The sequence below is a fragment of the Eleutherodactylus coqui genome, chromosome 4 (assembly GCF_035609145.1).
Source record: "Eleutherodactylus coqui strain aEleCoq1 chromosome 4, aEleCoq1.hap1, whole genome shotgun sequence".
Taxonomy (NCBI): domain Eukaryota; kingdom Metazoa; phylum Chordata; class Amphibia; order Anura; family Eleutherodactylidae; genus Eleutherodactylus; species Eleutherodactylus coqui.
In genome coordinates, this window is record NC_089840.1 from 50,338,390 (window position 1) to 50,482,568 (window position 144,179).

General features: G+C 44.5%; 1 protein-coding gene across 1 annotated transcript; it reads right to left on the bottom strand.

Moving 5' to 3' along the window:
- Positions 1-13,304: 13,304 nt before the first annotated feature.
- LOC136626475 (putative gastrointestinal growth factor xP4) lies at positions 13,305-68,872 on the bottom strand. Its single transcript, XM_066601535.1, has 5 exons — positions 68,779-68,872; positions 67,960-68,103; positions 60,063-60,206; positions 33,795-33,938; positions 13,305-13,456 (listed from the first exon to the last, which is right to left on the bottom strand). Exons 1-5 carry the CDS (start codon positions 68,870-68,872, stop codon positions 13,305-13,307), a joined length of 678 nt encoding a protein of 225 aa, XP_066457632.1.
- Positions 68,873-144,179: the final 75,307 nt, after the last annotated feature.

Genomic DNA, 144,179 nt, shown 5'->3' on the forward strand with positions numbered 1-144,179 from the left:
ACGCAACGATTTTTGGCGGATTTTCTTTTCCATTTATCAAAAGTCATAACTTTTTAATTTTTCCGTCAACGCGGTCGTATGAGGTCTTGTTTTTTGCGTGGCGAACTGTAGTTTTTATCGGTGCCACATTTGGGTACATAGACTTTATGGTTAAACTTTTTTTTTATGATAGCAGGAAGAGAAAACGCATCAATTCTGCCATAGAATTTTTTTTTTCTTTACAGCGTTAATCATGCAGCATAAATGAGACAATCCATTTTTTCTGCGGATCAGTACGGTTACAACGATTGCAAAATTCTTACTTTTTTTTAGGTTTTTCCACTTTTCTGCAATAAAAACCCATTTCTTGGAAATCTTTTTTTTTTTCTAAATCGCTGCATTCAAAGTCCTGTAACTTTTTTATTTTTTTTAGTACAGAGCTCTGTGAGGGCTTATTTTTTTTGAAACGAGCTGTCATTTTTATTGGTACCATTTAGGGGTACATACGGCTATTTTGATCACTTCTATTGCGTTTTTAGAAAGGTAAAATCCTAAAAATTAGCATTTTGCCTCAGTTTTGAATGCGCCATTACGAACATGACAATACCAAATATGTGGGGTTTTAATTTTTTTAAAATCTTTTTTTATGCTAATATAAGAAAAGGCCTAAAAATGTTTTTTTTTACTTTCTTTTTTTACATTTTTTCTTATTCATTTTTTTAATCATTTTTTTTCTTTTTTCTATACAATTTGTGTCCCCTTGGGGGACTAACAACACTGCACTGATAATCGCTACTGCTCTGCCATGCATTATCGCTTATACAGCGATCTCAGGCACTGGCAACACAGGACGCTTTTATCGCGATTATATCGCGAGACCCCGGTGACATCACAGAGGGAGCGCGCTCCTTCTGTGAACCCCTCCCATGCTGCGATCTACATAGATTGCGGCAGGGAAGGGTTTAACAGTGGGGGGGGCGCATCTCTGATGTGACTGAAAGCCGGCTCCCGCTGCGGGATAGCGCGAGATCATAAGTGATCTTGCGCTATCCCCAGGATGTAAGTTTATGCCCTGTTGCGGGAAGTACCCCGCTGCCAGGACGTAAACTTATGCCCTGAGCGGGAAGGGGTTAATGGGGTGTACTAAGTTTTTCACACACCGCTTCTGCATTTTTGCCTTGCTTTTCTTAAACAAATACTGACACGGTATAATTTGTCATGTGCTGTTGTTCATCTGAACTTGTATTTACCTATTTTAAGACTATTCTAAGGACCAGATTTTTTTTGTATTATGTTCTTATATTTAAAGTCATAGAATTCAGAGAGGGTGTACTCATTTTTGTCTCAGGTCTGTAAAAATAAAAGCATTATATAACATAGTAGCTAGAGATGACCGAGCGTACTCGGAAAAGCACTACTCGCTCGAGTAATGTGCTTTATCCGAGTATCGCTGTGCTCGGGTCTCAAGATCCGGGTGCCGCTGCGGCTGACAGGTGAGTCGCAGCGGGGAGCAGGGGAAAGCGGGCAGGAGAGAGGGAGAGAAAGATCTCCCCTCCGTTCCTCCCCGCTCTCCCCTGCAGCTGCCCGCTCCGTGCCTGCACCCGAATCTTGAGACCCGAGCACAGCGATTCTCGGATAAAGCACATTACTCAAGCGAGTAGTGCTTTTCCGAGTACGCTCGCTCATCTCTAATAGTAGCATAGTTTGTAAGGCCGAATGAAGACAATGTCCATCTAGTCCAGCCTGCTTATCCTCCAGTGTTGTTGATCCAAAGGAAGGCAAAAAACTCCAAGAGCAGGAGCCAATTAGCCCTTTTGGTTGAAAGATTCTTTCCTGACTCCCTAATGGCAATCAGACTAATCCCTGGATCAACCCCTAATAGTTCCTACCTGCCTGTATACCCGGATCAACAATTAACCTAAGATTTATATCCTGTAATCTCCTTCCGCTCTAGAAAGACATCAAGTCCCCTTTTAAACTCCTCTATGGATTTTGCCATCACCACATCCTCAGGCAGAGAGTTCCACAGTCTAACAGCTCTTACAGTAAAGAACCCTTTTCTGAGTTGGTGATGAAACCTGCTGTCCTCTAGATGTAGCGGATGCCCTCTCGTTACCGTCGCAGTCCTGGGTATAAACAGATCATGGGAGAGATCCTTCTATTGTCCCCTCATGTATTTATACATAGTTATTTGATCACCCCATAGCCGTCTTTTTTGTACAGTAAATAATCACAATTTGGATAGCCTCCCTGGGTATTCCAGTCCTCTCATTCCATGTATTAATTTAGTTGCCCTTCTTTGAACCTGCTCCTGCATTATAACCTCTTTCCTGAGCACCGGTAACCAGAACTGTGCGCAGTATTCCATGTGAAGCCTGACAAGTACCTTATATAGTGGGAGGATAATGTTCTTGTCCCTCGCCCCTATACCTGTTTTGATGCACCCCAAGACTTTATTGGCTTTTGCAGCAGCTGACTGGCATTGGTTACTCCAGTTTAGTCTACAATCTACTAGTATCCCCAGGTCTTTTTCCATATCCCTTTTCCCTAGCAGTACCCCATTTAGTGTATATTGGTGACATCTGTTTCTCCTGCCCATGTGCATAACCTTATATTTTTCAACATTGAACTTCATTTGCCATTTTTCTGCCCAAGCCCCCAGCTTATCTAGGTCCATTTGTAGCCGTACTTTGTCCGTCGTTGCATTGTATAATTTTGTGTCATCTGCAAATATTGATATTTTACTATGCAGCCCCTCTATCAGATCATTGATAAATATATTGAACAGAATGGTGCCTAATACTGAGCCCTGTGGCACGCCGCTAGCGATGGTGGTCCAATCAGAGTATGAACCATTTATTACCACCCTCTGTTTTCTATCTCTGAGCCAATTCTTTACGCAAATACACACGTTTTCACCCAATCCGAGCTGTTTCATTTCATATATCAGCCTATTATGTGACACGGTGTCAAATGCTATAGAGAAGTCCAGATATAAGAGATCAATAGACTCTCCCAGGTCAAACCTAGAGCTTACTTCATCGTAGAAGCTGATCAGATTGGTCTGACATGATCAACCCTTCATAAACCTATGCTGGTGAGGAGTTATTCTGTTGTTCTCCTTGAGGTACTCTTCGATGATATCTCTCAGAAACCCCTCGAATATTTTTCCCGTTACTGAAGTGAGACTTACCGGCCAGTACTTACCAGGCTCACTTTTGGTCCCCTTTTTGTAAATTGGAACCACGTTGGCAATGCGCCAATCCAATGGTACAACCCCGGTTTTGATAGTATCCACAAATATTAGATATAGCGGCCTAGCTATCTCAACACTTAGTTCCCTTAGTACCCTTGGGTGTATTCCATCTGGGCCTGGCGATTTATCGATTTTAATCTTTTTTAACCGGTTCCGCACCTCCTCCTGCGTTAGGTATGAGATATTTTGGGAGGGGTTCATTTTATTCCCCTGCATCTCGTGTGGCATTTTCTTTTCGTTTGTGAACACGCTTGAAAAGAAACTATTTAATAGATTTGCCTTGCCTCCATCATCTTCAATGATTTCTCCTGCATTATTTGTTAAAGGGCCAATGCTCTCAGTGCACATTTCTTTGCTGTTAATATAGTTGAAAAATAGTTTCTGGTTGTTTTTGCTCTCTTTGGCGATCAGTCTTTCTGCCTCCTCCTTAGCAATTTTGATCTTATCTTTGCATATTTAGTTTTTTTCCCTGTACGATTTTAGTGCTTCTTCGCTGCCTTCTTGCTTTAGTAGTTTGAACACTTTCTTTTTTTCATTTATTGCCCCCCCTTACCATCTTGTCGAGCCACATTGGTTTCCTTTTACTTGAAGTTCTCTTATTTTTAAAGGGAATTTACTGCTCACATGAGGTGATTAGGATCTTTTTAAACTTTTCCCATTTGTCCTCTGTACTGACATTTCTGAGGATGTTGTCCCAATTAATGTTACTGATAGTAGTTCTAAGCTGATCAAATTTTGCTTTACTAAAGTTTAGTTTATTGTCGCTCCCTGATAAGGCTTCCTATTGATTATATTGTGGTCACTGTCCCCAAGTGCCCCTCAACCTGTACGCCCTTTATTTGGTCCGGTTTGTTAGTTAGTACTAAGTCCAGAATGGCCCTCCCTCTCGGTGGTTCCCGCACAAGTTGGGTAAGGTAGTTATCTTTAATTGTTCTCAAGAACTTATCACCCCTATGAGATTTGCAGATTTCGTTTTCCCATTATATATCTGGATAATTAAAGTCCCTCATGATAATTACTTCATTGCAGTTTGACACCTCTTTTATCTGCCTTAGTAGTAAGGTTTCAGTTTCTTCTGTTGCTTTTGGTGGTCTATAGAAAATCCATATCAGGAACTTATTTTTTTTCTCCCTGTATTTCTACCCACAGAGATTCCACATGTTCCTCTCCTACGCCTATATCTTCCCGTAGTCTCGGCTTTAAGTACGATTTAACGTACAGACACACATCTCCCCTTTATTGGTTCCCACAGTCTCTTCTGAACAGATTGTAAGCCTGTAAATTCGCCGCCCAATCGCACTTATCATCAAGCCATGTTTCCGTTATTCCGACTGTATCATAGTTTTCATTGGCCATTATTGCTTCAAGCTCACCCACTTCACTGATCAGACTTCTTGCATTCGTGGTCATACAATTTATACAGTTTTTTTGTTCTTTAAATTCGTTTTGTTGCTAATGGTACTATTGGCTGATCTGTCAGTTCTAACTGTACTAACCTCATCCCCTGCTCGACCCCCTTTCCCATTGCTTAGACCCAGGTCGCTAGCTACACTGACTACCCCCCTATTTCTCTTTTTGCCCTCCCCCCAGTCCCTCGTTTAAACACTCATCCATCCTTCTAGCCGTCTTCTCCCCCAGCACAGCTGCACCCTCCCCATTAAGATGCAGTCCGTCTCTACGGTAGAGCCTGTAGACAATAGCAAAGTCAGTCCAGTTCTCCAGAAACCCAAATCCCTCCTTTTTACACCAACTCCAGAGCCACTTGTTTACCTCCCTAAGATCCTGCTGCCTTTCTAGTGTGGCCTTAGGTGCAGGTAGTATTTCCGAGGAAACTACCCTGGAGGTCATCGCCCTAAGCTTGGACCCTAAGTCCCTGAAATCATTTTTGAGGGCCCTCTATTGACCTCTAATTTGTTCATTGGTGCCAACATGCACCATGATCGCTGGATCCTCACCAGCCCCTCCCAGTAATCTGTCAATCCGATCCGCGATGTGTCGAATTCGAGCGCCAGGAAGACAACACACCGTTCGACAATTCCTGTCTTTATGGCAGATTGCCCTATCTGTCCCCCTTATAATTAAGTCCCCCACCACTCTGACCTGTCTAGCCTGCCCTGCGCTTCACGTCCCCATCTCACTGGAGCAGTCATCTCCCTAGCGTTTAGAGGGCATGTCGTGCTGCAGCGGTGCTGGCTCTATAATGGCATCCCCCTCATCTGCCAACGTTGCAGACTTGTTGGGTTGTGTCTGTTCAGAACTAGCCTTCCTGGTTCTCTTCCCTCTACACCTCCATCTGTCACCCAGCTAGCTGCCTGCTCCCCCTACTCTACTATCATCTGCCCCCGCCTCTACCCCAGCGAGTGCCTGCTCAGTGAGCAGCAAACTCCTTTCCATGATGTCAATGGCTCTTAGTGTTGCCAGTTGCTCATATAGATCCAGGATTTGGGCTTCTAAATGTGCGACGCACAGTATGCACCCTCGATTGGCTGATCAAGGAATGTATACATTGCACAAGTAGCATATTGGATGACATTGCCAGGCATGGAGCTCATCCTAATGGGGATCTACAATTTACTTGTGGAAGTAGTGAAGATAGATTTGCTCATATGCTGCCGCCTATGCGCAACCGCTCACACGCTGATGCCTATGTGCAACAGCTTACACGCTGACGCCTTTGTGCAACCGCTTACTCGCTGACGCCTATGCGCAACCGCTCACTTGCTGCTGCCTATGCGCAACTGCTCACACACTCCCCCCCTCACTTAATCACCCAGTCCTGCTGCACTTACACCTCTCATGTACTCTATAAACTTGTACATGAGAACTGAGACACCTAATATTCACTAGTGGGGTCATTGTTAAGAGACCTACTTGGAATCAGAGAAGTGAAGAGTTTTCCCTAATACCTCAACTAAAGATATATGTTTTGTTTTGTCCAATTTGATTTTAATCTTCATTAATAAAGTTAGTTTTTTAATTAATTCTTCTTCAGTGATTACTTATTTTGAAGAATTTCTGCCTCAGTGACTTACTTTGAATTATTATGGCGGGTTTCCTGTCCGGCAGTGTTGATACCACTAACTGGATGGTGGAAGCAAAAAACGTTTCCTCAAATCAAGACTTAGAACCAGGAGTTCAATCAGCATCCATCAACTCTACCTTCAAGAGTTTAACATTAATTTATAAAGTTTTCATCAGATCATGGTGGGAGGTCCAGGGCCTCAGTAACTATCTAGAGAATAAAATAGTGCCAAGGGGTCTCCGCATACACACCCTCCTGCCCCCTAAGTTACGCATGGAGGCCTTCATGAAAAAATGGGAAAAGGAGGCTACCGATAGCTCACTACGGATGATGCATTTATTATGGGAGGAAGAAAAGGTCCTATTGGAAAAAAACATTACTAAACTGAAAGAGGCAATAGAAAATGTTAAAAGGTTCTCTGGGGAAGTAGAATTTGAAAAAAAAGAGAAAAATCTACAACTGACTATTGAAAAATATACAGGTTATCTAAAGAAAGAAAACACTACCAATTTACCAGAGACCTAAAAGACTTCATGGACAATAGGGCCTATGAGGCTCAGACTAGAGAGGAATCTGAGCTGAGCTCCTCAGAATGTGATTTATCCAAGAGTGAGGCGCCCAGGAGGGTACCACAATATACCAGAGGCAGGGGTAGGGGAGGAGGAAGACCAAGAATGAGAGGAAGAGGCAATATGGGTCAATTTAATGGTGGTCATCATTTTTTAGAGACACCCATATACCAGTATATGCTGAGGACAAGACTAGGGGGGCCCAATCAGGCCCAATAGGAGAGCCCCATACTGTAATGGATGCAAACCCTGAAATGAGGAGAGACGGGGGGAATGGTGACAACAGAAAAGAACTAGAAATTATCAATCTGTCTAATAGAGAACTTTCTTTAAGTCTTGTTCGTACCCACTAGTAAGTACAAATCATGTGACTGGGTTAAAGGAAAGTCCCGCAGCACACCTAACACATGCACTTAAGTGCAGAGGTTCCAATCTGTGTATGCCAAGTGGCTTGACTGGGTTAAAGACTAGGGATGAGCGAGCATACTCGGAAAAGCACTACTCGCTCGAGTAATGTGCTTTATCCGAGTATCGCAGTGCTCGTCCCTGAAGATCCGGGTGCCGGCACGGCGCGGGGAGCTGCAGGGGAGAGCGGGGAGGAACGGAGGGGAGATCTTTCTCTCCCTCTCTCCCGCCCGCTCTCCCCTGCTCCCCACTGCGACTCACCTGTCAGCCGCAGCGGCACCCGAATCTTCAGGGACGAGCACTGCGATACTCGGATAAAGCACATTACTCGAGCGAGTAGTGCTTTTCCGAGTATGCTCGCTCATCCCTATTAAAGACGTATCTCTCTTCCTTTGTAAAGTAAGATGGAGAAAATATTTTACTATCAAAGGTCAGAAGAGGTGTGAAGAATTAGACATCAGTCCCCAAGACTTGGAGACACTCGACCTTTTGGAAGAACTATCTCAAGAAAGCGAGAGGATCCCTGGCCAGGGACCCTTCACACAATTAAGACCAAAAAGTACCAGTATGCCTCCGTCTGGTGACTGTCCGTATATAGACATTTTTGAGTCACTAGTAACAGAGGAATTGAAAAAACTCGCTGGCACAAGAAATTTTCAAACCCAGAATTTGTCAAAAGAGAAAAAAGCACTAGTATCACTGGAGAAGGATCCCAGTATCATCATAAAGCCATCCGACAAGGGCGGAAACCTGGTGATCCTAGGACGTAATGACTATAAAGAAATGTGTTTCAAGCTACTAAAAGACACCACAAACTATGGCATATTACCCTCTGACCCCACAGATGCCTTCCTATCTAATTTGAGATCCCTGGCACTAAAAGCACGGGAGGAGAAAATCCTTAGAAAAACAGAATATGAGTATATCTGCCCAACTCTACCCCAGACGGCGACTTTCTACGCGCTCCCTAAAATCCACAAGGGCCTTACCCCTTTGAAGGGGAGGCCCATTGTTTCAGGGATAGATTCCCTGACACAGGGAGCCAGTCAGTATATTGATGTAATTCTAAGACCGTTCGTAGAAAGTTTACCATCCTACATACGCGATACCATGGTTCTCCACAAACGCCTGGAAGTTACACAATTGTGAATGGTACTTATTTGGCCAGCCTGGACGTAGAGGTGCTTTATACAAACATCTCACATAAAGACGGAATCAAAGCGAGTCGCTTCTACCTGTACCAAAGGGGAACTCATATGAGACCTCACAACAACTTTGTTCTTGAATTACTCAAGTTTGTCTTAGAACATAATTTCTTTCTTTTTGAGGGACGCTATTACCATCAATGGCGGGGGACCGCGATGGGAAGTCCCTGTGCCCCAACCTATGCATGTCTATTTCTCGGATGGTGGGAGGATAAACATGTCTTCCAGGAACAAAATCTAAAATGGATCAACCTAATCGATTTATGGGTAAGGTTTATAGATGACATCTTTATACTTTGGTCCGGAACTGTCATGGAATTTAAAGAATTTGTGGAGTCTCTTAATAAAAACAACCTTGGCTTATTTCTCACATCAGAACTCCAGCAGGAAAAGATCACATTTCTGGATTTAAACATCTCTAAGACCCTGATGGGGACCCTAGAAACAACAATTCACCAGAAACCAACGGCAACAAACAGTCTCTTACACTGGGAAAGCTATCACCCAGGTCCTTTAAAAAAAGGTATCCCTAAGGGACAATTCATAAGGTCAAGGAGGAACTGTTCTGAAGAGGGTGAATTCAAAATACAAGCAGAAGACATGACTAAAAGATTTAAGGATAGGGGATACCCTGAGGATATCCTTCTGGAGGCACTTGAAGAGACTAAAAACAGAGACAGGAGGGATTTGTTGGATGTTAAACCAAAACCAGTAACTAAAAACATTGTGAGATTGATTGGTACGTACGACGACCAATCAAGAAACGTGAATAGGATTCTACAAAAATATTGGTACATCCTACTCAAAGACAAGGACCTTGTGGAATGCCTGGGAGACAAGCCCTCTATTACATACCGAAGAGGGAGAAACCTTCGAGATCATCTTGTTCATAGTCACCTTGCCCTAGAAGTACCCAGGGAGACTTGGCTGACCTTGAAAAAAATCAAGGGCACATACCCCTGCTCTGACTGCAAGGCATGTGGATTCATAAAAAAGGGACCGACTTTTGAGAGCGTCAACACTGGGAAATCATATGAGATCCGCAACTTCATAAATTGCAAGACACCAGGAGTGGTATATTTGGCAACTTGCCCCTGCCCCCTAGAATATGTAGGCAAGACCAAGCAGCAATTTGGGAATGTACGGAGGGGGGAACATACAAGCCTGGCGAAACACATGAGAGACTATCATGACAATGACCTAAGTCTTCTCAAGTTTCAAGGCATTGAACTGATTAGGTACAATGGAAGAAGGGGAGACATAGACAAGAAACTTCTACAGAAGGAATGTATGTGGATTCATAGACTCAAGACCTGCTCACCTACAGGCTTGAATGAACAGCTATCCTACACTTCCTTCATTTGAAATAATTACAAACCTCCTCCCATGTACTAATCAACCCCCCATTACCTCCCTACAAAACTCCCCCCCCCCCCCGCCCCCCCTGGATTTTATGACCAAACACTGAGTAATACACTTGTTTTTTGCTTCACATTTTGATTAACTATAACCATCCCTCTAGAAACAAAAAAAAACCCTCCTAACCTTCCCCAGAAGAGAGTTATAATCTTAATTACAATAGATCAAAACCCCCTGCCTTCATATAAACTTGTGAAATCCTTTACAGGGCTCTAGTAGGGAGGAGGGAGCTGTCCAGTGCTGATCCTCTCCTCCGCACACTAATGCCCGACATCACGACAGCAGGGAGCTGTCCAGTACTGAAGTGCCTCAGCAGAGGTGCTCTATTCAGCCTGTATGGCGAGAATGCAAGGGGGACTGACTAAATGACAGCCAGCTTTTGGGATTGGATGGGATAAGAGAGGGAAGGACGAGCTCCACATATATAAGCGCTGTATCTGTCAGACGCGCGGCACTCACTACAGGGATGCCGCCAGATATCACGGCTGCTCCCTCTGACATTTAAGAACGCATCCTGATGAAGCAGGGCACATGTTAAATAGCACTGTAGAAACGTGTCGATTATGTGATTTTAGTGAGTCAGTAAAGTTTTCCAGATAGTTAGCTGAGGTGTTAGAACTAGACGGCTGCCCGATACCTCCCTGATATGTGTCTTGATATTCAGGGCAGTAGATCTGACTTGATGCCATATACTTATTGAGTGGAAATGTTTCTTATGCACTAGTTAACCCCTTCCTCTCCTATTTTGGTCTATTTTTATCGGTGGACTAGAATTTGGAGTTAATTTAAGGAAGAGGACATTTAACTAGGGGAGAAAAACCAGCTCCTTCTTTGCATTTATCGCTGGTCTCTCCTATCCAACTGGATCTTCTAAATCTTAACTGGGCCTCACATCATACACCTATACTGGTACTTTAAGTGGAGGATATCAGTCACCCCATCTTGATTAATACCAGTCATTGGCTCTTATAGTTGGTCCTCTTTTGACACTTAACCCCTTCCTCTCTAGTGGTGAATAACCGCTGTTTAGCATACTTGAATAAGGGGATATCAAGGAAGCATTAGCAACACTGTGCTCACAACCTAATCCTTCTTCTTTCATATCCTAAGGAGGGTCTCAACTGAGTCTACAGAGCACAGCTTTGTGTCTATGCAACACTTACAACACCTCTTCTTCTATCTGGAACTTCTGTCTTATCTGGGGACCCCCCATGAGGGTAACCCCGTAATCTGTGTATCAGCAGGAGGAGGGCTAAACCCCACTCAACTCAATGACCATATCACATTAATAAAGGAAGGTTGTCATCCCATGTACTCTATAAACTTGTACATGAGAACTGAGACACCTAATATCCACTAGTGGGGTCATTTTTAAGAGACCTACTTGGAATCAGAGAAGTGAAGGGTTTTCCCTAATACCTCAACTAAAGATATATGTTTTGTTCTGTCCAATTTGATTTTAATCTTCATTAATAAAGTTTGTTTTTTAATTAATTCTTCTTCAGTGATTATCCTTGACATGTAGGTGCATAGATATATTCAGTCAGGTCTCATGGGGCTCTTGTACAAATTTTGCACTAGCCTCCAGGAGCTCTTTAAACAAAATCATGCTTAGGCAGCTTCACATTGCGTATGCTGTAACACAACTTTTTTTGTGTTATGAACATGGCTTTTTTGTGTGCGTATCGGTGTATTTTACTGTACTTTTTCTGCTTACAGGGCATGTTTATTTGTGGCAAATAGAGGCACCAATTGAAATAGCTAATTAGTTTCAGATGTGTTCTTTTCCCAGTGTGATTAGGCAGTGTTTCACGCATCTCTTTGCGTATTGCGCATGCATTTGTGCACTCTCCATCGACTACTAAGGGAACCTTTGGTGCACAAATAAGCAGAAAGATAGGGCAGGATTTTTTTGCGCAGCCGAAACGCGATCTAAGGTCGCGGTCAGATGAGAGCTTTTTTTGTTCGCTCCTATGTGTGCAAAAATAATTGTGTCTATTAGAACCATTGGTTCCCTATGAAGTTTTCACATGTTCGTCTTTTGAAGGCAAAAAATACTCGAAAGTGCAAAAGATGCGTGCCTGTAATGTGTGTGCTTCGCATAAAGTTGCAGATATGACAAGGGATGAGGGGACTCCCAGAGGATTTCGTTAGTCCCTGTGGGGAGTTCTCTCATCAAGGGACTCCCCATGGGGACAAAAGAATCCTCTGTCACAGCTGTGGCAGTGGATCGTGATGCCATCCCATTGCTTTTAATGGGGCCGGCCCCTCTGCTGCCCTATTAAAAGCAATGGGATGAAGCAACCCCTGCATGGGTTTTCAGGGAAGGTTCTTGAGATAAGCCTTTCTCTGAAAAAAAGCCCTAGCTACTTGAAAAAAAAAAAAAAAAAAATATATATATATATATATATATATATATATATATATATATATATATATATATATATATATATATATATATATATACATACATACATATATACATCACTTCTCCGGCGGTGTCCAGTTCCGGTATGTCTTCTCCCTGGCTCCCCAGCACTCTTCTAAAGCACTTTTCCTGGCTGTGATTTAAAATACCCGCCTCCTGAAAGTTCTGGGTCTGATTGGCTGAGCACTGTGATCAATCAAAGGTAGCGCTCAGCCATTCATTGAATAACAGCTGAGCACTGCCTGTGATTGGTCACAGTACTCAGTATAGATGAGCGAGTATACTCACTAAAGGCAATTGCTCGAGCAAGCATTGCCTTTAGCGAGTATCTCCCCCGCTCGAGACTGCAGGTTTGGGTGCCGGCAGCAGGCACGGAGCTGCGGGGCGGAAAGGAGGGGAGATCTCTCTCTCCCTCTCTCCCCCCCAGCTCCCTCCTGCTGACAGACGCTACTCACTGCTCCCCCGCGCCGGCACCCGAACCTGCAGTCTCGAGCGGGGAAGATACTCACCAAAGGCAATGCTATACGCGCTCATCTCTAGTACTCAGCCAATCAGAGGCAAAGCTCAGACATTCATTGAATTGCACAAATCGCAGGAAAAGAAGACAGCTGGACCTCATCAGGCTTTAATAGCCAATCAATTCCACGTAAAGGGAGTGTTACGTGTGCGTGTGTGTGTCTGTGAGAGAACTGGCCCTGTACAAGCAAAACGTACAGCACTATGCGCTGAGGTGAACATATTTGCCCATAGACTCATCTGAATCCGCCCTAATTCCGATTTCTACCAGATCAGTACTGACAAATGTTTCTTAATCCCAATATGATTACTAGTGAATGACTGCTGATGAGTCCCTCTGTACTTCTCATTGGCAGACAGGGTTTATGACCATATAGCTCCCCGTTACAATAGCCCTCAGTTTTTTGATGCCCTAGTTTAAAGAGTCAGTAGTGATGGGGTCCCTAAAGAGAACCGGACAGTGCAAGAACATTCCTATTTCATCTATGGATAATGCAGTGCATCATCATTTACCTTGGAATTGAGGGTAAAAACAGCACTTAGCGTTGGGGATACTTGAGTCATAACAGCAGCCTTTGGAATAACAAGCCTTAGCATCTATTCCAGGAAAACCACATTCTTTCCTTTCGTAGGGTTTGACAGAACACAGAGCCGTACCTGGAAGTAAAACAAAGTGAATGCTGTTATTGTACTAAGACATTTAAGGCTATTTTTCCAACAGCGAGTGAGATATCGAGCCCCAAAACTGGGACCCATATCGTGCTCGCCCACATGTAATGTTCCTGCTGAAGCGAGGTGTTTTTGTGTTAAATGCGCCTCACATCACTTCAGGGTAGTAGCTAAAAGCCGCGATGGAGGATCATGGAGTGTTTCCTGTTGTTTGCAATGGGAAATCTTGCATCGCATCTCACTCGCATGCACCTATCACACTGTGTAAGGCTCTGAGGGAATGCCCAAAGATAGTTCATGCCGTAATTTTTTCCTGCACCGAAATGCAAAAAATAATTGCTCAAATGTTTGATCCCATTCAAAATAATGGGGTTTATATTAGAAAAGGCTTTCTGATGGTACGGATGATTAATGAGTGGAACAGGTTACCACGGGAGGTGGTGAGTTCTCCTTCAATGGAAGTGTTCAAACAAAGGCTGGATAAATATCTGTCTGGGATGTATTAGTGATCCTGCACTGAACAGGGGGTTGGACCCGATGACCCTGGAGGTCCCTTCCAACTTTACCATTCTATGATTCTATGAAATGAAATTCCTTTAAATCTGCATCATCCAGAAAGGTGACTAGTTCATGTACAACTTTACCAAACTTCTTACTAGCTGATCATGACTATTCCTTTACTTATACAATAACAGTGACCCCTGCTTCTATTTGACTGGTCATTCAGGGGTCTGGGAAAATTGGATGAAAACTCCTATAGAAGGTGAGAATGGCTGCCACCCAACTTTCCGGGAGCAGATGCAACTGCCTTTATTGTGTGCGCAGACAATGACATGAAGTAAGATGTAATTAGGGAGGGCCAATATGTTGCCAGGGCAATTGGATTCCACATGCTGGTGTCCAGGCTTGCAATTGCTTATAATCACTGTTATAAGCGATAAGGCATTGGAATCATAGCTGTTGTAAGAGGTGGCTGCTTAGGTGCTCTGAAGCGACTTCCTGTCATGTGTAACAGAGCCACAATGGCCTCTTCATGTCATTAATGCATATTTTTTTATAATAATAATAATTCGTGACGCCAGTGCTACATTAGCACAAGATTGTAAATGTTATGCAATTAAGAAATCACAAGAACCAGGGTTTAAAGCGTAATAACTGTCTTTTCCGTTTCTTTGTTGATGTCAGTAGCGATCATATATCAGTGCACACATACAAGACTTTCTTTAATAGGGGTTATTTTCTTTACATGTTAGGAGTATGATTAGCAGGAATAATGCACATGGGGTTCTTCAGGTTACAGACAGAGATGATGATCTGGGTAACATATGACAGCGCTGTTAATTTTCCTTGGGCCGATTAAATGGCTCTTCAGAGGCGTAAACTGTGAACAGTATACACCTTCTCTGCACACTCTACTGAGCTATACAAATAAAGATTATTATTATTATATTATTATCTGATCAGATTGAAATCTCACTGACTGATGATCTTCTCACTATAACTACAACACGACTCCTCTCCTACCTCTCTCTTTCTTTACTCCCCAGACCAGCAAGACCAACTGTCACACCACTGGCTTGTAGCCAATCAAAATTCAATCTGCCGGCAACCAATGAGAATTATCTGTCCACCTGGCAGATTATTAATAGCTCTGTCAAAGGGTTATCCCCTGCTGGTTATACATGAACTGAGCGCTGCCATTTAAAGGCAAGGTGCTTTTGTAGGGCCCTTTGGGCCACTACATGGTTATGGTTCAAGCCCTTTATTTGTATAAAATCATTGTATCCATAATGACCTGTACAATAAATTGAACACACTATTGTTCTTACATTGCAAAAACTCCTGTAAAAAATGGAGGTAAAATGCTTATTTTGTTACTTTTGCTTCCCAGGAAACGCAATAAAAGTGATCAAAAAAGCCTTACCAAAATGGTACCAATTAAAATTGTAGCTCATCATACAAAAATATGCCCTCATAGACCTCCATGTACAAAATAAAAAAGTTACAGGACTTTGAATGCAATGATGGAAAAAAAAAGTTTAGATTGAGCAAAAGGGTAAAACCTAAAAAAATGTATAATATGTTTGGTATTATCGTAATCATACCAGTCTGCAGAAAAAAATGTATCATGTCATTAATGCTGCCTGATTAAGGGTGCCTGCACACGAACGGAATTTCCAGCGCGTTATTTTAGGCACATTATCTGCCCCAGACCGCAGCCAATATACTCCTATGAGGATCCGCAGTTGTCCCCAGACGGACGGATTTGTATCGCGTTTTTTCACGCGTGTGAAAAAATCTGCGACCTGTTCTAATTTGGGTCGGATTCTGCGCGTGAAGCCTCCAATACAAGTGAATGGGTGCGTTTTTTCACGCAGTACATCCGCAGTGCAGCTGCGGATGGAGTCACTGGTTGCTATGACTACAGGAAGTAGGCATGGTAGGAGGCGTCCCAACACACAGCACAGAGCTTCACAGGCAAATTTGTAGAGGGAGATAGGTAGTATTTCTTGCCAATGCAGGATGTAAGGCCGCCTGCACACGGGCGGGTCGGATCCGGCAGCGAGAATTCACGCCGCAGGACCCGACCCGAGAGCCTGCAGAGAGCAGCGCGTACTCACCCGCGCCTGGCGGCCCCAGCTCTTTCATGTGCCGGCTGCGGCGCAGCCGGCGCATGCGCAGACCGGAGCCGGCGGCCGGGTGAGTGCGTGCCCCGCACAAAAATAGGACATGTCGCGGTTTGTTTGCCGCGCGAGATTTCGCACGGCCAAACCGCGGCCGTCTGCATAGGAGTGCGTATTGTAATGCACTCCTATGCAAACTTTCAGTGGCGGAAATCCCGCGGGAAATCCCGCCGCAGGATTTCCGCCCATGTGCAGGCAGCCTAAGAATGCTAAATCTGTAGTAATGAATTCCTCTTGTGAATTTTTTTGCAGTGACTGAAATAAAGTCACGCTGGAGAAGCGCCTGAAAAAAGTTACATGGATCAACCATGCCCACAAAGGCATCAATAATTTAACGGTGCTCGCACAAGCAAGAGGGACAAAACGGAGTCTGGGTGTTGGTTTTTAAGCTGTTTTCCAAGGAATGGGCAGTTCTCTAGGGGTTGGGTTTACAATAAAGGGTGTCTGCTGGTTTTCCTGCGCGTTTTTTTCCGCAACACATCCGCGTATATCCGCGCGTGATTTTTCACGCATCCGCACCTATCCGCAAGCACACTTAGGTACCATACGCGCGTGAAAATCCGCTAGCGGAATCCGGAACGCTCGTGTGCAGGCGGCCTAACACTGTAAAAAAAACCTGGGAAAATTGAGGTGCGGATAACAGCAATCACGTAAAGAAAAACAAAAAGTGTTTTAAAAAAAGTTCAAGTTTCAACTCCCCTCACTGATCATATGCGCATGGGCCCATCGCAAAAATGGCGGATGCATGTGCAAAAGCCCAAGGATTGCAGCAGTAATTTAAAATCTTCCTACTCCTGGTTACTAAAGATAGCCGAGAGCCTGGAGATTTCATGGGGGCCGCAGTCCCTGGGAACCTCCCCTCCATGAGAGGAGGTTAAATTACTTGCCTAAGGCCTCCAGTGATGTCCCCTGAGGGGATCTTTATCTGCGGACCATTCCCCAGCTTCAATGCATGTGCCCATTGGCATAATGGCTCACACAACCGCAGAAACTGGGGAGGGCTCAGGAGATTTAAAATCTCCTTGCTCTCGGCCTGGGCACAGTGACCAAGGGCTGCAGTGAGAAGTCCCTGGTCACATCATCGCCGTTATTCATGGGATAATGGTGATCCCATCCAAGTTAAAAAAGATTGAAGATTTATCTCCCCTCACCAATGAGATCGGTGAGCGGAGATTAAACTTCTTACCAGAGGCCTCCACATTTGGACCCCAATGTGATTTTCCTCCACAGACCTTCCCCAGGCTGCTGCACATGCGCCAGCAGACAAAATGGCGCACACATGCGCACAAATCCGGGAACCAGAAATTTTAAATCTTCTTGCTACTGGCTATCAAGTGTAGCTGAGAGCCTGGAGCAGTGGCCGGTGGCCTCGTTGAGCGGTCCCTGGTCTCATGATAAAGAAGTAGCGAATTACCTTAGGCGGGCCTCACACTACCAAATAGAAATTGCGGATTTCGCATGCATTTGATCCGTGGTAATATGTGGATCAATCAAATACATTGGATTACAGAATTCGGCTCACATTATCAGATTGGAATTATGTAATCCACTCGCAAATAAACAGAACGTAGCATGTTGCATTTTAGCACGGATATCCATGACATAGAGCTCATTGTGCTCCAGGGTTATGGATATACCCGCAGCCCATATGCAACTATGTTGTGTATGGGCTGCGGGTACCCACGTCATCGCTAAGCTATGGCATGGAAAATCTAAACAAAAAAGGTGTACTGCGAATGACCACCTCTGAGAGTATGCGCAGTACATTACGCGGTCATATGTAGGTCCATGGCCTGGGCTCACAGCAAAGATCCACATACGGCCATGTGAGCCCAGCATTATTCAGATCACTACTAGAGATGAGCGAGCATGCTCGCTAAGGCTAACTACTCGAGCGAGTAGTGCCATAGTCGAGTATCTGCCCGCTCGTCTCTAAAGATTCGGCTGCCCGCGGGTGCGGCTGACAGGTGAGTTGCGGCGGTGAGCAGGGGGGAGGGAGAGGGAGAGAGATATCTCCCCTCCATTCCTCCCCGCTCTTCCCTGCCGCTCCCCGCCACCCGCCGGCAGCTGAATCATTAGAGACAAGCGGGCAGATACTCGACTAAGGCACTACTCGCTCGAGTAGTTAGCCTTAGCAAGTATACTCGCTCATCTCTAATCACTACCTATAATGCCTACATAATTTACAAGAAAAACCTGGGAACGCTCGTCTGACTTCGCCCTAAGGAGTTAATGAGCGCTGCAGTTTCAAGCGCTAGCCACTACACATGCTTTAAGTAGACACCTGATCAGTTGATTGGCCGAGGATAGATCATCAATAGTGTTTTCGTGGAGAACGGCTTTAAGAATCAGAGATTTCTCACCTTTTTATTTATTTTTTTTATCCGCGCATTCCAAAAGCCAAAACGTATTATTTTTCCACTGACATTTGAGAGCTTGTTTTTTCCGGGACGGGTTTTATTTTTTAATGCTGTCATTTAGTGTACTATATAATGTTCTGTAAATATTTAAAAAAATTTAAGTGGAGAAAAATAGAAAATTTTTTGGTGGTGGTTTATTTTTTCCGTGTTGAGAGTAAATAGAATTGCACAATTGTAGCCTTCTGTACTTTCTTTTTACACCCTTGACCATGTGGAACAAATATTGTGATGTTTTAATAGTTTGGAAATTTACCATGCTGATCCTGTTCTCTGTTACCTGACCTCTGGTTTGTTCCTTGTGTTTAGGCGTGCCACCCGTCCGGACCAGGTCTGTCTGACTACTCTCCAATTCACACCCTCAGATACCATGCCTATCCCTAAAGTAGCGCTAGCTGCCACAGTACTGGGACCACTTTCCGAATAACGGCCTGGGCACCAGACAGTGAAACCCACATCCTGACTGCTAGGGTTAAAGGGTGAAGACGGGTTCCTCATGTGTCACTTCAGGATCTGGCCCAAAGCTTTAACAGTCCATGGCTCAGTTGATCTAAGTTCGCTGATCCTGATGAAAACAACCTTTACTCTAACCTTTATTTTAATATTAATTATTATATAGTGAACTTTTGAACAATTAAAACTGAAATTGCATAAACAAATCTAACAAATGTAGACGCTATTGTATAACACAATGAAGAGAACAATATGCTAACAAAGTATTGTCAAATGAGATATTCTCAGGTTCCCAACTAAACTGATATTAGAGATTTTATTATAGTTTTTTAAATTTTTTTTAGGTTTTGCTATTTTTCTACACTGAAAACAATTTCTTTTTTAAAGATTTGATTTTGTGTTGCCGCATTCCATAGCATATTTATTTTCCTATTGATAGAGCTCTATGAGGGTTTTTTTTTTTTTGCAGGATGAGCTCTATTCTTCATGTATCCCATTTTTGAGAACACACAACACTTTGATCACTTTTAATTCTAGTTTTTCTAGAGGCAAGATTAACAAAATCCACAATTCTGGCATGGTTTTTTTTTCTCGCTTTTAATCTTTTTCCAACTATGGGACTTGAAGTTCACAACTTTTAGATAAAAATTTACAATACTTCAATACTGCAGTGTGTTACATTGTCTATCAAGCTCAGCTAGAGGCTGAGCCTCATACACTACTAGAGATGGCAAAGCCAGAGGCCATCTTCAAGCTTCCGGAGGCAATAGCATCCCATTGGTTCCCCAATGATCATTTAGCAATGAGATACCAATGGGAGTCCGATGGGTGACAGGGGAAGCCCATTCTCTCTGTTAGGCCTTAGTCAGACGGGCGTTTTTTCGCGCGATTTGCGGATCGCATGACGGATGCGCATCCGCAAATCGCGTGACCGGTGCGCGCAAGTCGCCCGCAAATTGCCCAAAAATCTGCTCCTAGCCGCGTTTCATTAGAAACGGGCCGGAGCTGTCCAGCGCATTGCATTCAATGGAGACGGCAATAGAGCCGCCTCTATTTAAAGCAATGCGCTGCGGGCGAGCCCGGGATGAATTGTCGGTAAGGGCTTAAATATATAAGCCCTTCCCTGCAATTCCTCCTAAAATGTGTTAAAGTAAAAAAAAAATGTATGCTCACCTTCTCCCGGCAGCCGGAGCTCCGTGCGGCCGTCCTGCAGTGGGTGTGAAGGGGGTGTGAGTCAGACCTGCCCCCTGATTGGCTCAGCGCTGAGCCAATCAGAGGCATGCCTCACTCACACCCATTCATGAATTCATGAATGGATGTGAGTCAGACCTGCCCCTGATTGGCTCAGCGCTGAGAGGCAGCAGTCACTCACCCATTCATGAATTCATGAATGGGTGTGTGAGTGAAACCGGCCTCTGATTGGTCAGGGCTGTGACCAATCAGAGGCAGATCATTCAGCAGGCGGGGATTTTAAAGCCCCGCCGGCTGAATAGTGCCGAGAAGCAGTTCAGGAGAACTGACAGCGGCCGTGGCTGGACTCCGGCTGCAGCGGAAAGGTGAGTATACAATTTTTTTTATTTTAACACATTTTAGGATGAATTGCAGGGAAGGGCTTATATATTTAACCCCTTCCCGACAATTCACCCCGCGCACGCCGGCAGCCCATTGCTTTCAATGGAGCGGCTGTATTGCCGCTCCATTGAATTCAATGGGCAAACATCGTTCTTCTCTGCCACGGCTGTTACAGCTGTGGCAGAGAAGAATGATTTGTCTTCTATATGTTCTCAATGGGCTCGGCGCTGCTGCCGCCGGCCCCATTGAGCGCATATACAGAAGAGAACAGGAATCGCAGATCGCAGATAGGTGCGATCTGCGTTTTTTTGTTCTATAATTTATCGGGCGAGCGCATAAAAAGCGCTCATGTGTTCGATACCATTGCAAAGCAATGGTTTTATAAAATCGCCGGACCCATGCGCATGCGCAAATCGCGGCTAAAAACGCCCGTCTGACTAAGGCCTCAGCCTTTTAAATCCTGAGATTGCACTGATCACAGCATCTTAAGCATTAAATGACTGGGATCATGGGTCCTCAGCATTGCAGCTCGAGCCAAGCTGCCATCAGACAACTGGTATAAGGTAACCAAAATACTGGTACAATGGCACGGCGAAATTAGATTGACAAAAGAAATGTTGTTTTTAAAGATGAACCAGATGCCATTCATTATAAACTTCATTTGTCGGGCTGGATTAGACTGATCATGTGCTAGAATGGAAATAATAAGGTCTATCCCAAAATCATGAGGGATTTCAGAATGCAAAGATGTGATGTCTAGGGAGGTCTGACAAAATAGTGATGACATATCTCGCAGTAAAATATCAATATAATGAGATGGTTACTTGTAAAGGAGTTGATAGCAGAGCTTATAAGTATGCCAGGAGGATTGTTGATGTATTCATGCATCTTGGGTAAATGATAAAATACATGTGTCATACATTGTCAATTACTAGGAAGTGCTTTTCTTACCTTGTAACAATGTGGCGGGCATGGCCTTGCTGGACGAGCTCAAGGAAGTTACTAGAGCTGGAGCTATTGGGGTAGGTTGGCAACAGTATAAACAACCCCAATTGCAAAAAGGTTGTGTAAAATGTAAATACATGTAAAAAAGAAAGGTATAATTTAGAAAACATATATACCATAGTTTATTCACAATAGAACACATCTGATGGTGAAATGGAGACATTTTTACATTGCGTTTAAAAATTTTACTTATTTAGAAATTGATGACAGCAACACATCTCAAAAATTGTGACAAAAGTTTGGAAAAGTAAGTAGTACTAATGAAAATAAGCTGGAGGGAGAATCTTCTACTAAGTCACATGACTGCTTATAAAAAAGAGCATGGTAGAGAGACAGATTTTTTCAGAAGCAAAGATGGTCAGAGGTTCACAATCTGTGAAAAATTGTAGAATGATTTCAGAAAAATGTGTGCTCAACATAAAATAGTAAAGACTTTGAATATCCCACCATCTGCAGTATTTAATCTCATTAAAAGATGTAGAGAAACTGGAGAAATTCATGTACACAAGGTGCAAAGGGCGACAAGTGTGAAGAGGCCTGCGCACTCTGAGCGGTTTCTAAGATATGGCTGAGGAACCGTGTGAGGGTTGCAATGAATTCAGCATACTCTTTATAATCTCGTGCACCGTTGAAGGTATATAACAGGATCTGAACGACTACTGGAATTAGGTAATCGTGACACCAGTGCCTGGATTAAAAGCACTTGGGAGTGAAATAAGACTAAGGCCTCAGTGACACGGGCGCATCGGCACCCGTACACCGGCGCTGATGCGCCCGTGTGACTGACACCAGCAGACGGCCGTACCTGAAGACGGCCGTCTCTCTGCAGCGCCGGAGGAAAGAACATGTGACCGGCTTCATTGACGGTCATGTGTTCTTTCCTCCGGCGCTGCAGAGAGACGGCCGTCTTTAGGTATGTCCGTCTCCTTCCTGCAGTCACACGGGCGCATAGGCGCTGGTGTACGGGTGCCGATGCGCCCATGTGACTGAGGCCTAACACATGTATGCAGGTAAATGACAAGCACACCATTTACTTTCAGGTCTTTGGTTGTCTGCATTAATATTAAGCTCCAGAGATTGCATATACGACTCGTATATACACTGTTTAACACTTTATACACGGATAAACAAACTTTGAGGAGGCAGCATCTGAGCTAAGGAAGAGCTATATAGAGATCTGACGAGAAAATACCCCTTATCAAACCCACTAGCAACCACAACTAGCAATGCTATGATCGCTTCTGCAGTATGATGTAATGTCATAGCATTACATCAAACTGCAATCTAACAGGCAGCCTATCAAGGCACCACATGGGGATTCAAAAGATTTAAAGTTCTCAGAATTTTACATTGAAGGCACATTTTTCAGAAATTGTTCCACAATTTTAGGCTTCTTTCAAACGAGCGCATATCGGCTGGCAGATATACACTACATTGTTAGTAAAAAATCTGGTGAACGGGCGCACAAATCAAACATTTGTGCGCCCGTTCACATGGCCTGGTAAGGCCGGTGCAAATGCGCTGTGCTCACCAGGCCAACGCCCATTTCCCCTCCCTCCCCATCTCAGGCTCACCTCTTGTTCCTCCCTGCTTATTCTGTGCAATGGGAGGGGGCATGACGGGGCGGTGTTAAGCGCCGGCCACTCTGCCTCCTCCCATTGGTGGCTATAAACAAGGGGTGGGATGTGGGTGAATTTCTGAAAAATGTGCCCTCAATGTAAAACTGTGAGAACTTTGAATATTTTTATACTATTTACTGCAGATGGTGGGATATTCAGAGAATGTGGAGAGATTCGTGTGCACAATGGTCAATACTAATATGTCTTTAGTTACTCTACATTTTAAAAAAAGGAATACTTTACCTAGCAGGTGTGGTCCTGGTCCCTTTCACTGCTCTTCAGAGCTGGTAAGGGTTCCCATACTCCTCAGAGCTCATACAACATCACTTCCTGGTTACAGGAATCCCACCTCCAGGAAGCGAGGGCTGTGATGGGTTCTTCGACCACTGCTGAGCCAATCAATGCAGCACTGGATGAACGAATGAAACAGCTGTGATTGGTTCATCCAGCAGTGCATTGATTGGCTGAGCAGTGGTCAAAGAACCAATCACAGCCATCGCTTCCTGGAGGTGGGATTTATGAATCTTATAACCAGGAAGTGATGTTGTATAATCAGCCAAGGACTGCAGGAACCTCCCCAAACATGCAGCAGGAGGGACCTGGACTTAGACCAACCCTGCTGTAAGGACTGTGGAGGTGGACTGTGGAGCAGGACTGTGGAGCACATTTGACAGCCAACCCCAGCATGGGAGGTAAGATACCGGATGGACGAACTCTGTATGCAGATAGAAACTAGGGAAGTTATCTTGCCCTGAATTAATAACCAAGAGGTGAGACCCCTGCCTATAAGTGGAGCACTGGTCTCGATAAGGACAACCCCATGGTCTTCTTCTAGGCACTGACTGACCCTGGCAGGAAAGAAAACCTATAAAATAAATGACAGAACAATACCGGGATGTACAGGAACAAAGGAGGTATAAACTGACTGGACAGAGAGGCAGACTCATGAGAGTGACAGACAACTGGATACACAAACGGAGAACACACAACATGAGCAAGAAGCAAGGAATCTGTAGAAGCAGCGGCTGAACATGAAGTGAAGTCTCATCAACACTGCAGCAACGACTGAAAGGCCCAGAGCGACTATTTGGAGCAGTGATTAGAAAAGGTGCATCATCTGAGCAGAAAACCCAGAAATCATTAACCCTAGGAGTGTTGAATGAGAATAAATATAAGCTCAGGGAACAGGAAAAATGGGACGACGCCTATTTTTGCCAGACACTGAAGCAGAAAATTGTGTCTGAACAGTGCACCTAACACCTGCTAGGTAAGTAAAATAGGATATTCCTCAAAATAAAGACCTAGTGCCTCTTTTGGGGCAAAAATTAATATAAGACAGGGTCTTATTTTTGAGGCTAGTTAACTAAATATGACATGAATTCAGCACTTCTCATCAGTGGAGAGTATGTGGAATAAATGTAAAGTTTCATCTTCCTATCTCGTTTCTTTCTGGGTAAAGCCAAAGACTTATCAGCAGACCCTCGTATAGCATGAATTCAGCAATTTGCATAAAAGTAAAAAAAAAATTACAATTACTTTAATTGATAAAAGATGTACTGATTATATGTATATACACTCCTGAGTAAAACTAGGTACACCCTCTTTGAATTTTACAGTTTAAGGGTGCATTCACACGAACGTATATCGGCTCGGTTTTCACGCCGAACCGATATACGTTGTCCTCATGTGCAGGGAGGGGAGGCAAAAGAGCCCAGGAGCAGGAACTGAGCTCCCGCCCCCTCTCTGCCTCCTCTCCGCCACTCTGCACTATTTGCAATGAGAGGAGGCGGAACGGGGGCGGGGCTAAGTTCTGGGAATTAGCCCGCCCCCATTCCGCCTCTCCCCATTGCAAATAGTGCAGAGGGGTGAAGAGGAGGCAGAGAGGGGGCGGGAGCTGAGTTTCTGCTCCTGGGCTCTTCCAGCCTCCCCCCCCCTGCACACGAGGACAACGTATATCGGCTCGGCGTGAAAACCGAGCCGATATACGTTCGTGTGAATGCACCCTCATGTATCAGAACTAGTGATGAGCGAGCATACTCGCTAAGGGCAATTGCTCGAGCGAGCATTGCCCTTAGCGAGTAGCTGCCGGCTCGAGAGAAAAGGTTTGGGTGCCAGCGGCGGGCAGGGAGCTGCGGGGGAGAGCGGGGAGGAATGGAGGGGAGATCTCTCTCTCCCTCTCTCCCCCCCGGCTCACCCCTGCTGACTGCCGCAACTCACCGCTCCCCCGCGCCGGCACCCGAACTTTTTCTCTCAAGCAATTGCCCTTAGTGAGTATGCTCGCTCATCTCTAATCAGAACATTAAAAAACTGTGGACCGTTGAAGATCATGAAGTTAGGTAGATACAACCCCAGATTAATGGCATCACATGAAAAATTACACTGCTGCATTATTTAACACGTGGATCAAAATCCAGAAGTAGTGTGTGACAAATTAAGTACACCCTTACTGCTTCTATAGGAATTAATAAGGTAACTTCCAGCCAGGTGCTCGTAGTTAAATGTCCTTGATCATCAGTAATTAGAAAGACTGGGGCAGCAGCCGGCGGCGGCAGGGAGGCAGGTGAGTATGTAGATTTTTTATTTTATTCATATTCCATCCCACACTGCCATCAATATTGCAGTTGTCATAAAACCCCTTTAAGACAGCTGTGCATACAGTAAATGTCCACAAAACGCAATGAACTGAAGCTACCCTGTAAAGAAGAGGGCCCGATATTCTTTAGAACGTTCTGACATACAGATATAGTCATATAGAGCATGATTATTTCAAGTTACTTCTGCTAAAGGTGACTCTAGAAGCTAATGATTAACCCCTTAATGACATGGCCTATTTTGGGCTTGAGGACGCAACGATTTTTGGCAGATTTTCTTCTCCATTTATCAAAAGTCATAACTTTTTAATTTTTTCATCAATACGGCCGTATAAGGGCTTGTTTTTTGCGTGGCAAACCGTAGTTTTTATCGGTGCCACTTTTGGGTACATAGACTCTATTGTAAAACTTTTTTTATGATAGCAGGAAGAGAAAACGAATCAATTCTGCCATAGATTTTTTTTTTTTTTTTACAGCGTTAATCATGCAGCATAAATGAGACAATCCATTTGTTCTGCGGGTCGGTACGGTTACAACGATACCAAAATTCTTACATTTTTTTTCGTTTTTTTCACTTTTCTGCAATAAAAAACCATTTCTGGGAAATCTTTTTTTTTTTCTAAATCGCTGCATTGAAAGTCCTGTAACTTTTTTTTTTTTTTTGTATGGAGCTCTGTGAGGGCTTGTTTTTTGTGAGACAAGCTGTCGTTTTTTATTGATACCATTTTGGGATACATACAGCTAGTTTGATCACTTTTATTGCGTTTTTAGAGAGGTAAAATCCTAAAAATTAGCATTTTGCCTCTGTTTTTTAGCGTTTTTCTAACGCTTTTTTTCTGTGCACAGTCAAAAGCATGTGCAACTTATTGTATGCGTCACTATGGACGCGACAATATGAAATATGTGGGGTTTTAATTTTTTTAAATCTTTTTTTATGCTAATATGAGAAAAAGCATACATAGATCTACATAGATCGCGGCAGGGAAGGGTTTAACATTGGGGGGCGCTTCTCCGATGTGACTGACAGCCGGTTCCCGCTGCAGGATAGCGCGAGATCATAAGTGATCTTGCGCTATTCCCAGGATGTAAGTTTATGCCCTGTTGCGGGAAGTACCCCGCTGCCAGGACGTAAACTTACGCCCTGGAGCGGGAAGGGGTTAATGGGGTATACTAAGTTTTTCACACACCGCTTCTGCATTTTTGCCTTGCTTTTCTTAAACAAATACTGACACGGTGTAATTTGTCATGTGCTGTTGTTCATCTGAACTTGTACTTACCTATTATAAGACTATTCCAAGGACCAGATTTTTTGTAAAATCATAGAATTCAGAGAGGGTGTACTTATTTTTGTTTCAGATCTGTAAAAATAAAAGCATTATATAACATAGTAACATAGTTTGTAACGCCGAATGAAGACAATGTCCATCTAGTCCAGCCTGCTTATCCTCCAGTGTTTTTGATCCAAAGGAAGGCAAAAAACTCCAAGAGCAGGAGCCAATTAGCCCTTTTGGGGGGAAAATTCCTTCCCGACTCCCTAATGGCAATCAGACTGTTCCCTGGATCAACCCCTAATAGTTCCTACCTGCCTGTATACCTGGATTAACAATTAACCTAAGATTTATATCCTGTAATCTCCTTCCGCTCTAGAAAGACATTAAGTCCCCTTTTAAACTCCTCTATGGATTTTGCCATCACCACATCCTCAGGCAGAGAGTTCCACAGTCTAACTGCTCTTACAGTAAAGAACCCTTTTCTGAGTTGGTGATGAAACCTGCTTTCCTCTAGACGTAGCGGATTCCCTCTCGTTACCGTCGCAGTCCTGGGTATAAACAGATCATGGGGGAGGTCCTTGTATTGTCCCCTCATGTATTTATACATAGTTATTTGATCACCGCTTAGCCATCTTTTTGGTACAGTAAATAATCACAATTTGGATAGCCTCCCTGGGTATTCCAGTCCTCTCATTCCATGTATTAATTTAGTTGCCCTTCTTTGAACCTGCTCCCGCATTATAACCTCTTTCCTGAGCACTGACCAGAACTGTGTACAGTATTCCATGTGAGGCCTGACAAGTCCCTTATATAGTGGGAGGATAATGTTCTTGTCCCTCACCCCTATACCTGTTTTGATGCACCCCAAGACTTTATTGGCTTTTGCAGCCGCTGACTGGCATTGGTTACTCCAGTTTAGTCTACAATCTACTAGCACCCCCAGATCCTTTTCCATATCACTTTTCCCTAGCAGTACCCCATTTAGTGTATATTGGTGACATCCGTTTCTCCTGCCCATGTGCATAACCTTACATTTATCAATATTGAACTTCATTTGCCATTTTTCTGCCCAAGCCCCCAGTTTATCTAGGTCCATTTGTAGCCGTACCTTGTCCTCCGTTGCATTGATTATATTGTATAATTTTGTGTCGTTTGCAAATATTGATATTTTACTGTGCAGCCCCTCTATCAGATCATTGATAAATATATTGAACAGAATGGTGCCTAATACTGTGGCACGCCGCTAGCGATGGTGGTCCAATCAGAGTATGAACCATTTATTATCACCCTCTGCTTTCTATCTCTGAGCCAATTCTTTACCCCGATACACACGTTTTCACCCAATCCGAGCTGTTTCATTTTATATATCAGCCTAATATGTAGCACTGTGTCAAATGCTTTAGAGAAGTCCAGATATATGAGATCAATAGACTCTCCCAGGTCAAACCTAGAGCTTACTTCATCGTAGAAGCTGATCAGATTGGTCTGACATGATCAACCCTTCATGAACCCATGCTGGTGAGGAGTTATTCTGTTGTTTTCCTTGAGGTACTCTTCAATGGCATCTCTCAGAAACCCCTTGAATATTTTTCCCGTTACTGAAGTGAAACTTACCGGCCTGTAGTTACCAGGCTCACTTTTGGTCCCCTTTTTGTAAATTGGAATCACGTTGGCAATGCGCCAATCCAAAGGTACAACCCCAGTCTTGATAGTATCCACAAATATTAGATATAGCGGCCTAGCTATCTCAACACTTAGTTCCTTTAGTATCCTTGGGTGTATTCCATCTGGGCCTGGCGATTTTAATCTTCTTTAACCGGTTCCACAACTCCTCCTGGGTTAGGTATGAGATATTTTGTGAGGGGTTTATTTTATTCCCCTGCATCTCGTGTGGCATTTTCTTTTCGTTTGTGAACACGCTTGAAAAAAAACTATTTAATAGATTTGCCTTCCCTCCATCATCTTCAATGATTTCTCCTGCATTATTTGTTAAAGGGCCAGTGCTCTCCCTGCAAATCCTTTTGCTGTTAATATAGTTGAAAAATAGTTTCTGGTTGATTTTGCACTCTTTGTTGATCAGTCTTTCTGCCTCCTCCTTAGCAATTTTGATCTTATCTTTGCATATTTTGCATTTTTCCCTGTACGATTTTAGTGCTTCTTCGTTGCCTTCTTGCTTTAGTAGTGTGAACGCTTTCTTCTTTTCTTTTATTGCTCCCCTTACCGTCTTGTCGAGCCACATTGGTTTCCTTTTACTCGAAGTTCTCTTATTTTTAAAGGGAATGAACTGCTCACATGAGGTGATTAGGATCCTTTTGAACTTTTCCCATTTATCCTCTGTACTGATATTTTTGAGGATGTTGTCCCATTTAATGTTACCGATAGTAGTTCTAAGCTGATCAAATTTTGCTTTACTAAAGTTCAGTTTATTTGTCGCTTCCTGATAAGTCTTCCTATTGATTGACAGCTGGAAGTTGATTATATTGTGGTCACTATCCCCAAGTGCCCCTCAACCTGTACGCCCTTTTATTTGGTCCGGTTTGTTAGTTAGCACTAAGTCCAGAATGGCTCTCCCTCTCGTTGGTTCTCGCACAAGTTGGGTAAGGTAGTTATCTTTAATTGATCTCAAGAACTTATCACCCCTATGAGATTTGCAGGTTTCGTTTTCCCATATTATATCTGGATAATTAAAGTCCCCCATGATAATTACTTCATTGTGGTTTGACACCTCTTCTATCTGCCTTAGTAGTAAGGTTTCAGTTTCTTCTGTTGCTTTTGGTGGTCTATAGAAAACCCCTATCAGGATTTTGTTATTTTTTTCTCCCTGTATTTCTACCCACAGAGATTCCACATGTTTCTCTCCTACACCTATATCTTCTTGTAGTCTCGATTTTCAGTACGATTTGACATACAGACATACCCCTCCCCCTTTCTGGTTCCCACGGTCTCTTCTGAAGAGATTGTAACCCTGTAAATTCGATGCCCAATCGCACTTATCATCAAGCCATGTTTCCATTATTCCGACTATATCATGGTTTTCATCGGCCATTCTTGCTTCAAGCTCACCCACTTTACCAATCTGACTTCTTGCATTCGTGGTCATACAATTTATACAGTTTTTTTGTTCTTTAAATTCGTTTTGTTGCTAATAGTACTATTGGCTGATCTGTCAGTTCTAACTGTACTAACCCCATCCCCTGCTCGACCCCCTTCCCATTGCTTAGACCCAGGTCACTAGCTACACTGACTACCTCCCTATTTCTCTTTTTGCCCTCCTCCCAGTTCCTAGTTTAAACACTCCTCCATCCTTCTAGCCATCTTCTCCCCCAGCACAGCTGCACCCTCCCCATTAAGATGCAGTCCGTCTCTACGGTAGAGCCTGTAGCTGACAGCAAAGTCAGTCCAGTTGTCCAGGAACCCAAATCCCTCCTTCTTACATCAACTCCGGAGCCACTTGTTTACCTCCCTAAGATCCTGCTGCCTTTCTAGTGTGGCCTTAGGTGCAGGTAGTATTTCCGAGAAAATTACCCTGGAAGTCATCGCCCTAAGCTTGGACCCTAAGTCCCTGAAATCATTTTTGAGGGCCCTCCATTGACCTCTAATTTGTTCATTGGTGCCAACGTGCACCATGACTGCTGGATCCTCACCAGCCCCTCCCAGTAATCTGTCAATCCGATCCGCGATGTGTCGAACTCGAGCACCAGGAAGACAACACACCGTTTGACGATACCTGTCTTTATGGCAGATTGCCCTATCTGTCCCCCTTGTAATTGAGTTCCCCACCACTAGGACCTGTCTAGCCTGCCCTGCGCTTCTCGTCCCCGTCTCACTGGAGCAGTCATCTCCCTGGCGTTCTGAGGGCATGTCGTGCTGCAGCGGTGCTGGCTCAGTAATGGCATCCCCCTCATCTGCCAATGTTGCAGACTTGTTGGGTTGTGCCAGTTCAGGACTAGCCTTCCTGGCTCTCTTCCCTCAGTGTTGCCAGTTGCTCATTTAGATCCAGGATTTGGGCTTCTAAATGTGTGACGTCCACGTCTCTTGCGCAACAGTATGCACCCTCGATCGGCTGATCAAGGAATGTATACATTGCATAAGTAGCACACTGGATGACATTGCCAGGCATGGAGCTCATCCTAATGGGGATCTACAATTTACTTGTAAAAGTAGTGAAGATAGACTTGCTCACACACTGCCACCTATGCACAACCGCTTACACGCTGATGCCTATGTACAACCGCTTACACGCTGATGCCTATGCACAACCGCTCACTCACTGCCGCCTATGCGTAACTGCTCACTTGCTGCCGCCTATGCGCAACCGCTCACTCGCTGCCGCCTATGCGCAACCGCTTACTCGTTGCCGCCTATGCGCAACCGCTTACTTGCTGCTGCCTATGCACAACAGCTTAGTCGCTGCCGCCTATGCGCAGCCGCTTACTCGCTGCCGCCTATGCGTAACTGCTCACTCGCTGCCGCCTATGCGCAACCGCTTACTTGCTGCCGCCTATGCGCAACAGCTTACTCGCTGCCGCCTATGCGCAGCCGCTTACTCGCTGCCGCCTATGCGCAACCGCTCACTCGCTGCTGCCTATGCACAACCGCTCACTTGCTGCCGCCTATGCGCAACCGCTTACTTGCTGCCGCCTATGCGCAACAGCTTACTCGCTGCCGCCTATGCACAGCTGCTTACTCGCTGCCGCCTATGCGCAACCGCTCATTCGCTGCTGCCTATGCACAACCGCTCACTCGCTGCCGCCTATGCGCAACCGCTCACTCGCTGCCGCTTAGGCGCAACCGCTCACTCGCGGCCGCCTATGCGCAACCGCTTACACGCTGCCGCCTATGCTCAACCGCTCACTCGCTGACGTTTATGCGCAACCGCTCACTCGCTGCCGCCTATGCGCAACCGCTCATTCGCTGCCGCCTATGCGCAACCGCTCACTCGCTGCCACCTCTGTGCAACCGCTCACTCGCTGCCGCCTCTGCGCAACCGCTCATTCGCTGCCGCCTCTGCAACCGCTCAACCCCCCCCCCTCACTTAATCACCAAGTCCTGCTGCACTTACACCTTGCACACAGCCAATTATCCTTGACTTGTAGGTGCATAGATATATTCTGTCAGGTGTCATGGGGCTCTTGTACAAATTTTGCACTAGCCTCCAGGAGCTCTTTAAACAAAATCATGCTTAGGCACCTTCACACTGCGTATGCTGTAACACAACTTTTTTTGTGTTACGAACATGGCTTTTTTGTGTGCGTATCGGTGTATTTTACTGTACTTTTTCTGCTTACAGGGCATGTTTATTTGTGGCAAATAGAGGCACCAATTGAAATAGCTAATTAGTTTCAGATGTGTTCTTTTCCCAGTGTGATTAGGCAGTGTTTCACGCATCTCTTTGCATATTGCACATGCATTTGTGCACTCTCCATCGACTACTAAGGAAACCTTTGGTGCACAAATAAGCAGAAAGATAGGGCAGGATCTTTTTTGCGGAGCCAAAATGCGATCTAAGGCCGCGGTCAGATGAGAGCTTTTTTTGTTCGCTCCTATGTGCACAAAAATAATTGTGTCTATTGGAGCCATTGGTTCCCTATAAAGTTTTCAGATGTTCGTCTTTTGAAGGCAAAAAATACTCGAAAGTGCAAAAGATGCGTGCCTGTAATGTGTGTGCTTCGCATAAAGTTACAGATATGACAAGGGATGAGGGGACTCCCAGAGGATTTTGTTAATCCCTGCGGGGAGTCCTCTCATCAAGGGACTCCCCATGGGGACAAAAGAATCCTCTGTCACAGCTGTGGCGGTGAATCGTGATGCCATCCCATTGCTTTTAATGGGGCCAGCGCCTCTGCCGCCCTATTAAAAGCAATGAGATGAAGGCAACCCCTGCATGGATTTTCAGGGAAGGTTCTTGAAAGATAAGCCTTTTTCTGAAAATAAGCCCTAGCTGCTTGAAAAAATAGAAAAAAATATATACATCACCTCTCCGGCGGTGTCCAGCTTCGGAATGTCTTCTCCCTGGCTCCCCAATACTCTTCTAAAGCACTTTTCCTGGCTGTGAGTTAAAAATCCCCGCCTCCTGAAAGTGCTGGGTCTGATTGGCTGAGCACTGTGACCAATCACAGGTAGCGCTCAGCCATTCATTAAATGACAGCTGAGCACTGCCTGTGATTGGTCACAGTACTCAGCCAATCAGAGGCAAAGCTCAGACATTCATTGAATTGCACAAATCACAGGAAAAGAAGACAGCTGGACCTCATCAGGCATTAATAGCCAATCAATTCCACGTAAAGGGAGCGTTACGTGTATGTGAACTGGCCCTGTACAAGCAAAATGTACAGTACTATGCGCTGACATATGTGCAAAATGCTGATTACCTGGCTCTTGAAACATCGTTCATGCAAAAGTATGCTGCGTTGAGGTGAACATATTTGCCCATAGTCTCATCTGAATCCGTCCTAATTCCGATTTCTACCACATCAGTACTGACAAATGTTTCTTAATCCCAATATGATTACTAGTGAATGACTGCTGATGAGTCCCTCTGTACTTCTCATTGGCAGACAGGGTTTATGATCATATAGCTCCCCGTTACAATAGCCCTCAGTTTTTTGATGCCCTAGTTTAAAGAGTCAGTAGTGATGGGGTCCCTTAAGAGAACCGGACAGTGCTAGAACATTCCTATTTCATCCATGGATAGTGCAGTGCATCATCATTTACCTTGGAATTGGGGGTAAAAACAGCACTTAGCGTTGGGGATACTTGAGTCATAACAGCAGCCTTTGGAATAACAAGCCTTAGCATCTATTCCAGGAAAACCACATTCTTTCCTTTCGTAGGGTTTGACAGAACACAGAGCCGTATCTGGAAGTAAAACAAAGTGAATGCTGTTATTGTAATAAGATATTTAAGGCTAATTTTACAACAGCGAGTGAGATATCGGGCCCCAAAACTTGGCCCCATATCGCGCTCGCCAACATGTAATGTTCCTGCTGAAGCGAGGGGTTTTTGTGTTAAACAGGCCTCACATCACTTCAGGGAAGTAGCTAAAAGCCGCGACGGCGGATCATGAAGTGTTTCCGATTGTTTGCAATGGGAAATTTTGCATCTCATCTCACTTGCAGGCGCCTATCACACCGTGTAAGGCTCTGAGGGAACGCCCAAAGATAGGTCATGCTGTGATTTTTTCCTGCCCCGCAATGCAAAACAAAATTGCTCAAATGTTTTATCCCATTCAAAATAATGGGGTTTATATTAGAAAAGGCTTCCTGATGGTACGGGTGATTAATGAGAGGAACAGGTTACCACGGGAGGTGGTGAGTTCTCCTTCAATGGAAGTGTTCAAACAAAGGCTGGACAAATATTTGTCTGGGATGTATTAGTGATCCTGCACTGAGCAGGGGGTTGGACCCGATGACCCTGGAGGTCCCTTCCAACTCTACCATTCTATGATTCTATGAAATGAAATTCCTTTAAATCAGCATCATCCAGAAAGGTGACTAGTTCATGTACAACTTTACCAAACTTCTTACTAGCCGATCATGACTGCCACCCAACTTTCCGGGAAGCAGATGCAACTGCTTTTATTGTCTGTTCAGACAATGACATGAAGTAAGATGTAATTGGGGAGGGCCAATGTGTTGCCAGGGCAATAGGATGCCAGATGCTGGTGTCTGGGCTTGCGATTGCCTCTAATTGCTGTTGTAAGTGATAAGGCATTGGAATCATAGCTGTTGTAAGAGGTGGCTGCTTAGGTGCTCTGAAGCGACTTCCGATCATGTGCAACAGAGCCACAATGGCCTCTTCATGCCGTTATTGCAATTGTTTTTTTTTTATAATAATAATGATTCGTGACGCCAGTGCTACACTAGCACAAAATTGTAAATGTGATGCAATTAAGAAATCAAAAGAACCAGGGTTTAAAGCGTAATAACTGTATTTTCCATTTCTTTGTTGTTGTCAGTAGCGATCATATATCAGTGCACACATACAAGCCTTTCATTAAAAGGGGTTATTCTCTTTACATGTTAGGAGTATGGTTAACAGGAATAATGCACATGGGGTTCTTCGGGTTACAGACAGAGATGATGCTGTGGGTAACATATGACAGCGCTGTTAATTTTCCTTGGGCCGGTTAAATGGCTCTTCAGCAGCATGAGCTGTGAACAGTATAAACCTTCTCTGCGCACTTTAGGCCTCATGTCCACTAGCAAAATTGAATTGCTGCGGAATCCACATTCAATTTTGCCCATAGGGAATCATTGGCCATCCATGGTCAATTAAATTGAATTTTGCACCCGCGGATGGCACTTTAATAGATTTGCATTTTTTCCGGAAAAACACGGCATGCTCCATTTTATCGTGGATTCCGCACGGATCTGCCACATTGTTATCACATTGCTAGGAATGCGTGCGGATATCCGCATGAAAAAAAAAACATTTAAAGCAAATCCCTGTGGAATCTGTGCGGATTGTATTTTTCTAGTGGACATGAGGCCTTACTGTTCTGATCTGACTGAAATCTCACTGACTGATGATCTTCTCACTACTACTATGACACAACTCCTCTCCTACCTCTCTCTCTCTTTACCCCCAAACTGCAAGACCAACTACCTCCCAACTGTCACTCCACTGGCTTGTAGCCAATCAAAGTTCAATCTGCCGGCAACCAATGAGAATTATCTGTCCACCTGGCAGATTATTAATAGCTCTGTCAAAGGGCAAATTAAGTAGTGGTTAACCCCTGCTGGTTATACATGAACTGAGCGCTGCCATTTAAAGGCAAGGTGCTTTTGTAGGGCCCTTTGGGCCACTACACGGTTATTGTTGAAGCCCTTTTTTTGTATAAAATCATTGTATCCGTATTGACCTGTACAATAAATTGAACACGCTATTCTTCTTACATTGCAAAAACCCCTGTAAAAAATGGAGGCAAATGATTATTTTGTTACTTTTGCTTCCCAAGAAACCCAATAAAAGTGATCAAAAAAGCCTTACCAAAATGGTACCAACTAAAATTGTAGCTCATCATACAAAAATATGCCCTCATAGACCTCCATGTACAAAATAAAAAAGTTACAGGACTTTGAATGCAATGATGGAAAAAAAAGATTAAGATTGTGCAAAAGGGTCAAACCTAAAAAAGTGTATAATATGTTTGCTATTGTCGTAATCATACCAGTCTGCAGAAAAAAATGTATCATGTCATTAATGCTGCCTGATTAACGCTGTAAAAAAAACCCTGGCAGAATTGAGGTGCGGATAACGGCGATCACTTAAAGAAAAACAAACATAGCTGAGATCCTGGAGATTTCATGGGGGCTGCAGTCCCTGGGAACGTCCCCTCCGTGAAAGGAGGTCAAATTACTTGCCTGAGGCCTCCAGTGATGTCCCCCGAGGGGATCTTTATGTGCGGACCATTCCCCAGCTTCAACGCATGCACCCATTGGCAAAATGGCGGACACAAGTGCAGAAGCTGGGGAGGGCTCAGGAGATTTAAAGTCTCCTTGCTCTCGGCCTGGGCACAGTGACCAAGGGCTGCAGTGAGAAGTCCCTGGTCACGTCATCGCCGTTATCCAATGGAAAATGGTGATCCCATAAAAGTTAAAAATGGTTGACGTTTTATCTCCCTTCACTAATGCAATCGGTGAGAGGAGATTAAACTTCTTTCCAGAAGCCACCACATTTGGACCCCAATGTGATTTTCCTCCACGGACCTTCCTCAAATGCTGCACAATGGCGGTCACATGCGCAGAAACCAGGACCCAGAAATTTAAATCTCCTTGCTACTGGCTATCAAGGAAAGCTGAGAGCCTGGAGCAGTGGTCGGTGGCATGATAAAAAAGTAGCGATTTACCTTAGGCCGGTCTCACATGACCAAATAGAAATTACAGATTTCGCATGCATTTGATCCGTGGTAATACGTAGATCAATCAAATGCATTGGATTACAGAATTCGGCTCACATTATCAGGTTGGAATTATGTAATCCACTCGCAAAAAACAGAACGTAGCATGTTGTATTTTACCACGGATATCCAAGACATAGAGCCCATTGTGCTCCAGGGTTGTGGATATACCCACAGCCCATATGCAACTACATTGTGTATGGGCTGCGGGTACCCGCGTCATTGCTAAGCTACGGCACGGAAAATATAAACAAAAAACTACAATACTTCAATACTCCAGTGTGATACATTGTCTATCAAGCTCAGCTAGAGGCTGAGCCTCATAGACTACCAGAGATGGCAAAGCCGGAGGCCATCTTCAAGCTTCCAGAGGCAATAGCATCCCATTGGTACCACATGATCATTTAGCAATGAGATACCAATGGGAGTCTGATGGGTGACAGGGAACGCCCATTCCCTCTGTTAGCCTTTTAAATGCTGAGATTGCATTGACCACAGCATGTTAAGCATTAAATGACTGGGATCATGGGTCCTCACTCAGCATTGCAGCTCAAGCCAAGCTGTCATCAGACAACTGGTATAAGGTAACCAAAATACTGGTACAATGGCACGACAAAATTAGATTGACAAAAGGAATATGAAAAGGAATGTTGTTTTTAATAATGAACCAGATGCCAGTCATTATAAACTTCATTTGTCGGGATGGATTAGACTGATCATGTGCTAGAATGGAAATGATAATGTCTTTCCCAAAGCATGGGGGATTTTGGAATGCAAAGATGTGATGCCTAGGGAGGTCTGACGATACGTGGGCTTCCATTGGATGTCTGACAAAATAGTGATGACATATCTCTGCAGTAAAATATCAATATAATAAGATGGTTACTTGTAATGGAGTTGATACCAGGCCTTATAAGTAGGGATGAGCGAGTATACTCGCTAAAGCACTACTCGTTCGAGTAATGGGCTTTAGACGAGTATCTCCTTGCTCGTGCCTGAAGACTCGGTGGCCGACGCGGAGCGGCGGGGGAGAGCGGGGAGGAACGGAGGGGAGAGCTCTCTCTCCCTCTCTTCCGCCCGCTCTCGCCTGCTCCCCGTCGCAACTCACCTGTCAGCTGCAGTGGCTCCCGAATCTTCAGGGACGAGCAGAGAGATACTCGTCTAAAGCACATTACTCGAGCGAGTAGTGCTTTAGCGAGTATACTTGCTCATCCCTAGTTATAAGTATGCCAGAACGATTGTTGATGTATTCATGCATTTTGGGTAAATGATAAAATACATGTGTCCGAGGGTTGTCAATTACAGGGAAGCGCTTTTCTTACCTTGTGACAATGTGGTCAGCATGGCCTTCCTGGATGAGCTCAAGGAAGTTGCTAGACCTGGAGCTGGTGGGGTAGGTTGGCAACAGTATGTACAACGCCAATTGCAAAAAGGTTGTGTAAAATGTAAATACATGTAAAAAAAAAGAAAGCTATAATTTAGAAAACTCATATAACCTTATTTTATTCACAATAGAACACATCTGAAGTTGAAATGGAGACATTTTTACATTGCGTTTAAAAATTTCACTTATTTAGAAATTGATGGCAGCAACACATCTCAAAATGTTGTGACGGGTGACATAAGTTTGAAAAAGTAAGTAGCACTAATGAAAATCAGTTGGAGGGGGAATTGTCTACTAAGTCATATGACTGCTTATAAAAAAGAGCATGGTAGAGAGTCTTTCAGAGACAAATATGGTCAGAGGTTCACAATCTGTGAAAAATGGCTGAGGAACCGTGTCAGGGTTGCAATGAATTCAGCATGCTCTTTATAATCTCGTGCACCATTGAAGGTATATAAGAGGATCTGGACAACTAATGGAATTAGGTAATTGTGACACCAGTGCCTGGATTAAAAGCACTTGGGAGTGAAATAAGTTTAACACATGTAGCTAGGTAAATGACAGGCACACCATTTACTTTCAGGACTGTGGTTGTCTGCATTAATATTAAGCTCCAGAGATTGCATATACGACTTGTATATACGCTGTTTAATACTTTATACATGGATAAAAAAACTTTGAGGAGGCAGCATCTGAGCTAAGGAAGAGCTATATAGAGATCTGACGAGAAAATGCCCCTTATCAACCCCCACTAACAACCACAACTAGCAATTCTCTGATCGCTTCTGCAGTATGATGTGATGTCATAGCATTACATCAAACTGCAATCTGATTGGCAGCCTATCAAGCCACCACATGGGGATTCAAAAGATTTAAAGTTCTCACAATTTTACATTGAGGGCATATTTTTCAGAAATTGTTCCACAATTTTAGGCTTCTTTCAAACGAGCGCATATCAGCTGGCCGTTTTCACAGTCGGCTGATATACACTACATTGTTTGTAAAAAATCTGGTAAACGGGCGCACAAATCAAACATTTGTGCGCCCGTTCACATGGCCTGGTAAGGCCTGGCACAAATGCGCCGAGCTCACTGGCCCATCGCCCATTTCCCCTCCCTCCCCATCGCAGGCTCACCTCTTGTTCCTCCCTGCTGATTCTGTGCAATGGGAGGGGGCAGTATTATACACTGTTTAATACTTTTTACACGGATAAACAAACTTTGAGGAGGCAGCATCTGAGGTAAGGAAGAGCTATATAGAGATCTGACAAGAAAATACCCCTTATGAACCCCACTAACAATTTTGCCATTCCTCAAACACTGTGTTCAAGTTTTCTTTAGTACTCACAAACGTCTATGAAGATTCTCTACTTCTTATCTAAAGCTGTTGACCATTCGGTAGAAAGCAGAGCTGGCTTGAATGGACATCAGGTTTGGAAAAGCAAACAATCTCTCTCAGCATCAGGGTAGTTTATGAGCAAAGCAGTCCATAGAAGAACATTGATAGACTCCCAGAATATTGTTTGCTGCTTTATTTTACAAATAGTGCCAAAAAATCAGGACATGAACTTGAGAACTTGTAGTCCGAAACACGTTCTCAAGTTCATGTCCGGATTTTATGGCACTATTTGTAAAATAAAGCAGCACACAATATCCTGGGAATCTATCAATGTTTTTCTATGGACTGCTTTGCTGACGGCCGCCGGGACTGGATGGATTGACAAGACGGAGGAGGTGTTGCTGCCACAGCAGGTACAGCTGCCCTAAGCAGGTGAGCGTCCCTTTATTTTTTCACATAGTTTATGAGCAACTGCACACAGGATTTCTTGAAAGTTACATAACGTATTTCTAATTACAGCAGGACAGAGGAGGAGGAGGAAGCTGTATCTTTACATGGCTGTTAGCTTCCTCCGTTTCCATCTTGGTTTCTCTCTCTTCTGAGGTTTGCTGCCTCACTCCATACTCCCTACTGCCCTTCATTTCCATCTTCTAATACTGTTTATTATAAAAACCTGTGCCACTGGAAAATGAGCAAAAACCCCCACCTTTTTCCTCGCTCACGGGGCCTGTCACAGCTCAGCAGCTAACTGATTTACTATGGTGCCTAAACAACCTTAATTATTTAGTTTCCTGACTCCCTCTTCTCGTTAACCCCTTAATGACATGGCCCTTTTTTACCCATTTTCATTTTCTTCTCACCCCTTTTAAAAAATCGTAATTCCTTTATTTGGACGTTGCTGTATGAGGGCTTGTTTTTTTGCAAGACAAGTTGCATTTTTCAATGGCACTATTTAATGTACCATATAATGTACTGATAAACTTTTGGAAAAAAAAAAACGACATTCCACCATCTTTAAGTGCGTCTTGTTTCTACAGTGCACAAACTGCAACAAAAATAAAATGATAACATTATTCTATGGGTCAGTGGGATTACTACTATACCAAACTTGTATCCTTTTTTGTATTTTTTTGCTGCACTACTTTTATTTTTTAATTTTTAAAAATCATTTTCTGCTGCAATCTTCTGTGTGCAATAACTTTATTTTTCCATGAACATAGTTGTGTGACGGCTTATTTTTTGTGAGACATCCTGTCATTTACATTGTTACCATTTTGGAATGCATACGACTTTTTGATCGCTTTTGTATTGCATTTTTTCTTGGTGACAGGGTGACTGAAAAAGTGAATTTCTGGCCTTTTGTGTTTCGGATGATGTTTATCGTGCGGAGTAAATATGCACTAGTTTGATAGATTGGACTTTTACGGATGTGACAATACCAAATATGTATTTATGTGTTATGATTTAGATTTTTTTATTATAGATATGGCAAAAGGTAGGTGATTTAAACTTTTAATACTTTTTTTATTTTCACAATTAGCAAAACTTTATTAATCTTATTTTAACTTTTTTTTTATCTTCCCTAGGCAACCACAACTAGCAATGCTTTGATCGCTCCTGCAGTATGATGTAATGCCATAGCATTACATCATACTGCAATCTGACAGGCAGCCTATCAAGCCACCACATGGCGATGGCTTGATAGGCAGTCTGCTAAGGTAGCCCTGGGGCCCTTTTAGAAGGGCCCCAGCTGCCATAACACCTGCACGTCCCCCTGCGATCTCATCACGGGGGCGGGGGGGGGGGGGCATATAAGATGTAAAGGAACAAAGGAGGTGCAAACTGACAAGGATGAACAGAGAGGCAGACTCATGAGAGTGACAGAGAACAGGATACACAAACGGAGAACACAGAACACGAGCAAGTAGCAAGGAAACTGTAGAAGCAGGGGTTGAACATGAAGTGAAGGGAACTAAAGTCACATCAACACTGCAGCAAGGACTGAAAGGCCCAGAGCGGCTATTTGGAGCGGTGATTTAAAAAAGTGCATCAGCTGAGCAGAAGACCCAGAAATCATTAACCCGATGGCCGCCTGCAGACGAGCGGGTCGGATCCGGCAGCGAGAATTCTCGCCGCGCGATCCGACCCGAGCGCCTGCAGTGACGAGCGCGTACTCATCCGCGCCTGGCGGCCACGGCTCTTTCATGTGCCGGCTGCCGCGCAGCCGGCGCATGCGCAGACCGGAGCCGGCGGCCGGGTGAGTGCGTGCCCCGCAGAAAATTAGGACATGCCGCGGTTTGTTTGCCGTGCGAGATTTCGCGCGGCCAAACCGCGGCCGTCTGCATAGGAGTGCGTATTTTAATGCACTCCTATGCAAACTTTCAGCGGCGGAAATCCCGCGGGAAATCCCGCGACGGGATTTCCGCTCGTGTGCAGGCGGCCTAAGAGTGCTGAATGACAATAAATGTAAGCTCAGGGAAAATGGGACAATGCTAGAGATGAGCGAGCACCAAAATGCTCGGGTGCTCATTACTCGGGACTAACTTTTCGCGATGCTCGAGGGTTCATTTCGAGTAACGAACCCCATTGAAGTCAATGGGCGACCCGAGCATTTTTGTATATCGCCGATGCTCGCTAAGGTTTTCATTTGTGAAAATCTGGGCAATTCAAGAAAGTGATGGGAACGACACAGAAACGGATAGGGCAGGCGAGGAGCTACATGTTGGGCTGCATCTCAAGTTCACAGGTCCCACTATTAAGCCACAACAGCGGCAAGAGTGCCCCCCCCCCCCCCCCACTGTCAGCATAAAGATCGTTCTCCTCTGCCATAGCTGTAACAGCTGTGGCAGAGAAGAACGATGTTAGCCCATTGAATTCAATGGAGCCGGCAATACAGCAGGTTCCACTGAAATCAATGGGCTGCCGGCGATCGCAGGATGAATTGTCGGGAAGGGCTTAAATATATAAGCCCTTCCCTGCAATTCATCCAGAAATGTGTTACAATAAAAATATATACCGTATATACCGGCGTATAAGGCGACGGGGCGTATAAGACGACCCCCCAACTGTCACCTTATACGCCGGGAATACAGCGGAGCAAAGAATAAAAATCATTACTCACTTCTCCTGGCGTTCTGCGGCGCTGCTGCAGGCTGTCGCTCCCTCCTGGTCCCCGTCAGAGCATTGCTTTCTGGACACAGGGCTTGAAATCCCTGCCTCCAGAAAACAGATGTGCCTTCAGCCAATCACAGCCATTCAATGACATCATGGCTGTGATTGGCTGAAGGCACATCTGTTTTCTGGAGGCAGGGATTTCAAGCCCTGTGTCCAGAAAGCAATGCTCTGACGGGGACCAGGAGGGAGCGACAGCCTGCAGCAGCGCCGCAGAACGCCAGGAGAAGTGAGTAATGATTTTTATTCTTTGCTCCGCTGTATTCCCGGCGTATAAGGTGACAGTTGGGGGGTCGTCTTATACGCCCCGTCGCCTTATACGCCGGTATATACGGTATATATTTTTATTGTAACACATTTCTGGATGAATTGCAGGGAAGTGCTTATATATTTAAGCCCTTCCCGACAATTCATCCCGCGATCGCCGGCAGCCCATTGCTTTCAGTGGAACCTGCTGTATTGCCGGCTCCATTGAATTCAATGGGCAAACATCGTTCTTCTCTTCCACAGCTGTTACAGCTGTGGCAGAGAAGAATTATTTGTCTTCTATATGTTCTCAATGGGGTCGGCGCTGCTGCCGCCGGCCCCATTGAGCGCATATAGAGAAGAGAACAGGAATCGCAGATCGCACATAGGTGCGATCTGCGATTTCTATGGCCTAAGAAGGACCGTTGGGGTTCTTGAAGCCTAAAATAACTCCTAACGCTCTCCCTATAGCAGCAGCACCAGCAGCAGCACTTTCCCTGATTTATGTCAGAAGGCATCTGAGGCGAGCCGCGGGAGGGCAGATTTTAATACTCGGGTGACACCTAATCTCGCCAGCCACTCACTGCAGGGGGGTGGTATAGGGCTTGAACGTTGCAGGGGGAAGTTGTAATGCCTTCCCTGTCTTTCTATTGGCCAGAAAAGCGCGCAAATTTCTCAGGGAAGAAAATGAAAGTAACTCGAACATCGCGTGGTACTCGTCTCGAGTAACGAGCATCTCGAACACCCTAATACTCGAACGAGTATCAAGCTCGGACGAGTATGCTCGCTCATCTCTAGACAATGCCCATTTCTGCCAGACACTGAAGCACAAGATTGTGTCTGAACAGTGCACCTAGCACCTGCTAGGTAAGTAAAATAGGATAGTCCCTAAAAATAAGACCTAGTTCCTCTTTAGGGGCAAAAAATAATATAAGACAGGGTCTTATTGTCAAGGATAGTTACGTAAATATAACATGAATTCAGCAATTTGCATTAAAGTTTAAAAGAATTACAGTTACTGTAATTGTTAAAAAGATGTACTGATTATATGTATATACACTCCTGAGTAAAACTAGGTACACCCTCTTTGAATTCTACAGTTTTATGTATCAGAACATTAAAAAACTGTGGTCTGTAGAAGATCTTGAAGTTAGGTAGATACAACCCCAGATTAATAGCAGCACATAAAAAATACACTGTAGCATTATTTAATAAAAAGTAGATCAAAATCCAGAATTAGTGTGTGACAATTAAGTACACCCTTAGTGCTATCATAGGAATTAATAGGGTAACTTTCAGACAGATGCTCATAGTTAAATGCCCTTGATCATCAGTAATTAGAAAGGCTAAGGCAATGGCCGGCGGCGGCCGGGAAACAGCATGCAGCAAGAGGTGAGTATGTAGATTTTTTATTTTATTGCATATTTCATCCCACACTGCCATCAATATTGCAATTATCATAAAACCCCTTTAAGACAGCTGTGCATACAGTAAATGTCCACAAAACTCAATGAACTGAAACAACGCTGTAGTTTCTCTAGAACGTTCTGACATACAGATATAGTCATATAGAAAATGATTACTTCAAGTTACTTATGCTAAAGGTAGTTCTAGAAGCTAATGATTAAGGCCGCCTGTCCACGGGCGTTGCGAAGTCCCGCGACAGATCTCTGCCGCGGGGTCCACCGCCCGGGAGCAGGAGCCGCACACGAATCTCCGCCGGTCAGCCTAATCTGATAGATAGGCTGACCATGGAGAATTGGGGCAATTTGCAGCATGATTCTCCGCTCGTGGACACGGGGCCGGCGCTTTCCGCTGGCGAAATCACGCCCATGGACAGGCACCCTAATGGGGTGTACTAACTTTTTCACACACTGCTTCTGCATTTTTGCCTTGCTTTTCTTAAACAAATACTGCCACAGTGTAATTTGTAATGTGCTGTTGTTCATCTGAACTTGTATTTACCTATTTTAAGACTATTCTAAGGCCCAATGTTTTGTATTATGTTCTGATATTTAAAATCATAGAATTCAGAGAGGGTGCACTTATTTTTGTTTAAGATCTGTAAAAATGAAAGCATTATACAGCCAATTATCCTTGACATGTAGGTGCATAGATATATTCTGTCAGGTCTCATTGGGCTCTTGTACAAATTTTGTACTAGCCTCCAGGAGCTCTTTAAACAAAATCATGCTTAGCAGCTGCATATTGCATATGCTATAGCGCAACTTTTTTGCGTTACGAACATGGCTTTTGTGTGCGTATTGGTGTATTTTACTGTACTTTTTCTGCTTACAGGGCATGTTTATTTGTGGCAGATAAAGGCACCAATTAAAATAGGTCATTATTTTCAGATGTGTTCTATCCCCAGTATGATTTGGCAATGTTTCACGCATCTCTTTGCATACTCCGCATGCATTTGTGCACTCTCCATCGACTACTAAGGGAACCTTTGATGCACAAATAAGCAGAAAGATAGAGCAGGTTCTATCTTTTTTTGCACAACCGAAAAAAATTGTGTCTATTAGAACCATTGGTTCCCTATAAAGTGTTCACATGTTCGTCTTTTAGAGGCGCAAAATACTTGCAATTGCAAAAGATAGGACATGCGTGCCTGTAAGGACAGTGCTTCGCGTAAAGTTCTAGATGTGACAAGGGATGAGGGGACTCCCAGAGGTTTTTTTAATCCCTGCGGGGAGTCCTCTCATCATGGGACTCCCCATGGGGACAAAAGAATTCCCTGGCGCCTCTGCTGCTCCATTGAAAGCAATGAGATGAAGGCAACCCCTGCGTGGATTTTTGGAGAGTGGCTTGAAAGATAAGCCTTTCTCTGAAAATAAGCCCTAGCTGCTTAAAAAATATATATACATCACCTCTCTGGTGCTGTCCAGCTCCGGCATGTCTTCTCCCTGGCTCCCCCACACTCTTCTGAAGCACTTTTTCCTGGCTGCGAGTTAGAAAGCCGCACCTCCTGAAAGTGCTGGGTCTGATTGGCTGAGTGCTGTGACAAATCACAGGCAGCGCTTAGCCATTCATTGAATGGCAGCTGAGCGCTGCCTGTGATTGGTCACAGCGCTCAGCCAATCAGAGGCAAAGCTCAGATATTCATCGAATTGCACAAATCACAGGAAAAGACGATAGCTGGACTTCTTTAGGCTTTGATAGCCAATCAATTCTACAGAAAAGAAGAGTTACGCGCGTGTGTGTGAACTGGCCCTGTACAAGCAAAAAGTACAGCACTATGAGCTGGCATACGTGCAAAATGCTGATTACCTGGCTCTTCAAACACTGTTCATGCAAAAGTATGCTGCGTTGAGGTGAACATATTTGCACGTACGCTAATCGGAATTCGCCCTAATTCCGATTTCTACTAGATCAGTATTGACAAATGATTCTCAATCCTATTATGATTACTAGTGAATGACTGCTGATGAGTCCCTCTGTACTTCTGATTGGCAGACAGGGTTTATGACCATATAGCCCCCACTAGATTAGCCCTCTGTTTTTTGATGCCCTAGTTTAAAGAGTCAGTAGTGATGGGGTCCCTTAAGAGAACCAGACAGTGCTAGAGCATTCCTATTTCATCCATGGATAATGCAGTGCATCATTTACCTTGGAATTTGGGGTAAAAACAGCACTTAGCGTTGGGGATACTGCAGTCATAACAGCAGCCTTTGGAATAACAAGCCTTAGCATCTATTCCAGGAAAACCACATTCTTTTCTTTCGTGGGGTTTGACAGAACACAGAGCCGTATCTGGCAGTAAAACAAAGTGAATGCTGTTATTGTAATAAGATATTTAAAGGGGTTGTCCCGCGAAAGCAAGTGGGTCTATACACTTCTGTATGGCCATATTAATGCACTTTGTAATGTACATTGTGCATTAATTATGAGCCATACAGAAGTTATAAGAAATTTTTCACTTACCTGCTTCGTTACTAGCGTCCTCGTTTCCATGGAGCGTCTAATTTTCAGCGTCTAAGCTCCAAATTAGAAGCGCTTGCGCAGTCCGGGTCTTCTTCTTTTCTCAATGGGGCCGCTCGTGCCGGAGATCAGCTCCGTGTAGCTCCGCCCCGTCACGTGCCGATTCCAGCCAATCAGGAGGCTGGAATCGGCAATGGACCGCACAGAAGCCCTGCGGTCCACCGAGGGAGAAGATCCCGGCGGCCATCTTCAACCGGTAAGTAAGAAGTCACCGGAGCGCGGGGATTCAGGTAAGCGCTGTGCGGTGTTCTTGTTTAACCCCTGCATCGGGGTTGTCTCGCGCCGAACGGGGGGGCTGTTGAAAAAAAAAAACCCGTTTCGGCGCGGGACAACCCCTTTAAGGCTAATTTCACAGCGGCGAGTGAGATATCGAGGCCCCAAAACTTCGCCCAATATCTCGCTCGCCAACATGTAATGTTCCCGCTGAAGCTGAAGGTGTTTTTGTGTTAAACACGCATCACATCACTTCAAGGAAGTAGCTAAAAGTCGCAACGGAGGATCATGGAGTGGTTTCCATTGTTTGCAATGGGAAACTGCATCAAATCTCTCTCGCAGGCACCTATCACACCGTGCAATGCTTTGCTGGCCCCACTGAAAACTATGGGCGATACCCTCCGAGGTAATGCCCGAAGATAAGTCATGCTGCGATTTTTTTTCCTGCACCGCAATGCAAGAAATAATTGCTCAGATGTTTGATCCCAGTCAGCACAACACAAAGCACAACTCTGGTGTGATTTTCTTGGCCATGTGATAGCAGGCTAAATGCAATGGCATGAAACTGAAGCAATGGGAGCAATGGGATGACTGGAAGCAATGGGATGAAACTGAAAGTGAGGAGACACAAATTAGATATCAGAAAAATACTTTCTGACAGTGAGGGTGATTAATGAGTGGAATAGGTTGCCATGGGAGGGGGTGAGTTCTCCTTCAATGGAAGTGTTCAAACAAAGGCTGGACAAATATCTGTCTGGGATGATTTAGTGATCCTGCACTGAGCAGGGGTTGGACCTGATGACCCTAGAGGTCTCTTCCAACTCTACCATTCTATGAAATGAAATTCTGATCTGACTGAAATCTCGCTGACTAAAGATCTTCTCACTATTGCTACGAAACGACTTCTCTCCTACCTCTCTCTCTCTTTACTCTCCTGACCTACATGACCAACTGGCTCCCAACTGTCACTCCACTCAGATCAGAGTTCATTCTGCTGGGAACCAATGAGAATTATCTGTACACCTGGCAAATTATTAAGAGCTCTGTCTTAAAGTAAATTAAGTAGTGGTTAACCCCTGCTGGTTATACATGAACTGAGCGCTACCATTTAAAGCAAGAAGCTTTTGTAGAACCCTTTCGGCCACTACACGGTTATGGTTCAAGCCCTTTATTTGTATAAAATAAGTGTATCTGTAATAACCTGGACAATAAATTGAACACACTGTTCTTCTTATATTGCAAAAACTGTAAAAAAAAACATGAAAAATGGAGGCAAAATGCTTATTTTGTTACTTTTGCTTCCCAAAATAACGCAATAAAAGTGATCAAAAAAGCCTTACCAAAATGGTACCAAATGAAAGTGCAGCTCTTCATGCAAAAATATGCCCTCATAGAGCTCCATGTACAGAACAAAAAAGATACAGGACTTTGAATGCAATGATGAAAAAGAAAAAGCTTTATATTGTGCAAAATTTATCATTTATAACGTTTGGTATTGTCCTCATTGTACCAGTTTGCAGAAAAAATGTATCATGTCATTAAGGCCGCCTACAGATTGGCGGAAATTCCGCGGCGGGATTTCCCACGGAATTTCAGCCCGTGGAAGCTGCCATAGAATTGCGTTAACAAACGCAATCCTAGGCAGATGGCCGTGATTTGTCCGCGCGAAATCTCGCGCGGCAACAAAAGTCGCGGCATGCTCTATTTCCGTGCGGGGCTCGCAGCGCCCCACACAGAAATCTTACTCCCCGGCCGCCGACTCCGGTCTGAGCATGCGCCGGCTGCCCGGCAGCCGGCACATCAAACAGCCGGGGCCACGGGAGCAGGTGAGTACGCGCTTCTCTCTGCAGGGGCTCGGGTCGGGTCCCGCTGCGAGAATTCTCGCAGCCGGATCCGACCAGCCGTCTGCAGGCGGCCTTCTGCTGCCTGATTAACACTGTAAAAAAAACATTGACAGAATTGTTGTGTGGATAACGGCGATCACGTAAAGTAAAAAAAGTAACAAAAAAAACGTAGAAAAAAGTTGAAGTTTCATCTCCCCTCAGTGATCATATCCGTGTGTAGAGATGAAATTACGTAACTAAGGCCTTTGGATTTTTCCATGGACCTTACCACAGCTTCTGCGCATGCACCCATCACCAAAATGGCAGACGCATGCGCAAAAGCCCAAGGATTGCTGGGGTAATATAACATTTTCCTGCTCTTTGCTACTAAACATAGTTGAGAGCCTGGAGATTTCTTTCTTATGAAGCCCTTCCCTGAAAAGCCACTGACGGCTGCCAGGGCTCACCGGCAATTTCTGCCGCTGTCCCCAGCTCTGCACTGCTGTTTTGAGCTGTCAGCAGCCGGGGATTTAAAATCCCCGCCTGCTGGTAGCTCTGATTGTCATTGGCTGAAGTGCTTCAGCCAATCACAATCAGAGCTACCAGCAGGCGGGGATTTTAAATCCCTGCTGCTAATAGCTCGGAACTACAGAGTCGGGGACAGTGGCAGGAGTCGCAGCTGAGCCCCGGCAGATGAGTATTCTTTTTTTTTTACACTACTTTTAAATGGCTTTTCAGGGATGGGCTTATGAAGCCCTTCCATAAAAAGCCATTGACGGCTCCCGGGGCTCAGCGGCGACTTCTGACGCTATCCCCGACTCTATAGTTCTCAGCTAGCAGCAGCCGGGAATTTAAAATTCCCGCCTGCTGGTAGCTCTGATTGTGATTGGTTGAAGCACTTCAGCCAATCACAATCAGAGCTACCAGCAGGTGGGGATTTTAAATCCCCGGCTGCTAGAAGCTCAGAACTACAGAGTCGGGGACAGCCCAGGAGTCGCAGCTGAGCCCTGGGAGCTGAAGGGAGGTGAGTAATGATTTTTTTTTAAATACACTTTTTTAAATGGCTTTTCAGGGAAGGGCTTATGAAACCCTTCCCTGAAAAGCCATTGAGGGGGATGCTGGCAGCAGGATTCTCTACCGCAACTGTCATGTGTGACAGCTGCGGTTGAGAATTGAAGAATTCCTCTGCTGCATCTGCCACAGATGTGGCAGATGTAGCAGCGGGAAATTCTTTTAACTAGCGGGGGTGAAGGAAACATCTGCCGCATGCGGCTGATGTGTTCTTGATGCCTGCGGGGGTCACTGCAGCGGCGGAGAGGTAAGGTTTTTTTGCACTAAAATGTTTATTTTTCAGGGAAGGGCTTATATGTAAAGCCCTCCCCTGAAACGGAATGCAAGGGTGCCAGCACGCAGCTGTGTTCACGCCTGTTTTTGCTCATACCTAGGTGCACACGTATGTATGCACCTAAGTTCACACAAAAACATGCTCGTGTAAACTCACCCTGATAGAGCATCTGATGAGGAATCCAAACCTGTGCCTAAATGTAATGCACCTTTATTCCTGTCAGAGTTATTATACATTTTATCTTTGTTGCAGACACAGATATGCCTGTGAGATTAGAGACGAGAAGACAGAGCTTGTTCCTCAGGTGTCACTTCTGGATTTGGCCCAAAGCCTATGCAGTCCATAGCTCAGTCGATCTAAGTTCGCTGATCCTGATGAAAACAACCTTTACTCTAACCTTTATTTTAATATTAATTATTATATAGTGAATTTTTGAAAACAATGAAAACTGAAATTGCATAAACAAATCTAACAAATGTAGACGCTATTGTATAACACAATGAAGAGAACAGTATGCTAACAAAGTATTGTCAAATGAGATATTCGCAAACAGTTTCCCAACTAAACAGATATTAGAGATTAGATTAGTGTCTACAATTTTTTTTTGTTTTGCTATTTTTCTACACTAAAAACACTACTTTTTTAAAGATTTGCTTTTGTGTTACCCAATCCATAGCATTTTTATTTTTCCATTGATAGAGCTTGTTTCTATTCTTCATGTATCCCATTTTTGAGACCATACAACACTTTAATCACTTTTAATTCTTTCTTGAGGCAAGATTAACAAAATCCACTCTTGCTTTTAATTTTTTTCCAACTAGGGGACTTGAAGTCCACAACTTTTATATAAAAAACTACAATACTTCAATACTCTAGTGTGATACATTGTCTATCAAGCTCAGCTAGAGGCTGAGCCTCATAGACCACCAAAGATGGCAAAGCCAGAGGCCATCTTCAAGCTTCCAGAGGCAATAGCATCTCATTGGTACCACATGATCATTTAGCAATGAGATACCAATGGGAGTCTGATGGGTGACAGGGAACGCCCATTCCCTCTGTTAGCCTTTTAAATGCTGAGATTGCATTGACCATATCATGTAAAGCAATAAATGACTGGGATCATGGGTCCTCACCATTGCAGCTGGAGCCAAGCAGCCATCAGACAGCTGGTATAAGGTAACCAAAATACTGGTACAATGGCAAGACGAAATTAGATGGGCAAAAGGAATGTTGTTTTTAAAGATGAACCAGATGCCATTCATTATAAACTTCATTTGTCGGGCTGGATTAGACTGATCATGTGCTAGAATGGAAATGATAATGTCTATCCCAAAGCATGGGGGATTTTGGAATGCAAAGATGTGATGTCTAGGGAGGTCTGACAATACCTGGACTTCCATTGGATATCTGACAAAATAGTGATGACATATCTCTGCAGTAAAATATCAATATAATGAGATGGTTACTTCTAATGGAGTTGATAGCAGAGCTTATAAGTATGCCAGGAGGATTGTTGATGTATTCATGCATCTTGGGTAAATGATAAAATACATGTGTCCGAGCGTTGTCAATTACAGGGAAGCGCTTTTCTTACCTTGTGACAATGTGGTCAGCATGACCTTGCTGGACGAGCTCAAGGAAGTTACTAGACCTGGAGCTGGTGGGGTAGGTTGGCAACAGTATGTACAACCCCAGTTGTAAAAAGGTTGTGTAAAATGTAAATACATGTAAAAAAGAAAGGTATAATTTAGAAAACTCATATAACCATATGTTATTCAAAATAGAACACATCTAAAGTTGGAATTGAGAAATTTTACTTATTTAGAAATTGAGGGCAGCAACAAAAAAAAGTTGTGACAGGGGTGACAAAAGTTTGGAAAAGTAAGTAGTACTAATGAAAATCAGCCAATCACTGGCAGCTCTTGACCATTCAATGAATAACAAGCGATAGCTGCCTGTGATTGGCTGAGCGCTTCAGCCAATCAGAAGCAGCTCTTTCAGCAGGCGAGCATTTTAACTATGACTAATCAGCGATTTCTTGCTCAGCGCCCTGTTGGTGGCTATATGTACACGATACAAACGTTTTCCTTAACGCTATGCTCACACAGCATTACACTCTGTCCTTGGGTTTCATGGGAATCCCTGAAAATGGGGAGGAGCACCATAAGCTGTCATTGTGATAACCTGCTCCTCCATCCAGCTCTGAATAGGAGAGGAGCAGTCCGGCTGCTGCTGCTCCACCAATCAATCAAGCGTTCTTTCCAAGTGAGAGGTAAAGGAGGAGAAGGCAGCACTTGCCTCCCTTCCTCTCCGACAGCAGCTTTCAGCACCACGGACTCTCCTCCACCCTCCTACCCACTTGCCAGTCTGATGGAAGGCAGGAGTCCACAGCAGGCGAAATAAACGTTCAGAAAAAACAGGGGGCTACCCCTTCCCAAATAGTCCCCTAGGCACTGGACCTCCAGTGTCTAGTGGCAAATATGGAATATGGCCATGCTTATGTGTCCTCACTCCCCAGCATCCAGCCACACACCCCTACATTTTATATCCTAATGTCAGGGCCCGCATCCTGCCATAGAAATGTATGAACCCGGAAGTTCTCTCAACCAGAATCTGGTGTAACCGGATGGTGATGTGTTTAACGTGTAGAACACATTATGTTTTACCTTGGGACATATGTGGAGTGGCGTAAGCAGTGACTGTAGAAAGTACAGACCGTGTTTACCAAAAAATAAGACATATCTCGAAAATAAGCCCTACCCTGGTTTGAAGGAGTCCTGAAATCAAAGCCCTACCCCAAAAATAATCCCTAGTTACTACATTTAAAAGAAAAAGAAGGCATATATTACCTAGCAGGCATGGACCCGGTGCTCTTCAGAGCCAGAGTGGTTCCCGCAGCCCTCGAAGCTCATACAACATCACTTCCTGGTTACAGGATTCAAAAAACCTTCCTGCAGGCAGTGGCATAGCAAGGTCAGGTGGCACCTGTTGCGGAAATTTCTTTCTCGCCTCCCCTCCCCCCCCCCAATTTTGAAATTATTAAAAGTAGAAAAAACTCTGTCTCATCTGTGATGTCTCTCTGCTCTCATTCTGGGCATGTCAATCTTTTAATCCTCCCTGTCTCACTCCAGTCATGTTTCTTTTTTCTGCTGTCTCTTTCTACCATGTCTTTCTCCTCTCTCATTCCTGTCACCTCTTTTTTGTCAATCTGTCTCACTTGTCATGTCTGTCTTCAGTCATGTTTTTGTTTCTGCAGTCTCTTTCCTGTCATGTCTCTCTCTTCTGTCGCGTCTCTCTATACTCTCTCCTTTGCTCTCTCTTCTGTCTTCTGTTTCTAAGCCATCATGTTTCTTTGTTCTCTCTCCTGTCCTCTTTTCTCCATCTCTTCCCTGCGATGTTGCTTTCATCTGCTGTCTCTATTTTGCCATAGTTTTCTCCTCTGCAGTTTTTTTCCTTTCATGTCTCCCTCTGCAGTCTCTTTAGGCTCCCTGTCCACAGGCTTTGCGATATCGCACGGCGGATCTCCACCACGGGAGACGCCACCAGGGAGCAGGAGCAAGCTCACGGATCTCTGCGGTGAGCCTATCTGACAGATAGGCTCACCACGGAGAATCGTGGCAATTCGCAGCATGCTCGTGGGCAGGGGGTCTGCGCTTTCCATAGCAACGTTATGGAAAACCTGCACTGCGTTCCCCGCGACCGGATTATCGCAGCGGGGAATGCAGTGCAAAAGTGCTCGTGGACAGGAGCCCTTACTGTCATGTCTCTCTCAAGTTATATTTCTCTGCAGTCACTTTCCTGTCATGTCTCTCTCTGCAGTTTCTTTCCTGTTAAAGGGGTTGTCCCGCGGCGAAAGCAAAATTTTTTTTTTTCACTTACCCCCGCATTCTGCCCTGTTAAAAAGAAAGCATAGGTTAGTTTTTAAAAATGGCATTGCGCTTACCTGCATCAGCGTTCTGCAGCTTCTTCTTTTCTTCTTTTAAAGATGGTGCCGCTGGTCTTCTTCCACGGTGCACCGCGGGTCTTCTCCCATGGTGCACCGTGGATTTTCTTCTCCTTCCTTGCGTTCCATTGCCGATTCCAGCCTCCTGATTGGCTGGAATCGGCACACGTGACGGGGCGGAGCTATGATGACGACGCGGTGAGCAGCTTTCCGGCACGAGCGGCCCCATTCACCAGCCAGAAGATCGGGCTGCGCAAGCGCGTCTAAAAACGCCAGAAGACATCGAAATTAGACGGCACCATGGCGACGGGGACGCTAGCAACGGAGCAGGTAAGTGAATAACTTCTGTATGGCTCATATTTAATGCACGATGTACATTACAAAGTGTATTAATATGGCCATACAAAAGTGTATAACCCCACTTGCTGCCGCGGGACAACCCCTTTAAGTCTCAATCTGCAGTCTCTATCCTGCCATGTTCCTTTGCTCTGTCTCTTCCTTGCCATGTTGCTTTTTTCTGCTGCCTATCTTTCTCTGCTGTCTCATTCCTGTCATGCTCTTTCCTCTCCTATCTCTCTTTGCAGTCTCTTTCCTGTCACGTCTCTCTCCTCTGTTGTCCCTCTCTCTCTCGTCATGTCTCTCTCATGTTATATTTCTCAGCTGTTTCTCTTCTGTCATGTCTTTCTCTGCAGTCTCTTTCCTGTTATGTCTCTCTCCTCAGCTGTTTCTGTCCTGTCATGTTTCTCTCTGCAGTCTCTTTTCTGTCATGTTTCTCTCCTCTGCTGTCTCTGATATCCTGTCATCTGTATTTTTGTCTTATCTCTCCCCTCCGCCATCTCTCTCCTGTCAGTCTCACCTCTTCTGTCTCCTCCATCTGAAGCAGGGTGGCCCCGGTCCTACTCCTGGGAAGGCTCCTCTGTGCCTCGCTCCTCCTCTGGTCTCTTCGGCATGGCTCCTTGCGGTGGTCGCCGAATGCTGCTGATGTTGCGGTGAGTAGAGGAGGAGTACAGGGATGTGCAGGACCACATCTGAGCTGTCATCACCCTCACTGATAGCACCCGGAGCAGGCCGCCCCTGCCGCACCCGGCTTCCTATGCCACGGCCTACAGGAAGCGATGGCTGTGATTGGTTCTTCGACCACTGCTCAGGTAATCAATACAGCGCTGCTCAGCCAATTCATAAATCCCGCCTCACAATACGATGGCTGTTGATTGGTTCTTTGACCGCTGCTCCGTCAATCAATGCAGCGCTGGATGAACCAATGCGATGGCTGTCATTAGTTTATTCAGCACTGCATTGATTGGTTCTTCGACCGCTGCTCAGCCAATCAACAGCTATCACGTTGTGCAGGCAGAATTTATAAATTGGCTGGCCGGCACTCACCCAATTCATAAATCCCGTCTCCACAACGCTATGGCTGTTGATTGGTTCTTCGACCACTGCTCAGCCAATCAATGCAGCGCTCGATGAACCAGTGTGATGGCTGTGATTGGTTCATCCAGCACTGCATTGACTGGCTGAGCAGCAGTCGAAGAACCAATCACAGCCATCACATCCTGGAGGCGGGATTTATGAATCCAGTAACCAAGAAGTGATGTTGTACGATCAGCCAAGGACTGCGGGAAGCATCCCGTAAATGCAACGGGAGGGACCTGGATGTGAACCGAGCCTGCTAGGTAAGTAAAATAAGAAACCCCCCAAAAATAAGACCTTGTGCCTCTTTTCAGGCAAAAAAAAAATCAATATAAGTCAGGATCGTATTTTTGGGGAAACACGATAGTTAAGTAATTATGACATGAATTCAGCAATTTGCATTCAAGTTAAACAAAAGGTTACAGTTACTGTCATTGTTGAAATATGTACTTATTATATGTATTTACACTCCTGTAAGCACACCCTCTTTGAATTCTACAGTTTTATGTATCAGTACATAAAAAAATGTGGTTCTTAGAAGATCTTGAACTTAGATAGATAGAACCACAGATTAACAGCAGGACATGAAAAATTACACTGTGTCATCTATATATATATAAATGAATGTCTGTCTGTCCTTTATGCATTACTTCACCATTCATCCGATCGCCATAAAACTTTGGGAAGTTGTTAAGTACACTCCTGGGAAGATTACTGGCATAGTACAACTATCCTACGATAGGTGGCGCGCGTGCGAGCATCATCGACAGTTATGCCCCCCAGACAAAGATCGTTTGATTTCCATCTCAAGCACGAAAGAAAAAGGCATTACGAGCAACGGGATGCGTGTTCAACTACAAAATGATGCATCCACCGAACGTTTTGCAAGACAATTGCTGGATATTGAGAATGCTGAGGTAAAATGAAAGCTGTGCTGTGATTGGTTGCTACTTCTTATACCACTGAGGTCACATGAAAGCTGCGCTGTGATTGGTTGCTACTTCTTATACCACTGAGGTCACATGAAAGCTGTGCTGTGATTGGTTGCTATTTCTTCTACTGCTGAGGTAACATGAAAGCTGTGCTGTGATTGGTTGCTATTTCTTCTACTGCTGAGGTAACATGAAAGCTGTGCTGTGATTGGTTACTATTTCTTATACCGCTGAGGTACCATGAAAGCTGTGCTGTGCTTGGTTACTATTTCTTATACCGCTGAGGGAACATAAAAGCTGCACTGTGATTGGTTGCTATTTCTTATACTGCTGAGGTAAAATGAATGCTGCACTGTGATTGGTTGCTATTTCTTATACTGCTGAGGTAATATGAAAGCTGCGCTGTGATTGGTTGTTATATATTATACTGCTGAGGTAACATGAAAGCTGCGCTGTGATTGGTTGTTATATATTATACTGCTGAGGTAACATGAAAACTGAGCTGTGATTGATTGTTATATATTGTACCGCTGAGGTAACATGAAAGCTGCGCTGTGATTGGTTGCTATTGCTTATACTGGCTGAGGGAACATAAAAGCTGTGCTGTGATTGGTTGCTCTTCCTTATACTGGCTGAGGTAAAATGAAAGCTTTGCTGTGATTGGTTGCTATTCTTTATACTGCTGAGGTAACTTGAAAGCTGTGCTGTGATTGGTTGCTATATATTATACTGCTGAGGTAACATGAAAGCTGCGCTGTGATTGGTTGCTACTTCTTATACTGCTGAGGTAACTTGAAAGCTGTGCTGTGAATGGTTGTTATTTCTTATACTGCTGAGGTAGCATGAAAGATGTGCTGTGATTGGTTGCTATATATTATACTGCTGAGGTAACATGAAAGCTGTGCTATGATTGGTTGCTATATAGTATACTGCTGAGGTAAAATTAATGCTGCGCTGTGATTGGTTGCTGTATCTTATATTGATGAGGCAGAATAAAAGCTGCGCTGTAATTGGTTGTTATATATTATACTGCTGAGGTAACATAAAAGCTGCGCTGTGATTGGGTGTTATATATTATACTGCTGAGGTAACATGAAAGCTGTGCTCTGATTGGTTGTTAAATATTATACTGCTGAGGTAAAATTAAAGCTGCACTGTGATTGATTGTTAAATATTATACTCCTGAGGTAAAATTAAAGCTGCAGTGTGATTGGTTGTTATTGAAGATGAGCGAACGTACTCGGTAAGGCCGATTTCGCAATTGAGCACCGCGAGTTTCGAGTACTTCACTACTCGGGTGAAAAGTACTCGGGGGCGCTGTGTGGCGGGGCGTGGCGTGGTGAAGCGGGGGGTAGCAGCGCAAAACAGGGGGGAGCCCTCTCTCTCTCCCTCTCCCCCCCACTCCCCTCTGCAACCCCCCGCCCGGGCGACCCCGAGTACTTTTCACCCGAGTAGTGAAGTACTCGAAAATCGTGGTGCTCGATTGCGAAATCGGCCTTACCAAGTACGTTCGCTCATCTCTAGTTGTTATATATTATACCGCTGAGGTAACATGAAAGCTGCGCTGTGATTGGTTGTTATATATATAAACGAATGTATGTCTGTCTTTGCAGCAACGCGTGTTGGGTAAGCTAGTTATTTAATAAAACGGAGATCAAAATCCAGACGTAGTGTGTGACAAACGCGGCTCCATTAAAAGCAATGCACAGAGTTGCATTCATGCGTGTTTTTGCACATACATGGGTGCACACTTATGTATGCACCAAAACATGCTCATGTGAAGCCACCCTAACACAGTGTAATTTGTCATGTGTTGTTCATCTGAACTTGTATTTACCTATTTTAAGACTATTCCAAGGACCAGATTTTTTGTATTATGTTCTGATATTTAAAATCATAGAATTCAGAGAGGGTGCACTTATTTTTGTCTCAGATCTGTAAAAATAAAAGCATTATATAGCCAATTATCCTTATATGTAGGCGCATAGATATATTCTGTCAGGTCTCATGGGGCTCTTGTACAAATTTTGCACTAGCCTCCAGGAGCTCTTTAAATAAAATCGTGCTTAGGCAGCTTTACATTGCGTATGCGCAATTGTGGATGCTGTAGCTCATTTTGTTTGCGTTACGACGGAGGCTTTTTTGTGTGCATTTCAGTGTATTTCACTTTTTTTTTCTGACCACAGGGCACATTCATTTGTGGCAAGTAAACGCACCAATTAAAATGGCTACTTAATTCCAGATGTGTTCTTTCCCCAGTGCAATCAGGCAGTGCTTCATGCATCTCCTTGCGTACTGAGCATGCATTTATGCACTCTTCATTGACTACTAAGGCACAAATAAGCAGAAAGAAAGAACAGCAGGTTCTATCTTTTTTGTGCAGGTGAAATGAGCTCTAAGGTCGCTGTCAGTCGAGCGTTTTTTTTTTTGTACGCTCCTATGTGCACAGAAAAAAATCGCATCTATTAAAGCCATTGGTTCCCTATGAAGTGTTCACGGGGAATAAAGAATTCCTTACTGCAGCTGTCAGATGACAGCTGCGGTAGAGGATCCAGCTGCCGACATCCCTTAAGTGTTGTTCAGGGAAATCGCATCCACTAAAACCATTGGTTCCCTATGAAGTGTTCACATGTCCATCTTTTAGAGGCACAAAATATTCGCACCTGCAAAAGATAGGACAAGCGTTCCTGTAAGGTCCGAGCTACGCGTAAAGATGAGGGGACTCCTGTAGGATTCTGTTAATCCCTGTGCGAAGTCCTCTCATCACTGAACACTGATAATTCATTGAATTGCACAAATCGCAGAAAAAGAAGACAGCTGGACCTCATCAGGCTTTAATAGCCAATCAATTCCACGGAAAGTAAGTGTTACTCGTGTGTGTGAACTGGCCCTGTACAAGCAAAAAGTACAGTACTATGCGCTGACACATACAAAATGCTGATTACCCTGTTCTTCAAACATCGTTCAGGCACAAATATGCTGCGTTGAGGCAACCATATTTGTGTGTACGCTCGTCTGAATCCGCCCTAATTTCGATTTCTACCAGATCAGTGCTGACAAATGTTTCTCAATCCCAATATGATTACTAGGGAATGACTGCTGATGAGTCCCTCTGTACTTCAGATTGTCAGACAGGCTTTATAATCATATAGCCCCCCCACTACAATAGCCCTCAGTTTTTTGATGCCCTAGTTTAAAGAGTCAGTAGTGATGGGGTCCCTTAAGAGAACAAGACAGTGCAAGAACATTCCTATTTCATCCATGGATAATGCAGTGTATCATCATTTACCTTGGAATTGGGGGTAAAAACAGCACTTAGCGTTGGGGATACTGCAGTCATAACAGCAGCCTTTGGAATAACAAGCCTTAGCATCTATTCCAGGAGAACCACATTCTTTTCTTTCGTGGGGTTTGACAGAACACAGAGCCGTATCTGGAAGTAAAACAAAGTGAATGCTGTTATTGTACTAAGACATTTAAGGCTAATTTCACAACGGAGAGTGAGATATCGGACCCCAAAACTTGGCCCCATATCGTGCTCGCCAACATGTAATGTTCCCGCTAAAGCAAAGTGTTTTTGTGCTAAACACGCCTCACATCACTTCAGGTAAGTAGCTAAAAGCCGCGACGGAGGATCATGGAGTGTTTCCATTTTGTTTGCAATGGGAAACCTTGCATCACATCTCACTCGCAGGCACATATCATGCCGTGCAATGCTTTGCCGCCTCAATTGAAAACTATAGGCGATGCACTCCGAGGGAATGCTCAATTATAGGTCGTGCCACGATTTTTTCCTGCGCCGCAATGCGAGAAATAATAGCTCATATGTTTGACCCCATTCAAAAGAATGAGGTTCATATTCATGCGAGATTTGTGCATCTCACAAAGCACCACTCTGGTGTGATTTTCTTGGCTGTGTGAAAGCGGCCTAAATGCAATGGGATGAAACCGAAGTAATGGGAGTAACATTTTTATTTTTCCTTTGATAGACCTCCATGAGGGCTTGTTTTTTACAGGATGATCTTTATTCTGCATCCCATTTTTGAGAACACACAACACTTTGATCACTTTTTATTCTATTTTTTTCTAGAGGCAAGATTAACAAAATCCACAATTTTGGCATGTTTTTTTTTCTTGCTTTTAACCTTTTACCAACTAGAAGACTTAAATTTCACAACTGTTATATAAAAAACCGCAATACTTCAATACAGCAGTGTGCTATGTTGTCAATCAAGCGCAGCTAGAGGCTGAGCCTCATAGACCACCAGAGATGGCAAAGCCAGAGGCCATCTTCACGGTTCGGGAGGCAATAGCATCCCACTGGTACCGCATGATCATTTAGCAATGAGATACCAATAGGAGTCTGATGGGTGACAGGAGACGCCCATTCCCTCTGTTAGCCTTTTAAATGCTGAGATTGCATTGACCATAGAATCATAGAATGGTAGAGTTGGAAGGGACCTCCAGGGTCATCGGGTCCAACCCCCTGCTCAGTGCAGGATTTACTAAATCATCCCACATCATGTAAAGCATTAAATGACTGGGATTATGGGTCCTCACCGTTGCAGCTGGAGCCAAGCTGCCATCAGACAACTGGTATAAGGTAACCAAAATACTGGTACAATGGCACGGCGAAATTAGATAGGCAAAATGAATATGACCCAACTCTCATTTATGTAAAAGCCAGCAATAAAATGCATTTAGGAGCACAAGGCCCCTTCCCCTGTTGCGCTGGGATAAATGGATAAATACTAAAACTAATGGATAAAATAGTAGTGAAAAAAGCTAGACAGAGGGGAAGGGGGGGGGGGGGAGGATAGAAAATCAAACGAAAAGAGATAAATGAAAAATTTAAGAAACAATTACAACAATAGGCAATAATTCATAAATAATAATCCATGTATCAAATATCGCTCTGGCAATTGAAATATCTAATGCTTATAGTGTATATAAGAGCTATTCATTCGTTTTGGTATATTATATAATACTGTACATTATTGTGGATTGAAAAAAATCAGACAAAATCAGGTATACTCCAGTTAGACCAATGGTGGTTAGATATGATATATTTTCTCTCAGACTTGCCCATGAAGAGATTAGCAAAACTGTGTAAATCACATAACCATTTCAGAACCTTTAATCTATTGATATAGTTCAAAACTGAATGAGAAGTAGTTGTTTGTAAGGATGAACCAGATGCCATCCATTATAAACTTCTTTTGTTGGGCTGGATCGGACTGATCCTGTGCTAGAATGGAAATGATAATGTCTATCCCCAAATCATGGGGGATATTAGGATGCAAATATATGATGTCTAAGGAGATCTGATGATACGTGGGCTTCCATTGGATGTCTGACAAAATAGTGATGACATATCTCTGCGGCAAAATATCAATATAATGAGATGGTTACTTGTAATGGAGTTGATAGCAGAGTTCATAGGTATGCCAGGAGGATTGTTGATGTATTCATGCATCTTGGGTACCTTGCTGGACGAGCTCAAGGAAGTTACTAGACCTGGATCTAGTGGGTTAGGTTGGCAACAGTATGTACAACCCCAATTGCAAAAAGGTTGTGTAAAATGTAAATACATGTAAAAAAAAGAAAGCAATAATTTAGAAAACTCATATAACCATATTCTATTCACAGTAGAACACATCTGAAGCTTAAATGGAGACATTTTTCTATTGTGTTAAAAAATTTACATAATTAGAAATTCAGGTCAGCAACACATTTAAAAAAAGTTGTGACAGGGGTGACAAAAGTTGTGAAAAGTAAGTAGTACTAATGAAAGTCAGCTGGAGGGGGAATTTTCTATTGAGGGCTTATTGCCATGAGCGTATATCAGCCGACATTTTCACAGCCGGACGATATAAGCTTCCATCTAAGCAGTTCCCCTCTTCCCTCCCACTCACAGGCTCTCTCTCTCCCCTCTGAGCGGTTTGCAATGGGAGTTGGTGGTATAGAGGCGGATCTACTCTCCTGTCCCTCCCCACCCCTTGCTCATAGCCAGCAATGAGAGTGGGGGGGGGCAGCACTTACCTCCGCCCCATCCCACCCCCTCCCATTGCAAACGCTGGAGTGGAGGAGAGAGAGAGCTGGTGAGGGTGAGGGAAATGGGGAACTGCTTAGATGGAACCGTATATTGGTTGAGCGTGAAAACCCGACTGATATATGCTTTTGTAAATAAGCCCTAAGTCACATGACTGCTTACAAAAAAAGAGCATGGTACAGAGGCAAAGTCTTTCAGAAGCAAAGATGGTCAGAAGTTCACAATCTGTGAAAAATTGTGGAATGATTTCAGAAAAATGTGTGCTCAACATAAAATAATAAAAATTTTGAATATCCCACCATGTGCAGTCTATAATATCATCAAAAGTTGTAGAGAAACTGGAGAAATTCATGTGCAGAAGGGACAAGATGAATATTGGATGTTCAAAATGTACAGACCCTCAGTCACATGACTGTTTATAAAAAGAGCATGTTAGAGAGGCAGAGTCTCTCATAAGCAACGATAGTCAGAGTTTCACTAATCTGTGAAAAATTGCATCTTAAGGCTTCTTTCACATAAGCGCATATCGGCCGGCCATTTCATTGGATTCAAATGCATCAGATCACATGGGCGTATTTGCGAGATGTAAAAGCGCCTGGCCAGCCAATATAGTGCCGGGTGTTTTTACGTTGAGGCCCAAACATAGTTCTGGAACTATGTTTGGGCCGAAATTTGTCGGGCATTTGCACCAACCTCACCAGTCCATATGAACGGGCGCACAAATGTTTGATTTGTGCGTCCGTTCACCAGGTTTTTCGCCCCCAATGTAGCGTATGCGCTCGTGTGTCAGAAGCCTAAGGCCTTAGTCAGACGGGCGATTTTTCGCGCGATTTGCGCATGCGGCCGGCGATTTTATAAAACCATTGCTTTGCAATGGTATCGGACACATGAGCGCTTTTTATGCGCTCGTCCGATAAATTATAGAACAAAAAATCGCAGATCGCACCTATCTGCGATCTGCGATTCCTGTTCTCTTCTCTATATGCGCTCAATGGGGCCGGCGGCAGCAGCGCCGACCCCATTGAGAACATAAAGAAGACAAATCATTCTTCTCTGCCACAGCTGTAACAGCTGTGACAGAGAAGAACGATGTTTGCCCATTGAATTCAATGGAGCGGCAATACAGCCGCTCCATTGAAAGCAATGGGCTGCCGGCGTGCGCGGGGTGAATTGTCGGGAAGGGGTTAAATATATAAACCCTTCCCTGCAATTCATTCTAAAATGTGTTAAAATAAAAAAAAATTGCATACTCACCTTTCCGCTGCAGCCGGAGTCCAGCTGCGGCCACTGTCAGTTCTCCTGAACTGCTTCTTGGCACTATTCAGCCGGCGGGGCTTTAAAATCCCCGCCTGCTGAATGATCTGCCTCTGATTGGTCACAGCCCTGACCAATCAGAGGCTGAAAACACTCACACACCCATTCATGAATTCATGAATGGGTGAGTGACTGCTGCCTCTCAGCGCTGAGCCAATCAGGGGCAGGTCTGACTCACTTCCATTCATGAATTCATGAACTCGTATTTACCTATTTTAAGTCTATTCTAAGGACCAGATTTTTTTTATTATGTTCTGATATTTAAAATCATAGAATTCAGAGAGGGTGTACTTATTTTTGTCACAGATCTGTAAAAAATAAAAGCATTATATAGTCAATTATCCTTATATGTAGGTGCATAGATATATTCTGTCAGGTCTCATGGGGCTCTTGTACAAATTTTGCACTAGCCTCCAGGAGCTCTTTAAACAAAATTGTGCTTAGGCAGCTTCATAATGCATATGCACAATTGCGGATGCGGCAGCGCAACTTTGTGTTCAAACAAGGCTTTTTTTGTGTGCGTATCGGTGTATTTTAACGTACTTTTTCTGCCCACAGGGCATGTTCATTTGTGGCAAATGAATGCACCAATTGAAATAACCAATTAGTTCCAGATGACACATGCGCAAAATGCTGATTACCTAGCTCTTCAACCATTGTTCATTAGGGTGTTTAAGTTTTCCAAAGATGTGATTTTCATGTGACTTTGCTTACGCCCCGAGTCTCCGTGTTGTAAAAGATATATTTGCCAAATTTCAAGAAGATTGGATAATATTTAGGGGTTGTACACATTGATCACATTTATATCAAGCTAGTGAAATTTCTAATATTGAAGTGCTTTGTACTAATGGGCTGCTCATGTATTTCTCTATTCGGCAAGCAAGTACTTCATTTATAGCAACTGCAAGGAGCCTTGAACACAATGTTTAAAAAATTTCTGTATCTCCAGCTACCGTTTACCAAGCTCGGGCGATCAATATTAGTAAAATGGCAAAGAAAATCAAAGAGTCACTCTTTGAAAATCCTCCTCATTTGGTCTTGCATTGGGATAGTAAACTGTTGCCCTCCGTTGCCCATGGGAGTGTCAAAAACCTTAGAAGAGTTGCAGTTGTAGTGACTGGCAAAGATTTTGAGCATTTGTTGACGTACCTGTTGCCCTGAAAGGCATTGTTGAGCAAATGGCTGAAGTAGTTATTCGGTAAGTGGACCGATTTGGGCTATGCGACAATATCATCTAATACAGGACTGATCCAAGGGGCATGTGCCAGAATTGAAGGGGAATTCGGATGAACATTGTTGTGGTTGGCTTGCCGTCATCACACCCATGAACTAATATTGATTGAAAAGAGTATTTGAGGAGTGCTGTAGCATACCATCAAGTGGTCCTCATATCCACATTTTTTGGAAGTTCCAAAGTCTGTGGGCTTTACTTGATAGGAAGTTATATACGACAATGCTGAATGAAGAAAGTCCCGTTCAAGGCTTTCTAGCAGAACGAGGGAAAATGGTTAACTGCATGCAAAATATCCTAAAAGACGGAAAAAACAGTTATTACAACTCTCTCTCTCCTGTACTTAGGAGGTTGGTCTAAAAAACGACTTCAGTTTCAGCATCCCAGGGGCTCTGCATCAAGCAAAGTGGAAGGCAAAGGCAATATATGCACTTAAAATTGTCCTCTTCACTAAACAGTTCAATATTCCTCAACAAGAATTGAAAGGAGTGAAACTGGTTGCACAAGAAGCCATGTGAACGCTCTTAAGGTGGTCAATGATACTGCAGAAAGAGGAATTGTTCTGATAAAAAAGTTTAATGAATCGGTCAAGGACGAACAACAAAAACAGTTCGTTTTAAGAATAGTCGAGCATCACAGAAAAGTCGTCACCAAGCGAACAAAAGAAGTGATTGCATCGTTCAAAGTTGATTAACCCCTTAATGACATGGCCTATTTTGGCGTTGCGGACCAAGCGATTTTTGGTATTTTTCCATCTCCATTTTTCAAAAGCCATAACTTTTTTATTTTTCCGTCGACGCGGCCGTATAAGGGCTTGTTTTTTGCGTGGTGAACTGTAGATTTTTTTCGTACCATTTTTGGGTACATAGACTACATTCTAAAACTTTTATTATTTTTTTTAGGATCGTAGGAAGAGAAAACGCATCAATTCTGCCATAGATTTTTTGTTTTTTTTTCAAAAGCGTTATTTATGCAGCATAAATGATACAACACATTTTTTTCTGCGGGCGGTATGGTTACAACGATACCAAAATTATTATATTTTTTTAGGTTTTTTTTCACTTTTCCACAAAATTTTTTTGGGAAATTCTTATTTTTTTCTAAACTCATTCCATTCAAAGTGCTATAACTTTTTTATTTTTCCATGTACGGAGCTCTGTGAGGGCTTATTCTTTGTGAGACGAGCTGTATTTTTTATTGGTACCATTTTGGGGTACATCTGGTTTTTTATCACTTTTATTGCGCTTTATGGGAGGCAAAATGCTAAAAATGCTAAAAATTAGCATTTTGCCTCAGTTTTTTAGCATTTTTTTACGCTTTTTGCCGTGCAGGATAAAAAGCATGTTCAATGTATTGTACGCGTCATTACGGATGCGTTGATACCAAATATGTGGGGTTTTTAATTTTTAACATTTTTTTATGCTAATATGAGAAAAAGCATAAAAAAAGGGTTTTTTTACATTTTTTTTACATTTTTATTTTTTGAACTTTATTTTTCTCTTTTTTTTACAACACTTGTGTCCCTCTGAGGGACTTTTACTGTTACACTTCAGATCGCTGCGATAATGCATGACAGGGCTTCTTCCCTGCCATGCATTATCGCTTACTATAGCGATCATAGGCTATGGCAGTACAGGACGCCGGTATCCGGCGTCCTGTTGCCATAGCAACCAGCCGGGCTCTCGCGATAACATCGCGAGAGCCGGCCGGAGACACAGAGGGAGCGTGCTCCCTCTGTGAACCCTTTCCCTGCCGCGATCTACTTAGATCGTGGCAGGGAAGGGGTTAACAGCGGGGGGCGCATCTCCGATGCCCCCCCGCTGTTGCAGCAGGACGCCGGCTGTGACTGACAGCCGGCTCCCGCTGCGGGATAGCGCGGGATCATATGTGATCCCGCGCTATCCCGAGGACGTAAGTTTACGTCCTGTTGCGGGAAGTACCCTGCTGCCAGGACGTAAATTTACGTCCTGCAGCGGGAATGGGTTAATATAACGCATGTTTTGCCTATCATACTACCTATTAATCTTAGTGTCTAGTTTTAGTATTATTTTAAGTTTGCGATTTCTAGTTTTCCCAATAAAAGTAATTAACATTGAAAAATCGTATTTTTTGCCTACTTTTACAAAACTGATCAAAGTGTGCAACCTCTAAATATCATCCAATCTTCTTGAAATTTGGCATATAGATCTTTTACATCACTGAGACTCGGGGTGTAAGCAAAGTCTGCAAACATTTACCATTTTATTTTTTGCCTTACAAAACACCCTATCGTTCATGCATAAGTATGCTGCATTGAGGTGACCATATTTGCGCATACGCTCATCTGAATCCACCCTAATTCCTAATTTCTACCAGATCAGTACTGACAAATGTTTCTCTATCCCAATATGATTACTAGTGAATGACTGCTGATACTCTTTACTTCTGATTGGCAGACAGTGTTTATGATCATATAGCCCTGCACTACAATAGCCCTCAGTTTTATGATGCCCTAGTTTAAAGAGTCAGTAGTGATGGGGTCCCTTAAGAGAACAAGACAGTGCTAGAGCATTCCTATTTCATCCATGGATAATGCAGTGCATCATTTACCTTGGAATATGGGGTAAAAACACCAGTTAGCATTGAGGATACGTGAGTCATAACAGCAGCCTTTGGAATAACAAGCCGTAGCATCTATTCCTTGAGAACCACATTGTTTCCTATCGTAGGGTTTGACTGAACACTGAGCCGTATCTGGAAGTAAAACAAAGTAGTTATACACGGATCAATCAAATGCATAGGATTACAGAACTCGGCTCACATTATCAGGTTTGAATTACGTAATCTACTTGCAGAAAACAGAATGCAGCATGTTCTCTTCTAGGGTGACTACCCACTAGCGGGTTTTTTTTCTGCTGCGAATTTGCTCCTATTTTTTCTTCCAATTGTCAATGGGAGTTCCTAAAGGTAAAACCGCAACGCAACGCAATGCAACGCAACTTTGTGTTTTTAACATTAGAAAGTCCCATTGACAATTAAAAGAAAAATAGGAGCAAATTCGCAGCAGAAAAAAAATGCTAGTGGGTAGTCACCCTTACTGCGGATATCCATGACATAAAGCCCATTGTGCTCCAGGGTCGTGGATATACCCGCAGCCCATATGCAACTACATTGGCTGCAGGTAGCTGCATCATCGCTAAGTGACGGCACGGAAAATATAAACAAAAAAAGGTGTACTGCGCATGACCACCTGTGTGAGTACGCAGTTACATGCAGTACGTTACGTGGTCATATGCAGGGCCATGGCCTGGACTCACAGCTGGGATCCGCTGCGGGCCTTCGCAAGTGAATTCCACATACAGCCTGTGTGAGCCCAGCATTATTCAGATCACTAGCTGTAATTTACAAGAAGCGCCTGGAAACGCTTGCCTTTCTGAAGTTCCAGGAGCAGCTTGTTGAGTGCCTTTGTGTGAGACCGCCGCACCTTAGTTGTGCCCTGAAATCCAATGGGTGTTGCCTCCATTATAGTCCTAGCAATGTGGGCTGTAAGTAGATTGGGGCTACAATGGGTATGTTTCTAAACACAGGACAAACAGGGGTATCAATTTTGGGGGGCAAATCTTCATATATGTACTGTAATAGTTTTTTTTAAATGACACAATTGCCAAAATAATGAAAATCATATTTTTTCCTTCTGCTTTGCTTAGATTCATTCAAAAACTGTAGGGTCAAAATAAGCAGTACACTCCTAGATGAATTTGTTAAGGGGTCTAGTTTCCAAAATGGGGTCATTTATGGGTGTTCTCTGTTGTTTTGGCAGCTCAAGGGCTCTATAGGTGGGCAATGGGGCCTAAAACGCCTTCAAGCAAAACATCTGTTCTGAAAGCCTTTCGGTTTGGGCCTTGTGCATACAGACATAAGATCAGGGCCACAACAGGTACGTTTCTGAACACAGGACAAACAGGGGTATCCATTTTGGGGTGCAAGTCATCATTTTCATGTGCACTATATAAAAAAATCCTATCTTTAAAATGACATATTTGCAAAAATATGAAATTTAATTTTTTCTCCTCTAAACTGCATTAATTCCTGAAAAGAAACTCTGGGGTCAAAATACTCATGACCCCCCTCAGTGAATATATTAAGATGTGTATTTTTAAAATGGGGTCATTTATGGGGGTATCTATCATTCTGACACCTATGAGCCTCTGTAATCTTGGCTTGGTGTAGAAAAACAAAATGTTCCTTTAAAATGTTAATAATTAATCTTAAACTTGTGCGTCTCCTAAATGGTTAAAAAAAAAAAATGAAGTTTTTCCAATGTGCTTTCAGAATAAAATAAACAGATGGAAATATATATCTTATCAAAAATTTGTACAGTATGTTTGCACATAATTGACATATTGCAGTTGAAAATTCATTGAATGGCTGAGCGTTGCCTGTGATTGGCTGAGCGCTCAGCCAATTAGATACAGCTCTTTCAGCAGCCACGGATTTTAAAATTAACAACTTGTTAACAAAAACTGTACGATGTCCATGCAGTTAGGCCCAATGATTCTTGCTCAAAAAGAGGGCTTTGAGCATGGGCCTTTACATTGTGTCAGCATTTATTTAGAAAAAACGTGGTTAAAATACAGAATCAGTGTGTGAAAAAGCAAATTGACCCTTACTGTTTCCATTGGAATTAAAAGGTTAAGTATCAGTCAGGTGTTGCTAATCAGAAGCCCTTAATTAATTGATCAGCAAGTGTGCCCACCTTTATAAAAACATTAGTGGTATTAGTGTATCTTGACGCCACCAGAAGCTAGGGGTTTGACAGGAGGAAGGCCCCTATCACACCCCTAGCTCCCGATTGGCTCACGTTAGGAAGGTCCTAGCAGCCTGTGGAGACATTTCTGCCAGCCGTGGATGGTTAGGCTGAGGGTTAAAGTTCTTGTTAAGGCTTACATTATTATCTGTAAATGCTGCCATGTTACCGCTGTAACATGCCAGCATTTACATTTCATAATCTAAGCCTAAGAGGAACTGTAACCCTCAGCCTAACCATTCACGGCCAGCAGAAAAAATGTATGCAGACAGTGCAGTGTCTCACTTCAGTGCCAGACAGCATTTGACGCATCTGTCTCACGCGTCTACTGCCTCAGCCCTCCATCCCACGCATCTGGCGCCTTAGCCCTCCGTATTCGTCCCCCGCCTTAGCCCTGGATCCCGGCCACCGGCTGTCAGCTCCATGTCTGGCAGCCACATGTGTGCTCCGTGAGGGAGCTGCTCACCCACTCCCAACTGGCAACTGGACGCCGCGCACCCCTACTACACTGACGCCGCGTTCGGGCCTCCAGGGCCGCCGCGCGGAAACTTCCTTGCAGATGAGGGTGCACAGCTGCAGCGCCGGCCACCACTGTATCCCCTTTTTCAAGAAATCTTTGGTGGCCTTTCAGCACTGGCTGCCTAACAAGCTGTGCAGCCAATCAGCAGCAGGGGGCGTCACCCCCTGTCAATCTTGGTATTAGTATTATCAGTTTGCTAGTCTGGCACATTTAGGTGTATGTTAGCACAATGCCAAGGAGGAAAAACATCAGCAATGAATATGAAGAAGCAACTTTTGCTGCCCATCAATCTGGGAAGGGTTAGGGAACTTTCACTCAGGATGCAATATTCCGTAACAGTGTTGCAGAATGTCCTAGAATTCCACACTAAAATCTGCATGGCTAACTGCAAATTTCGATGCAAAATTGACTCATAATAGCAGCCTCTGAAGAGACACTCCTTGCTAATGCCGTGGTACCCATAGTACACCTGCAACGTCTGAGGAGCGGGCTCACAGCGGAGGAGATATTGGGGTAGATTGAGGTCTTGTCATGGGGCTCTACCATCTCCTCGCCGTGGGGTAGCACAAGACCCGACCAAGTAACTGCTGGGGGAGTTTCACAGGGTAACCCAGTATGCGGTTAACCTTAAGTGCTTTGTCAGCTGGACCTCATCAGACTTTAATAGCCAATCAATTTCACAGAAAGGGAGTGTTATGCACATGTGTAAACTGGCCCTGCAGACTCAAAAAGTACAGTACTATGAGCTGACACATGCAAAATTCTGATTACCTGGTTCTTCAAACATCGTTCATGCACAAACACGCTGCATTGAGGTGATCATATTTGAACATACGCTCATCAGAATCTGCCCTAATTACGATTTCAACCAGATCAGTACTGACAAATGTGTCTCAATCCCAATATGATTCCTAGTGAATGACTGCTGATGAGTCCCTCTGTGCTTCACATTGGCAGACAGGGTTTATGACCATATAGCCCCCCACTAGATTAGCCCTCAATTTTTTGATGCCCTAGTTTAAAGAGTTAGCAGTGATAGGGTCCCTTAAGAGAATCAAATAGGAACGTCTGGAACATTCCCATTTCATCTATGGATAGTGCTGTGTATCATCAATTACCTTGGAATTGGGGGTAAAAACAGCACTTAGTGTTGGGGATACTTGAGTCATAACAGCAGCCTTTGGAATAACAAGCCTCAGCATTAGAGATGAGCGAGCACCAAAATGCTCGGGTGCTCGTTACTCGAGACGAACTTTTCGCGATGCCCGAGGGTTCGTTTCGAATAAGGAACCCCATTAAAGTCAATGGGCGACCCGAGCATTTTTGTATATCGCCGATGCTCGCTAAGGTTTTCATTTGTGAAAATCTGGGCAATTCAAGAAAGTGATGGGAACGACACAGCAACGGATAGGGCAGGCGAGGGGCTACATGTTGGGCTGCATCTCAAGTTCACAGGTCCCACTATTAAGCCACAATAGCGGAAAGAGTGGGCCCCCCCCAACAACTTTTACATGTGAAAAGCCCTCATTAGCAATGCATACCTTAGCTAAGCACCACACTACCTCCAACAAAGCACAATCACTGCATGCATGACACTCCGCTGCCACTTCTCCAGGGTTACATGCTGCCCAAACCCCCCCCCCCCACGACCCAGTGTCCACAGCGCACACCAAACTGTCCCTGCCCAGCCTTCAGCTGCCCTCATGCCATGCCACCCTCATGTCTATTTATAAGTGCATCTGCCAGAGGAAAAGCAGGCACACACTGCAGAGGGTTGGCACGGCTAGGCAGCGACCCTCTTTAAAAGGGGCGGGGCGATAGTCCACAATGCTGTACAGAAGCAATGAGAAATGCAATCCTGTGCCACCTCCATCTGGAGCTGCAGACGTGGGCATAGCAATGGGGAACCTATGTGCCACACACTATTCATTCTGTCAAGGTGTCTGCATGCACCAGTCAGACCGTGTTTTTTTATAAATAGTCACAGGCAGGTACAACTCCGCAATGGGAATTCCGTGTGCACCCACAGCATGGGTGGCCCCCTGGAACCCACCGGCTGTAGATTAATATACCCCATTGCAGTGCCCTGGACAGCAGAGCTAACGTCAGATTAAATGCAGGTGGGCTTCGGCCTACACTGCATGCCCCAACCGGACCAGGGTTTTTAATTCATAGACACAGGCAGGTACAACTCCCTATTGTGAAGTCCCTGTGGACCGACAGCATGGGTGGGTGCCAGGAAGCCACCGGCGGTACATAAATATTTACTATTGCAGTGCCCATCACAGCTGAGGTAATGTCATGTTTAATGCAGGTGGGCTTCGGCCCACACTGCATGCCCCAGTCAGACTGGGGTTCTTTAGAAGTGGACAGATGCAGTTACAACTCCCTGTGGACCCACAGCATGGGTGGCTGCCTGGAACCCACCGGCGGTACATAAATATATCCCATTGCATTGCCCATCACAGCTGAGGTAATAAATTCATGTTTAATGCAGGTGGGCTTCGGCCCACACTGCATGCCCCAGTCAGACTGGGGTTCTTTAGAAGTGGACACATGCAGTTACAACTCCCTGTGGACCCACAGCATGGGTGGCTCCCTGGAACCCACCGGCGGTACATAAATACATCCCATTGCAGTGCCCAACACAGCTGATGTAACGTCAGCTGTAATGCAGGTGGGCTAAAAATTAATTTGATTACACTGTAGGCGAGGGCCCCCAAAAATTGGTGTACCAACAGTACTAATGTACCTTAGAAAAATTGCCCATGCCCAACCAAGAGGGCTGGTGAAACCCATTAATCGCTTTGGTTAATGTGGCTTAATTGGTAACTAGGCCAGGAGGCAGCCCGGTTAAAATAAAAATTGGTTGAGGTGAAAGTTTCAACGCTTTAATGAGCATTGAAACGTCTAAAAATTGTTTAGAAAAATTATATGACTGAGCCTTGTGGGCCTAAGAAAAATTGCCCGTTCGGCGTGATTATGTGAGGTTGCAGGAGGAGGAGCAGGAGGAGGAGGAGGAATATTAGACACAGATTGATGAAGCAAAAAGGTCCCCGTTTTTGATGGGGATACAGAATGATGCTTCCATCCGCAGGTGCAGCCTACGTATTGCTTAGGTATCGCTGCTGTCCGCTGGTGGAGAAGAGAAGTCTGGGGAAATCCAGGCTTTGTTTATCTTGATGAGTGTTAGCCTGTCGGCACTGTCGGTTGACAGGCGGGTACGCTTATCTGTGATGAATCCCCCAGCCGCACTAAACACCCTCTCTGACAAGACGCTAGCCGCAGGACAAGCAAGCACCTCCAGGGCATACAGCGCGAGTTCAGGCCACGTGTCCAGCTTCGACACCCAGTAGTTGTAGGGGGCAGAAGCGTCACGGAAGACGGTCGTGCGATCGGCTACGTACTCCCTCACCATCCTTTTACAGTGCTCCCGCCGACTCAGCCGTGACTGGGGAGCGGTGACACAGTCTTGCTGGGGAGCCATAAAGCTGTCAAGGGCCTTAGAGAGTGTTGCCCTGCCTGTGCTGTACATGCTGCCTGATCTCCGCGCCTCCCCTGCTACCTGACCCTCGGAACTGCGCCTTCGGCCACTAGCGCTGTCGGATGGGAATTTTACCATCAGTTTGTCCGCCAGGGTCCTGTGGTATAGCAACACTCTCGAACCCCTTTCCTCTTCGGGTATGAGAGTGGAAAGGTTCTCCTTATACCGTGGGACAAGCAGTGTGTACACCCAGTAATCCGTAGTGGCCAGAATGCGTGTAACGCGAGGGTCACGAGAAAGGCATCCTAACATGAGGTCAGCCATGTGTGCCAGGGTACCTGTACGCAACACATGGCTGTCCTCACTAGGAAGATCACTTTCAGGATCCTCCTCCTCCTCCTCCTCCTCCTCCTCAGGCCATACACGCTGAAAGGATGACAGGCAAGCAGCATGTGTACCCTCAGCAGTGGGCCAAGCTGTCTCTTCCCCCTCCTCATCTTCCTCCTCCTCCTCCTCCTCCTCACCGCGCTGAGATATAGACAGGAGGGTGCTCTGACTATCCAGCGACATACTGTCTTCCCCCGGCTCTGTTTCCGAGCGCAAAGCGTCTGCCTTTATGCTTTGCAGGGAACTTCTCAAGAGGCATAGCAGAGGAATGGTGATGCTAATGATTGCAGCATCGCCGCTCACCACCTGGGTAGACTCCTCAAACTTTCCAAGGACCTGGCAGATGTCTGCCAACCAGGCCCACTCTTCTGAAAAGAATTGAGGAGGCTGACTCCCACTGCACCGCCCATGTTGGAGTTGGTATTCCACTATAGCTCTACGCTGCTCATAGAGCCTGGCCAACATGTGGAACGTAGAGTTCCACCGTGTGGGCACGTCGCACAGCAGTCGGTGCACTGGCAGATTAAACCGATGTTGCAGGGTGCGCAGGGTGGCAGCGTCCGTGTGGGACTTGCGGAAATTTGCGCAGAGCCGGCGCACCTTTCCGAGCAGGTCTGACAAGCGTGGGTAGCTTTTCAGAAAGCGCTGAACCACCAAATTAAAGACGTGGGCCAGGCATGGCACGTGCATGAGGCTGCCGAGCTGCAGAGCCGCCACCAGGTTACGGCCGTTGTCACACACGACCATGCCCGGTTGGAGGCTCAGTGGCGCAAGCCAGCGGTCGGTCTGCTCTGTCAGACCCTGCAGCAGTTCGTGGGCCGTGTGCCTCTCATCTCCTAAGCTGAGTAGTTTCAGCACGGCCTGCTGCCGCTTGCCCACCGCTGTGCTGCCACGCCGCGCGACACCGACTGCTGGCGACGTGCTGCTGCTGCTGACACATCTTGATTGCGAGACAGAGGTTGCGTTGGAGGAGGAGGAGGAGGGTGCTTTAGTGGAGGAAGCATACACCGCCGCAGATACCACCACCGAGCTGGGGCCCGCAATTCTGGGGGGTGGGTGGGACGTGAGCGGTCCCAGGCTCTGACTCTGTCCCAGCCTCCACTAAATTCACCCAATGTGCCGTCAGGGAGATATAGTGGCCCTGCCCGCCTGTGCTTGTCCACGTGTCCGTTGTTAAGTGGACCTTGGCAGTAACCGCGTTGGTGAGGGCGCGTACAATGTTGCGGGAGACGTGGTCGTGCAGGGCTGGGACGGCACATCGGGAAAAGTAGTGGCGACTGGGAACTGAGTAGCGCGGGGCCGCCGCCGCCATCATATTTTTGAAGGACTCCGTTTCCACAACCCTATACGTGCGGGTGTGTGGCGGCGTACTTGCGCTTGCGCTTAAACACTTGCGCTAGCGACGGCTGGACGCTGCGCTGACAGACATGGCTAGATGGGGCCGAGGACAGCGGAGGTGAGGGTGTGGGTGCAGGCCAGGAGACGGTAGTGCCTGTGTCCTCAGAGCGGGGTTGGATCTCAGTGGCAGGTTGGGGCACAGGGGGAGAGGCAGCGGTGCAAACCGGAGGCGGTGAACGGCCTTCGTCCCACTTTGTGGGGTGCTTGGCCATCATATGTCTGTGCATGCTGGTGGTGGTGAGGCTGGTGGTGGTGGCTCGCCGGCTGATCTTGGCGCGACAAAGGTTGCACACCACTGTTCGTCGGTCGTCTGCACTCTCAGTGAAAAACTGCCAGACCTTTGAGCACCTCGGCCTCTGCAGAGTGGCATGGCGCGAGGGGGCACTTTGGGAAACAGTTGGTGGATTATTCGGTCTGGCCCTGCCTCTACCCCTGGACACCGCACTGCCTCTTGCAACCTGCCCTGCTGCTGCCCTTGCGTCCCCCTCTGAAGACCTGTCCTCAGTAGGCGTAGCAAACCAGGTGGGGTCAGTCACCTCATTGTCCTGCTGCTCTTCCTCTGAATCCTCTGTGCGCTCCTCCCTCGGACTTACTGCCCTTACTACTACCTCACTGATAGACAACTGTGTCGCATCGTCATCGGCCTCTTCACCCACTGAAAGGTCTTGAGACAGTTGCCGGAAGTCCCCAGCCTCATCCCCCGGACCCCGGGAACTTTCCAATGGTTGGGCATCAGTCACGATAAACTCCTCTGGTGGGAGAGGAACCACTGCTGCCCAATCTGAGCAGGGGCCCGAGAACAGTTCCTGGGAGTCTGCCCGCTCCTCAGAATGTCTCATTGTAATGGAGTGAGGAGGCTGGGAGGAAGGAGGAGCAGCAGCCAGAGGATTCTGAGTTGCAGCAGTGGACGGCGCAGAACTGTGGATGGACGATAGATTGCTGGAAGCACTTTCTGCCATCCACGACAGGACCTGCTCACACTGCTCATTTTCTAATAAAGGTCTACCGCGTGGACCCATTAATTGTGCGATGAATGTGGGGACGCCAGAAACGCGCCTCTCTCCTAATCCCGCAGCAGTCGGCTGCGATACACCTGGATCAGGAGCTCGGCCTGTGCCCACACCCTGACTTGGGCCTCCGCGTCCTCGGCCGCGTCCACGTCCTCTAGGCCTACCCCTACCCCTCAGCATGCTGTATTACCAGTAATGCAGAAACAGTACGCTGTAATTAAATGTGCCGCTTATTGGCCTGTGGTTGGAGGCTGACTTCGCTTACGGAACGCCAGGAAATTATTTGGCGCAAGCCTGCTGTAACACTTAGCTGGCTGCGTATGATTTTGTAGAACTACTACACCCAGCACACACAGACCCAGAACACTGAGCACAGTGACAGGCAGGCCAAATAGATTTTTTGCCCAATATTTTTTAGAAAAGGCCCACTGCCTATATTCAATCAATATGTCTTCTGTCCCTGCCTACGCACTTCTGTCCCTGGAGTATGTCAAAGAAGTGCAGAGTGTTGCACTGTGGACTGCAATACAGCTGTGATTTAACAGCCCAGACAGAGCCAGGAAATAATTTTGCGCAAGCCTGCTGTAACACTTAGCTGGCTGCGTATGAATTTGGAGAACTACTACACCCAGCAGAGACCCAGAACACTGAGGACAGTCACAGGCAGCCCAAATAGGTTTTTTGCCCAATATTTTTTAGAAAAGGCCCACTGCCTATATTCAATCAATAATTAATATGTCTTCTGTCCCTGCCTAACCACCACTTCTGTCCCTGGAGTATTACTGCAGGGCGCAATGCTCTGCACGGCCGATATACCAAAAAAAAAAAATGTGCAACACTGCAAAAAGCAGCCTCCACAGTACTGCACACGGTTAGATGTGGCCCTAAGAAGGACCGTTGGGGTTCTTGAAGCCTAAAATACTCCTAACACTCTCCCTATAGCAGCTCCAACAAGATAGCACTGTCCCTGATCTCTGTCAGAATGCATCTGTGGCGAGCCGCGGGAGGGACCGATTTTTATGCTCGGGTGACACCTGATCTCGCCAGCCACTCACTGCAGGGGGGTGGTATAGGGCTTGAACGTCTCAGGCAGAAGTTGTAATGCCTTCCCTGTCTTTCAATTGGCCAGAAAAGCGCGCTAACGTCTCAGAGATGAAAGTGAAAGTAACCCGAACATCGCGTGGTGCTCGTTACGAGTAAAGAGCATCTCGAACACGCTAATACTCGAACGAGTATCAAGCTCGGACGAGTACGTTCGCTCATCTCTAGTTAGAATGTCTTAAAATTAGGTAAATACAACCCCAGATAAATAGCAACAAGACAATTATCTACAAGTATTTATTTTGCAAAAACTAGGTCAAAATGCAGAACAGTGTCGGGAGTGGCCTAGCCAGCGGAGGAAGCGGACGTGCGGGAACCTCACTCCTGCAACTGTGGCAGAAAAAAATCCACTTACCGGCTCTCCTGTCGACAGAAAAGTCCGCTGAACATCAGCAAAAGCTGCTCCGCAGGCTAGTGAGCAGAAAGAGACCCGCCGACTCTCTCCCCGATGTGGAAAACCGTCCGGGCCTAGTTCCGGCGGGGAAACCAGGGCCTCGTTTTTCGCGCCGACTTGGAGGCGCGCGGCGGAGCGCGCTACTGGCGGGAGCCTCTGAGGGCACAACTAAGCAGAAGCGGGCCGGCAGTCCGGAGAGGGCCACCCGGGCAAGGCTTAAGCAGGAGGCACAAACCGGACCCGAGCGGTGCAGCAGCGGCGCCCCCCCCCTCCCCCCAACAGAGGGAGAAGCGCACTACCGGCGGGAGCCCCTGAGGACAGAACCGAGCAGCAGCGGTCCGGCAGCCCGGAGAGGGCTACCCGGACAAGGTTTGAGTGGGAGGCAGGGGGCACAAACCGGACCCGAGCGGTGCAGCAGTGGCGCCCCTCCCCCCCTCCAACAGAGGGAGAAGCGCACTACCCGCGGGAGCCCCTGAGGACAGAACCGAGCAGCAGCGGTCCGGCAGCCCGGAGAGGGCTACCCGGACAAGGTTTGAGTGGGAGGCAGGGGGCACAAACCGGACCCGAGCAGTGCAGCAGCGGCGCCCCCCCCCCCCACCCCCTGCAGAGAGAGAAGCAGACAGCGAGGTGGGAGGCTGAAACTGCAGATCAGACCAGAGCCCTAAACTCCATACAGGGAAGAGTAGACCCACTGGAGAGTGACCTCATCTGCAAGCCCCACAGGACTGTGTTTAAGCACACCACTTAAAGCCTCAAACACCCCCCCCACCACCACCACCACCACCACCACCACCACCACCACCTCAGGAAGATCTCCACGCTCCCCCTCAGGGGACAACTGCTCCTGCGGGCCACGCAAGCTAGACATTTGTCAACACTAATAACAGCAGACCCAACTGCTAAGCGCCAAGAGAACGAAGCCCATACACATCTGGGACCAAGAAAAGACCCCCCTCAATATCCCACTCACCTCTATCTCAAGCTCCATTTACACCTCCTTGAGGTGGGTGACCACAGAGTGTGAGGAGTATCCTAGACTCAAAACACCGTATACAGGCACAGCCTGAATTTTTTCAGTGGACTCTGGCTGAGAGTTCCCACAATTCGCACTTATTACACAGGGTGTTAACGGTGCCCCATAAACACCGCACCGGCCCTATACAAAAGACATCCGTCCATCCCTCACCAGTATCTTGCATCCAGAGACTGGAGGGCAGCGACCGCTAAAGAAGACAGTTGATACTAAAACCCAATTCGGGGTGAGGCCATAAGGCCACAACCACCCAATGGCTAAGTAAAGGGACACAATAAGGGACGGGCCTCACCGTATGACTTAAGCCGGAAACCAACTCAAACGCATAATGGGGAAAAGCAATAGAGATAGGAGCAGCGATACTCTAAGCACACCAAGAACAGCAAAAAGTCAACCTGATATGCAAAAATTCTTCAAAGAAAGGGCATCCAGATCCCCGCACCCTACTAGCAAAAAGTCTTTAAACCTAACAGCTTCAGCACCATCCAGCACAGAAAGGGAGGGGGAGGCGTCCTCAGAAGGGGACGAAACTGAACAGGTATCCAGAAGCTTCATGAGAACACTAATACAGCCGATTGTATCAGACCTTTCAGAGATTAAAGAGGAGATCAAATCTACAAGCAGAAGGGTCGAGGCCCTAGAGTCAACCGCAACCTGTCTAATCTCACATTCCACAGACCTAGAACAGATTGTCAGAGAACAGCACCACCAACTAAACCAAGTCATGACCTTACAGGAGGAACTGGAAAACCGCAATAGGCGGAATAATATACGAATTAAAGGCCTCCCAGAAACGTGGGCCACAGAGACTTTACCCAAGATTGCGCAAGAATTATTTGCACTCCTCCTAGGCAATGAAAGAGCCTTACAAGTTTCCATCGAGCGCATCCACAGGTCCCTAAGACCCCCACCCACTGGGCAGGACCCGCCACGTGACGTGATCTGTAAGCTCCTGACGTTCCCAGACGCACACGCACTACTGATGGCCTCAAGAAACAACAAGGAGCTACAGTACGACGGAATACCAATCCAAATATACCAAGACCTTGCTCCGACAACTCTGGCGAAGCGTCGACTAATGAGGCCCCTACTCAAGGTCTTAAGAGCCAGGGATATCAGATATTCTTGGCTCTTTCCTTTCGGACTGGGAATAAACATCAAAGGCCGTCGAATTAATATCCGCACGCCAGATGACCTGCAAAAGTGTTGGCACAGCTTGGAAATGGAACCGATTGAGATCCCCTCATGGCTCCCGATGCCTGATTTTCCAACACTACCTACACTATCTTTAGCGGAAGTGGAGCAGATTCAGGGAAACATCAGATCCCCAAGAGAAAAGAAAAAGAAAAACAGAGTGGGAACCCTCCAAGAGAACACCTGAAAAGCTAAAGGGTCAACGTCTTCCTGAATAACAGGAATTGAAACCCTGGATGAAGGACTCAAGTGTTCCTTTGGTTTGCCCACTGAGTTGGCAACCTTAATTATCGCAACTACAAAACTAACACAAATAGTCTTTGCGATGGGGCCTGTCCCTCTGGGACCAGGCACACTTGAATTGTTACTAACCTATTATTGTTAACAGTTACTCCTCCCCCTCCCCCAATATATTGAGGAGCTGCGAGAGGGTCGATTAGATAAGCGCCGCCCAAACATCTTACTGACGGTCCTGCGCGCTCTGTGACCTCTTGAACGGCACCTCAATAGACTGGGTACACCTGCGCCCCCCCCCCCCCCCCCCCTGTCTAACCTAACACCTACTTTTTTTTTTTTCTTTTTTGTTGTTTGTTTACCCAGAGCTCTACCCTAACCCCGCTTAATCCATTCACCTCTGCCCCCACGTGTGCTGAGAGAAAGAGGGGAGAGGAAGAGGGAGAAGAGAAGAAAAAAAGAGAAATAAAAGAGCGAACTTGATTTAGTGGTTCCAGGTTTGGGCTTCTGCGGGACCTCTCCTCACTCTTTGTCTCCTCATTTGTATCCACAGATTTAGCGCTTGGACTGAGGAAACGGAATTGAAATGACCTCTATACGCATCACGTCGTTCAACGCCCGAGGCCTAAACTCTCCGGGTAAGAGACACAATGTTGCACAATTGCTCAAAAAATGCAAGACGAAAATCTTAATGCTGCAGGAGACACATTTTAAAAAAGACAAACACTTTCTTCTCCCGGGAATGGGTCTCCAGCAACAATTTCACAGCACCCACCCACAGTCCGCCTCTAAAGGGGTAGCCATATTGTTCCATAAAACTATTCCCTTCAAAGTGGAAGAGCACTTTTCCTTAAAGGTTCCATTAATAATATAAAACTAACACTAGCAAACCTGTATGCGCCAAATCATGACCAAATCACCTGGCTAGTCAAACAGTTTGAGACCCTCAAACAATTCGCGGTTGGACATATTATACTGGGAGGTGACTTGAACGTTACTCTAAATCCACTGCTTGACTCGACAACAGGTCGATCACAGATCTCGCAGACAAAATTAAAAAGACTGCACAAAGCCATGCAGGAGCTGGGGGTCCTGGATGTTTGGCGACTCTTACACCCCACATCTAAAGACTACTCCTTCTTCTCCCAAGTGCACTCCTCTTTCCAGAGACTCGACTATCTACCTCTGCCGATCTACTAAAATACATTAGAAAAGCTAGCATAGACTCTGCTACTGTTTCGGACCACGCCCCTATACATATAGATATCTGCCTACCGCAGCCCTCCCCCCGCGAGTGGAGATGGCGCCTAAATGACTCCCTCCTGGACTCCCTTGAGGAAAGAATTAACATAGGAAACCTCTTAGAAGAGTATTTCAAAAATAATCTAGACGGTAGCGTTGATACACCCATGGTATGGGAGGCTCATAAAGCCTACGTGAGAGGCCTCTTAATAGCTCTCAGCTCGAAGTCAAAAAGCAGAACCAGAAAAAAATAGACAAAATACTATCCCAAATAGCAAATCTAGAACGAGTTGCTAAACTCTCACAGAAGAAAAATAACCGAGAAGAGCTAGCCTCCCTAAGACACCAACTGCGCGGTATCCTAACAGACAAATTTTACAAAAAGCATATGCATGTCAAACAAGCCTACTATGCCCATGGTAACCAGGGCAGTAAGCTTATGACAGCACTGCTAAAGAAAGCTAAGGTCAGGAATGCGATCCTTTCTATAAAGACACAGACGGGGACGGCGGTCTCCTCCACTGATGAAATTGCGAAGGAATTTCAATCCTACTACTCAAAATTGTATAACCTGAAGGAGAACGGCAGCCCCCTATCCCGACAGAGTACTATTGAAAAAATAGATGCGCTCCTGAAATCCCTTAACTTGCCAGAACTAGAAGAAGCAGAGGCGTCGGGCCTACTAACCCCGATTACAGAAAGGGAGTTAGAAGAGGTCTTAAATTCCTTTCCACATGGTAAAAGCCCAGGGCCGGATGGCCTTTCGCTAGCCTACTACAAAGCCTTTAAGGAGCAACTAATTCCCAGATTAACAGAATTGTTTAACGCTCTCTTGAGCGGAGCAGAGCTGCCCAAACAAGCGCAAGAGGCGCACATAACTCTTATCCTAAAAGAAGGAAAAGATCCGGAACAGTGCAGCAGCTATAGGCCTATTTCTCTTATTAACCAAGATATAAAAGTATGGGCTAAACTCTTGGCCAGGAGAATGGGAGAACTTATACCTGCACTAATAGACCCTGAACAAGCTGGATTTGTTGGAGGCAGAGAGGGGAGGGAAAACAGCGTAAGATTACTTCATGCCGCAAAGTATGCCCAAACTCGCAAAATCCCAATGGCCTTTGTTAGTACCGACGCGGAGAAAGCGTTTGATAGGGTGAGCTGGATCTTCATGGAAAGGGTACTCCACAGATTTAATTTCCCCCACCTCCCTGATTACAGCCATATTTTCTCTTTACACAAAACCACACGCGAGACTAAAAATAAATGAAGCACTCTCGCCGCCGTTCGACATCCGCAACGGAACACGACAGGGCTGCCCTCTTTCCCCCACGCTTTTCATTCTCACCATGGAGCCCCTCCTCCAATGGGTAAGGCAGGACCCGGGTATTAGAGGTCTGAGCGTACACTCACAAACATTGTCGTCGGCCGCATTTGCAGACGATATAATGTTTGTAATCACTAAACCAGAGAAAAGTCTCCCCAGACTCATTGCACTCTTGGAGGACTTTGGCTCTCTCTCAAATTTCAAGGTAAACTTCACCAAATCCACAATCCTCAATATTTCAATCCCAAAAACACAAAGTGCGCCGTTGAGATCCAGCTCATCCTTCACATGGTCGGAGACAGCGATAGACTATTTGGGAGTAAGGATTACTAAAAAAACCGAGGACTTATACCTGCATAATTTCCAACCCTTGATTCCCCAAGTAAAGTCTCTCCTGCGCTCATACGATCTCCCATTCCTGTCGTGGTTCGGGAGGAAAAATATCCTAAAGTCATACGTACTCTCTATAATTATTTACAGAATGCGTATGATTCCTATTCACCTCCCACTCTCCTTCTTCAAATCCCTAAGAACTCTCTTCACGAGCTATGTATGGAAGCAAAAAAGACCTAGGCTCGCATATAGCTTAATGACGAGAAGGAAGTCAGAGGGGGGGGGGGGGGGGTGGACTTGCCAAGCGTCCAGGACTACTATCAGGCTACTCAGCTTAGTTACTGGATGGAGCTGACACATCCACCCAGAGACCTTCTATTACAGAAGTTGGCAATGGCCTCACACGGCGACACTTTGCTGGAGGACCTATGGCTCCCAGTTAAAAGCCAGTACAGAGCGAAAAGCTTTAACCCCTTACTCAGAGGCCTCTGCGAGATCTGGGACAGACTTAAAAAATCTCTAGCCCCAGACCCCTCCCCATTGACACCAATATGTGGCTTAAGTAGATTAGCAGGGACCCACCACGACCCAGGATCTTCCAGTATATGGAAACAGCTTGAGAATAGCACGATAGAGGACGTTCAAAATCAAGCCCACAATCCCCCAGAGGCTATCTTAACCACACTGGCACCCAACAACTCGCTCTCTTTCCTACAGGCGGCACACGTCAAAGGAATCATGAAGGAATTTCTGTCCACATATAAGTCAACTAGACCTAAAACAAGTTTTGAAAATAGTCTGGGAGCACCTACGCTCAAAGCCAGGAAAATATCCACCATAAGAAAAACCTTTATAGCACCCCCCATATTTACCAAACCTAATTTCCTAACCTCTTGGGAAAAGGAGTTGGGTATCTCCCTGTCGACGGCGGACACTAAATTAATTCTCGATATGGCCTACGGTCTGTCCCCTTGCGTACTCATGCAAGAAAGCCACTACAAATTATTAGTCAGGTGGTATAAAACCCCCCAATGGCTATATAATTACAAATTAGCTTCACATAACAGATGCTGGAGGTGCGATGCCGAAATAGGAACCTTTCTTCACATCTGGTGGGAGTGTTCAGGTATTACTGCGTTTTGGAAGGAAGTGGAAAAGGACCTAAAGGTCCTCTCCCCGGCACTAACAATCACACCAGACATGTTTTTTTTTGTGGAAACCATCCACGCAATTCCATCCTCGCAAAAATAAATTAATAGCCCATTTATTAGATGCTGCAAAAGCATTAATACCACTATACTGGCTACAGCAAACCCCACCATCTCCAAAACAGTGGAGAGAAAAAGCCGATATGATCTGCAGCTTAGAAGAGCTTACAAGCTGGAAGAGGGGCACCCATGAGGATTTTATTCTGACCTGGTTTCCCTGGAGCGACATGAGAACAAACACCAGGGATCAGCACCAGTTGAGCCCTGACGAAACATGAGGGAGCCAGGAGAGGGTCCCAAGCTCCACTGTCCTCCCGTCACCCACCAGCTGACGGAGGAGGAAGCAGCTCTCAGACGACTGGAGATGGTGGGAGATGGCTGGGCCTCGGGCGTTGAACGTGGATGCAGCATCAATTCCAAAAGACAAGTGCTGAGGCAGGGGAGGTAGGAGAGAGTGGGACCCGCATGGAGCCTACACCCAGCCCCCACCTTGTGAAATGAATAGAAAATAGAGTTAAGACATTGACAAGGATAGAAATAATGATTTGTATTTGAAATAACATTGTTTTTACATCAAACTTTGCTTTCGTCAAAGAATCCTCCTTTTGCAGCAATTACAGCATTGCACACCTTTAACATTCTAGCTGTTAATTTGTTGAGGTAAGCTTGAGAAATTGCACCCCACGCTTCTAGAAGCATCTCCCACAAGTTGGATTGGTTGGATGGGCACTTCTGGCGTACCATACGGTCAAGCTGCTCCCACAACAGCTCAATGGGGTTCAGATCTGGTGACTGCGCTGGCCACTCCATTACCGATAGAATACCAGCTGCCTGCTTCTGCTGTAAATAGTTCTTGCACAATTTGGAGGTGTGTTTAGGGTCATTGTCCTGTTGTAGGATGAAATTGGTTCCAATCAAGCGCTGTCCACTGGGTATGGCATGGCGTTGCAAAATGGAGTGATAGCCTTCCTTATTCAGAATCCCTTTTACCCTGTACAAATCTCCCACCTTACCAGCACCAAAGCAACCCCAGACCATCACATTACCTCCACCATGCTTAACAGATGGCGTCAGGCATTCTTCCAGCATCTTTTCATTTGTTCTGCGTCTCACAAACGTTCTTCTTTGTGATCCAAACACCTCAAACTTGGATTCATCCGTCCACAACACTTTTTTCCAGTCTTCCTCTGTCCAATGTCTGTGTTCTTTTGCCCATCTTAATCTTTTTCTTTTATTGGCCAGTCTCAGATATGGCTTTTTCTTTGCCACTCTGCCCTGAAGCCCAAAATCCCGCAGCCGCCTCTTCACTGTAGATGTTGACACTGGTGTTTTGCGGGTACTATTTAATAAAGATGCCAGTTGGGTACCTGTGAGGCGTCTGTTTCTCAAACTAGAGACTCTAATGTGCTTATCTTCTTGCTTAGTTGTGCAACGCGGCCTCCCACTTCTTTTTCTACTCTGGTTAGAGCCTGTTTGTGCTGTCCTCTGAAGGGAGTAGTACACACCGTTGTAGGAAATCTTCAATTTCTTAGCAATTTCTTGCATGGAATAGCCTTCATTTCTAAGAACAAGAATAGACTGTCGAGTTTCAGATGAAAGTTCTCTTTTTCTGGCCATTTTGAGTGTTTAATTGACCCCACAAATGTGATGCTCCAGAAACTCAATCTGCTCACAGGAAGGTCAGTTTTGTAGCTTCTGTAACGAGCTAGACTGTTTTCAGATGTGTGAACATGATTGCACAAGGGTTTTCTAATCATCAATTAGCCTTCTGAGCCAATGAGCAAACACATTGTACCATTAGAACACTGGAGTGATAGTTGCTGGAAATGGGCCTCTATACACCTTTGTAGATATTGCACAAAAAACCAGACATTTGCAGCTAGAATAGTCATTTACCACATTGGCAATGTATAGAGTGCATTTGTTTAAAGTTAGGACTAGTTTAAAGTTATCTTCATTGAAAAGTACAGTGCTTTTCCTTCAAAAATAAGGACATTTCAATGTGACCCCAAACTTTTGAACGGTAGTGTATATATATATTTTAATGTGACCCCAAACTTTTGAACGGTAGTGTATATATATATATATATATATATACACAAATTAACAGCTAGAATGTCAAAGGTGTGCAATGCTGTAATTGCTGCAAAAGGAGGATTCTTTGACGAAAGCAAAGTTTGATGTAAAAACAATGTTATTTCAAATACAAATCATTATTTCTAACCTTGTCAATGTCTTGACTCTATTTTCTATTCATTTCACAACGCATGGTGGTGAATAAGTGTGACTTTTCATGGAAAACACAAAATTGTTTGGGCGACCCCAAACTTTTGAACTGTAGTGTGTATATATATATATATATATATATATATATATATATATATACACACACACACACACACTATATACACTATATATTATATATATATATATACATACACACACACATTATATATATATATATATATATATATATATATATATATATATATATATATATATATATATATATATATATACACACATACACAAACACATATATACTAGCATACACTCTGGTACCTTCCTTCTTTTTGGATAACCAACATCTAAATGGTTAACAGTGTTGGACATTTGTATGTAGATGCAAGCTCATATTTTGGCTTAGGAATGTCTAGAGATAGCGTTTTCTAATCACATACGCATATAGAAACTGCTAGAACAGTGTATACAGAATTAGGTTTTAGGTTCCTAGAATTACATATTTAGTAGTGACACGCCTTGAGGTGTTAACATATGTTAAACCTTTAGCACCTAGAGCCAATCATGATTTCTTATGATTACAGGGGGACATGTATTTCTGGTTGTATGTAAAAGAACTAATATATACATTGTCTGCTTTGTAATAAAGCCAGAAGAGCTTCATAGTCAAATGATACAGACTGTGTCATGTGTCAGTGATCTGTGTACACGACTTCTCATATCATACGGACCAGGCAATGAAGCATGCTAAGAAATCTCTGATGATTTCCCATAACAGAAGGTTATGGAGCGAAAAAATAACAGCTATTGGTTTTATAAACTGAGTAAAAAAGATAGTTAGATAGATAACTACCATCGTGTAAAACGAAAGGAAATTACAAACATAGCTCCTGAGGTATATCAACCATCGGAAAGAAGCAGAAGAGTTTACAGAAGTAGACAAATATAGCAATCATCCAGATACATCCAGACTCTCCATATATATTGACATTTCAAGAATGTAGATGTGTTACATGCAAGCATAATGGAATTTGATTATGCCAACACTTTAGAGCCTAGAATTCGAAACTGTGGTAGGATTATATGGGATTCAATATTCATCAGAGATGAGCGAGCACAATTGTCTGAGCTTGATGCTCGTTCGAGTATTAGGGTACTCGAGATGCTCTTTACTCGAGATGAACACCACGGGGTACTCGAGTCAATTGTATTTCCCTTCCCTACATGTTTAGCGCCATTTTCTAGTCAATAAACATGCGGGGAAGGCATTACCACTCCCTGCTGTGACGTGCCAACCCTCTGCCCACCAACAGCAGTGAGTGGCTGGGTGACCTCCGAGTAAATAAAATTGGCCCGCCTGTGGCTCGCTAAGACGCATGCTGGCAGAGGTTAGGGAAAATGCTGCTGCTGATATAGGGACAGTGTTAGAGTAGGATCCTGTCGTCAAGAACCCCAACGGTCCTTCTTAGGGCTACTCCTCATAGTGTGCATTATAGTTGTGGCTGGCTGGGAGCAGTAGTGCACCAATTTATTTTTTTTAAGCATCTAGGGCTTTGCAGGACATTTCAGCTATACTGTTCTGTGTGTGCAGTGCATAAGGCAGAGTGTAGGGACACAGCTACTTATATAGGGAAAGTTTTACAGTCCTCCTGATCCTCTGTACAAGAACCCCAACGGTCCTGCTTAGGGCTACATGTCACCGTGTGCATTATAGTTGTGGGAACAGTAGTGCACCAACTTTTGTATTACGCATCTAGGCCTGCTCCCAGCCTTGCAGTTATAACATTCTCAGCCTGCAGTGCCGTACAACGAGCTCTCACTGTGAAACTGCACTCTAAAATGTCCTAGGCTACTGAAAAGTATTTCAGTTATACTGTTCTGTGTGTGTAGTGCATAAGGCAGAGTGTAGGGACACAGCTACTTATATAGGGAAAGTTTTACAGTCCTCCTGATCCTCTGTACAAGAACCCCAATGGTCCCTCTTAGGGCTACATCTCACCGTGTGCATTATAGTTGTGGCTGGCTGGGAGCAGTAGTGCACCAACTTTTCTATTACGGATCTAGGCCTGTTCCCAGCTTTTCAGTTATACCATGCTCAGTCTGCAGTGCATTACACTGAGGTAATTTAACACCAAACTATTTCAGCTCTCCCACTGTGCAGAGGATCTCACAATACCCTTTCCTTGGTGGGGTTGAGATAGCCACAGTTACCAGCACTATCCACTGGCTTTAGAGTCTTCTCCCACTCCATACAGCCTCTCTTATCTACAAGTCTCTGTGAGTGGTAAATTACCCCTAGGTATCAGTGCAAGACAGCGAGTTAAATTTTTCAAGTCACAGCATAGAGCCTCTGCTATCTACAAGTCTCTGTGTGCGCTGAATTAGCCACAGTTGTCAGCGCTGTACTGTGGGGTAATTTATTTGGGCCCTGCTCTATTCTTAATCCACCATGATGAGGAGAAGGGATAAAGGTCGAGGATGTGAACGCGGGCGTCCAAGTGAGGGTGTGGGCACTGGCCGAGTTCCTGGGTGTGGTGAATCACTGAGGGATTAGGAGAGAGGCAAGTTTCTGGCCTCCCCAGCTTCATATCACAATTTTATTACAAACAGAGCAGTGCGAGCAGGTCCTGTTGTAGATGGAAGAAAAAGCGCCCAGCAATGTATCGACCACCCAGTCTTCTACGCAGTCCACTACTCCCGGCCTAGCGACTGCAACTCTGAATCCTCTGGCTGCTCCTCCTTCCTCCCAGCCTCCTCACTCCATGAAAATGACATATTCTGAGCAGGCAGACTCCCAGGAACTGTTCTCAGGTCCCTGCCCTGAGTGGGAAAAAACAGTTCCTCTCTCACCTGAGGAGTTTGTCGTGACCGATGCATAAGCTTTGGAAAGTTCCCGGTGTCTGGGGACTGCTGGCAACTGTCTCAAGAGCTTTTTGCGGATAAGGATGATGAGACACAGTTGTCTATATAGAATAAAGGAGTTGCAGCAGCACATAAAGAATTGCCACACCTGCGGTTGGATCAAAGTAGAAGAGGATGCAACAACCTCACCAGAGTCAAACCACCTCCGTAGTACGTCCTTAATGGATGATAAATGTTGCAGCATCCATAGGTGTATTAAATTCCCCAAAATTTTCTTCCCCCATAGTAAAAATTGCCACATTTTTACTAGGCGGGAATAAATCTATTGGAATTTAATACATCTATGGATGCTGCCACATTTATTATTCATTAGAGACACAGTTGTCTGTCAGTGAGGTAGTAGTAAGGGCAGTAAGTCCAAGGGAGGAGCGCACAGAGGATTCAGAGGAAGAGCTGCTGGACGATGAGGTGACTGACCCCACCTGATTTGCTAAGCTTACTGAGGACAGGGCTTCAGAGGGGGAGGCAAGTGCAGCAGCAGGACAGGTTGGAAGAGGCAGTGGAGTGGCCAGGGGTAGAGGCATGACCAGAGCGAAGAATCCCCCAACTGTTTCCCAAAGCACCAGCGGCATGCAGAGGGCTAGGTGTTCAAAGGTGTAGATGTTTTTTAGTGAGAGCGCGGACGACTGACAAACAGTGGTGTGCAACCTGTGTCGCACCAAGATCAGCCGGGAAGCCACCACTTCCAGCCTCACCACCACCAGCATGTGCAGGCATATGATGGCCAAGTACCCCACGAGGTGGTACGAAGGACATTCACCGCCTCCGGGTCACACCACTCCCTTTTTCCCTGTGCCACAACCTGCCACTTAGATTCAATCCCCCTCCCAGGATGCAGGCATTAGCGCCTTCCGGCCTGCACCCACACCCTCATCTCCACGGTCCTCCACTCCATCCAGCAATATCTCTCTGTGCTGCGTTCAGCTGTCGCTAACACAAGCGTTGGAGCGAAAGTGGAAATACGCTGCCACCCACCCGCACACACAAGTTTTAAATGTGCACACTGCCAAATTAATCAGCCTGGAGATGCTGCCATACAGGCTTGTGGAAATGGAGGCTTTCAAAAACATGATCGTGGCGGCGGTCCTGCGCTACTCAGTCCCCAGTCGCCACTATTTTTCCGGTGTGCCGTCCCCGCCCTACACCAGCACGTCTCCCGCAACATAAATCGTGCCCTCACCAACGCGGTAACTGGGAAGGTCTACTGAACCACGGACACAAAGACAAGTACTGGCGGGCAGTGCCACTGTATTTCCCTGATGACACATTGGGTGAACTTGGTGGAGGCTGGGACCGAGTCAGAGCCTGGGACCACTCACGTCCTACCCCCACCCAGAATAGCGGGTCCTACCTCGGGGCTGATATCTGCAGCGTTTTATGCCACCTCCTCCAAACCCCTCCCCCACCTCCTCCTCCACCACCTGCACCTTAAGAAGTGTAAGCAATTAAGAAGTATAAGCACGCCGCCAGCAGTCGGTAGCGTGCGGCGTGGCAGCACAGCGGTGGGCAAGCGTCAGCAAGCCGTGCCGAAACTAATTAGCTTAGCTAACAAGAGGCACACAGCCCCCGAACTGTTGCAGGATCTGACAGAGCAGACCGACCTCTGGCTTTCGCCGCTGAGCCTCCAACCGGGCATGGTCATGTGTGACAACGGCCGTAACCTGGTGACAGCTCTGCAGCTCGGCAGCCTTACACACATGTCATGCCTGGCCAACGTCTTCAATCTGGTGGTTCAGCGGTTTCTGAAAAACTACCCTCACTTGTCTGACCTGCGTGGCAAGGTGGGCCGCGTCTGCGCACATTTTCACAAGTCCACCACAGACGCTGCCAGCCTGAGGACCCTGCAACGTTGGTTTCAGCTGCCAGAGCACCGAATGCTGTGCGACAAGCCCACACACCGGAATTTTATGCTGCACAAGCAGCGTAGAGCAATAGTGGAATACCAGCTGCAACATGGGCGGCGGAGTGGTAGTCAGTCTCCGCAATTCTTTACTGAGGAGTGGGCATGGATGGCAGATATCTGCCAGTTCCTCGGAAACTTTGAGGAGTCTACCCAGATAGTGAGCGGCAATGCGGCCATCATTAGCGTTACCATCCCACTGCTTTGCCTGCTGAGAAGTTCCCTGCTAAGCATAAAGGTCAACGCTTTGCGGTTGGAACAGGAGACAGGGGATGAGAGTATGTCGCTTGATAGCCAGACCACCCTCATGTCTATATCTCAGCGCGTTTTGGAGGGAGAGGAAAAGGGGGAGGGGACGAGGAGAAGGAGGAGGGGGCAGAAACAGCTGGCCACACTGCAGAGGGTACCCATGCTGCTTGCCTCTCATCTGTTCAGCGTGTATAGGCTGAAGAGGAGGAGGAGGGTCCTGAAAGTCATCCTCCTACTGAGGACAGCAATCTGTTACGTACTGGGACCCTGGCACACATGGCTGACTTCATGTTAGGCTGCCTTTCCCGTGAACCTTACGTTAGATGCATTCTGGCCAACACGGATTACTGGGTGTACACCTTTCTAGACCCACGGTATAAGGAGAACCTTTGCACTCTCATTCCTGAAGAGGAAAGGGGTACAAGAGTGATGCAATACCACAGGGCCATGGTGGAAAAAGTAAAGCTAAAGTTCTCATCTGACAGCGCTAGTGGCAGAAGATGCAGTTCAGAGGGCCAGGTAGCAGGGGAGACGTGGGGATCAGGCAGCATGTCCAGCGCAGGCAGGGGAACACTCTCCAAGGCCTTTGCCAGCTTTATGGCTCCCCAGCAAGACTGTGTCACCACTCCCCAATCAAGGCTAAGTCGGAGGGAGCACTGTAAAACATGGTGAGGGAGTACATAGCCGATCGTACCACCATCCTCCGTGATGCCTTTGCTCCATACAACTATTGGGTGTCAAAGCTGGACGCATGGCACGAACTTGTGCTGTACGTCCTGGAGTTGCTGGCCTGCCCTGCCGCTAGCGTCTTGTCAGAGAGGGTGTTTAGTGCAGCTGGGGGAATCATCACGGATAAGCGTACCTGCCTGTCAACTGCCAGTGCCAACATGCTTACACTCATAAAGGGGAATAAAGGCTGGATTTCCCTGACTTCTCTTCTCCACCGGCGGAAAGCAGCGGAACCTAAAGATGCTTTTCACTGCAACAGGAGAAAAATGCATCCTCTATCACCAAAAAAGGGGGAGTTAACTTTGTCAATCACTCTCAAGTATTATTACTCCTCCTCCTCCCTCTAAAACAGCATGTCATCACGCTGAACTGCCTATTTTTCTGCGGCCCAAAAGGCTCTGCTTAAAAGTTTTTTTTACAATTTTTCAAAGTTTCAAACGTATTTATACTTTAACAGAAACCACTTTTTCACAGGGCTGCCTCCAGGCTCTGTTACAAATTAAGCAACAGCGAGCTGTATCTTTAAAATACTTTAATGAGTTTCACCTGCCCTCGCGGTTGAGCAATTTTTCAGGGGTGCACTTGTACTCTTGGTACACCAATTTTTCAGGCCCTAGCCTATACTGTTATCTAACTAATTTTTCCGTTCTTCGTCTACACTTTTGGTAACCAAATTTTTTCAGGTGTTTGCCTATACTCTTGGTACACCAATGTTTCAGGTGTTCGCCTATACTCTAGCTATGAAAATGATAGAGGGGTTTGCCTATACACTAGGTACTGAAAGGTTTGAGAGGTTCACCTATACTCTTTCTACAGAAATGTTACTAGGGTCTGTCTATACTCCTGCTACAGAAATGTTACAGGGGTTCGCCTATACTCTTGCTACAGAAATGTTACAGGAGTCCGCCCATACTCTTGCTACATAAATGTTACTGGGGTCCGCCTATACACTTGCTACTGAAAGGTTTGAGGGGTTCGCCTATACTCTTGCTACAGACATGTTACTGGGGTCCGCCTATACTCTTGCTGCAGAAATGTTACAGGGGGTCACCTATATTCTTGTTACATAAATGTTACTGGGGTCCGCCTATACTATTGCTACAGAAATGTTACTAGGGTTCGTCTATACTCTTGCTATAGACATGTTACAGGGGTCCGCCTATACTCTTGCTACATAAATGTTAGTGGGGTCCACCTATACTCTTGCTACAGAAATGTTTCAGGAGTCCACCTATACTCTTGCTACACAAATGTTACTGGGGTCCGCCTATACTCTTGCTACAAAAAGGTTACTGGTGTCAGCTTATACTCTTGCTACACAAATGTTACTGAGGTCAGCCTATACTGTTGCTACAGAAATGTTACTAGGGTTCGCCTATACTTTTGCTACATAAATGTTAGTGGGGTCCGCCTATACTCTCGCTACAGAAATGTAACAGGGGTCCGCCTATACTCTTGCTACAAAAAGGTTACTGGTGTCAGCCCATACTCTTGCTACAGAAATGTTTTAGGGGTTCACCTATACTCTTGCTACAGAAATGTTTCAGGAGTCCACCTATAATCTTGCTACACAAATGTTACAGGGGTCCACCTATACTCTTGCTACAAAAATGTTACAGGGGTCCGCCTATACTCTTGCTACAAAAAGGTTACTGGTGTCAGCTTATACTCTTGCTACATAAATGTTACTGGGGTCTGCCTATACTCTTTCTATAGACATGTTACAGGGGTCCGCCTATACTCTTGCTACATAAATGTTAGTGGGGTCAGCCTATACTCTTGCTACAGAAATGTTTCAGGGGTCCACCTATACTCTTGCTACAGAAATGTTTCAGGAGTCCACCTATACTCTTGCTACACAAATGTTACTGGGGTCCGCCTATACTCTTGCTACAAAAAGGTTACTGGTGTAAGCTTATACTCTTGCTACACAAATGTTACTGAGGTCAGCCTATACTGTTGCTACAGAAATGTTACTAGGGTTCGCCTATACTCTTGCTACATAAATGTTAGTGGGGTCCGCCTATACTCTTGCTACAGAAATGTAACAGGGGTCCGCCTATACTCTTGCTACAAAAAGGTTACTGGTGTCAGCCCATACTCTTGCTACAAAAAGGTTACTGGTGTCAGCTTATACTCTTGCTACACAAATGTTACTGAGGTCAGCCTATACTCTTGCTACAGAAATGTTTTAGGGGTCCACATATACTCTTGCTACAGAAATGTTTCAGGAGTCCACCTATAATCTTGCTACACAAATGTTACAGGGGTCCGCCTATACTCTTACTACAAAAAGGTTACTGGTGACAGCTTATACTCTTGCTACATAAATGTTACTGGGGTCTGCCTATACTCTTTCTATAGACATGTTACAGGGGTCCACCTATACTCTTGCTACAGAAATGTTAGTGGGGTCCGCCTATACTCTTGCTACAGAAATGTAACAGGGGTCCGCCAATACTCTTGCTACAGAAATGTAACAGGGGTCCGCCTATACTCTTGCTACAAAAAGGTTACTGGTGTCAGCCCATACTCTTGCTGCATAAATGTTACTGGGGTCAACCTATATTCTTGCTACATAAATGTTACTGGTGTCAGCCTATACTCTTGCTACAGAAATATTACTGGGGTCTGCCTATACTCTTGCTACAGAAATGTTACTGGGGTCCGCCTATACTCTTGCTACAGAAATGTTACAGGGGTTCGCCTATACTCTTGCTACAGAAATGTTACTGGGGTTCGCCTATACTGTGGGTACAGAAATGTTACAGGGGTTCGCCTTTACTCTTGCTGCATAAATGTTACTGGGGTCCACCTATATTCCTGCTACATAAATGTTACTGGGGTCCGCCTATACTCTTGCTACAGACATTTTACAGGGGTCTGCCTATACTCTCGCTGCATAAATGTTACTGGGATCCGCCTATACTCTTGCTACATAAATGTTACTGGCGTCCGCCTATACTCTTGCTATACGAAGAAGATAGGAAACCAACAGCACTCACCACCACCAATGTGGGGGGGGATTTCTATTATAAATGTAGTCTGCACGCCTAGATCGGGATAAGATCCAAATTCCAAAAGATAGAGTCAACAAACGAACGTCAGGCAGCAGGTTTTCAGTGCAAGCAGTTTTATGTATCCATAGGAGTACAAAGTAGATGACTCTACATCACACAGGAATGGCGACATTTCGACCTTCTCTGCTGGTCTTTGTCAACTTAGGTCTACTTTGTACTCCTATGGATACATAAAACTGCTTGCACTGAAAACCTGCTGCCTGACATTCGTTTGTTTATTGACCATACTCTTGCTATAGACATGTTACAGGAGTCCGCCTATACTCTTGCTACAGAAATGTTACTGGCGTCCGCTTATACTCTTGCTACAGACATGTTACTGGCATCCGCCTATACTCTTGCTACATAAATGTTACTGGGGTCTGCCTATACTCTTGCTACCGAAATGTTACAGGGGTCTGCCTATACCCTTGCTACAGAAATGTTACTGGGGTCCACCTATACACTTGGTACTGAAAGGTTTGAGGGGTTCGTCTATGCTGCCTGACACATACACAGAATGAAGTGTGTGGCAACACATAGATTTCCCATAGCTATTTAACTCACAGCACCTTGGGTCACACAAGGTGGAGGCTGGGACCGAGCCTGACCTAGGGCCCGCCCACGTACTTCCCTCACAGACTATTGCAGGTTCTACTTCGGTCATGGTTTCTCGGCCTTATTATGCCACCTCCTCCTACTTGGGGTCTGGGGATCAGCACTGGGCAACATGTATTTTCTCTTGTTACCACAGTTATCTGAGACAGTGGTTTGGGCAAAACAAAAGGAGCGTTACTGCATTATTGAGACGTTCACAGCTGCACTAGCATTCAAGTCAACTTTACGCCCACGATTATTGAGGGTGTGAGCCGAGGCCGAGGTCCTTGGCAAAGTGAAACTGCCTTGTTTGGGCGCTGTGATTTCTATATGTGTAATACTTTCCTTGGGTTCCAGGCGCTCGCCTATGCTGTTGGTGCACAAAGACTTCCCATTACGGTGTTTTACCTATCTGGCACAAATACACTGACTGACTAGGGCGGAAGTGTGGGTTGAGGTCCTGGGTGGAGCGAAACTCTGCTATGTTTGGGCACTCTCTTTTCTTCATGTTTAATACTGTCTTTGAGTTTCATGGGCTCGCCTATGCTGTGGGTGCACAAAGGCTTCCCCATTGCATTGTTCAGCTATCTGACACATACAAAGAATGAATTGGGCAGAAATGTGGGCCAAGGTGGAGGTCCTTGGCGGGGTGAAACTCTACCATTGTTGGGCACTCTGATTTCTTCATGTGTAATACTTTTCTTGGGCTCCAGGGGCTCGCCTATGCTGTGGGTGCACAAAGACTTCCCATTGTGTTGTTTTACCTGTCTGGCACAAATACACTGACTGACTAGGGCAGAAATGTTGTCTGAGGTGGAGGCCCTTGGCGGGGTTAAACTCTGCCATGTTTTGGCACTCTGATTTCCTCCTGTGTAATACCACGTTTGAGTTCCTTGGGCTCGCCAAAGCTGTGGGTGCACAAAGAATTCCCATTGCAGAGTTTTACCTGTCTGGCACAAATACACTGACTGACTATGGCAGAAACTCTGCCATGTGTGGGCACTCTGATTTCTTTCTGTGTAATACCTTCTTTGTGCACCGACAGCATAGGCGAGCCCAAGGAACTCAAAGACTTCCCATTGCGATGTTGAGCTATCTGACACCTACACAGAATGAATTGCATGGGGAAACATGGATTTCCCATTGCTATGTAACTCATAGCACCTTGGGTCACACAAGGTTGAGGCTGGGACCGAGCCTAACCCTGGGCCCACTCACATGCTTCCCACACAGTATTGCTGCATTGTGGAGATATGCAGATGTGCTGGCACCCGAGTCCCCTTTTTGCCCACGTTTGCGGCTCCTGACAATTTTGTGACGGAGGTGGCACGGGATTGGAATGATGATCGTACGTCAATTTATCATCAATTCTCAACAGCATTGTAGGCTATCGCCCACACTTTCAAAGAGGGTTGCTGCCTAGCCCTGCCAATCCTCTGCAGTATGTGCCTCCGGTCCCCCCCCCCCATCCAGTACTCACTTATAATTAGACATGAAGGCGGTGTGGCTATTAAGCGAGTGTGTGGCATGAGGCCAGCTGAATGCTGCGCAGGGAAAATTTTGTGTGCACTGTGGGCGCAGGGTCGTGCGGGGGGATTGGACAGCAATGCCAGCATGTAACCCAGGAGGCAGTGGTGTCACCCACAGGCAGTGATTGTCCTTGGTTGCAGGTAGTGTGGTGCTTAACTAAGATTTGCCAGTGTGCGTGCCTTGCTAATGAGGGTTTGTCCCAAGTAAATTGTTAGGGGGGTGATGTTAGGCTCTTGCCCCCATTTTGGCTTAATAGTGGGACCTGGGAGCCTCAGATGCAGCCATACATGCTGCCCCACATGCTGCCCCTGCCCTTCCCTATCCGTTTCTGTGGTGTTTCCATGGCTTTCTGATGCATTCTGGTGTTTTAGAAGTCATCACCTATGCGGAGCATAGGTCCCATACAAAAATGCTCGAGTCCCCCATTGACTTCAATGGGGTTCGTTACTCGAAACGAGCTCTCGAGCATTGCGGAAAGTTCAACTCGAGCAATGAGCACCCGAGCATTTTTGTGCTCGCTCATCTCTAATATTCATCAAAGATAATGAAGATTTCTGGACTATGTAACGAAGGAGAGAGGATTATAACCAAAACACAGAGCCCGAATACTGCTGGAGAAAAGAGAAGCTCAAGCTGGGTGACAGTTAAAAAGGGTAGAAGGCAAAAGAGAACCGGGGAGGCTAGTCCTGAATTGGCACAACCCAACAAGTTTGCAAAGTTGGCAGATGAGGGAGATGCCATTACAGAGCCAGCACTGCTTCAGCACGACATGCCCTCTGAAGGCCAGGGGGTTAACTGCTCCAGTGAGAAGGGGACGAGGAGTGCAGAGCAAACAAGACAGATCCTAGTGGTGGGAGACTCAATTATAAGGGAGACAGATTGGGCGATCTGCCATAAAGACCGGGACTGTCGTATGGTGTGTTGTCTTCCTGGCGCTCAAGTTTGACACATCGCAGAATGGATTGACAGATTACTGGGAGAGGCTGGTGAGGATCCAGTGGTCATGGTGCACATTGACACCAATGAACAAATTAGAGTTCACTGGAGGGCCCTAAAAAAAGGGTTTCAGGGACCTAGAATCCAAGCTTAGGACGAGGACCTCCAGGGTAGTTTTCTCGAAAATACTACCTGTACCACAAGCCACACCAGAAAGGCAGCAGGATCTTAGGGAGGTAAACAAATGGCTCCTGAGTTGGTGTAAGAAGGAGGGGTACAGGTTCCTGGAGCAGGGCCTGGTATAAAAACATAGCTATCTTATTCAGATCATTACCTATAATGCCTACGTAATTTACAAAAAGTGTCAGGGTACGCTTGCTTTTCTCCAGTACCAGAAGCTTGTTGAGCACCTTCTGTTTGAGACCATGGCACCTCAGCAAGTTTACGAGTCTAAGCAGGTGCAAAGACTCACAGAGCGACACTTTTTACACCCCATCCCTGCCACAGAGGTCAAACAAGTGTCTGGTTTGCGGCAAGCATGGGAGAAGGACAGATTTCTGGTTTTATTGCCCCATGTGCCCATCCTAACAGGGCCTCCATAATTACCCCTGTTTTGAGACATACCACATGGTTTTATGCAAGGGAAAGTAAAGGGGAAAAGACGTATAACATTTACATCTCCAGACTTCATGGGTCATCTAATTTCAGCCTATAAGCTTAGCTTATAGGTCTAAAAGTAGGTGGAAGATGCTCTTTAATAAGGTTTTATATACAGTATGAATGCTACAAAAGAGGTACTACTTTTTGATAGGATTAACACTTTGTGAAGTACCCAGGAAAGTAAGCGAAGAGCATTACGGTGCAGTGGATGCTGTAGTAATATTGAGTTATGTAGTTTGCTACTTACATTTAGGAACAGAAATTGGTGTAATGAAGGTAGTATCCAGCGTTTTGTATGGGGGCTCTTGCTTGGTGGAGGAAGGAGAGAGGTCCTGGGGAGTTTCTTCTGTTGAACTTTGAGACAAAGTGCTATCAGACTGTTGACTCGTATAGGATGTGACACTATACCCTTGGATTGAAGCAGAGAAGAAGAAAGCAGTGAGTTTTGGATAGCTGGAGAGTTTTGTCTTTGTCCTATTCATGTCAAAAGTCTACAGGGGACTTTCACTGAGAAAGTTGAGAGAGAATGTGTAAATCACTGCTCCCTGAAGCTAATTATTAGAACCGCTATACTGCTGGGGACTCAAAGCCCCTATGTCCTCACTGCCCAGCGCATAGCCACGTCTTCCTACATTTTATCTTTGTCAGGGCCAGCTTCCTTCCATAGAGCACCGTAAAACCGGATGTCATTCCGGCCAAAAGCCAACATAACTGACAATGGTGATACGTTTAACTTGTGGAGCACATTTGAAGTGCTGCAAGCAGTGATTAAAGAATCTACACAGTGGATGGTTAAATAAATATAACATGAATTACTCAAATTTCAATCAAGTTAAAAATAGGGTTACAGTAACTGTAGTTGTTAAAAGATGTATATACACTCCTGAGGAAAATTACGTACACCATCTTTTAATTGTACGTATCTGGACGTTAAAAAATCAGTTTCTTAGAAGGTCTTAAAATTAGTTAAATACAACCTCAGATGAACAGCAACAGATAACAAATTACAATGTGTGATTATTAAATAAAAACTAGGTCAAAATGCAGAAGCTATGTGTGAAAAATTAAGTACATGCTGCAAGCAAGGATACTTTTGTTGTCTCACATAAGTAAGATTATCCAACGACACTCAATTTTTGTATACCATAATTTTATTGAAAGTCAATAAAAATCTGTTTTTATTATGGAGGGTCCAAGAGTGGGGGAAATATCCTTTATATTTTAGAAATTAAGTACACCCTTACTGTTTCAATAGGAATTAACTAGTTAAGTAGCAGCCAGATACTTCTAATCTAATCTAAATGTGATAAATTAATTATCAACAAATGTGACCACCTCTATAAAAGAAAATGTTTTGGCAGTGTGCTGGTCTGGAGCATTTAGGTGTGTGTTAACACAATGCCAAGGAGAAAAGACAGCAACAATGATCTAGGAAGCTATTCTTGATGATCATCAACCTGAGAAGGGTTATAAGGCCATTTTCAAACAACGTGGAATCTATCATGCTAGAGTGAGAAATATTATTCACAAGTCAAAAACATTCAAGACTGTTGACAAATGACAATCTTCTCAGGAGTGGACTCCAATTATATCTATCCTAAGGTCAGACCTTGCAATGCTCAGAGAAATTACAAAAATCCAAGAGCCACATCTTTGACATTAAAGACCTGAGTTAGGCATGTTCAATGTTCAAGTTCATAACAATACAATTAGAAAAAATTTAACAAGTAGGACTTGTTTGGATGGCTTGCAGGGAGATAGCCTCTTCCTTCTAAAAAGAACATGGCAGCACAGCTAAAGTTTACAAAGTTGGATCTGAGCAAACCACAAGACATCTAGAACAATATCCTGTGGACAGATGAGACAAAAATGGAGATATTTTGCCATAATACCCAGCGCTATGCTTATGCTGATATGCTGTATTTGGTTTTCACAAGAGACCTCATATCAGATGTCAAATACATTGATGAAAAAGTGATGATTTGGGCTTGTTTTGCAGCCATTAAGCACCTTGCCGTCATTGAGTCAACCGTGAACTCCTCTGTATACCAAAGTATTCTAGAGTCATATGTGATGCCATCTATCTAAAACTTAAAGCTTGGTCAAAACTGTGCTATGCAACAGGACAATGATCCTAAGCACAGTAGTAAATCTGCATCAGAATAGCTGAAACAAGAGAAAATCAAAGTGTTGCAATGGCCCAGTCAATGTCCAGACCTCAGCACAATTTAAATGCTGTGCATAAATGAATGCACACAAACCTCTATAAACTGATGCAACTCCCCAAGATCGATGTGAGAAAATAATTACTTCAAACCATTGATTCAAGTGATGTAGTTAATTTTCACACACTGCTTCTGCATTTTGAGATTGTTTAGTTAAACAAATAATGATACAGTGAAATTTGTCATGTTTTGTTGTTCATCTAAAGGTCGTAGTGACCAAATTCTAAAAACCTTTAAGGAACATACTTTTTTACATATGTCCTGATATATAAAGCCATATAATTTAAAGGTGTACTTATTTCTTCTCCGGATTGTAAAAGCAAAAGCATTATATCCTCAATTATCCTCGAGATTTAGGTTCATTGATGCATTGTAATAGGTCTGATTTTTATGTTCCTGGACACATCCTTCACTGCATGTACAAATGGAGGATCAATTCCATATTTTTAGAGAAACGTCAAATAAAGAAATTTATATTAACCACTTAGTGACCGACCTATTTTGTGCCTTAAGGACTAAGTGATTTCTATTGTTGCATTGCAAGAAGGCTCGTTTTGGGGGGAACAAGTTGTATATCTTAATGGCATCACTCTGGGGGTACATATAATGTGTTGTATAACTTTTATTACATTTTGGAGGTGTGCAGATGGGAAAAATGTCCAGAAATTCTACAATTGTTTGGGGGGTTTGCCTTTACAGCATTCACTATTCAGTAAAAATAACATGAAAACTTTCTAATCTGGATCAGTTTATGTACATGTTATTTTACTTTATTTTTCTGCTTTAGCACAATAAAAACATGTTTTTAAAGAAAAATGATTGAATCTACATCATCGCATTCGAAGAACCACAACATTTTACTTTTTCAGGCAATTGAGCTGTGAGGTCCTTTTTTTTTGCTAGAAGAGTTAAAGTTTTTATTGGTACCATTTTGAGTTACATATGACTCTTGGGCTGCTTGTTATTACAGTTTTTTGGGATACGAACAATAGAAAATCAACAATTCTGGCATTACTTTTTAAAATAATTTTTATGGTGTTCACCATGTGAGATAAATAAAATATTTTTTTTGTTTAGGTCACTACGAATGTAGCAATACCTATTATGTTTTGAGATTCACTGTTTTGTTTTTTTTTGCTTTTTATCAATTTAAACAGGTTTTTGTGGAGAAAAATATGTGCTTTTTGTTATTGGATTCTTTTCTTTAAATTGGACTTTATCGAACCTTTTTAATACTATTTTATAGTTCCCAAAGTGGACTTGGAGATATGATCATTCAATTGCTAGGATAGCATACTGCATTACTTATATAGTGCATTCTACTAAGTGTATGACAGCAGCTTGGGAAATGGAGCCTAACAGGCTGAGTTACATGGCAGATACGGAGGACTTTGTCAGGCTTTCAGTTGCCATGGGAAACCATTGGTACTTTGCAATCACACTGCGGCGTGCTGATGGGTGACAGGAACAGCTCCCTCTCCATGTCATCGGCTTACATGCTACAGTTGCTATTTAGTGTGGCATGTTAGGGGACTTAAAGTGGAAGGATTTAAGGCTTCTCTATAACTGCCTGTTAGAGCAAGAGTGTGGCTATCAGTAGTCACTTAAGTCACCGCTGTAAAAAGATGCATGTCAGGTTTAAAGCCAGTTGGTGACCGCCGGAAAAAAGATCTTATTGGTGGTCACTAAAAAGTGAAATATTGAATCAGGTAATAAAATACTTATAAAAGTAAAAATGCTGAATATATTATTTTTCTGACTATTTGGCCTCATTCAGATGAGCGTGGTTTACACGCTGCTATGGCAGCGTGTAAACCACGCTGCTGACATGCAGGAATTCTGTGGTGAACGAGCTGCTCTGTTCTCCGTGGAGCAGCCCATTCACATGTCCGTGCTGTAAGCAGAGTGCTGCCGCTGCTCCCATAGGTACCTGTGGTCAGCACCATGGACAATGCTGCAGCACGGAGCTGACAGGCGAGTGAGCACTTGCTGTCCTATCTTTTTTAGCAGCACAGATTCTGCTATAAAATTCAGGGGGTTTTTTTGCTATAGAAGCATGGTTTACATGCTGCTGTAGCAGCGTGTAAACCCCACTTGTCTGAAAGAGGCCTAAGATGCACATTTTAATTCCAGAAAATGGAGATAAAATCTGCGTGCATCTTATCTTGTGAATGTACCTTTAAAACAGTTGTTTAGCTATCTTCTTTCTATCTATAAAGAATATAGAGGTACTAACTACACCCAGATCCTGTGCTGAAAAAAACACTCTAAATTGCTGGCCACTAGAGGGATCCCTTTCCTTTAATTTGCTGTCTGCTACTATTTGCTAGTAACAGAATTATGAAGAAGGGTTCCAGTGGTCAGATTCTTCCTGATCTATCAGTTTTCACCTATAACCATAATACTTCTTTAAGGTGTGCAATGTTGATAACCCACTAAGGACATGGCCCCCTTTTTTTCATTTTTGGTTTTTCCCCCCACTTAAAAAAAAAATTATGACTTTTTTATTTATCTATCGCCGCTGCTGGGCTTGTTTTTGGTGGGACGAGTTGTACTTTTTAATGTGTCATTATCGTGTGTTTATCCTTCGAGATAGTTGTGCGAGGGCTCATCTTGTGTGGTACATTCTGTAGTTTCCGTTGGTACCATTTTTAAATACATACAACTTTTTGATCACTTCTTATTACATTTTTTCTTGGAGACAGGGTGACCAAAAACACAATTCTGGCATTCTTTATTTTTTTTTTCTGACGATGTTCACCATACTGGGTAAATTATGCATTACTTTGATAAAGTCTCCATAGGGAACAAGAACATGCAATGCTATAATCGCTCCTGCAGTAGGATGTAATGCCATAGCATTACATTATACTGCAATGTGACAGGCCTATGGCATGTCTTGATAGGCATTCAGCTATGACAGCCCTGGGGCCTTTCAGAAGGCTGCCATGACACCCACACAGCAACCCGCGATCTCATAGTGGGAGGGTCGAATGGGCCCCAAACATCATTCAGGGGGGAATAAATGCTGCTGTAAGAATTGACAGTGGCATTTAAAGGGTTAACAGCTCTGATGAGCCGTGTGGCTTATTAGAGTTTGTTGTGGGCAGATGTCTGCTATAAGAAACAGCTGGCAGTCGCAATATATGGAGTGAGATCACTTCATACATATCCCAACATTGCAGGACGTAACTGTATGTCCTGCAGTTTTATAGTGTTATAAGTGGAATAACCATTGAAAATTACGTTTTTTAGGGTAGAAACAGCTGATATATTCAAAGATTGCAAACTCAAAGCAGCAGCCTCTGGCTTCACATTCAGCCTGCGATATGTACGTATGTCCGCATTCGATTTTGTCTCCTGACTCCACTTCACATGAATCGAAAGCTGTAAGACAATAAGAAAATTGAATTATCATTCAGATTTTTGTGAACAATGTTTGATCAGTGTGAGTCTGAGTTTTGGACTCCTCTGCTAGTCCAATGAATGCAGCAAGCCACGAAACCAAGCAAAACCCCTAGTGTAAATGAGCTGCTATGACTGGGTAATCAATGCCGCAGCCCCTACTTTGTGCTGATGAGGGGGGACACTATCAAATTGGAAGATGGAATATTGCCTCTGCAGCCCCACATGCTGGAAAGTAGCATTCCTACAAGTGAATGTCAGACTATTTAACAAGCCTTGTAGTTGAGTATGAAAAGAAGACAAGTCCTTCTCCAGAATGAAAGGATAAACTATACACGCACAGCAGTTTTTTTGAGTATTTGCCCCTCATCAGTTTGCAGTAGATTTGCTAGCTTGACTAGGTGAGAGGCCTTTGATGTAGTGTGGAAAGTGTATGGTTTCTCCTTGGGGCGAATACCTAGTGAGGAGACTTATAAGGCCATCCATGCTCCTCTGGGAAATTTACGCAAATAGGAAGATGGAATAATGCCTCTGCAGCTAATGCAATGAAACATATCGTATGGAACATAATATGAATATGGAAAAAATAATTAGTATGTTCTAATGCTTCTAACAGTCCAGCCGAGGAGAGAAGGTTCCAAAAAAATATCCAAAACATGTCTTTTGGATAGAACTGTTTGAATGTACCTTGTACTATTTCTTGTGGTGAAATATTTGAAGCAGTAAAATTGTTATTTTGAACTGTATTTAAATGGTGAGAAACGCTGCGGTGCAGGAATTGGTTTGTAATACTGGATCTCTGTGTGTTTAGACGCTTACCCAATAAACTGTATGGAGATTTCAGGAACGTTGAAGTGTATACAAAGGTCTGCAAAAAAATTCATACATATCCCAACATTGCAGGACGTAACTGTATGTCCTGCAGTGTTATAGTGTTATAAGTGGAATAACCATTGAAAATTACATTTTCTAGGGTAGAAACAGTTTGCAAACTCAAAGCAGCAGCCTCTGGCTTCACATTCAGCCTGCGATATGTACGTATGTCCGCATTCGATTTTGTCTCCTGACTCCACTTCACATGAATCGAAAGCTGTAAGACAAGAAGAAAATAGAATTATCATTCAGATTTTTGTGATCAATGTTTGATCAGTGTGAGTCTGAGTTTTTGGACTCCTCTGCTAGTCCAATGAATACAGCAAGCCACGAAACCAAGCAAAACCCCTAGTGTAAATGAGCTACTATGACAGGGTAATCAATGCTGCAGCCCCTGCTTTGTGCTGATGAGTGGGGAGACTAGATGATGAAACCCTATCAATCATTCAAAAAGGGCTATCTTGAGGATGCCCAAAGATTACATAGGAAGACTCCCGAATTATAAATGGCACATAGTGGGTGGATCAACAGACAAATAGACACAAAAAATGGCGCACAAAGTGGAGAAAATGTTACTTCCAGGATATCAAAGATCTTTCCATTATGTATAAACAAGTCAAGGTCATACATATGCGTATACTAAAGCTCACCCCCTCACATCCAAGCAGCACTGTAATGCCAAATCCAGCCATTAGGTGAAAATCGAAGAAAAAGAATGAGTAGCACTTAATGTAACAAACGTGACAAGTCAAGAACAGCCATTTATTAGAACAAACAAAGTTCAACGCATTTTGGAGGTAGAGCATAGTTTACCCTTTATCAGGAGTAGAACAGCAATCATAAAATTATGTCTCTTACAACGTGCGCTTTATAGTGTAAAGTGGATGCGGAAATGCTGTGTAATTTACCATGGAAATTCCCACTGCAGACATTCCGCAGCATTTCTGTCACATGCAAACATACCCTAAGTCAGCTTGAGGTATGCTCCCACATTCAGAGTAGCCCCATATATCAGCCCAAATAGTAATAGTGACCCCCACAGTGGCCTCAGTAGTAATAGTGACCCCTATATTGGCCCCAGCATTAATAGTGTCCCTGATATCAGCCTCAGTACTAATAGTTTCCCCCACAGTGACCTCAGTAGTAAATTTGACCCCCACAGTGGCCTCAGTAGTAAAAGTTACACCCACAGTGTCCTCCGTAGTAATGGTGACCTCCAACAATTACCTGAGTAGTAATAGTGTCCACCAGAGTGGCCTCAGTAGTAATAGTGTCCCCCACAGTGGCCTCAGTAATAATAGTGCTCCCTATATAGTCCCCAGTTGTAATAGTGACCCCTACAGTGGCTTCAGTAGTCATACTATTATTACTAGGGCTGATATAGGGGACACTATGACCAGTAGTGTCCCCTATATCGGCCCCAGTGACAGTGTTCACACTATAGTGGCCTCAGTAGTAATTGTGTCCCCTATATAGGCCCCAGTTGTAATAGTGACCCCTACAGTGGCTTCAGTAGTCATACTATTATTACTAGGGCTGATATAGGGGACACTATGACCAGTAGTGTCCCCTATATCGGCCCCAGTGACAGTGTTAACACCATAGTGGCCTCAGTAGTAATTGTGTCCCCTATATAAGCCCTAGTAGTAATAGCAGCGTCCCTGAAACCCACATACTTACCTTCTCCTTCTCTTCTCAGTGCTGCTGCAGGTGGAAGTGTGTGCACCCTGATGCCTCCTCCTTTCTACTGTGGAACAAAGAAGCCGAAGTTAGGGGAGGAGGTTCCCGGGTGCACACACTGCCGTCAGTGTGTGCACCCAGCATCAGTGCCAGTAGCAGCCTAGCTGAGTGATTACTGGCCGGGGAGCCACGGCACCCCAGCTGGTAATCACTATTGTAGTGAGCAGCTGTCGGCGTGCGTGCCAACAGAGAAGGCTCTGCATGCCCCCTCTGCTATGTGTGTCATATTCGCCACCATGGTTCTGGTCTATGTTTGCACTGTCTTGCCTATAGACAGTATTAGTGAATATACTCTGTTATATTTCACCTCAGGACACATATGGAACAGCATGACCACTAGCCACAGAATGTACTATGCCTCAGGAGAGAGTTAAATAATCATACAATCAGTTCAGTGATTTGCCATCAAGTTGAAAATGGTTAGTTAGGCTGGGCTCACAGAAACGGCTAGGATTCCACATGCGGTATGCCCACTAGACAAATTCAGGATACGATGCAGCAGAAGAAATTACAAATATATGCAATATTTTTTATGAACAAAATAATGAAAATGAGTAATGTTATAATAAGCAAACAATCCAGCCTTGTCTGGCCCACTGAGGAGTCGGTGAATCCCTGGTCAGGCAAGATAAACAAGATACATCATACACAGACAGCTGCTTTGGGGTATTTGCCCCTCATCAGTATGCAATAAGTTTGTTGGCTTGGCGGGGGCGTGGCTTGGAGAGGCACCGGGGCGGCAGCAAACTTTTAGGCTCCGCTCGGATACAGGCACTTCCAGCTATAAAAAGCATTATTGGAGGGGAAAAATCATAAAAGCAGACCGGGGAACTCACCAGGACAGCATGTCAGCGAGAAGGAGTGGCTCAAAACCAGTGCCGACAAAGCTAGAGACCTTCTTTGCGGCGCGCGGGTCTCCCACTGCAATGACCGCGCAGGAGATCGTGCCGGCAGCTCACACAGACCAGGAGCAAGAAGCCGACGGCCGCTCTGCACAAGAGACAGCAGCGGAGGAAAGAGCAACAGAAAGCTCTGCCGGAGCAAACGGAGGCTCTCATCATGTCACAGCCATACCGAGATGCACAAAAGAAAGGTCAGTGAATGGGGGGAAAAGCGCTGCCAAGGGGACCCCTGCACCTAAAATGGCGCCGACCACGCTGACACACACAATTAGAACCCCCACTAGCAGCCCAGAAAAACAGAGGCAGAAGATGTCTCAGGCTGCTGAAAACGTTTCAGAGGCTGAACATCCCCATGAGAAGGGAGATGAAAGAGATCTGGATAATCTCACTGCATCTGATAAACCGGTGACTGAGCTGTATATAAAAGAGATAGTGTTGGCATTAAGAAACACTATACAAGCAGACATATCAACACTAACCTCAACGGTAAATTCATCCATTCATGATATTAACAACAAAATAGAAAAGCATGATAAAAAACTGGAAGAAATGGTGGGTTCGCACAACTCACTAATTGATTCCCACTATGAATTAGAAGAAAAAGTCAACAAACTGCAACTCAAACTATCCGATTTAGAGGATAGAAACCGACGCAAGAACGTCAAAATAAGAGGGGTACCCAAAAATTTTTCCAATGCAGAAAATGTAAACTACATTACGCGATTTATGCAGACCATGCTCCCCAACACGCCAACGCAAGAATTCAGGATTGACAGAGCCCACAGACTACCGCGCCCAAAATTTCTTAAAGAGGAATACCCCAGAGACGTTATAGCACGAATTCATTATTTTGGCACAAAAGAAGCCTAAATGTATGCAACAAGAAAAACACAACCTCTACCAAACCCATATTCTGAACTGCGTATATTCGCGGACTTGTCGCAATCCACCTTGGAAGCGAGGAGAAGCTTCGCAACAATTACCGCTTCCTTGAGAAAAGCTAGCATCCCGTACAAGTGGGGATTTCCCACAAAAATTATAGTTATGAAAGAAGGAAGAACCCATATCCTCCAAGACCCCAAATCTGCGACAGACATCTTAAACTCCTGGGGAATTACACCGCAAGATCTAACCTATACAGACGCTAATACAAAAAAAAGAAGACGCCAACAAAACACCAGCCGGGGTTCCCCACCCCCGGAGTGATCCATAGAAACCCACCTCCAATAGACACAGAACAACGTCTTACGAAGTGCCTGCTCGAGAAAGCCGGACTTTTCTCCCCCACCGAAAAATGCAAGTTTTAACTTGCCCTGTCGATCTTAATGTATTTGTCAGTTACATCCTCAGCATTCTGACTCTCGCGTCAGATACATTTTTATGTACTGGCCCTACACGAAACGAGGATTTTGTTTGGTTCTTTTTTTCTTGTTATTTTGTTTTTACAGGCACCCACGCATCACAGGCTCCCCCAAGTCTACAACTTCATCGCCATCCACCATCTACATGGCGGTGAAAATCCTATCGATTAACGCCAACGGCTTGAACTCGCCATTCAAGAGACGATCTGCATGGAGAGAGGCAATTATGCAAAATGTTGATATTATGTGTATACAGGAGACCCATTTGTTAGAAGTGGATAAATGCAGAATGTTCCATAGAATGTTTCCGCAGGTTATATTTGCATGTGCCCCAAAAAAACAAGCAAGAGTGATGGTAGCGTTCCGAGACAGGGTTCCATTCACAATCGACAAACAGATAGGCGACCCAAAAGGTCGCTACTTAATTTTAGTAGGCTCCCTTAAGAATATAAAAATTACCATAGTCAACACATATGTAACAAATTCAAAACAAGTTAATTTTCTTAACAAACTAAAAAAAAAATCAGCCAGGTAGCGGAAGGTCCAATAATGATAAATGGCGACTTCAACCTAGTCCCTGATAGAGAGCTTGACACTACAAACCCAAAACTTAAGAGAAACGCCACCCTGGGGGAATGGCTATACAGAAACGCGTTCTATGACACATTCCGGTGCTCCAATGCCTCTGCAAAAGAATATTCACACTATTCGAATAGACACAAATCTTTCTCACGCATAGACTTATGCTTAGTTGAGAAGAAACTTTTAGCATCAATACAAAAAGCGGAGATCGGTACGGCCACCTGGTCTGACCACGCTCCAATTATAACAATACTGAATATGGGAGGCCTTGGACAACCGACCAAATCTTGGAGAAACAATAGCTATCTAATGAGCATACCCAAATATAGGGAAAAAATTTAAGAAGCATTAAAAGAATACTTTAAATTTAACGCCATCCCACAAACAGACCCAGTAATGGTGTGGAATGCCCATAAAGCATATATGAGAGGAATCTTAATAAAGTTAGGCTCCAAATACAAAAAAGTTTGTTGACTTGGCCAAATGAGAAGCCTTTGATGTAGGTCCAGAAGGTTATGGTTTCTCCTCAGGGATAAAACCTTGTGAGGAGCCTTTTAAGGCCATCCATGTTCATCTGTGAAATGCATACAAATTGGAAGATGGAATATTGCCTCTGCAGCCCCACATAGTGGAAAGCAGCATTCCTGCAAGTGAATGTCAGACTATTTAACAAGCCTTGTAGTTGAGTAGGAAAAGAAGCCAAATCCTTCTCCAGAATGAAAGGATAAACTATACACGCACAGCAGTTTTTTTGAGTATTTGCCCCTCATCAGTTTGCAGTAGGTTTGCTAGCTTGACTAGGTGAGAGGCCTTTGATGTAGTGTGGAAAGTGTATGGTTTCTCCTTGGGGCGAATACCTAGTGAGGAGACTTATAAGGCCATCCATGCTCCTCTGGGAAATCTATGCAAATAGGAAGATGGAACAATGCCTCTGTAGCTAATGCAATGAAATATAGCGTATGGAACATAATATGAATAGGAAAAAATAATTAGTATGTTCTAATACTTCTAACAGTCCAGCCGAGAAGAGTAGGTTCCAAAAAATATCCAAAACATTTCTTTTGGACAGAACTGTTTGAATGTACCTTGTACTATTTCTCGTGGTAAAATATTTGAAGCAGTAAAATTGTTATTTTGAACTGTATTTAAATGGTGAGAAACGCTGCGGTGCAGGAATTGGTTTGTAATACTGGATCTCTGTGTGTTTAGACGCTCACCCAATAAACTGTATGGAGATTTCAGGAACGTTGAAGTGTATACAAAGGTCTGCAAAAAAATTCATACATATCCCAACATTGCAGGACGTAACTGTATGTCCTGCAGTGTTATAGTGTTATAAGTGGAATAACCATTGAAAATTACATTTTTTAGGGTAGAAACAGTTTGCAAACTCAAAGCAGCAGCCTCTGGCTTCACATTCAGCCTGCGATATGTACGTATGTCCGCATTCGATTTTGTCTCCTGACTCCACTTCACATGAATCGAAAGCTGTAAGACAAGAAGAAAATAGAATTATCATTCAGATTTTTGTGATCAATGTTTGATCAGTGTGAGTCTGAATTTGTGGACTCCTCTGCTAGTCCAATGAATACAGCAAGCCACGAAACCAAGCAAAACCCCTAGTGTAAAAGAGCTGCTATGACAGGGTAATCAATGCCGCAGTACCTTCTTTGCGCTGATGAGTGGGGAGACTAGATGATGAAACCCTATCAATCATTCAAAGAGGGCTATCTTGAGGATGCCCAAAGTTTACATAGGAAGACTCCCGAATTATAAATGGCACATAGTGGGTGGAAAAACAGACAAGGAGACACAAAAAATGGCACACAAAGTGGAGAAAATGTTTCTTCCAGGATATCAAAGATCTTTCCATTATGTATAAACAAGTCAAGGTCATACATATGCGTATACTAAAGCTCACCCCCTCGCTTTTCTCTAACATAGTACATGGTCTGCTAGAAGTTTTGGACAAGGCAGTCTGCATGTCCTGTTTATTATAACATCCTGCAAGGGACACTTCAGTACCAGCGATTTCTAGATCTCTAGAATGCCTCAGAACGTAATATTGTCCTCTTAGTCCGTCACTTTATTTTGAAGTCTCTCAAGTTCTGATTCCGAGTTATAATATGAATTTATAAAATTATTATGTGATTATGTGAATTCTGTCATTTTAGTCTCCATATGGGTAATTCTATTCTCTGCCTCAGTGATAGCCAAGCTAAGGGGTTGAATACGTTGAGCATAGTTGTCATGTAATGAAATTTGCAATGCTTTCAGCAGCCCGTTCCTGGAGGCATCCGTAAATAATGTATCATTAACAGGAATATCATCAAAAATAGCCGCGATGGCGGGTAATGTAGCTTTAGAAAATGTTTGGTCACTTATCCCTGCATCAAGTTGTTCCTCTGGAGGGTTCATTCTCTGCTTTTGCTTTGCTTAGCTGATGAAGGAAAAGAGGCCACAACCACCATGTGGCCAGGAAGATGATGATGATGACTGGGTTATTGCAAAGACTTCCACCTGGCTTTTGCAGGGCTTTCCTTTGAGTTTGCCAACAAACTTGCGAGGCTTAGCTGGAAATTTTCATTAATCAATGGTTTAGGGTGCGTTCACACGAGCGCATAAACGGCGCGTTTTTGCGACCAAACGTATATACGTGACCATCTGAGGCAATGGTTTCGAATGTATTTGTTCACATGGGCGATTTTACGGCGCGTAAAAACGGCAACCCGAAAAAAAAACGGAACATATGCGACCGAAATACGCGCCAACGCATATTCGATGGCCGAAAAGATAGTTTGCAAAGTAGGAACAAACGAAAATACGCTTTCTAGCTCTGGTCGTGATCGGCGAAAAACGTTCTCTCCGGCGATTATACGTTGCGCTCGTGCGAACGTAAATACACCTACGCTCGTGTGAACGCACCCTTAGAGCCAGACCTTCACCTCGACCCCTCAGACTACGAATGCTCAGGCGGATGCTCCGCAGGCTCAGACATTGGGGAGCTTCCCCATGAGCTTCTGGCCACCCCATCTTGGTTCTGCGCCAAGGACTGAAAGAAGTAAAAAATGAACCAGGTTCTCCAGATTGGCTGTTGATCTCTTCCCTCTCCCTGGAATCCAGGATGACCGAGCAGCAGGTGAGGCCCATTAAGCTGTAGTTATTAAGATTTGGAGCCACTGTGGAGCCCTGTTGGTTCAGGAGCTCTGCAGTCATGCAGCCATTTAATTCTTCAGCCAAGCTATGCAGATTTTGGAGCTGAATTTTCCACTGGACAGTAAGTTCCACACATTCCATCCTGTGCAAAAGGACCCTTAAAAGGCCATTTTCAATCAACAATAGTAGTGGACATCCCAACAAATTCGCCCTAAGGTCCGAGCAAGCAATGCTCAGAGATATTGCAAATACTCCAAAAGCTACATCTCAGACCCTAAAGGCTTCCGCATGCTAAATATTCAAGTTTATTACAATGCAATTAGAGATTGGCTCAACAACTATAACTTGTTTGGAAAAGTTGCCAGGAGAAAACGTCTTCTTTCTGAAAAAGATCATGGCTGCACCGCTAAAGTTTGCAAAGCTGTAACTAAACAAACCACAAGACTTCTAGAACAATGTAATGTGGCCAGATGAGACCAAAGTGGAGATGTTTAATTAATATTCTGTGTTTGGTTTTCACCAAACACCTCATTTCAGCTGTCAAGCATGTAAAGATTCTACAGGTTTCAGAAGGGTCTTGAGATCACAATGGTCTGAACTAGTAAAATATTTGTTTTTGGATCGCAAGTTCTCTTGAAGGCCATATATGCATTCTTGGTTAAAATCTTGCACAATGTTTGGCCATTCATTTAAATGGCCCGAAGTAGATCTGAGATTTTCCAAATCCCAGGTTGAATATAGTTATAAGGCCGCTTTCACATGGGCTACAAAATCGCACGATTTTCCATCTATGCGACAGCGCTACAAAACACATGTTTGTGAAACCCATGCTTTCCAATGGGTGTCTTCACATTAGCTATGCTTTAACTGATGCTATGTTGCGAGGGAGAAAAATCACGGCATGCTCTATCTTGCAAAATAATGGTGGCAGCATCAAAAGGTGCAAAAAAGTCCAAGAAAGTTTTATTCTCCCATATCAAAAACGATAATACAGCGATATTTCGACCAATGATTTGGTCTTTATCAGGCTCTATCTTTGGCATGCTCTATCTTGCCGCGATTTGTGTTTTTTTTTTGGTAGGTCATGTTTCCCTACAAAGCCTCCTTGTTTATCGCATCACATAGCACAAACTTGCAATTTTTGTGCCATGCAATACAATTTTAACATTGAAAACACAAGAAAAAGCATCGCTGCTGCTACAAAAGCATGGAACAAAGCTGCGATATTGCTGCCATTTTGCAGCAATGATATCGCTGTCACTGTGTGAACGAGGTCTAAGAGATAAAAAACCTAATTGGGTTTTTTCTTATTTCGATTTATGATTGGTACGATGTGATAGAGAAATCTAGACCCTTTAAGAAGGCCTGGTGTCTTTAAGATGTCCGAAAGAGGTTAAAATTGACCTCTTTGCAGCATTGGCTTAATTATGGGGAAATAATGGGGAAGTCTAAAACTTACATCCCCGGACTTTATTGGTCCCCTACTTTCAGCCCATAAGTTTAGTTTGTAGGGCTAAAAGTAGGTGATATATGCCCTTTAATAAGGCTTGAGATATGAATGTCGCAAGTGAGGTACTACTTTGTAGGATAAGCGGTCATACTTTGTGATATAGTAGATAGAGTAAACTGTGAAGAGCCTAAAACTGCAGTGGAAAGTATCTTGGTATTAAGTGAGGTAGTCTTTTACTTACCTGCGGGAGTAGAAGTTGATGGGAAGGTATTATCTGGTATAGTCCACTGGGGCTCTTGAATGGTGGAGGAAGGAGAGAGGTCCTGGAGAGTTTCTTCTGTTGAACTTTCAGACTGTTGGGTCGTATAGGATGTGGTGCTATACCCTTGGATTGAAGCAGAGAAGAAGAAAGCAGTGAGTTTTGGATAGCTGGACAGTTTTGTCTTTGTCCTGTTTATGTCAAAAGGCTACAGGAGGCTTTTACTGAGAAAATTTAGGGAGAATGTGCAAATTATTAGAGTCACTATACTGCTTGGGGATCAGAGTACCTGACAATATGTCTGCACTCCCCACCATATGGCCATGTCTCCCTGCATTTTATATTGTACAGTGGATAGCATTTTCACTAATGTCAGGGCCCACTTCCTTTCAAGACCGGAAGTCGTCCTGACCGGAAGCTGATGTAACCGAAAATAGGAATACGTTGAACAAATGGAGTGCATCATCCCATTCTAAGACTCACAACATTTTTATTTTTCTGGCAATGGAGTTATGTGAGGTCTTGTTTTTGTTTTGTGAGAAAAATTATATTTTTTATTGGTACCATTTTGAGATATATATAACTTTTGTGCGGCTTTTTATTACAGTTTTTGGGAGACTGTAATAAAAAAGAAAAAAGAAAACCAGCAATTCTGGCGTTACTTTTAAAATTATTTTACGACGTTTTCACATGTGAGATAAATAACTAAATATTTTCATTGTTTGGGCCGTTACAAACATGGCAATACCTATTACATTTTGGGTTTTACCTTTTTTGGGGGATTTTTATCCATTTGAAACTGATTTTTGTGGGGAAAAAAATATGTATTTTTTAATTATTGGAAACTTTTCTTTAAATTGAACTCTACTGAACGTTTTTAATGTTATTTTTTAGTTCCCAAAGTAGACTTGGAGATGTGATTGTTCAATTGCTAGGATAGTACACTGCATTACTTATGTAGTGCATTCTACTAAGTTTATGACAACAGCCTGTAAGACTTTGTGGGAAATGAGTTACATGGCAGATATGAAGGACTTTGACAGGCTTTCGGATGCCATGGGAACCCATTGGTACCTTGTGATCACACTGCGGGGTGCTGATGGGTGAAAGAAAGAGCCCCCTCTGTGTCATCTGCTTACATGCTGCAGTTGCTATTTATTGTGGCATATAAGGGGTTAAACTGGAAGGATTTAAGGCTTCTCTATTACTGCCTGTTAAAACAGGAAAGTGGATATAAGTAGTCTCCTAAGTCACTACCTTTAAAATAGATGTATGTATAGGTTTAAAGCCAATTAGTGACCGTCGTAAAAACTGATTTGGTGGTCACTAAGGGGTGAAATATTGAATTGCATAAAAAATAATTATAAAGGTAAAAAGGTGAAAAAAAACACTCTAAATTGCGGGCCGCTAGAGGGATTCATTCCTTTTATTTGCTGCCCACTACTATTTGCTATGTGAAGTCCTTCTCTAGTAACAGAGTCACCAAGAAGGGTCCCAGTGGCCAGATTCCCATTGATCTATCAGTTTTAACCTATAATCAGAATACTCCTTTAGAATAACCATTGAACCTTTAGGGTAGAAACAGTTGATATCTTCAGTGATCGTTGAGTCAAAGCAGCAGCCTGCGGCTTCACATTCAGCCTGCGAGACTTTCATAAATATGCATCTGATTCTGTCTTCTGACTCCACTTCACATGACTCGGAAGCTTTAAGACAAGAAGAAAATAGAATTATCATTCAGATTTTTGTGATCAATGTTTGATCAGTGTAAGCCTGAGTTTTTGGACTCCTCTGCTAGTCCAATGAATACAGCAAGCTTCGGTACCAGGCAAAGCCACTAGCTACTATGCCTGGGTAATCAATGCTGCAACCCCTTTATTGTGCTGATCAGTGGACATACTGGATGATGAATCCCTATCAATCATTCGAAGATGGGCTATCCTGAAGATGCCCAAAGATCACATCGGAAAACACCAGCATTTTAAATGGCACATAGCGGATGGATCAACAGAAAAAGAAACACAAAAAATGGCGCACAAAGTGGAGAAAATCGTTCTTCAAGGATATCAAAGATCTTTACATTAGGTATAAACAAGTCAAGGTCATACATATTTGTATAGTAGAGATCACCCCCTCACATCCAGACAGAAGTGTAATTGCAAATCCAGCCATTAGGTGAAAATCCAAGAATAAAATAAGTAGCACCTAATGTAACCAATGTGACAAGTCCAACCCTTTATTAGAACAAACAAAATTCAATGCATTTTCGAAGTGGAGCATAGTTTCCCCTTTATCAGGAGTAACATCAATCATAAAATTATGTCTCTTACAACGTTCCCTTCAGGGCTAAGTCACACGGGCGCATCGGCGCCCATGTTACTGCAGGTGGCAGACAGCCATACCTGAAGACGGACGTCTCTCCGCAGCGCCGGGAGAATGAACATGTGACCAGCTCCATTGCCGATCATGTGTTCTTTCATCAGCGCTGCAGAGTGACGTCCGTCTTCAGGTACGGCCGTCTTCTTTCTGCAGTAACGGCTCAGTCACACTGGCGCATCGGCGCCGGTGTACGGGTGACGATGCGCCCGTGTGACTGAGCCCTCATAGTGTACAGTGGAAAGCATTTTTCCTAACATCAGGGCTGGAGTCTCACCATAGAGTTCAGAAGACCTGAAGTTATCCCAGTGGAAGCCGGTATAACCGGTAATGGTGATGCGTTGCACCTGTGAAACATAGTGGGCCTTATTTACCATTCAAAATATGACAGTTTTCTTGCAGAAATTATGGCAGAAAACTGTCTTACATGACTTGAGCCACATTTACTATGTGTTTCTAGACACTTTTTTAGACCGTTTTTCAAACTTGTCTGCAAAAAAAAGCATGGCCTAAATGGTTATAAGAAGTGCCCTATATTTTCCCAAATTGCACCAGATTTTTGTTGTATACCAAGTCAATTATTTGGGGGTCTAAACTTAGACTAGACAGACTTAAAAAATTCCACAGTTTTATCCTTCAGCAGAGCCACTATGATAAACTAGCGCATTGTAGGACTGTATAGTCCGGTGATAGCAAAACTTTTAGAGACCGAGTGCCCAAACTGCAACCCAAAACCCACTTATTTATCGCAAAGTGCCGACACATCAAGGGGCCGGGTTTATCACGACATATTATTATCTCTTCATCGTTATAAAAAGGATAGAGCCATTTCAAAGCAGATAAGGAGGAAGTCCTGTGGTTGCTTCCTAGCTGGAGTACCATTGGTTCAGATTTTGACTGGAAATCAGCAGCGGATATGCAGCTGATTTCATACTATATGGCGCTACCCATCACCTCCTCCGAAGGCGTCCCACTGTCAGCACTCCCCTGCTTCCACTTTCCAGCAGCCTGTAGTAGCCTCACCTGACTAGCATCACCTTACCAGTGGTGCCGTACTTGACCAGGCCGCTGGGAACATTAAGCCAGAGAGCACTGACAGCGGGAAGCCTATGAAGGAGGTGAAGGGGAGTGCCGCATAGTGTTAAATCAGCTGTGGATACATAGCTGATTTCCAGTCAAAATCTGCACCAATGGTATGGATTTAGACTGTGCTTTAGATACTGCGTAATTTGCCAAGGAAATTTCTGCTGCAGACATTCCGCAGCTTTTCCGCCTAATGTATACATACCCTGAGTCAGCTAGAGGTATGCTGCCACATGCAGAGTAGCCCCAGTAGTAATATTTCCCCCTATATCAGCCCCAGTAGCAATAGTGATCCCCAAAGTGGCCTCACCAGTAATAGTGTCCCCTAAATTGGCTCCAGCAGTAATAGTTACCCCCAAAGTGGCCTCAGCAGTAATTCCAGTTTTCACTTTGTCAATGGAATAAAGTCTGCGTGCGGATTTTAAGCATGGTTTCATATGAAAAAGTGACATTTCCCTTTTTCACGGTGTTCTGTGCAGAATTGTGTCGGAAATTTCTTATGCACCCATTGACAGGGCAGAAAATGCATGCGGATCAACAACAGAATCGCCACAACTTTCTTTCACAGTTTTTGAGGGGAAATTGTCAAGGACTGGGGTCCAGGTACAGGAAGGCCCTGGGAAACTGCTGCAATCCCTGTCCCTACCTACTTGCCCCCCATGGCTAACCCCCAAGGCAACAACTGGGCGACAGTCCCTATACTCCTCTAGGGATGTGGGGCAGGAGTCAGACCACCAACAAATACTGACAAAAACAGAAAGTCTAGTCGAGTAATCTGGGTCGGCAACAGGGGGGTATGCGGTACAGAGGGTCAGGCGACGGCGAAGTCAGGGTACATGCAGTAGACAATTAGGGAGTCCGTCAAAACCAAAGACGGACAGAACAACAAACACTGGCAAAGACAGGAGGTAGCAGAGGCATTTAAATTCTGTCAGAACTCCCGCCCCAGCAGCTGATTGGGGCGGAGAGTTCTGACAGCCACAGGAACCAATCACGGGACGCTGGGAGAACTAGCCCCCCGGCAGCAGCATAACCAACAGACAGAGCCAGCCTCCCCGGGTGTCATGGCAACAGGAAGCCGGTTCCACTGAAAGCAATGGGCTGCCGGCGTGCGCGGGATGAATTGTCGGGAAGGGCTTAAATATAGAAGCCCTTCCCTGCAATTCATCCAGAAATGTGTAAAAATAAAAAAATATATATATACTTACCTTGTCCCGGCAGACGGAGTTCAGCGCGGCCTACAGTGGGTGTGAAGGGGGTGTGAGTCAGACCTGCCCCCTGATTCTTCTTCAGGCTTAATGGAATAGATCCGAAGAAGCAGACATATATATATACACATACATATGAAAAGGCACAGACATGGAGTGATTAATTTGCACTTAAAGCAATATGAGAACAGGATGAAAAGAGGAGTAAATACTTAATTAGGCCACTGCTGAAGGATATGACAATTTTATGGTCTATAAATTGGTGTTAGGGGGTGACGAAGCCTATGTGTTATCTGTGCTATAGATTTCTCATATTCTCCATTGATGCAAGAAACCACTTGCAATGTTAATTCCAGTCTTGAGAGGGTCAAAGACAGTTACAAACTTTTACTCCCAAATTCTTCTATGATGTTGAGATTTGAAGTTGCGTTTTAACCTCATAAGGACCAAGCGCAGTAAATCTATGGCGCTTGGTCCTGGCCTTTATTCCTTATCGATAGCAAAAATACAGCGCAGGATTAAAGCCTCAGCTCCTGCAATCAAGCAGGAGCAGGTCGGGTCTTCAGCTGTTAGCCACAGCTGTGAACCCGGAGGAGAAGGGAGAACTTATTTTTAAACGCTTCTGCCTTTTCCTTTCCCAGGTAAATAGCACTGAATGAGCGCTAGGTACTAAAAAGTAAAAATTGAAGTGTTTTTTTCAATTATGCGACCCGACAATCACTTGACCACCAGGTGCCCCCTTTTACAACAGAGCTGCAGGGTCTTAGCAGAACCTGACCTGCTCTGCAAGTGACTGATATTTTCCCCTGTAAATAGGGCTCCTATGGATGCCCCGACTGCAGTGGAAAAGTATCAAATTAAAAAAAAGACAGGTCTTATATGACGTCATGGGGGACATAGATGTTAAAAAAATACAAAAATACATTTTTAAAAATCCTGTAATAAATTAAAAATATATACATTAAAAAGAAAATAACCCAATGCCAATCAAAACTGTCGCCGTATGTGTCCTGTAATCCAAAACGATATGAAAATTATATATGAAATTGTCCGAAAGAAAATGAGATACCCATTCTCATACGTTATTTTAGCATAAATATATTAATTTAAAGAAAAACTATAAATGGTACAAAAATCATTTTTTTAGCTTTTTACCCCCAAGAGAACTAAAAATGGGGAAAGAAAATCATTGAAAAATACGTAAAAAGAATAGTTCTATAGGTCACGAAAAAAAAACGCTGTAAAAATAATTTTGCTAGCTGAAGGAAAAAGAATAGGGCACTAAAATCACAACATGGGTAAAATACCCAAAAAGTATGTGGACCCCTAAGACTGCATGCTCAGACGGTTGCTCCGCAGGTTCAGACACATAAGAGCTTCCCCATGAGCTTCTAGCCAACCCAACTTGATTACGGAGACTGAGAAAAGTAAAAATGATTCAGCTTCTCCGTATTGGCTGTTGATCTGAGCAGCAGGTGAGTCCCATTCAGCTGTAGTTTTTAATATTTGGAGTCACTGTGGAACCCTGTTGGTTGCAGTCATGCAGCCATTTAAGTCGGCAACCAGCTATGCAGATTTTGGAGCTGAATATTCTGCAGGAGAGTGAGTTCTGCAAATTCCATTCTGTGCAAAAGGACCCTTAAAAGGCCATTTTCAAACAACAACAATAATGGACATCCCAACAAATTCACCCTAAGGTCCGAGCGTGCAAAGCTCAGAAATATTGCAGACTCCAAAAGCTACATCTCAGACCCTAAAGGCTTCAGCATGCTAAATGTTCAAGTTGATGACAATACAATTAGAGATTGACTCAACAACTATAACTTTTTTGGAAAAGTTGCCGGGAGAAAACCTCTTCTTTCTGAAAAAGATAATGGCTGCACCGCTAAAGTTTGCAAAATTGTATCTGAACAAACCACAAGACTTCCAGAACAATGTAATGTGGCCAGATGAGACCAAAGTGGAGCTGTCTGTCCATAATGCCCAGCACTAGGCTCGCATTAATATGCTCTGTTTGGTTTTCACCAAACACCTCATTCCAGTTCTCAAGCATGTAAAGATTCTACAGGTTTCAGAAGGGTCTTGGGATCATAGGGGTTTGAACTAGTAAAATATTTGGTTTTGGATCCTAAGCAGCTATTTTATTTTCCAGGGTACGCGTTCTCTTGAAGGTCATGTGTGCATTCTTGGTTAAAATCTTGCACAATATGGGGACATTCATTAAAATGGCCCAAAGTAGATCTAAAATTTTCCCTAATGCCAGATTGAATGTAGGTATAAGGCTGGTTTCACATGGGCTACAAAATCACACGATTTTCCATCAATGCGAAAGCGCTACGAAACACATGTTTGTAAAACCGTGAAATGATTTCCAATGGTTTCCTCCACATTATCTATGTTTTAACTGATGCTATGTTGTGAGAGAAAAAAATTGCGGCATGATCTACCTTAATGCGATTCGCAATTTAAAAAAATTTTTTTTGGTAGCTCTTGTGTCCCTATGAAGCCTCCTTGTTTATCGCTTCACATAACATGAAACACAAGTAAAAAAAAGCATTGCTGATGCTACAAAATCACAGGGAAAAAAGCTGTGATATTGCAATGATATCACTGTCACCGTGTGGAAGATTAGGGATAAAAAAAAACCTGATTGTTTTTTTTTCTTATTTTGATTTATGATTGTACAGTGTGATAGAGAAATCTAGACCCTTTAAGAAGGCCTGATGTCTTTAAGATGTTAGGAAGAGGTGAAAATTCAACTGCAGTATTAGCTTGATTATGGGAAGGCAAGTCCAAAACTAACATCTCCGGACTTCATTGGTCACCTAGTTTCAGCCCATAAGCTTAGCTTATAGGGCTTAAAGTAAGCCGCAGATGCCCTTAAATAAGGCTTGAGATATGAATGTCACAAGAGAGGTACTACTGTGTAGGATAGGGGTAATACTTTGTGAAGAGCCTAAAGCTGCAGTGGATAATATAGTGGTATTGAGTGAGGTAGTCTTCTACTTACCTGCAGGAGTAGAAGTTGATGGGAAGGTATTATCTGGTATAGTCCACTGGGGCTCTTGTTTGGTGGAGGAAGGAGAGAGGTCCTGGAGAGTTTCTTCTGTTGAACTTTCAGACTGTTGGCTTGTATAGGATGTGGTGCTATACCCTTGGATTGAAGCAGAGAAGAAGAAAGCAGTGAGTTTTGGATAGCTGTGCAGTTTTCTTTTTGACCTGTTTATTTCAAAAGGCTACAGGAGGCTTTTACTGAGAAATTAGAGGGAGAATGTGCAAATTATTAGAGCCGCTATAGTGTTTGGGATCAGAGCACCTTACAATATGTCTTCACTCCCCAGCATATGGCCACGTCCCCCTATATTTTATATTCTCAGTGAATAGCTTTTAGGTGTTAATACAATGCCAAGAAGAAAAAACATCGGCAATGCTCTAGGAAGCAAATGCTTCTTCTCATCAATGTGAAAAGGATTATAAGGCAGTTTTCAAGAAAAAAACTTGAGTCTACCATGCTACAGTATGGCATATTATTCACAAGTCTAAAACATTCAAGACTGTTGACAATCTTCTTAGGAGTGGATTTACCATCGTATTCACCACAAGATCAGATATTGGAAAGCTCAGAGAAATTACAAGAAAACTAAGAGCCACATCTCAGTTCCTAAAGACCTCAGTTAGGCATGTTCAATGTTCAAGTTCATGACAATACAATTAGAAAAAAGACTTAACAAGTACGACTTGTTTGGATGGCTTGTGAGGAGATAGCCTCTTCCTTCTAAAAAGAACATGGCAGCACAGCTAAAAGTTTGTTAATTTTCATCTGAGCAAATCACATCTAGAACAATATCCACTAGACAGATGAGACAAAAGTTGAGATGTTTTGCCATAATGCCCAGCGCTAGGTTTGTACTCTTAGGCCTTAGTCAGACGGGCGTTTTTTCGCGCGATTTGCGGATCGCATGACGGATGCGCATCCGCAAATCGCGTGACCGGTGCGCGCAAGTTGCCCGCAAATTCGCCCGAAAATCTGCTCCTAGCCGCGTTTCATTAGAAACGGGCCGGAGCTGTCCAGCGCATTGCATTCAATGGAGACGGCAATAGAGCCTCCTCCATTTAAAGCAATGCACTGCGGGCGAGCCTGGGATGAATTGTCGGTAAGGGCTTAAATATATAAGCCCTTCCCTGCAATGCATCCTAAAATGTGTTAAAATAAAAAAAAATTGTATACTCACCTTCTCCCGGCAGCCGGAGCTCCGTGCGGCCGTCCTGCAGTGGGTGTGAAGGGGGTGTGAGTCAGACCTGCCCCCTGATTGGCTCAGCGCTGAGCCAATCAGAGGCATTCCTCACTCACACCCATTCATGAATTCATGAATGGATGTGAGTCAGACCTGCCCCTGATTGGCTCAGCGCTGAGAGGCAGCAGTCACTCACCCATTCATGAATTCATGAATGGGTGTGTGAGTGAAACCGGCCTCTGACTGGTCAGGGCTGTGACCAATCAGAGGCAGATCATTCAGCAGGCGGGGATTTTAAAGCCCCGCCGGCTGAATAGTGCCGAGAAGCAGTTCAGGAGAACTGACAGCGGCCGCGGCTGGACTCCGGCTGCAGCGGAAAGGTGAGTATACAATTTTTTTTTATTTTAACACATTTTAGGATGAATTGCAGGGAAGGGCTTATATATTTAACCCCTTCCCGACAATTCACCCCGCGCACGCCGGCAGCCCATTGCTTTCAATGGAGTGGCTGTATTGCCGCTCCATTGAATTCAATGGGCAAACATCGTTCTTCTCTGCCACAGCTGTTACAGCTGTGGCAGAGAAGAATGATTTGTCTTCTATATGTTCTCAATGGGGTCGGCGCTGCTGCCGCCGGCCCCATTGAGCGCATATACAGAAGAGAACAGGAATCGCAGATTGCAGATAGGTGCGATCTGCGATTTTTTGTTATAATTTATCGGACGAGCGCATAAAAAGCGTTCATGTGTCCGATACCATTGCAAAGCAATGGTTTTATAAAATCGCCGGACGCATGCGCAAATCGCGGCTAAAAACACCCGTTTGACTAAGGCCTCACTCTGTATTTGGTTTTCACCAAACACCTTATACCAGCTGTCTAGTCTATTGATGAAGGAGTTATGATTTTGGCTTGTTTTGCAGCAACAGGAACTAGGCACCTTGTAGTCATTAAGTCCATCATGATCACTTCTGTATACCAAAGTATTCTAGAATTAGATGTGACGCCATGTATCTAAAACTTTAGGCACTTAGAACTTTTGTTCAAATTGTGGCATGCAACTGGACAATGAACCCAAGCACAGCAGCAGATCTGTATCAGAATGGATGAAAAATAAAAAATCAGTGTTGCAATGGCCAAGTCAAAGTCCAGACCTCAACACAATTAAAAAGCTTAAGGTTCCGTACCTTAAAAATGCTGTGTACAAACAAATGCACACAAACCTCAACGAATTGAAACATCATTGTAAAGACAAGTTTGCCCAAGATTGATGTGAGAAGATAATTACTTCAAGCTATCGATTCCTGGGATGTACTTAATTTTTCACACACTGCTTCCGCATTTTAGAATTGTTTAGTTAAATTAATAATGACACAGTGACATTTGTTATGTGGTGTTGTTCATCTAAAGGTTATAGTGACCAGCCTATATTGTGTCTTAATGACAAAGTGATTTTCATTGTTGCATTGCAAGAGCCATAACTCGTTGACATAATCATATGAGGCCTTGTTTTTTGGGGGACACGTTCTATATTTTAATGGCATCACTCTGAGGTACATATAATGTGTTGTATAACTTTTATTACATTTTAGGGGTTGGGTTGAAGGGTAGATGGGAAAACATCCAGAAATTCCACAATTGTTTTTGTGTTTGGTTTTTACAGCTTTCACTGTTAGTAAACATGATATGATACCTTTCTTATTTGGATCAGTTTATGTACTTTTAAATTTTTTTTTTACTACTTTAGCACAATAAAAGCATGTTTTTAAAGAAAAACAATTGAATCTGCATCATCGTTTTTAGGTTGTGCTGCGGGAGTTTGTTGTTCTACATGATTCTAGGAGCACACCTGTACAGGTGAGGGTTAATTGAGCTGACTGTTGTGGTGGTTCTGATCAGCCTATCCCCTGGGTCTGGGGCTAGATATATACCCCAGCCCCTCTGCAAGAGAAAGCTATATTTCCTCAGTCTTGTCTGCCTGTGTTTGTGTCATGTCAGCTTGCAGCTTGCTGTGTGTGTAGTGTCTGGCTTGCTTGCAGCTTGCTGGGTGTTTGGTGTCCTGTGCTGCCTGTTTAGTGTCTTGCTAGAGTAGGGACTGCAAGACACGAGGAGCCTTGTAGCAGCCTTGCAGCTTTAGTTCATTGGCCAATGTACAAACTAATATCTTGCTTTTTTATTCAGCTTTACCATCTGCTTTTGTGTGTGAGGTTTTGTGATAAGTGAATTTGTGCATTTAATGTGTCAGTTCCGCCTGGTTCCGTGTACAACCTATTCAGGGGAAGCCAGGTCAGAGGTTCTAGCATGGGGCCGCCTTTATTGAGGAGATCGCTCTGCTTGTTAGGTAGGGTCTCACCATCTTCCCTTCAGAACAGGGTCAGTTTCCCCTAACCCATGTTTTTGGGTCACGTTCGTGTGGGCCTGGTGCTTATTTGCCCACACAAACATAACAATCGCATGCTTGGACTCACAACATTTTTATTTTTCTGGTAATAGAGCTATGTGAAGTCTTGTTGTTTTGTTTTGCTTGAAGAGTTATAGTTTTTATTGTTAGACTGCTTTTTATTACAGTTTTTGGGAGACTGTGATACAAAACAAAAGAAAACCAGCAATTTTGGCTTTACTTTTAAAATTATTTTTACGACGATCACCATGTGAGATAAATAACTAAATATTTTCATTGGTTGGGTCACTACAAACATGGCAATACTTATTACATTTTGGGTTTCACCTTTTTCTTTTGCTTTTTATCCATTTGAAACAGATTTTTTGTAGAAAAATATGCATTTTTTATTATTGGAATCTTTTCTTTAAATTGAACTCTACCGAACGTTTTTAATGTTATTTTTTAGTTCCCAAAGTAGACTTGGAGATGTGATTGTTCAATTGCTAGGATAATACACTGCATTACTTATGCAGTGCATTCTACTAAGTTTATGACAGCAGCCTGTAAGACTTTGTGGGAAATGAGTTACATGGCAGATATGGAGGTCTTTGTTAGGCTTTTGGCTGCCATTGGAACCTTATGATCACACTGCGGCATGCTGATGGGTAACAGAAAGAACCCCCTCTCCATGTCATCTGCTTACATGCTGTAGTTGCTATTTATTGTGGCATAAAGGGGTTAAACTAGAAGGATTTAAGGTTTCTCTATAACTGTTAGAGCAGGAACGTGGTTATCAGTAGTCACCTAAATGCCTTAAAAAGCTGTATGTGTAGATTTAAAGCCAACTAGTGACCGCCGTAAAAACTTATTTGGTGATCACTAAGAAGTGAAATTTTGAATTGCGTAAAAAATACTTTTAAAAGTAAAAAAGCTGAATATGCTAATTTCTCTGACTATAAGATGCACGTTTAATTTCCCAAAAATGCAAATTAAATCTCTGTGCATCTTATCTTGTGAATGTACCTTTTAAATAGTTGTTTATCTTTCTATGTATAAAGAATATAGAGGTACCCGCTACACCCAGGACCTGTGTTGAAAAAAATACTCAAAATTGCGGTCCGCTAGAGGGATTCCTTCCTTTTAATTTGCTGTCCACTGCTATTTGCTATGTGAAGTCCATCTCTAGTAACAGAGTCACCAAGAAGGGTCCCAGTGGTCAGATTCCCACTGATGTATCAGTTTTAACCTATAATCAGAATACTCCTTTAAGGTGTGCAATGTTGTTAAAAGTAGAATAACCACACGGAAGGTGCTGGAGATGTGACGCTGACACTGGCTCCTTCTTACACTTGTGGTGGAATTGCCCGCTGGTCGCCCCATTTTGGAATGACGTTGAGGTAATCTTGAAAAAGCTATCCCCATCCCTGAAACTATCCCCTGAATTGGTTCTCCTGTGGAAGCCTTCCCCAGCCTTCCATCCCCTCAAACATCAACTCCTGGCCTTCCTCATTGATGCAGCCAAAGCGCTTATCCCACTACTTTGGCGCCAACAAACCTCCCCCTCGCTGCGGCAGTGGAGAGACAGGGTGGACCTGATTGCTAGCCTAGAGGAATTGGTGAGTTGGTCAAATGGAACCCACTATAAATATCAGAAAATTTGGTCCTCATGGCGGGTACTGAGAAATAAATTCGAACTCACCGGTCCTGAAGGGCCTGGTTCGGTTGGGCGTGGTCTGTCGGACGGGGACGGTGGCGTCAGCCCCAATTCTGACTCCCTGGAGCTTCCGAGTTCAAGTAAGGCCTCCTAGACTTGGAGAGTACTTACCTACTACCACGGTAGCCTACCTGTCTCCCTTCCTAGTTTCCCTAGCCCACCCCCTTCCCCCCTTCCCCCACCTTCCCCCTCCCCCCCATTGTCTTGTCTTTGTTGTCGGTCTGTCACTTTGTCGTAGACCAATAGCTTAGCACCCTGTGGGGGCCTTGGAGTGGTGCTTTCCCAGGAGTGGTGGTGTGGCCCCCCCGGGCCCTCACGAGTCGAGCACCCTTGTTTATAATGTTTTATAAGATTGTAATAAGGCTGACAACTTGCTAATCTTTTGACTTTTTCTGTTTGTCTTGTTTTAAACATTAAAACTCCAATAAAAATTGATTTGAAAAAAAAAAAAAAGTAGAATAACCATTGAACCTTTAGGGTAGAAACAGTTGATATCTTCAGTGATCGTTGAGTCAAAGCAGCAGCCTGCGGCTTCACATTCAGCCTGTGAGACTTCCATAGATATGCATCTGATTCTGTCTTCTGACTCCACTTCACATGACTCGGAAGCTGTAAGACAAGAAGAAAATAGAATTATCATTCAGATTTTTGTGATCAATGTTTGATCAGTGTGAGTCTGAGTTTTGGACTCCTCTGCTAGTCCAATGAAAACAGCAAGCCACGGTACCAGGCAAAACCACTAGCTGCTATGCCGGGTAATCAATGCCGCAACACCTTCAATGTGCTGATCAGTGAGGATACTGAATGATGAAACCCTAGCAATCATTCAAAGATGGGCTATCCTGAGGATGCCCAAAGATCACATCGGAAGACACCAGCAGAGAAAATCATTCTTCAAGGATATCAAAGATCTTTACATTAGGTATAAACAAGTCAAGGTCATACATATGTGTATACTAGAGATCACCCCCTCACATCCAGACAGAAGTGTAATGCCAAATCCAGCCATTAGGTGAAAATCCAAGAATAAAATGAGTAGCACCTAATGTAACAAATGTGACAAGTCCAACACAACCATTTATTAGAACAAACAAAATTCAACACATTTTGGAAGTGGAGCATAGTTTCCCCTTCATCAGAAGTAGAAGAAGAACAATCATGACATTATGTCTCTTACAACGTCCCCTTTATAATGTACAGTGGAGAGCATTCTTCCTAACATTAGGGCTGGGGTCTCACCATAGAGTTCACAAGACCAGAGGTTCTCCCAGTGGAAGCCAGTAAAACTGGAAATGGTGATGCGTTGCATCTGTGAGACATATTGTCAGAAATTATGGCAGAAAACTGTCTACATGACTTGTGCCACATTTACCATTTGTTTCTAGACACTTTTTTAGACCATTTTTCCAACTTGTCTGAAAGAAAGCATGGCCTAAATTGCACTAAAAAGTGCCCTATATTTTCCCGAATAATAAAAGTAGACTAAACTTAGACTAGACAGTCTTAAAATTCAAGAGATTTTTCCTTCAGCAGAGCCACTATGATAAATCTAGCGCGTTGTAGGACTGTATAGTCCGGTGATAGCAAACCTCTTAGAGACCGAGTGCCCAAACTGCAACCCAAAACCCACTTATTTATCGCAAAGTGCCGACACATTTAGAGCGAGTGTTTATCACGACGTATGATTATCTCTTCATCATTATAAAAAGGACAGGGCCATTTCAAAGCAGATAAGGAGCAAGTCCTGTGCGTGTTTCCTAGCCGGAGCCCTGGAGTAGCATTGGTGCTGGTGATTTTGACTGGAAATTAGTTGCTCATCACCTCCTCCGAAGGCTTCCCATTGTCAGCACTCCTGGGAAACCGCATAGTGTGAAATCAGCTGCGGATACTCGGCTGATTTTCAGTCAAAATCCACACCAAAGCTGTGTAATTTGCCAAGGAAATTTCTGCTTCAGACATTCCACAGCTTTTCCGCCTAATGTAAACATACCCTGAGTCAGCTTGAGGTATGCTGCCACATACAGAGTAGCCCCAGTAGTAATAGTTCTCCCTATATTAGCCCCAGTAGTAATAGTGACCCCCACAGTGACCTCAGTAGTAATAGTGCCCCCTATAGCAGCCCCAGTAGTAAAGGTGACCCCTGTATTAGCCCAGTAGTGATTGTGACCCCCACAGTGGCATCACCAGTAATATTGCCCCCTATATCGGACCCAGTAGTAATAGTGACCCTTGTATTGGCCCTGGTATTAGTGTCCCTGACATCAGCCCCAGTATTGATAGTGACCCACAGTGGCCTCAGTAGTAAAAAATGTGACCCTCATAATAGCCTCAGAATTTTGGATCCCACCTCTAAAACCATGGCAGAAATCTGTGACTAAGCTGAAAAGTACTGCTGCTTATCTTGCCACATATCCATACTCTGTTTTTGCCCTCTTAATGGAACAAAGTCTGCATGCAGATTTTCAACATGGTTTCATGTGAAAAAGTGACATGTCCCTTCTTCACGGCGATCTATGCAGAATTGACAGGGCAAAAAATACACGCGGATCCACAACAGAATCACCCCAACTTTCTTTCTCGGTTTTTGAGGGGAAATTCCCTGTGTGAACATACCCTAGGGGGTGCTTTCACACAAGTCTATGCAAACAGGAAGATGGAACAATGCCTCTGCTGCATCACCTATTGGAAGACAGCATTCCAGCAAGTTAATATCAAATCTCTTAACAATCCCTGTAACAATGACTGGGAATATAAATCCAAGCCAGAATCTTCTCTAAAAGGGAAAGATAAACCATGCACAGACAGCTGCTTTGGGATATTTGCCCCTTGTCAATATGCAATACATTTGCTGGCTTGGCTAAATGAGAGGCCGTTGATGTAGGTCAGGAAGGTTACCGTTTCTCCTTAGGGAGAGAAACCAGTGAGGAACCTTTTAAGGCCATCCATGGTCCACTGGGAAATGCATACAAATTGGAAGTTGGAATAATGCCTCTGCGGCACCACCTACTGGAAAGCAAAATTCCACAGGTGAATGTCAGACATTTTAATAAACCCTGTAATAATGAGTAGGAATTTAAGCCAAATCCTTTTCCAGAAGAAAAGGATAAACTACAAACGGACAGCAGTTTTTTCGAGTATTTGCCCCTCATCAGTTTAGAGTAGGTCTGCTGGCTTGCCTAGGTGAGAGGGCTTAGATGTAGTTTGGAAAAGGTATGGTTTCTCCTTGGGGCGAATACCTAGTGAGGAGACTTATAAGGCCATCCATGCTCCTCTGGGAAATCTATGCAGATGAATAAATACTTAATTAGTCAACTGATAAGGGATATGAAAATTTTATGGTCTCTAAATTGGTGTTAGGGAGTGACGAGGCCTGCGTGTTATCTCTGCTATAGATTTCTCATATTCTCCAATGATGCAGGAAACCACTTGCAATGTTAATTCCAGTCTTGAGAGTGTCAAAGATGGTTATAAACTTTTACTCGCAAATTCTTCTATGATGTTGAGATTTGAAATTGCGTCTTAGGGTGGGTTCACACGAGCGTGTTTTTGTGCGTACATACACATGCACAAAAACACGCTTCTATTTGCAACAATGCATTCCCTATGGTGTGTGCACATGTCCATACTTTGCAGGTACGCGCCTGCAAAGATAGGACATGCGTGCACCATAGGGAATGCACGCATTGTTTTCAATGGAGCCGCAGCTGCTGTTAGTGACTCCATTGAAAACAGTGGTCTGCCGGCCCCCTGCATTCTTTTTCGGGGAAGGGCTTTGCATATAAGCTCTTTCCTGAAAAAATAAAAATTTTAGTGTAAAAAAAAAAAAAAAGAAAATACAGGCATTCTCTTCAATGGAGCGGCTGCTGCTGCCGGCGGCTCCATTGAAGACAATGGTCTGCTGGCACCACTGTACTGTTTTTCAGGGAAGAGCTTTACATATAAGCTCTTCCCTGAAAAAGAAAAATTTTGGACTTCCAGTTCCTATGCCAGGCTGTAGAGACACACAGTTGAGCAGCTTCGGTAACCTGCTGTCCTTGCACCAACAAACAAACACATACAGCCTGTCTGCAAGTGGCTGTGGACAGCGGAGGAAACAGGCAGTAAAATTGCCTCCAGAGGAGCTGCTCTCACTGAAGCCGGTGGACACAAATCGAGGTGGCGGGGCAGACTGACCAGGCTGCCAGGTGGAGAGGAGAGAGGACTCCAGCCAGCAGCCAGAGTGTGTGTTACTGTGTGCTCGCAGCCTGTCAGCAATTACAGCTGCAATAAGCCGGCATCTGAGCTTAAGAAGTGACTTATAATTCATTAATTGCACTCAGGATGGCATAGAGCTGAGCAATTTGAGTAATTTATTCATTTATTCACTGCACTCAGGGCCTGCCTGTAACCAGCTGACCTAATTTATCCACTGTACTCAGGGGTGTGCCAGCACAGAGCAGATATCTTTCTCCCCCTACTCTAAGACTGAAGTAAACATAAGTGGATTAACCATTACCTCCCCACTGCCTCAGAGAGAGACTTTGCTACAGTTCATCTCCCCACTAGTGGAGATAAAATGCTCTGATGACCAAAGTGAAAAGCACACTGTAACAGCAAATTCTCATTTCTATTATTTAGACTGCTCCTTCTCCTACTCTGCTTCAGCTTCAGCCTCAGAGGAGCAGAAGATGTCAACAGGAGTTTGACCAGCCAGGAGGAGTTGCAGAGGGTCGTGCCACAATTGCCCAAACAAAACCTTTAAGAGGCATACAGTGGACTTACGCAGAAAAACACACTGAATACTCCCAAAAACACTAACAATACTTCCTTAACTAATATCTAACATTACTCTAACAGGAGGAACTACTGAGGATGCAGATTAAGAGAAAGTCAGCGTAAATCCATGTCAGGACACCTTACCACTATTATAGAAAACATAAAAATGCCCTTGCCCTCCCAGAAGTAATATGTGGGAGAGCCTCATGACCAACATGGAGGCGGCATTTCATTAGCAACTTACCAGGCGGACCCCCCCCCCCCCCTCCCCCTTCCTCTATCAAGTAGCAGTGGTGTAGGGCAAACAGAGAATCCCAGTTCAACAAATTATAAAGGATTTAGCTTTCGCCACTCAAGATGGTCAAGATTGGTCCTAACAAAAATAGGGACGTGGCCGCTACTAGCAAATCTGGAAATATAGACAACTTTGTGAAAAAAACGCAGCCACTTCTCTCAGCGCCCTCAGCACACCAGACGCCATCATCTGTGAAAAAAGCTACGCTGATGTCCTCCAACACTAGTGCAGACAAAGCTAGCAGTGAGGATGAAGACCCTGCAAGTAACAGAGAACTGCCCATCACTAGAGACTTCCTCACCAGAGCTCTGGAGCCTCTCCTGAGAGAAATACAGGACTTTAGACAGGAGATGAGACAGATAGGAGGGAGAGTGGAGCAGCTGGAAACAACACAAGAGAAACTGGTGACCTACACCACAGCCGCTACCTTATCTCTCACAACCTGTCACGGCCATCTAAAATCGAATTGTCGACTGGCTGGAAGATCAAGAGAATCAAGGGTAGAGAAACAACCTCCAAATTAAAGGTGTCCCTGAATCCATCCTAGCAGAGTCCATCGCTGGAGCAATAAAAAAGCTCTTTATCACATTGCTAGGTGACAACTACCCAGAGGAGATCATCATAGAAAGAGCACACAGGGCCCTGAGACCGAGACCCAGGCAAGATGATCCACCTAGAGATATAATCTGCAGGCTGCTTACTTCCCAAGTCAGTGACAACATCCTGAGAAAAAGCAGAACCTATGGAGAACTATTACTGGAAGGAGCCAAAATCTCAATTTTCCAAGACCTGGCCAGAGTCACCCTCTCTGAAAGGAACGTGCTAAGACCCCTGATAGAAGTCCTCAGGAACAAAGAGATACCATACAAGTGGCTCTTCCCATTCGGCTTATCATTTGCAACTGAAGGAAAAAGGTTCCAAATCCGGAAACACGCAGAGCTTTCAGATATATACAAGGCTTTGGGAACAGATGATTTGAGAATTCCAGATTGGGCTGCTATCCAGGACATTGGAGACTTACCAACTATTACAACCCCTGCACAGTGGGAATCGGTTCGACCTCCAAGACCACCCAGATCTCACAAGCGATCTGGCAAGCTTACCCCAAGAGGATCAATATGGACACCCCATAGAAATCCACCAGACACTTTGCTGTTTGACTGCCGGCCACAAACACCAACATTGAGGTTGGCCCCAATCTTGATGACTACTACATGATATGTCAAATTGACCCTCATTGCTCCCCTCAACAGGGCCTTTAAGGACTTACCCATTCCAGAACATAAGTGCCTAAGGGTAGATTTTACAGCATACAAAACAATCCTCGACTACCTCACACTTTGTTATGACCCGCTAATTGTATAATCCGAGTTCATTTGGATTGAGGTTGACTCAATTGACGGAGAGGCTCTACTAGAGTCTCAACGGTTGTGCTTGAACTTAACTAAGAGGAGGACTGTGGATCTCCCTATTACACCCACAAGACACTTGTTTTATTGTTGGTTTTAATTTCTCCCCGCCTCCTCTCCCCTACCCTTCCCCCTCCCCTCCTCCCCATGCTCCCCCCTCTTTTCTCCTTACCTGTTTTTTCCCGCCTAGTAACCAATTATATAATATCACGTTCAGGGGCGTTTTAAAGGCCCTTGTTACCTTTGTTTCCTCCTTCGGTGTGGACATGACTCTGCTGAAGGAAACTTGTATTGCATAAATCTGTTTCAAGTTTTTTCTACTGTGTTATAGATTTTTGAAAATGTTACAGACGGTCTCCTTAAGAGGCCAAGTGGTTGCCGTCCATGCGTCAGGATCAGGTAAGAAGAAAATCCCTTATGGGTGTCGATATTATGGCTAGTGGTTCTGCCCCCAGGCCCATTGCCCTGGTCTCATACAATGTTAAGGGACTGAATGAGCCCAGGAAAAGAGGTCAGATACTATCTCTATTAAAGAAATCTAATTATGATATACTCCTGCTCCAAGGGACACACTTTAAACTTAAAAATATACCTGACCTGAATAAACATCGTCAATATGACAAATGGTATCACAGTGCTCAGTCAGACTCGTCTTCAAGAGGTGTGAGCATTGCCCCACATACATAACACCACTCCCTTTAACCATTGTAAGACAGTGACCGGCAAAGTGGCTTGGACAGATACGTGTCACCGAGCAGCCTGGGCTCGGTGGAGGAAGCCAGTATTTGGGTGTCAGTAACACTAGGTTACTGACACATTGTAGTGTAATGCAGTGGCTCCAAGCCGCATAGTCCGGGAGTGGTCAAAGCGAGTGGTTTTCCTGGAGTGGTCAAAGCGAAGGGTGGGATGGCCACTCCCAAGTACCAGGTGAGGCTGGTACCAGGCCTTATAAAGCCTGGGCCTGCAGGTCTTTGAGGGTATGTGACTGAGAAGGCCAGAGGTTTACAGGGAGACGCCCCTAACCTGAGAGTGTGCTGAGACCTCTGCAGGTCTGAGGACCAGACTGGCTGTGCGCAGCAAGCGGTGTTTTGCAAGTGAGTAGTCAGGGCTAGTCTATGTATAGTGAGTACTCAGACGAGCAGGTGTTAATTTATGTTGGTCTGGAGTTAAGGCCTGTTTTGCTTTATTTTGTGCTGAAATAAACACAGGCAAAGCCTGGACTACGAGCTGTATTCTGTGTGTCATTGTCTCTGGCCGTGGAAGCCCCGGCCGCTACCTTATCCTGATGCTAATCCCTCACACCATATAGTCACACAGTCAGACCCAGAGGGTAAGTTTCTCCTTATCAAGGCACTATTGCAAATAAATTGGTAACGATAGCCAACCTATACGCCCCTAACCAAGGACAAATCCAATGGCTGCTGCAAATACTGGAACGACTGAACATGTTTGCGGAGGGGATAGTGATAGTGGGAGGAGACTTAAACCTAGCACTAAACCCTCTAATAGACACCTCAAATGGAAAGTCCTCTATTTCTTACAAAGCACTTAGTAAATTAAAAAGCTATTTAGCAGATCTCAATCTTATAGCTATTTGGAGAGCACACCACCCTGATGATAGAGACTATTCTTTCTACTCCCTTCTACATAAATCTTATCACAGCCTAGACTATTTTTTTCATCAATAGCAGGTTTCTCCCACAGACAAGTGACCCAAAAATAGGTTCTATTACACTGTCGGACCATGCACCAGAATCTTTCTCGCTAGAGATCAATAGTATCCCTCCGAGCTCTTGGTCCTGGACACTAAATGAAGCCTTACTAGACTTTTCACAGCACCAGTCCCAACTAAATGATAGCTTAAAAGATTTTTTTTGAGAGAAATGACACACCAGGAATCTCGCCATCTATTTTATGGGAGACCCATAAGGCCTTCATCAGAGGTGAGCTCATTGCTCTGGGAGCTAAATGCAAAAAACAGCAACAAGCTGAACTAAATTCTTTACTTGCACAGATCTTTATGATAGAAAGAATAACTAAACTCTCGGGGCGGACGGAGTTCAAGAGGAACTCGGAGAGCGATGGAGGGATCTCAAAAATTTACTTAAATGTTCTGCAAGGCTATACCAGAGGAGCTCTTTCAAATATTACATGCACAGAGACAGAGGCTCTAAAGTCATGTCTGCCCTGCTAAAAAAAAAGGAAAGAAAAAATGTTTATAGAGGCAATTAAATCCTCCAGCCAAGGAGTAGTCTCTAAAATAGATGAAATCACAAAAGAATTTGTAAAATTTTCCAGCTCCCTGTATGACCTTTCAGGACATCCAGATGCAGAAACTCTAACCTCCTGTTTCCTGGATTTGATTGAGCTCCCGTTGCTCACTGACGAGGAGAAACACCTCTTGACCCAACCATTTACTAGAGATGAATTTTTGGAGGTGCTATCTTCCATAGACAGTGGGAAGGCACCTGGCCCTATAAAAGATTCCGAGAGGTACTAGTTCCGAGATTCCTGACGATGTGTAACTCTCTTCTGAATGGCGAGCAATTTACAGAGCAAACTTTGACGGCCCATATCTCTCTCATTTCCAAAGAAGGCAAGGACAGCAAGAAATGTGACAGTTATCGCCCAATTTCCCTACTTAACACTGATGTGAAGTGGTGGGCAAAGCTGCTAGCATATAGAATGAGACACCTCCTACCTAAAATAATAGGTCCAGAGCAAGTGGGTTTTGTTAAGTCACGAGAGGGTAAACACAGTACTTCACGGTTAATTAACCTAATACACCACGCAAAGTCCCATGGGCTACCACTGACTCTGTTGGGTACCAATGCCAAAAAGGCATTTGACAGAGTCAGCTGGCCTTACATGGAGGCTACACTTACCAGATTTAGTTTCCCATCCCTCTTTATCCAAGCCATACTCACACTATACAAATTCCCCTCTGCGTAACTTAGAATTAATGGGACCCTCTCTCCCATTTTCCGTATTTTTAATGGAACAAGACAGGGATGCCCGCTCTCCCCCTCCTTATTCATCCTTGTTATGGAAATATAAATACAAAAAAAATAAGACAGACCAAGGAGATAAGAGATATAGAAGCAGGTGGCTATATGCATAAGATGGCAGCATTCGCCGATGAATTTTACTAATAATTTCTAATCCAAAATTGGCTTTGCCCCAGATACTGGGAATATTCAACCAATTTGGTATTGCCTCAAATTTTTACATAAACTATGCTAAATTTGAGATCCTGAACAATTCTGCCCCGAGGTCAGAGTTGGTGGACCTCCCAAAACTAGCCCCGTTTAAGTGGCCAGTTAAATATTTAAAATATCTGGGCATTATGCTCCCAAGATCCTTGCAGGACCTGTAAACTGCCAACTTCGAACCACTACTCATTAAGATCTGTGGCCAACTGGAGACAACCAAAATCCCCTTTGTATCGTGGATGGGCAGAAAGAATTACCTGAAGGCTTATGTAATGCCTAAAATATTATATGTATTACAGACAATCCCCATGAACATCCCACAAGCCTTCTTTATTAAAAATCAAACAATGTTTTACACGTTTTCTATGGGAGAGAAGTAAACCACGACTGCCCCACAGATTACTTATTCAAGAACCCATACACGGTGGTATAGGCTTTCCGGACCTCTCACTTTATTATAGGGCGATACACCTGAACAGATGGCTACAGCTGGCTAGATTAAAAGATAATCCCTTACATATTGCATTAGAAAGAGACCTACTGGGACCTCGACCCCTGGGAAGCCTCTGGTGCCCGACCAGCAAATCTCTCCAACAACAGAATATAAGCTTGTTGACCAGAGGCACATTAAAAGTCTTTCCTCAATACGTAGTGGTGCTGTCACGTGAGGAAGTGATGTCAGATGCCAGTAGCAGCTCGCCGAGGCAGAAGCAGGAGCGGGGGGCAGAAGGGGACACCGGAGCGGCGCAGGTGCCGATAAGTATCTTCTGTGTGTGTGGGTGAATCTAAGTGTGTCTTCTGTGTTTCTAGTGTGTCCTAGTTGTGTCTTCTGTGTACCTAGTGTGGGTGTGTGAATAAAAGTGTGTGTGTCTGTGGGTCTAAGTGTTTGTGAGGGGGAAAAAAAAATTGTGTGTGGGGTTGCGCAGAGGTGGCTGCGAGTGAGCGGTTGCGCATGAGCGTCAGTGTGTGAGCGGTTGCGCAGAGGCGGCAGCGTGTGAGAGGTTGAGCGTGAGCGTCAGTGTGTGAGCGGTTGCGCAGAGGCCGCAGCGGGTGAACGGTTGCGCAGAGGCAGCAGCAGGTGAGCGACAGCGTGTGAGCGGTTACGCAGAGGCGGCAGTGTGTGAGCGGTTGCGCAGAGGCGGCAGCGGGAGAGCGGTTGCGCAGAGGCGACAGCTGGTGAGCGGTTGCGCAGAGGCGACAGCTGGTGAGCGGCAGCGTGTAAGCGGTTGCCCAGAGGTGGCAGCGTGTAATTGGTTGCGCAGAGGCGGCAGCGTGTGAGCGGTTGCGCAGAGGTGGCGGCGTGTGAGCGGTTGCGCAGAGGCGGCAGCATGTGAGCAGTTGCGCAGAGGCTGCAGCGTGTGAGCTGTTGCGCAGAGACTACAGCTTGTGAGCGGAGTGTGAACAAAGCTATCTTCACTACTTCCACAAGTAAATTGTAGATCCCCATTAGGATGAGCCCCATGCCTGGCAGTGTCATTCAATGTGCTACTTGTGCAATGTATGCGGTCCGTGATCAGCCGATCGAGGGTGCATACTGTTGCGCAAGATGCTTGCACGTCACATATTTAGAAGCCCAAATCCTGGATCTAAATGGGCAAATAGTAACACTGAGAGCCATTGACATCGTGGAAAGGAGTTTGGTGCTCACTGAGCAGGCACTCGCTGGGGTAGAGGCGGGGGTGGATGGTAGTACGGAAGAGCAGAGGGAGCAGGCAGTAAGCTGGGTGATAGAAAGAAGGAGGTCTAGAGGGAAGAGAACCAGGGAGGCTGTTCCTGAACTGGCACAACCCAACAAGTTTGCAAAGTTGGCAGATGAGGGGGATGCCATTACAGAGCCGGCACTGCTGCAGCACGACATGCCCTCTGAACGCCAGGGAGATGACTGTTCCAGTGAGACGGGGATGGGGAGCGTAGGGCAGGCTAGACAGGTCCTAGTGGTGGGGAACTCAATTATAAGGGGGACAGATAGGGCAATCTGCCATAAAGACCGGGATCGTCGAACAATGTGTTGTCTTCCTGGCGCTTACGTACGACACATCGCAGATCGGATTGACAGATTACTGGGAGGGGCTGGTGGGGATCCAGCGGTCATGGTGCACGTTGGCACCAATGAACAAATTAGAGGTCAATGGAGGGCCCTCAAAAATGATTTCAGGGATCTAGGGTCCAAGCTTAGGGCGAGGACCTCCAGGGTAGTTTTCTCGGAAATACTACCTGCACCTAAAGCCACACTAGAAATGCAGCAGGATCTTAGTGAGGTGAACAAGTGGCTTCGAAGTTGGTGTAAGAAGGAGGGATTTGGGTTCCTGGAGAACTGGGCTGACTTTGCTGTCGGCTACAGGCTCTACCATAGGGACGGGCTGCATCTTAATGGGGAGGGTGAAGCTGTGCTGGGTGATAAGATGGCTAGAAGGCTGGAGGAGTGTTTAAACTAGGGACTGGGGGGAGGGCAAAATGAGAAATAGTGGGGTAGCCAGTGTAGCTAGCGACCCGGGTCTAAGCAAGGGGAATGGGGGTCGAGCAGGGGATGGGGTTAGTACAGTTAGAACTGTTAGATCAGCCATTAGTACGAATCGCAACAAAACGAATTTAAAGAGCAAAAAAAAACAATATAGATTGTATGACCACGAATGCAAGAAGTCTGATCGGTAAAGTGGGTGAGCTTGAAGCGAGAATGACTGATGAAAATTATGATATAATCGGAATAACAGAAACATGGCTGAATGATAAGTGCGATTGGGTGGTGAATTTACAGGGGTACAATCTCTTCAGAAGAGACCGAAGGAACCAGAAAGGGGGAGGGGTATGTCTGTACGTTAAATCGTACTTAAAGCCGAGACTAGGGGAGGATATAGGGGTAGGAGAAGGACAGGCGAAATCTCTGTGGGTAGAAATACAGGGAGAAAAAAATAACAAAATCTTGATAGGGGTTTTCTATAGACCACCAAAAGCAACAGAAGAAACTGAAAACTTACTATTACGGCAGACAGAAGAGGTGTCTAACCGCAATGAAGTAATTATCATGGGGGACTTTAATTATCCAGAGAACGAAACCTGCAAATCTCATAGGGGTGATAAGTTCTTGAGAGTAATTAAAGATAATTACCTGAAACAACTTGTGCAGGAACCAACAAGAGGGAGGGCCATTTTGGACCTAGTACTAACTAAGAAACCGGACCGAATAAAGGGGGTACAGGTTGAGGGGCACTTGGGGAACAGTGACCACAATACAATTAACTTCCAGCTGTCATTCAATAAGAAGCCTTATCAGGGAGCGACAAACAAACTAAACTTTGGTAAAGCAAAATTTGATCAGCTTAGATCTACTATCGGTAACATTAATTGTGACAACACCCTCAAAAATATCAGTACAGAGGATAAATGGGAAAAGTTTAAAAGGATCCTAATCGCCTCATGTGAGCAGTTTATTCCCTTTAAAAATAAAAGAATCTCAACTAAAAGGCAACCAATGTGGCTCGACAAGACGGTAAGAGGGGCCATAAACGAAAAAAAGAAAGCGTTCAAACTACTAAAGCAAGAAGGCAGCGAAGAAGTACTAAAATTGTACAGGGAAAAAAACAAAATATGCAAAGATAGGATCAAAATTGCCAAGGAGGAGGCAGAAAGACTGATCGCCAAAGAGAGCAAAAACAACCCGAATCTATCTTTCAACTATGTTAACAGCAAAAGGATTTGCAGGGAGAGCACTGGCCCTTTAACAAATGATGCAGGAGAAATCATTGAAGATGATGGAGGGAAGGCAAATCTATTAAATAGTTTCTTTTCAAGCGTATTCCCAAACGAAAAGGAAATGCCACACGAGATGCAGGGGAATAAAAGGAACCCCTCACAAAATATGTCATACCTAACGCAAGAGGAAGTGCGGAACCGATTAAAGAAGATTAAAATCGATAAATCGCCAGACCCAGATGGAATACACCCAAGGATACTAAGGGAACTAAGTGATGAGATAGCTAGGCCACTATATCTAATATTTCTAGACACTATCAAGACCGGTGTTGAACCATTGGATTGGTGCATTGCCAACATGGTTCCAATTTACAAAAAGGGAACCAAAAGTGAGCCTGGTAACTACAGGCCAGTACGTCTCACTTCAGTAACGGGAAAACATTTTGAGGGGTTTCTGAGAAACGCCATCGACGATTACCTCAAGGAAAACAACGGAATAACTCCTCACCAGCGTGGGTTCATGAAGGGTCGCTCATGTCAGACAAATCTGATCAGTTTCGACGATGAAGTAAGCACTAGGCTAGACCAGGGATAATCTATTGATCTCGTATATCTGGACTTCTCTAAAGCATTTGACACCGTGCCTCATAATAGGCTAATATAGAAAATGAGACAGCTCGGATTGGGTGAAAACGTGTGTAATTGGGTAAAGAATTGGCTCAATGATAGAAAGCAGAGGGTGGTAATAAATGATTCATACTCTGATTGGGCCACAGTCACTAGTGGGGTGCCACAGGGTTCAGTATTAGGCCCCATTCTGTACAATATATTTATCAATGACCTGATAGAGGGGCTGCACAGCAAGATATCAATATTTGCAGATGACACAAAATTATACAATATAATCAATGGTAGTACAATGTACGGCTACAAACGGACCTAGATAAGCTGGGGGCTTGGGCAGAAAAATGGCAAATGAAGTTCAATGTTGAAAAATGTAAGATTATGCACACGGGCAGCAAAAACGGATGTCACCAATATACACTTAATGGGGTACTGCTAGGGAAAAGTGATATCGAAAAAGACCTGGGAGTACTAGTGGATTGTAGACTAAACTGGAGAAACCAATGCAAGTCAGCTGCTGCAAAGACAAATAAAATCTTGGGGTGCATTAAAAGAGGTATAGGGGCGAAGGACAAAAACATTATCCTTCCATTATATAAGGCACTAGTCAGGCCTCACATGGAATACTGCGCACAGTTCTGGTCACCGGTGCTCAGGAAAGATGTTACAGTACTGGAGGGGGTTCAAAGAAGAGCAACTAAACTAATAAACGGAATGAAGGGATTGTAATACCCAGAGAGGCAATCCAAATTGGGACTATTTACTCTAGAAAAAAGATGGCTAAGGGGTGATCAAATAACTATGTATAAATACATGAGGGGACAACACAAGGATCTCTCCCATGATCTGTTTACACTCAGGACTGCGAAGCTAACAAGAGGGCATTCGCTACATTTAGAAGAAAGCAGGTTTCATCACCAACATAGAAAGGGGTTCTTTACTGTAAGAGCAGATTGTGGAACTCTCTGCCTGAGGAAGTGGTGATGGCAAAATCCATAGAGGACTTTAAAAGGGGACTTGATGTCTTTCTGGAGAGGAGGGATATTATAGGTTATAAACCTTAGGCTAATTGTTAATCCGGGTATACAGGCAGGTAGGAACTATTAGGGGTTGATCCAGGGAACAGTCTGATTGCCATTAGGGAGTCGGGAAGGAATTTTTTCCCCAAAAGGGCTATTGGCGGGGGGCGTGGCCTAGCGCACAGAGAGAGCGGACGCACGGAGCCCTTGCTCCGGACAGCCAGAGCAGAAAAACCGAAGCGACGGCACTCCTGTCTCCTGGAGACCCCGCTCATTACGGCCAACGACATCTCTGCAAGCTAGGGAGCGGAAAGAGACGTTCTGGAGCCTTCCAAACCACAGTTATCCGCTGAGGCCTAGCGCCGATAGAGAAGCCGGGGCCTC

Excerpts from the sequence above, each read along its gene's own strand:
- LOC136626475 (XM_066601535.1), bottom strand. The coding sequence starts at position 68,872 with ATGGAGGCAACACCCATTGGATTTCAGGGCACAACTAAGGTGCGGCGG. Across the intron at positions 60,207-67,959 it reads TTTTTACCCCATATTCCAAG|ATACGGCTCTGTGTTCTGTC; the intron begins GTAAATGATGCA and ends TTTTACTTCCAG. Across the intron at positions 13,457-33,794 it reads TTTTTACCCCCAATTCCAAG|GTACGGCTCTGTGTTCTGTC; the intron begins GTAAATGATGAT and ends TTTTACTTCCAG.